Source organism: Beta vulgaris, chromosome 1 (genome assembly GCF_026745355.1).
Source record: "Beta vulgaris subsp. vulgaris cultivar EL10 chromosome 1, EL10.2, whole genome shotgun sequence".
Classification (NCBI taxonomy): Eukaryota; Viridiplantae; Streptophyta; class Magnoliopsida; order Caryophyllales; family Amaranthaceae; genus Beta; species Beta vulgaris.
In genome coordinates this window covers 59,512,148-59,656,326 of record NC_079202.1, presented here as the reverse complement: position 1 = coordinate 59,656,326, position 144,179 = coordinate 59,512,148, and the positions used below count along the sequence as shown (strand labels likewise).

At 34.4% G+C, this 144,179-nt stretch overlaps 11 protein-coding genes and 1 long non-coding RNA gene across 22 annotated transcripts in view; 7 read left to right on the top strand and 5 right to left on the bottom strand.

Moving 5' to 3' along the window:
- The window catches only part of LOC104887109 (uncharacterized), a 12,634-nt gene extending 10,552 nt beyond the window's left edge, over positions 1–2,082 (bottom strand). The window contains exons 1-3 of one of the 3 annotated variants that reach the window (XM_010671717.4): positions 1,214–1,876; positions 847–899; positions 1–672 (exon numbers count right to left, since the gene is read on the bottom strand). The exon at positions 1–672 is cut by the window's left edge and continues 405 nt beyond it. In XM_010671717.4, the coding sequence (XP_010670019.2) occupies positions 21–672; positions 847–899; positions 1,214–1,324 (816 nt within the window). In that variant the 5' untranslated portion in view covers positions 1,325–1,876 and the 3' untranslated portion in view covers positions 1–20. Of the gene's footprint in view, positions 673–846; positions 900–1,213 lie in introns of all 3 variants that reach the window. The other 2 variants (XM_048638152.2, XM_019248097.3) reach the window with 2 other exon arrangements.
- Positions 2,083–9,123: 7,041 nt separating this feature from the next.
- LOC104887129 (uncharacterized) lies at positions 9,124–16,663 on the bottom strand. Of its 5 annotated transcripts, none has more exons than XR_789307.4 (6): positions 14,956–16,662; positions 14,730–14,848; positions 14,602–14,656; positions 14,147–14,278; positions 10,748–10,848; positions 9,124–9,604 (listed from the first exon to the last, which is right to left on the bottom strand). It is a non-coding gene; the product is annotated as an uncharacterized LOC104887129 (long non-coding RNA). The 5 variants fall into 5 exon arrangements; XR_789308.4 differs by lacking the exon at positions 14,602–14,656 and having other exon boundaries at positions 14,956–15,452; positions 16,385–16,662; XR_789311.4 differs by lacking the exon at positions 14,602–14,656 and having other exon boundaries at positions 14,956–15,339; positions 16,385–16,661.
- Positions 16,664–29,320: 12,657 nt separating this feature from the next.
- Positions 29,321–31,625, bottom strand: LOC104887144 (40S ribosomal protein S19-2). The gene is made up of 4 exons (XM_010671745.2): positions 31,464–31,625; positions 30,230–30,320; positions 29,928–30,111; positions 29,321–29,632 (listed from the first exon to the last, which is right to left on the bottom strand). Exons 1-4 carry the CDS (start codon positions 31,551–31,553, stop codon positions 29,557–29,559), a joined length of 441 nt encoding a protein of 146 aa, XP_010670047.1. The 5' UTR covers positions 31,554–31,625; the 3' UTR covers positions 29,321–29,556.
- Positions 31,626–46,713: 15,088 nt separating this feature from the next.
- Positions 46,714–48,772, top strand: LOC104887153 (uncharacterized). The gene is made up of 3 exons (XM_010671755.4): positions 46,714–47,334; positions 47,568–47,635; positions 47,818–48,772. The coding sequence occupies exons 1-3, from the start codon at positions 47,224–47,226 to the stop codon at positions 48,434–48,436; spliced, it is 798 nt and encodes a 265-aa protein (XP_010670057.1). The 5' UTR covers positions 46,714–47,223; the 3' UTR covers positions 48,437–48,772.
- A 10,367-nt stretch (positions 48,773–59,139) lies between these two features.
- LOC104887165 (syntaxin-71) lies at positions 59,140–64,526 on the top strand. Its single transcript, XM_010671766.4, has 8 exons — positions 59,140–59,641; positions 60,755–60,920; positions 61,212–61,297; positions 61,745–61,813; positions 61,924–61,968; positions 62,353–62,415; positions 62,561–62,637; positions 64,147–64,526. The coding sequence occupies exons 1-8, from the start codon at positions 59,360–59,362 to the stop codon at positions 64,157–64,159; spliced, it is 801 nt and encodes a 266-aa protein (XP_010670068.1). The 5' UTR covers positions 59,140–59,359; the 3' UTR covers positions 64,160–64,526.
- Positions 64,527–66,351: 1,825 nt separating this feature from the next.
- On the top strand, positions 66,352–75,226 carry LOC104887174 (hypothetical protein). 2 transcript variants are annotated; one of them, XM_010671773.4, is made up of 14 exons: positions 66,352–66,936; positions 67,599–67,657; positions 68,036–68,144; positions 68,337–68,446; positions 68,599–68,667; positions 69,507–70,121; positions 70,624–71,165; positions 71,267–71,331; positions 71,979–72,058; positions 72,218–72,322; positions 73,079–73,218; positions 73,665–73,793; positions 74,449–74,601; positions 74,732–75,226. In XM_010671773.4, the coding sequence occupies exons 1-14, from the start codon at positions 66,765–66,767 to the stop codon at positions 74,877–74,879; spliced, it is 2,496 nt and encodes an 831-aa protein (XP_010670075.2). In that variant the 5' UTR covers positions 66,352–66,764; the 3' UTR covers positions 74,880–75,226. The 2 variants fall into 2 exon arrangements, with proteins under 2 accessions (XP_010670075.2, XP_048494154.1); XM_048638197.2 differs by having other exon boundaries at positions 66,867–66,936; positions 67,599–67,670; positions 68,532–68,667.
- A 1,159-nt stretch (positions 75,227–76,385) lies between these two features.
- Positions 76,386–80,674, bottom strand: LOC104887178 (calmodulin-binding receptor-like cytoplasmic kinase 2). 2 transcript variants are annotated; one of them, XM_057395390.1, is made up of 6 exons: positions 80,283–80,674; positions 79,419–79,642; positions 78,812–78,980; positions 78,434–78,523; positions 78,019–78,221; positions 76,386–76,952 (listed from the first exon to the last, which is right to left on the bottom strand). In XM_057395390.1, exons 1-6 carry the CDS (start codon positions 80,533–80,535, stop codon positions 76,677–76,679), a joined length of 1,215 nt encoding a protein of 404 aa, XP_057251373.1. In that variant the 5' UTR covers positions 80,536–80,674; the 3' UTR covers positions 76,386–76,676. The 2 variants fall into 2 exon arrangements, with proteins under 2 accessions (XP_057251373.1, XP_010670077.2); XM_010671775.4 differs by having other exon boundaries at positions 78,019–78,320; positions 80,283–80,673.
- A 3,157-nt stretch (positions 80,675–83,831) lies between these two features.
- On the bottom strand, positions 83,832–86,531 carry LOC104890372 (pentatricopeptide repeat-containing protein At2g46050, mitochondrial). The gene has a single exon (XM_048638216.2). The coding sequence runs from the start codon at positions 86,161–86,163 to the stop codon at positions 84,217–84,219; it is 1,947 nt and encodes a 648-aa protein (XP_048494173.1). The 5' UTR covers positions 86,164–86,531; the 3' UTR covers positions 83,832–84,216.
- A 4,072-nt stretch (positions 86,532–90,603) lies between these two features.
- On the top strand, positions 90,604–96,058 carry LOC104887183 (probable E3 ubiquitin-protein ligase RHB1A). 2 transcript variants are annotated; one of them, XR_007270908.2, is made up of 6 exons: positions 90,604–90,852; positions 92,313–92,428; positions 93,593–94,016; positions 94,102–94,211; positions 95,230–95,347; positions 95,466–96,058. XR_007270908.2 is itself a non-coding variant. In XM_010671781.4 (5 exons), the coding sequence occupies exons 2-5, from the start codon at positions 92,366–92,368 to the stop codon at positions 95,263–95,265; spliced, it is 633 nt and encodes a 210-aa protein (XP_010670083.2). In that variant the 5' UTR covers positions 90,605–90,852; positions 92,313–92,365; the 3' UTR covers positions 95,266–96,058. The 2 variants fall into 2 exon arrangements, 1 of the variants encoding a protein (XP_010670083.2); XM_010671781.4 differs by having other exon boundaries at positions 90,605–90,852; positions 95,230–96,058.
- An 8,960-nt stretch (positions 96,059–105,018) lies between these two features.
- Positions 105,019–109,544, top strand: LOC104887188 (G-type lectin S-receptor-like serine/threonine-protein kinase SD2-2). Its single transcript, XM_010671786.4, has one exon. It carries the CDS (start codon positions 106,932–106,934, stop codon positions 109,476–109,478), a length of 2,547 nt encoding a protein of 848 aa, XP_010670088.2. The 5' UTR covers positions 105,019–106,931; the 3' UTR covers positions 109,479–109,544.
- A 138-nt stretch (positions 109,545–109,682) lies between these two features.
- Positions 109,683–116,967, top strand: LOC104887192 (protein DETOXIFICATION 35). The gene is made up of 7 exons (XM_010671791.3): positions 109,683–112,770; positions 113,784–114,409; positions 114,783–114,839; positions 115,198–115,436; positions 115,533–115,651; positions 116,430–116,516; positions 116,606–116,967. The coding sequence occupies exons 1-7, from the start codon at positions 112,426–112,428 to the stop codon at positions 116,714–116,716; spliced, it is 1,584 nt and encodes a 527-aa protein (XP_010670093.2). The 5' UTR covers positions 109,683–112,425; the 3' UTR covers positions 116,717–116,967.
- Positions 116,968–131,007: 14,040 nt separating this feature from the next.
- On the top strand, positions 131,008–136,790 carry LOC104887196 (AT-rich interactive domain-containing protein 1). Of its 2 annotated transcripts, none has more exons than XM_019248119.3 (3): positions 131,008–131,267; positions 131,627–132,767; positions 135,654–136,790. In XM_019248119.3, exons 2-3 carry the CDS (start codon positions 131,646–131,648, stop codon positions 136,404–136,406), a joined length of 1,875 nt encoding a protein of 624 aa, XP_019103664.2. In that variant the 5' UTR covers positions 131,008–131,267; positions 131,627–131,645; the 3' UTR covers positions 136,407–136,790. The 2 variants fall into 2 exon arrangements, with proteins under 2 accessions (XP_019103664.2, XP_010670098.2); XM_010671796.4 differs by having other exon boundaries at positions 131,009–131,267; positions 131,653–132,767.
- Positions 136,791–144,179: the final 7,389 nt, after the last annotated feature.

Below are 144,179 nucleotides of genomic sequence, written 5' to 3'. Positions count from 1 at the left end.
TATCGCCATTGATGAATAACTCACATTAACGACTTAAGTGACCTAGCTTTAACATGCTTACGAACTCTCTTTACACCATTAAATTGACCTTCTTCATCATCATCATCGTCATCGAAATCATCCTCAATATAATCAAGTTCTTCATCCACCATACTCTCTACTTTACTAGTACTAGTACTAGTACTAGTACTATTATTATTGTTATTATTCTTGCTATTTTCGTCATTGTCATCTTCACTCATAATCTGACTAGTAGAGCAAGAACCAACATCATTGCTACTTGTATTATTATTATAGCAATAATTGTTATCATCATTACCATTACAGACGTATTTCTTCCCTCCCCTAGGCCTCCTCTTCCCCAACTTCGGCCCGAACCCGGAATAATAGTAATACTCATTCGGATTACGATTACTAGTTATTGTAGTAGCTGGTGGACTTGTAGTAGTGGTTACTGTCGCGGCTGCAAGTTTCCTAGGCCGTCCCCGCTTCTTTGCAGGAGCGGGAACTGGTGGTGGTAATGGTGGCGACTCTAGGTCTTTGTAGTATATTCCACCACCTATCTGCTCCTCCAAAAGAGGAGGCAGTAAATGTGGCGGCGGCGATGGCGGCGAAGAATGTGGTTTTTCCACGTACTCGTATGATAATTCCATGGACTCTCCACTTATAAGACTGTAGTTGAGTACATTGAATATATATATTCGTTCAGCATACATATATATAGACCCAATTTCTAAGTTTGATGTGTGGGATAATAATTTATTTGTAGCGTGCGTGTGTGTAAAATTGAAAACCCTAGAACTTGAAATAATAAGAATTTTTACAAAGATAAATTAATTAAGTTACCTGTCTGGAGATGGAAGAGGTTGAGGTAAATTCTCACTCATATCAAATTCATCCTGAGTGAAATTAAACGACGTCGTGAAAAATTAACCTACTCAGCTACTCTGATTGTCAATATTTACAGCTTATTCTTCTTCTTCTTATTATTATTAATAATAACAGTAGAAGCTAAAATGAAACAACCCTAAAAAAAATGGAGCTGAAATAAAATTATCTAACTCTTTAAAACCCTACATTTTTTTTTTTTATTTCTAACAATTAGGAGTATCAACAAATGCGATAATATTTCAATTCTATTTTTCTCTGAGTTGAAATTTTTGTAAAAAAAATAGATCTGAAAAAGCAGAAAAAATAGAAGAAAAAAACTAACCAGGAGAGAGAAAGAGTCGACATCCCAAGGTGAACGATTGAGCTGACAAACAAGAAATGAAGAAGATGAAGATGATGGTGTTATTGACCTTGCGTTTTTCCTTATTCTCATTTTTCTTGATTTTTCCGATGAATTTTCAGATCTCTAAAATGAAGAAAAATAACAATAATTAATTAAGGTTATACTCTTGTTATTTATTTGTAGTTCTGGTTTTTTTTTTTTTTTTTTTGTGGGTGTGTTTTTTCTCTCTCTTTCTTCTTCGTCTCAAACTGTGCAGATCTCTTGTGAGACGTTGAGATACTCACTACATAAATATATATAACGAGGGTTTTTTATTTTTGGGTGTGAGTAGTACTGTAGTATAATATCACTGCTCAAAATTAAGGGAATAAAAGGAAATGAAAATAATTTTTCGGGGTTTTAGAGAAAAAAAGAAATGATTTTTTGTGCTTTCTGGAATTTTAAGTGATGTGGAGTCCGGTTTTACCCTTCATTGGATTATGTATCTACCATTTAGCCACAAAAGAAAGGTAGATTGACAAATCGCTATGACACGTCATGTCATTACAATTGTTAAAAAAAAATGGATTTTTCACCATGTACTCTAGAGATTTCTTAACATTCACCTGATACTTTCGTGTTTTTCAAAATTCATCACCAGGTGTCCCTGTGATTTTGAAAAATCATCAGAAAACCTGATTAACGGACGTCAACTCTATTAGTCATTAAAGCTAAATCAACCAAATTAACCCCTAACTAACCTAATTAATATTAAGTAATCCTAATTAATATTAAGTAATCCTAATTAACTCTAATTAAACATAACTAACTAAATCCCCACCCCTTCTCACCTATCAGCCATCCCTAACCACCTTCATGCCACCATACCAGCCACCACCATTCCGAAAACCTCCCCTTCCTCAGCCTCAAAAATCTCCCCCTCCCCTTCCCCAACTTTGAAAACCACTCCACCTCCAAACAAGAAAAACCTTCCCCTTCCTACCACCCCCGTAAACCACTCTACCTCCAACCGAAAAAATATATATACTTATTCGTCCCATATTAATTGATATATTTTGCTCGGTATAGAGTCTGAGGAGTTTCATTTTTAATATCTATCTTATTATTGGTAGTACGTGGATCGAAGTATTTCCTTAATCTAATAATATACTTGTTGATTATCATTTTGCACGAGAGTTAAGGCAAGTAGAGCATGAAATAATAAAAAGAATGTTGGGGGAAATAATTAATTTTATGGGAGGGAATAGAGAATAATGGGTGAAAGAGAGTATTAAATGTATATGACTAAATCGACTCGCTGGTTTAATAAAAAAATAAAAATAATTGATTCTAAAAAGCAAATAAATGAGGATTACACAGTTAATTGAGGTAAATCAGAAAATTTATGAAATTAAAAAAAAGAAAATAACAACATTTTGAGACATCCAAAAAGAAATACAAGCATTATACTATGAGACGAAATAAATACTATTTTATTGCAATTAATGGATTGTAGGGCATCAATTTTTTAAAGGACTAGTTTGGATCGGGTTAGAAATTGCAATCTCTAACTGAGCTTATCAACTTCTGGTCAACTGATTCCATGAACAATAACAGATAATATTATGTATATAAATTAATAAAAATTACACATATTATGTCATTGTACCCGACAGAATGCAAATAACCATAAACACAATATCCTACCAAGTTAAGCTTGGCCTAGTGGTAAGGAAAAAACATTAACTATAACTTCAAAGTTGGTGGTTCGATCCCACTAGACCGGGGCACTTGAGAGAGGGATTCCCCTTACCATTTCCCCCCCCCCCCTCAAAGTATCTGCCCGCAAACCTAGGCTCGATTAACATGCGAGAAGTTTCGGTCTGACACTTTGGCAGGTCCCTTTATCTTTCCATGGGGTCCCCGATGGAGGCCAAAAAAATAAAATATAATAAAGACAACATCCTAGGGTTATTTATTTTCAATAATGGATTTGCATGTATATGATATAGTATTACCTCTATGGCTCTAATTCTTTATAATTTACATAGTTTGATTTGCACACTTGTCATCGGAAAACTTTGACTATTAATATTTTTAGTTATGAACAAAAAAAAGTTTTGAAAAGTTAACAATTGAAAGTTTGGTTGAGACGAATCTAACAATATCTCACATGATTATATTTTCCATTAGATATATCACATATATTAGTCAAAATGAAGTATGTGAATCGCGTCAAAGTACGAAGTAAGTTGAACAGAAGTAGTAGTATAGTATGGGTTTTGGTGTGACAAATAGTTTGACGGCATAAAATTTATTTTATTAAATATTGTAAGACAAAAAAGCAAATAAATAATCTTAAGTGAAATTAAATATTTTTTATATGTAAAGAATTTATAAATAAAATTGAGCTACTATTTTTTTGATCTGTATGAATCACGAAGGCAGTACAAAATATAAAAAGAAAAGGGAGAATTCGAACATGTGACTTATCTTTCACAACAGCTCAATCTTAACTACTATTAACTTAAGGTTTTGATCTCACATAAATAGGAATATTGCCTACTTTTAGGAAAAAAGACACAATCGAGTACAAAATTAAGGAATAGATTTCATTGCCACGACAATCCAACATGGTAGAAGATGCGCGCCGTATTTTCAATAAGTATTTAAAATATTGAAAAACTATAACAAGAATTCAAGAATCATACTATCCAAAAGTTGCATGGGCCACCGGCCCACCATCATGCATCAAGTTATCTTAAACGGCTAAACCTTTATTTTTTATTTTTTTTGGTGTTTGCACCTGGTTCAGCCTTCGGGCTACATCCGGATCGAGGCCAAATTCGGGATGGTTAGGTTCCATTCCTTTCCCAAGGGTGTTGCAGGGATTCAAATACGAGTCCGTCCTACCAAAGCCAGTCACCATCACCACTGGGCCAACACTTACTTGGTACGGCTAAACCTCTATTGTCTATACATTCCTCTCTTAAACAAAAATAATGGTTATATTATATGGAATGTACAACTGCACGTGTACACCAATCTGGAAAAAAAGAAAATCTCATTTTCTCTTTTATGTAAAAAAAAACATTTTCATGAGGTACTTTAATCAAAGGAAATGATCTTCAAATTTTGAAGAGATTTTTGTCTCAAACTACCTTATTTTTATCATTTTGTTGTTGACAATTATTTTATGTCAGTTTTTAGCATTGACTTTTTTTTTTCCAATTTTTATAATGTCACGTAGTATCACTTAACCTCTTCAAATCCTTTTTTCATTTTTCCTACCCCATTTTCCCCATTTCCCTGAATGCTCTAACTTTGGGTTCGTTTGAATCAACTTATTTTGTCTTATCTTATCTGAACTTATTTTATTTTATCTTATTTTTCAAAAAATAAGACAAGATAACGGAACATCTTATCTTATCTTATAAGATCTTAAATAAGTTGAACAAAACAGGACCTTTGTACCGCCAATCCACCATAAAATTCCTCTTCAGTTTTTCACAATCCCAAACAATTTTCACAAGGATAATTTTGTTTTCTCCCACAATCTTGAACTAAAAAAAAAATTAATATTGAAAACCGGCATTAGGTAGCTGAGAAAAACAAAAATAATAAAAGTAAGGTAACAACAAATTTTTTAATAAGGTAGTTTCTCACAAAAACTTGAAAGTTAAAAATAGTTTGAGACAAAAAATAATTCCAACTCTTAAATATCACCCCTACAAAACTTTACCAACTAAATTAAACGACACCAATGTACGAAATTGGTGAGCCAAACATTTGTCGGTCACATCATTTAAACTAATGCGAACATCAAAATGAAATACAAATAGTTTAACGAAGGCTAAATTGATAATAAAGGTCTGAACTTTGGGTGCTAATTTTTAAAAGGTTTGAATTATTGATTAACCTGTGTAGGTCCCAACTTTAGGGGGTCTTAACTTTTAGCGGGCCTCGACGACTTAAAATTGAAGATTTTTTAAAAAATCTCACCTACTTCCTACATCCATCACTCAATTAACCCTTCTGATGTGGCCGAAGTTTTACAAGTGATGACCTATTAAGCCAATTTTAAGTCACTAAGGCCCACTAATAGTTAAGACCCCCTAAAGTTGGGACCTACACAGGTTAATCAATAGTTCAGACCTTTTAAAAATTATCACCCAAAGTTCAGACCTCTATTGTTAATTTTTCCTTTAACGAATTCAAAGCTTGGTTAGAATTTTTATGTGCTACCAGCCTACCACTCCCTATCCAAGTGCAAAAGAATGCCAAAATCAAGACTAGAGCAGAGTAACTTTAAAAGACATTTCACGTTCAATTCAATCTATACAAATATATTAAAAGGTGTGCGAGAACAAGAAACTGTGCCACGTGGCTTTTCCTATGAAGTTTTAGTTCATGTAATCCATGTACAATAAACAAATTAAGAAACCGCATAGTATAGGATTTGATCCCAAGACTTCAAGTACATATATTAAAGTTTTAACTACTAGGCTAAGTTGTATTTAGTGTTATTATTATAAAGAATTATATTAATAAATGAATTTTTTTTCTTACCTGGGACATAGCCTGGACCTAATAATTATTTTTTTTTTTTTTTTAAAGGTGTTCATTTCAAATTAATTAAGGTGAAGAAATCCTCCCCTCAAAAAAAAAAAAAAAAAGTTGAAGAAATCCTATCTTCAAGATGAGAAAAGAAGAATCAATTTTATGGTAATTCTCTTACCATATGTTTGATATGTAGGAGCTTTTTCAAAGTTTCCGAACTACACAAAAGGACTGAGAAAATTCCAAAACTTTTTATTTGGATCAATAACTTATCTATATTTTAGCAAATAACAAGAGTGCCAAAAAAAGTTGGACATCATAGAGATTGTGGTCCAAAAACTCCCAACAAATGCGACAAAAAGAAGATGGGAAAGAGATGAAAATAAACCAGGACTCTTTGAGCTTGAGCCTGTACTTTATTTCCTTTCAGTTTTCTTGTTATCATGAGAATTCTATGATTCTCATGTTACATGCCATTAACATACGTAGGGAAGATGGGAATTTTTTCACATTTGTCGAAATGGTTTTTTGAACGTTAATATTTCTTATTGGATATAAGTAAAAGTTATAAAAAATTGTTATTTGGAATTTTCGCATCGAGATGAATCTAACAAGACCACACTTGACTATGTTTTTTCTTGTATAATAATGCAAAATAATTTAACAAAGTTGGTTGATAAATAGTACCACAAACCCAAATGATGCAACTAAAAAAATACGGAAGTAGTATAAACTAAATGCTAAAAAGTTGATAAAAAAAAACTAATATACTTAAGACCTTAAAATAACTATTATAACTTTATTGACTAATCTCTCCTAACTAAGCAAGGATTAGTATCCCCTCAAAGAAGAAGCATCCCCTCAAAGAAGAAGCAGCAAGGATTAGAATAGGCAAAAGTTAACCCAATACGACACCACGACACAAACTGAACATGAATTAGCGGGTTAGTGTTGAGCCATTTCAACCTATTGATACAAGTGGGTCAACACGATTTTTACCATATAATCGATGGATTAGGTTAAGGTTGAGATTTTGAACACGAACCTGACACGACTTAATCCATTGAACTTATATACATAAATATTAACATTTGATTACAATATAAAGGTACCAATTAACATTATAGCAATTGCTTCTTCAAGTTTTTAATTTACTATCAGGTTTAAAAGTTGCCACATGCATTAATACAATAGTAGAACAAATACGACATAAAATAATTAATTTATTGTCTAAATAAAACTCCAAATTAAACTTAAACATGATAATTGGGTTAAGACGCCTAAATTGTTAACAATCGAGTTGGATTTTTACCAAAGTTTTCAACACATTTAATTAAATAAATTTTGGTTAGTATCAGGAGGTCTTGATATGTCCATCTTCATCACGAATAAGAGTTTAAAAAAATTTGATCTAGCAAAAATTTTAATATGAATAATAAAATAATAGACATAACACAAATAAATAATAAAATAATAGACATAACACAAATAAATAATAAAATAATAGACATAATACAAATAAATAATAAAATAATGTAATTATAATTATTATTGAAAAATATTATAATTATTATTATTATTATTAACCTTAATTATTTGACCATGATTATAATATTATTTAATAGCAATATGAATAATCAAATAATAAACAGTAATACAAATATAATAATGTACATTGTGGTACTTTAATATAAAATTCTAATAATAACATAATCAGCTAATAGTAATATGAATAATAAAATAATAGACATAATATAAATAAATAATAAAATAATAGGCATAATATAAATAAATAATAAAATAATAGACATTAATACAAGTATAATACTATATAATCATTGTGGTACTTTAATTAAAATTCTAATAATAACATAATCAGCTAATAGTGATATGAAATTATGAATAACAAAATAATGGACAATAATATAAATGTTTATTAAACATTGACTATTTGGACCTTATTGAACCTGATTGGAACTTATTGGAACTTATTGCACCTGATTGGATTTTATTACACCTGATTGGAACTTATTGGACCTTATTCGACCTTATTGGAACTTATTGCCCTTATTAGACCTTATTGCAACTTATCTGAACTTATCTGAACTTATTGAACCTGAAACTTAATTTTTTAAGTTGAACAGAACGCACCCTTAATAAGCTTGCCACGGGACAAACATGAACATCAACATCCATACAACATACACAGTAGTTTAAAAAAGAAAAGTGATCAAAAGAATCGAAATAAACTCACCATTCATTAATAGTAAAATGAAATTTATCGGAAAATCAAATAAATATTCAGCAAGAAAACATTACAACCACGTAAATCTATGAAATATAAAAATGCAAACCTGCTTTAATCCATCTTCCTATTTCTTTTTCGAATATGTCTTTTGTTTTAGAGTATTCATCTTCTCATTTCTCCCATTGTGCTTTATCTCTATTTTATATGGGAAGAAGGGTAGGACACCAAAATATTAGAAACCCCATTTTACCCTCATAACATCCCTATTATAACTACTTCCTTTAATGAAAAAAAAAAAAAAACTACCTAATTAGTTTAAAAAATAAAAAAATATTACAAAAAGAAAACCATCAACAATTCAAATATTCCTAATTTATTAGAAATAATTAATAATTAATTTAATTTTCTTCATCTCCTTAAAAAAATAATTTTGTACGTATGTTCGCACGCATCGCGTGCATATAAAAATTAGTTTAAATATTATAACAACCAAAGAGAGAAGGAAATCAAAATTATGTCTTTCTTCTTGGATAACTTATCCAAGTTCTGGTTGAGTTATCCCTCTCACTCAAAACATTTACAAGTACAACGGAGATTTAAAAACTAGTTATTTTATATAATTGTTAATTTCTCTTATCTTATTTTCTATAATTTGACCTAGATTATTAAGGCTTATTTGATTCTGATACCATGTTAAACGTCGTCAAGAAGTCTTGACCGCACCCATTAATGGAGGACAAATTGGACCAACAACAAACCTGAAGGAATTTTTTAAGTGTTACGACAAAAAAAAGGTGCTTTTTTAAAAGAAAATCTATTTTCCTTTCAATATAGTATTTGCTATAGAAATTGATTAAGCACATGTGGTATCTCTCTCGATTTCTTTTTCCTCGTTGAAATTTCAGCCACTAAACACAGAGTAAAACATTCACAATCAATCTCGTAAGCAGTAATACGATGTGGTACCATGATGAATTTTAGTGTAATTTTGAAAGAAAATCTCATGCCTCCTTATTCATGATAATGAAACTTTATCTCAAATCACGTGAATTTTTTTCATAAATTACAATTTAATATCAAATTCTCAAGTGGCGATGGATGGTAATAAAATTTCAAATAGTTCGCAATAAGATAACACTCGCTACCATAGATTTTAACATGGAAATCATGTACAAATATTTACGCAAAAATACATAACCACGAGCATGACCACTAAAAAAATGTGCAATTAGTACCAAAGAAGATATCAACTTCGAATTGAATCGAGAACTTATCTTGCATTATTTTCATTTGAATTGAGGGATTAAAATCCACATACCACCATTTCACATGATGTCAACATGTCTTGCTCCCAAAAATAGCCATGTAATACAAAATCCAAATCCACTCTTCCCTTCAATTTCATAGATTGCATTCCTACGCATTTATAAAATGTACAGCTTCTTCAACCTTCTTGCACATAGCAAAAATGCTGCCAAATGACTTCCATAGTCTTCAAATTTTGTCCTTAACCTACCTTGGAGTTGATTTTTACTCAGTACGTAGCGACATCATCAGATTTAGATTTCCGAAAACACCGTAAACTGGAAAACAAAGACTTAGTTATCTTAATGTGGGTACTTATCAGCAAGATGCTTAAGTTTAACAAACAAGCTCATCCTTGCAACTCCGAAACCGATATAGCTCTACCAGGAATTAACAAGCAGGAAAGTGAGACCTTGAAACATGAGATTAACCTTAATCCAAAGATGCTTAAAGCCCACTCAAAAAAGACCTGACAGTCGAAAACAAACTGGACACTCCAGATCTTGACGACGCGTCTGAAGTTCTTTGCATTGTTCACAAAAAAGTGGACGCTCCATGGCATAATAGCCCCTCTAGTATCATTAATTACGGGAGCACAATTCCCCACTTACCCACTACGCCATGACAATGATAATTTCTTAGAAAGATCTTCATTCTCCACCATAATCTTATAATAATTAATAAGACTGCCAAACTTAGCACTGAATTAACACCAAAGTGTTTGTACTTTGTCAGCAACGCTGCCCATATAACGACTCAAATTAAAGTTAGTACCCTCATTGCGCAAAACATATATCATTCTGTCATCCAGTATCACTAGGGTTTTGGCCAAGGACATCTGGACATTGTATGAATCAAAAAGAGAAAGAAGTTGCAGCATCATCCATATCCAGTATTAAATGAGCATCCTTTGAACCAATAGCATTGATAAATATGAACAAAAGACTTAGAAGGGAAAAGGAAGGAAATGGTCTCTTTTATCCTATCGGGTATGAACTCTGTTTCTCTACCCTCTCTTTATCCCCCCCAAATCTCTCTCCCCACAAATGCTAACCAAACACGGTGTAGAAGTTTCAAAGAACGAGGAAAATCCCCCAAAGAAACAGGAATAAGAAACATACTAATAGATTATTACAACAATCCTACTACAACAGAGTTAATCATATTTCGCATGCAGAAAGCACATCAGAAAAATGCACATTACACGAAGTACAGGATACCAAAGTTTGACTCCATGTCGTAAACTACTTTCATTTAGCATGGAAATGAGAAGTAAGCAAATCATAATGTATGCCTCGTGTAATAACATATATTATGTAAAACATGCACATAAACCTATCAAATAGAAAGTAACTAACAAGCATTTAGCTACACTCAATCTACAAGTTCAGAAATCACATAGTGCATCAATAAATAATTACCGAAAGACTCAAATCCCCATCAGACTGAGCCTCCAGACTCCAGAGTACTTATCAGAGTTCTTCATCCTAAACTTATTTATATTCATGCAACCTTACTTGATCTGCAAGAACAATAAATAACCAAATGAGAATGTGCCAGATATATAATAACAGCAATTGCTAGTATCACTATATAGAGCAAAAACACTGCCGGAAAACATACGTACACCAACATCAAAGAGATTACATTAAATGCCAGAATCTGAATGCCACAAAACTTGTACATGATTTTATGTTGCTCTAGATTAAAGAAACTAGCCTTGAAATCATATTTGCCTCTATTCCTCAACAGATCTCCAAAACTAAAGATATGTAACTTCATTCTCCATTATACAAAGGAAAAATCACGAATATTCTATTATTCTTCGGCTGCTCAGCATCAAGAAGAGCTTACAAGATAGTGTATCATTAAGTTAACTGATATTGTTCTCGTATAATTCTTTCTTCAGCAAAACTTTCCACTTTCTCTATAAAGCTGTCAGTGGAACTCAATGCTGTTTTAAACTAGACAGAGGGCTAATCATCCTAGAAGCATGAGTCAAAGCAATGTTGCCGACGAGGTGATCCACAAGCAAATTTCTCCTTGCTTTTCTCCCTTTTTCTTCCACAATTAAATGATGGCTCGTAATTTCATATATATTATGAGGTTGTTGGCATACACAAAACAAAAAGTTGGGATTGCTTGCCATTATTGAAGATAACTATTATTGGAGCTAACGAGATGATATAGGGAAAACAAAACTCTTTGGTGATAGTCATAAGCTCATCAAACATTCTAAAGTAGTCTCAACTCCCAATAAATTATTCATAGACCAACCTAGTACCTTGTTTTAAAGCAGGCATGGAAGAAAATTACCAGAACTTCTGTAACTAATATTCTAAGCAACTGAGGACAAGGAAACCGTAATCACCCAATTCCCTAAACCCTCCCTAATCAAGTATCTATTGAAAGCACCAGCTGCTTCAACCTAACAAGCAAACTAAACTGCACTCTGAAACAGTATATCCCCATATATCTCAAAATTGTGAGCCTCATTTTCTAACGAGTATGTATGCCCCTATTCAAGTTTTTTTCATTACAATAAAAGAAAGTACAGGGGGAAGGAAAACAAGATAGGTACCCCAAAGAGAGGATATCGAGCAGAAAAACACAAAATCACCAGGAGCAGCAGCAGAAGAATGTACACAACTTTTAGTTATTTGCTCTTAGATATGATATTGCAACTAGCACAGTTGGCAAGCACAAATCGCAGCAGCTGGAAATTTTGAACTCATACATTAGCAAATTCAACAAGTCCTAAGCATTGCTTTGGTTCTATTCGAACACAAGCTAAAGGCTCAAGTTTTAGATAATATAAATCAGAGGGATTTTCTACCCTCTCCCCCCCCCCCCACCCCCCCACCAAAAAAAAAAATTAAGGTTATATAAATCCCACAAACTCCTCTACACCACGACCACTTTGACCACCCTCATAAACACCTTCCTATCCAAGTTCCATTGCAAACAGCCCACTCCTCAACCAACTAAACTACCCACCATCACAGCCTGACCCCAACAGCACCACCTAGGGCCCTAGGGGTACCCACCAACAACACAATTTAGTTAGAAAATGTATAGGGCAATAATTCAACATTTCGCCATAATTATACTTCAATATATACAAGCCATCAAATAGATGAATAGCACTCTACTTGCTCGCCTTTCAAGTCATACCTTAAAATACTTCCAAGTTCTAACATCCTAAATCTAAGTAACTAAAAATGTATCCTTAAGAAATCCTGACAAACAAAGTTAGTTAATTTCATAGTTCATATTGTAAATTATTTTTTTATTACTATACTTATGATGGCAGAACCATACAGCTCCATCCAGTATGAGAGGCCAAATACTCCTTCAAGCACCTTATAACTAGTCAATTAGGCAAAGGAACACATATACAACATGTTAATAAGGGATAGGGAAAAAATTTACCCATATTGCTAATAGCTAACAAGCCTTGGAATAATATGGCTAACAAACTGTGAGTCTCAACTTCCAAAATCCAACCAAAGCTAGCACAAGATAGGGGAAAGAGGTAGCAATAGTATTATGAAAAAAGCCTAAAAACCACCCCCTAAGAGATCATTTAAAGATCCACTTTCCTTTCAAGAGAAACTAAACTACCCTAACTTTGGAACATACTCGCACAACCTCTCATATCTTATATTTATGGAACTTATCATAGAAAAGTTGATACTTCCAATCTGTAAGTCATGGTCTACTATAACGATCACCTACTAATTGGAATCTTAATTTTGAAAAAGGAAGTCCCCCTTAGTGACAGCCAATTGGGAGAAAATGAAAACATGTGATTTTATGGATTGAACTGACACTGGGTAAATTATATTAATAATTTAAGTTAGAAATGGTTTATAAAAACTCTACTTTTTGTGACAGGCATTTTTGTGTAATTTTTCTAAATATAATCTCACAAATCCTACACCAATAGTTGTTTTCATTTTCCACTTTTTACTTGCCAATAGCAATTACTTTGCACAGTTTATATGGAGTCTGCAATAACTATCAAAACTCAAAATCAATAGCCATAAAGCGAAGTACCATGAGTCCATGACATGTCTATGTGTGTGGATCTGGTATGATTTAGACCAATACCATAGGGAATGAGAGTTAAAATAAGCCTAGCAATTTGATACAACAAGACATGGAAGAGTGGCTTAATGAGAAGCAAGAGCCAATTCTTACATGCAAAACATGTGTTTTACACTGCTATGTTACTCAGATTCTTCATTCCACCTCACGCAGTGGCGGATCCAGGAATTTATGAATAGTTGGTCACTACCGATTAGGTTGCACAGAGACAGATACGGGTACATGTACGGGTTCGAATACGCGTACCCATATAAGATAATCCATGAATTTTTTTAAAAAAACTACTTCAGTAAAATCAATTTATGACTAATAATAGTTCATATTACAATAAAATAGTACCTAAAAATTGTTACAATTGTTCTCGGCGACTTTTCATGTTTTGATACTGATTTAGTATAAAAAACTTATATTAGGTTGCGTATTCTTTTTTTCCATTATGAAATTTAAATTATAATTTTTAATTAGATACAACAATTCAATTTGTTAAACATATCAATCAAATTCACTTAAAAGATGCAAATTTAATCTCATATCAATGCATTATGCATATAAACCAAATAATTTCACATTAGAGGGAATCCTATCCATCTCCAACTAATTCCACTAGCACAAAAAACACATAAAACCAAAGGCTCATTCATGGCCTCTTTAAAACTTCACATGATAGGTCCAATTCTAAAAATCCTAAAACAAGGATTTTAGTGCATTACCTGAACACAATCAATCAAACCTTCAGAGTGTGGTTGGTCAAGTTGTTGCAACGAACTGAAACCTCCACGGCAAACCACAAGCAAATCTATTTGTTCCTTGATACCTTTCTCAATTGATGAGGCCACATGCTCCTGCAAATTTATTGAGTTGGGAATAAATAACAAGTGAATCCACAAGTGAAGCATCAGCCAAACTATTTCCAGTTATACCTTATGGTTTCAACTACAGATTGAAGGAAAGTATAATCAGCAGTGTTTAACCACAAATGAAATCATAATAGCTAACTACAACTTAAATGCCTTTTTATTGAAGGTTTGGAACCAAGGAGTGGGAGGAAGATGCTATATAGCTTGTATTAGAACCAAAATATGCCTAATGTATGCACAATTCTTGTCCATTATGCTACATCACTCAACTCTTCTCATTCCCAACTAAGTACAGAGAAGATATGAACCTGAAAAATCTCTCCAAAAGTAAGCTTCAGCATTTCCAAACAGGATTTGGACTCACTACAATTGAACAAGTCAAGTCACCCTTAAAAGCGATTAAGCAAAGATTAGAAAGGTTGAATGAGAAGAATACCTGAAGTTTGCCGCCTGCTGCTGCCTGCTGCGACAGTGATTCAGTGAAGAAGTGATTCAAGTGAAGTCTTGAAAGTTGAAGAACTGACTGTTCTTTGAGAGTTGAGACACCACAAAACCCTAACAAAATTAGATTCTTTAATCTTTGAAAAAAACCCTAACAAAATCAAATCAAACAACACAAAATTTGAACAAAACCCTAAAAAATCAAACAAAAACAAACTTACCAGCACCGCTGCTACTGTGGCCGAATGCGATTCGCGATAGTCTGAGTGTGCGACTCGAATGGAGTCTCGACTGATAACCGCAATACCGCTGCTACTGTGCTGGCGCTGCTACTGTGCGACTCGACTGAACTGCGGCGTCGGAAAACTCACCGGCAAAATATAATTCCGGTTGCGGCGTTGGCGCGTCACTCAATGCTACTGATTTAGGGTTTCGCGAATGAGAAAGAGAGAGAAAGAGGAAGTGTGTCTGGGTGAGCGTTTGAGAATCAGAAACGCTTCAAAATTTTTTTATTTTTTTTTTTGGAATATTAGTTGGTCACATGACCAACAATGACCAACAGTACATCCGCCACTGACCTCACGTGCCCACTTCAGATTCAAGAACTATGACATGGGTATGCATGCAGATGTTTCGGACACGCACCATTATAAGAAAGGTTGCACGAGAAAATGCTTCTCACAACAAAACACAAACAAAGCACTAACATTTCCTTTGGCTGTTAGTTTATATCACGACCAGTTCAGAAGATGTCAGTCATCTGATCACAAAACATGGAAACAGGACACATGCAATATATGTAGCCATATGAAGAGGTATACATAGGCATAAGAAGAGGTCCGACTTTGCAGTTCAAACAGGTCTACTATGTGTACATCTTTTCCACTTACAGCCTCCGACTCGGACAGTGAACAAAGCTATGTGACCTCTTCAAAAATGATTATCCCCACTAAATTGGATCTAATCCATAAGAAAAAGAAGCTCCTATTCTTTTTTATGTATTCCATGACAGAAGTCGTGTAGTTTCTATTGAGGGTGTTTGTTGAATATCAATCTCAAATATGAAACAAGTTTCGAGCCATGAACAGCTATATCACATTAAAAGATTCTATGACATCAAACACTTTCATGGTGACTTTACACCATGATCCGGGAGCTAGCATCAACTATGGAAGATGTTCCGGAAAACGAATATCATCAACTATGGAAGATGATATAGATGCCGGCTCATATGGCTTTGAATTAATGGAAATTTTTCCTAATTAAAGAGTTTTACTTATCCCTTGTTATCATTACTTTTAACTAAATCCAGTAGTAGTACATCAAATTAAAACCTTTAAGCAAAAAGTTTGAAGAACAAATATATGAATTTTTATCAGAAATGAACACTAGCATAACATCAACCATCATCCCCAAACAATCATCTTGACATTTAAAAGATCTCACATAGGAAAATCGGATGATTGATCCGCCGACCATGGGCCAGCACTCTGACATTTAATCAGTTCGTCATACTAATATTGATTTCATATAACTCAGACAAAAAAAAAACCCATAATTTTAAAGAAATCGACGAAACAGATAAACCTAACAGAAACAATAGAATAACTAGATATTAACTAAGCGGTTAGATGAAAGTAGGTTACTTACAAATCATAATCTCCCAAGTTGAAGATGAAATCAGACCTAAAAATCATCTTTGTTGAGAAGATGAAATAGAACCTAAAATTCGTTTCTTTCTCTGTTAAACTTATCTGAGAAGATGAATTGAACGAATTTCCGAGAAGAGAGCGAACATTCCATTAAGGAGAGAGAATTGGAAGGAAAAAAAACTGTTCTTGTAGTTCATTTTCGAGTGGGATTGGATAAATTGGCTCGAAACATGGAATTTTTGCTAATTGAGGATTTTGCTAATTGACGTTGAAACTTGAAACTTAAATTATATCCTACACACAGGTGTAGGATGCATCCTAACACCTTGTCTATGTGGTTGACTTTTGTCAGTATTTTTGAAAGTGGGCCAGCTCTTTCTCTCTCATCACGTGAAATAATTTTTTTAATGTACAAATGCATATATTTTGGTGTACAATAATCTATGAGTGTACATTTAGGGATTTTCAGTGATCAAAGCAATGACCATCAATGTACATTGTGATTTTATTGAATTTCGGTATGAGATTGTAATTGTACATATTGAATTTCATTAGTGAACAAACATCAAACACACCAGTGTACAAAGAATTGAAATTACTCACTTGACATATTTCGGTATGGGACTGTAATTGTACATATTGAATTTCATTACTGAACAAACATCAACACACCCAGTGTACAAAAATGCAAATTACTCACTCGACATCAACTTCGTGAATTGGGTTACTTTCAGCTCGGGGGTTGTCAATGTACATTTTGATTTTATTAATGAACAACCACGAAGCCAAGGATGTACAAGGAGGTTGAGTGTGGAAAAGAGAGAAATGGTGAATTTCGGTATGAGACTGTAATTGTACATATTGAATTTCATTAGTGAACAAACATCAACACACCCAGTGTACAAAGATTGCAGATTACTCACTTGACATCAGCTTCAGGAATTGGGTTACTTTCAGCTGGGGGTTGTCATTGTACATTTTGATTTTGTTAATGAACAACCACGAAGCCAAGAATGTACAAGGAGGTTGAGTGTGGAAAAGAGAGAAGTGGTGAACAGTATATGGGGGGACATCAAATCAGTTATTAAATGGTGAACAGTAACTGTCAAATCAGTTACTTTTTGTATTTTTTACATGTACACTGGATGTAATGGGAATGTACATTAGCTGTCAAATCAATTACTTTTTTGCATGTTGAATGGTGTGTTTAATTCTTATTGCCTTGCGTTTTGGAGCTGGTGTAGGATGCTCATCCTACACCTTGGTCCATGATCTACTAATTGAAAACTTAGAGTTGTGTCTATTTCACGGACCACGGTTTTTTTTTTTTGAGGGGAAAGGTTAGATCGGGATATTATTGCAAATCACATTCCGCCAAAGTAATGATACTTTGGGGAATTCGGGCCATACAAACAAGTCCGCACTCTCATGAGTATCCCATCTTGCCACTAAATGGGCTACAGTATTCCCGACCCTCCTATTATGAGAAAAACGAAAGCTATTAAAAGACTTTGACAACACACTAATATCATCATAAAGTAAATAAAGCGGAGAAAAGCCAACATGATGACAAGCACGAACCACCGCAAGAGCATCGCTTTCCAACCACACACTGTCATACCCGATCCTACGCGCCACTTTGCAACGTGTGATATATAACAAATGAAGTAGAAAATAAAATTAATTTGGTAGAAAAACTGTTTTTACATTTTATTTTCTCAAAAAAACTGATGTTCAGTTTAAATGTCCTACTTTCTCCTCTTTTTTCATTCAAATGAAATAGTTAGTTAATAGTTAGTTATCCTCTATTTTTTTTTCCTTTTTTTTAATTTTTTGGTGTCTCCAATGTGTTGCCTTATATAATAGAGATTAATCCGTTTATGAACTAGTTAGTGATTCTTTATCCTCTTTGACCTAGAGCTGATGAACTCAACCCGCCTCGGTTTGATTTTTAGGCGGGTTTGGCTTGCAGTCGGGTCCGGTCTTACCCGATTTCTTTTGCTTTAGTTGGACTTTGGGAAACCAAAAATGATTTTTTTGTTTTGTTTAATGCGATTCGATTTTGGCACGAAAAGCCCGCTCATTTTGGCCCAAAATAATGGGCTTTTGACACACAAATTTGGCCCGCTCAGGCCAGGCTCGACCAATGGATAATTTTTTTAAGTCCGGCCCGACTTATGATCACCTCACATTCGACCAAATAATATAATAGACTATATTTTAGCTCATGTAATGCATCATACATGATTGTGACTTGTGAGTTAATATTTGTGTAATGAACTTATACTCCCTCCAATTTTAAATATATGCATTATAATAACTTTATCCTATATTCTCTCACAAATGTATAAGAAAAAAAATATATATATATATAATGAAAAATGGTCTTATTCATTTCATCTTAATGCATACTTTCATTATATTAACATTTTATAATTTTTTACTTATACATTATTAAAATTAAATCCTTGCCATTTATTAAGAAGCAAAGTAACGCAAAGGATAACATGTATGTGGATATGACTACTGTTATACACCAAAGTAAATCGTTGTGGGCTAGGATCAATAAAGGACAATACTCCCTCCGTTTCCTAAAAGATATTCCTTCTTTCCGTTTAAGGGTGTTTCCAAAAGATCTTCCCTCTTTTGCTTTATTCCTTATTTGACAAAACAAATTTTCTTATTTACCCTCTCATGTCACTATCATATGGTCCACCATTACATTATTAATTCAATTTTACTCCTTTTTTCTCTCCTACTTTAACCCCTTTTTATTTGTTTATTTATCTTAACCCTTTCTCTCTCCTACTTTACTCACACCATGCCCACACAATTTGATTTTCATTGGTATCTGTAGGAACAGTAAGTGGGAAGATATTTAGGAAACGGAGGGAGTATATACTAGTGGGCTCTTGACACCCATGAGTATAGGCAGAATATGTTGAATTTTAAATTTTTTTCACAAATTTATCTTGCATACTTGCTTACGTAGGTCGTAGCATGCACTTGAATTAACGTAGAGAAATAATTGAAGCAACACTTTAAGTAATCTAATACGTACTTACTTATTTAGCACTCCCGGTGCTTTTAAAAAAACTAATATATAGAGATCAAATTTGGGTCTTATCTTGAAATATATTTCGAGTCGACTTTAATGTTAGTGAAAACATAATTTTTTGAATCGTATAGCTAAAGTTATTGTTTATTTAAATAATATTATAATCTCTTGTGGTTTATTGAGAATCAAATCCCCTTCTATACTTATCTAAAACTCTAATTATAAAAAAATATGATTCTAAAAATTGACAATCTTATAGTGATAATTTTTTAAGGAAAATTTGTAGTTGTGTCTAAGCTTATTATTGGTAACTTTAAATGTGATTTTCATAAATATAGTTGATTAAAACTAGGTTACATACATGCAACAATACATTTGGGAATTTCTTTTGGAGATTATGAAAGAAATAGTAATTGAAGTTGCAATTTAGCCATCTCAATGTAAGAACTTGGTATATTTGTTCTCCGAATCGTTTCAATTATGTCGAAGGAGCAATTCGTTTGCTCAAACGATTAGGAAGTCCAAATCTAAACATATAAGTGATATAACTAACTTTCGATTACAACTTTACATTTACAAATTCTCAATCAACCACAAAATAAAGTTGAATAATAAGCAAATATGAACAAACTAAAAAAAATACAAGGAGTATAAGCTTCATGGTTTCAAATAAAAGACAACTTGCATGGTGATCAATAGTGTCCATAATTTATTTTTTTAAGATTTTAGAAAAAGTTTACATAAAATCCTACAAAAACTCATCCAAAATCAGTCGAAAAATACATAAAGCAAGTTAATACATGATTTTCTATTAACAACGAGCAAAGTTTCAATAATTTTGAGATTGACAAACCTCAACTTTTTATGTCCTAAATCTGATTTTTGTCTATATATCCATGACGTGGCTCCTCCAATTTAATGAAATGTTTGCATTATAATTATATCCTCCCTATCTAATGATATAAAACTTGCACCTAACATGATTTTGTATTCCTCTATTTGTATCTCAAACTAGTTTCTGGCAAAATGACGCACCTCTTATGAAATTTTCCTCAAATGTCAAATACACAGCCACAGTGTATATCTTCTTCGCCTCATTTAGTAACTTAACATCTACAAATGTTAGATGTTTGTTGGCATTAAGTGCATTGAAATCTTCACCATTCTCCCTATTCCTCCATTCCTCAACAACATCTATAAAAACCTTGTAGAAATCACAAAGGCCTTGCATGCTATGAAGCCTTTGATTCAAGGAATGGTTTGTAGTCTCACTTCTTTGAGAAGACAGCACCCCCCCTGAGAAGTAATCCTTGGAGTAAACTGGACATTACATCTTCCTTAACTTGTACAACTTAATCAACCAAGGACATGCAACACACTTGTACTTGGTAATCATACTGCATACTTAATACAGTAAACAACTCTGATAAATCCAATGATCATTCCCCTTAAACCAATGAACAATATCAGTTATTGAATGAACATAAATTTGTACACATTCATAATATACTGTATGTACATTACATCATGACATTTACTGAGCTAAAAAACACACAATAATAATGTACATTAATACAACAATATTTCATTCATCAACGCACGCACAACCGTAATCATATCACACACACAATACAGTGAATGATCAATACCCTTTGACAATGTACATTCCCTTTCTCAACACTCATTTAATAATGTACATTAAATCATCGCAATTATTGAGATAAGAATAACATACTAATGCTGTAAATTTAATCACCAAACCTTGTTCAACAAAATATTCATTATGCATTGAACATTGAGATGAAAACAATAAACAATAAAACAACAATTGAACATATGTTCGTTTAGCACTGAACATTGAGCTGGAAGCAATGAACAATTACCTTTTCCAGTAGTGCTTGAATTCACTCTTGGTCTCACAATGTTTTAGCACATAATTGAATAGATCCACAAATCCAGCCTTTCCCCTCAATGCTTTTACATTGTTGATGGAATTTTTCCCTATGTGTCATATACACAGACGATGCATAACATTGGGAAAAACAATGCTTATAGCCTTCGCCATCGCGGCATCTTGGTCAGTCATAATGGTAATCGGCGACCTACCTCCGATACTCTTCAAATACGAGTCAAACAACCACACAAAAGAATCGGTGTCTTCGTTTAATAGGAAACCAACTCCAAACATCACATTCCTTTGGTGATGGTTCATCCCAACAAACGGACCGCAAATCATCTCATACTTATTCGTACGGTACGTCGTATCATGAACAACTAAATCTCCAAACACTTCATAATCCTTTCTCATTCTTCCATCTCTCCAAAAAAAAACTTATTAAGTGCCCTATAGCATCTAGTCGAACGTCATAATAAAAATCATATTCCGCTGCTTGTCTTTGCGTAAAGTTCTGAATCAGTTGGTTACTATCACAACCATCAAGTTCTTTCTTTCTTTGAGTAGCAACTACATCATAAGCATCTCTGTTCACAAAACCAAGATTTGCAGATCCCCTCGCTTCCTTCCTCAATACACGCACAGCTTTAGCAACCCCAACTCCACAACTTCTCAAATTATTAATCATGTGCAATTGTTCAACCGTCACTTTCATATCAGATCTTATTAAATGTCTTTGTTTCAATGGCACCATGGGGTGATGTGAATCATATGGTGCTTAGTAACAATAAAAAGTCCAGACTCTTTGGAAAAATCAAATTGAATAAACGCTTTACATCCACAACGGTGATCAAGCTTAGTAAATGCCTGTGCCAAAAAGAACATCATGTATACTATAGTGAACATTGGCTTTGCAGTAATGAACATCCACATCATTTTTTAAAACACTATGATTTGAAACAAATCAAATAACTACCTCATGTATACTAATTTATACCACTATATATAATAACATATGATATACTAATGTACATATTATCATGACCACACACAATATACCAAATACCTCAAGTATACTCTAGTGAACATTAGCTTTCAGTTAATGATCATCACCATCCCATAACACTACTATATAAATTTAATGTACATATTGTCATGACCTACATTAAACCACAGAAAACATAACACATACCTTAGGCACACCACCTTTTGTGTCTTCCAATCCTTCACGACTACAAACCAAAAAACGTTGTCTGATGGTCTTTGTATCATATCTCCAACAAACTTTGCCTTTTCGGATACCAAATCCGCATTTAAATGCATACTCATTGTATAATTTGTAAGCTTCTTCATCATTAGCAACTTCTTTGTGTATCAATTCAGATGTCTCACACTCAACGTATTCTACAGACAAAAAAAAGTAAAAATATTAACACATAACAAATATTTACCCTCATATAGAATAATGTACATTGGATGTCACTAAATTGATCACTAAAACAAAAAAAAAATATTAACACATAACAAATATTAACCCTCATATAGAATAATGTACATTGGATGTCACTAAATTGATCACTAAAATACCCTAACTGTACTATTGTCCTTATTGCACGTAAATTACATCATTTTTCACTTTTTCCCTCCATTTGGCAAATTGAGTATCATGAAACACATAAAGTTTTACACATGCAAAACAGTAAAACATCCAAAACAGTAAAGGTTTTCAACTTTTGGAAATTTATAATAGACATACATGAATATAAGATACATTCCAATGAAGAACACAATAAATGAAAAATAAATGAGACAAGGCATTAAATTGCTTCTTGCATAATAAATCAGAGACATACAAAGTGAGTGATTGACTTATGTAACTACCAAAGTTAAAATTGACTGCGCATATTGACACTTCATGGGATAACATTAAACATATCTGACCTACGTAACTGTCAAAACTTGTGAAAAACAAGTAAAAGAAGAATGAACACAATAGATTTATCACAATTCTCAACTCTGAGTTCAAGGCTTAGAACTATTTCCCATTGAAAGAAAAAACACTATTACAGGAGAGAGAAAGTTTATGTGTTGAATGAATGTAATAATAAAACTAAAAACCAGCTTTTATATTTAAGCTAGCTATTTTATTACAAGAGAAAAAGAGAAAAATAATAAAACTAACTTGCTGACTCATCATCTGATGCTAGCTGTCCAACACCCCCCCTCAAACTTGGGTGTGGAGTGAACAAACCAAGTTTGACAAGAAGATCCTGGAAGGGAACAACCTTCAATAACCTTCTCCCTAGTGAAGTGGCAGTCAATATCCAGGTGTTTTGTCCTCTCGTGGAATACTGGGTTCTTTGCTATGTGAATAGCAGATTGATTATCACAGTGGAGAGTTACTGGTTTCAAGTTAGTAATGCCAAGCTCACCCAACAGTTGGACAAGCCATGTTACCTCTGCTGCTGCACTAGCCATGGCCCTGTATTCTGATTCTGAAGAGGACCTAGAAACTGTGGCCTGTTTCTTTGATTTCCAACATATAGGGGAGCCACCAAGTTGAAGAATGTAACCAGTAACAGACTTGCGAGAATCCAAACAAGCAGCCCAATCTGAGTCTGAAAAGGCTTGAAGAACAAGCTGATCTGATGCTTTAAGGAGAATGCCTTGGCCTAATGTACCAGCTACATATTTGAGGGTATGATGTAACGCACTGAGATGAGAGGTCCTGGGAGCTTGCATATATTGACTCAAGGTTTGGACAGTGAAGGCCAAATCAGGTCTGGTATTAGTTAAAAAATTTAACTTACCAACCAAACTCCTATAGATAAGAGGATCAGGGAGAAGAGAACCTTCAGTAGCTTGTAATTTCAAGTTAACTGGGAGAGGAGTGACAGTGTGTTTGGTAAAATGTAGGCCTGAGTCTGCAAGAAGTTCCTTAGTGAACTTATTTTGGGTAAGAACAATACCAGTAGGAAGGTAATTAACCTCAATGCCCAAGAAATAGTTCAACTTGCCAAGATCTTTAATACTAAACACAGCATGAAGATGAGCTTTTAAGTTGTTGATAGAAGTTAAATCATTTCCAGTTAAAATGATATCATCAACGTAGATGGCAGCAATAGTAATGGAAGAATCTTGCCTTTTAATGAAGAGGGAGTAATCACTTTTACATTGAACATAACCTTGCAACAACAATTCATGGTGAAGTTTAGCAAACCATTGTCTTGAAGCCTGTTTAAGGCCGTACAATGACTTAGTTAGTTTGCAAACCTTTCCTGGAGAAACTGAAAGACCTTGAGGAACTTGCATATAAACCTCTTCATATAAATCCCCATGAAGGAACGCATTATTCACATCAAGTTGATACAATGTCCAACCAGAAGAAGCAGCGAGAGCAATGACAGTTCTAACAGTCGCCATCTTCACAACAGGAGAGAAGGTCTCTTCATAATCAATTCCATGTTTTTGATTATACCCTTTAGCAACCAATCTTGCTTTGTACCTCTCTAAAGACCCATCAGACTTAAGCTTAACCTTATACACCCATTTACATCCTATTGGCTTTTTGCCGGGAGGTAAATCTACAATGAGCCAAGTATGATTTTTATCTAAAGCTGTGAGCTCCTGTTGCATGGCAGTAACCCAGGCAGGATCTTTAGAAGCAATAGCATATGAAGATGGTTCAACAAGAGAAGGAACATGAGCAATAAGAGCCTGAGGAGATTGAAGAAGGTGATCATAGCAAACCAAGTTAGATTGGAATTTCTCTTGAACTGAGATTGTTTTCCTTTATCTCCAGGTGGAAGATTGTTCTTATACCCTTGATTATAACCTCCTGAAGACTGAACATACTTTCCAGGTCTATTATCATATAACTTCCTTCTATCAACAGCAAATGCAAGGGACTCAGAGTTGTTACTGTGTAGATCACTCAACTGTCTATGCTTCTGTTCTTGTAACAGCATCCTATAGGCCTGTGAAAGTGTAGGTAACGGTTGCATCATCAACATGTTACTCCTAGTCTGCTGGTAACTATCTTTTAATTTCATTAGAAATTGCATCAATCTTTGATCCTGCTGTATCTTCAAGAACTTTCCAGTAAGATTACAGTTACAACCAGCACATTCACAAACTGGTATAGGATTCACATCATCAAACTCATCCCAAATGACTTTTACTTTGGCAAAAAATTCAGCCACACTCTCATTCTCCTGATGTATTGCATTTAATTCTTCTTGAAGTGCATATAACTGTGTTGATGAAATCTGACCATACCTATCTTCTAGGTCTTTCCACATCTCACTTGCTGTCTTGTAGAAGAAAACACTCTTCTTAGTTATAGGTCCTAATACTCCAAGAATCCAGCCTATAACTAAATCATTACATCTCACCCACGCTTTGTAATTCTTATCAGTTATAGGAGGTTTTCTCATTGTGCCATCAACAAAACACATCTTATTTTTAGTTGACAATCCTAATATCATAGATCGTTTCCAAGAACTGTAACCTTCTCCATCAAAAACTTCAGAAATAAATTTGTAATTGTTGTTATCAGATGGATGTATATAGTAAACAGTGTTAGGATCTTGAGTAGGTTCTAGCACTCTACTGTTTCCTTCAGGATTTTCAGAAGACATTCTCAATCAATTCTTTACAACAATACTCCAAATTATCAAACCAGATAAACTTCAATCACCAATTCTTGACAATAATATCAAGAAAATTGAAAAAACCTAAAACTCAGTATAACAATTTCTCCTACTGAATTCAGCAGAACTTGAGCAAAAACTAATCAAACAAACAACTATTTCCACTCAATTCTTCAAATAAAACTTCAATTTGAAAGATGAAAGAAAGAAATCAAACCAGATTGCGAATTGATAGTAATTTTTTTTTTTTCTCGATCGAAAAATACCAATGAAATCAGAGAAAAATTGCGGAAGAACACGAACGATTGATTCCAGAGTCTTCTTGCTCTGATACCATGTCAAAACTTGTGAAAAACAAGTAAAAGAAGAATGAACACAATAGATTTATCACAATTCTCAACTCTGAGTTCAAGGCTTAGAACTATTTCCCATTGAAAGAAAAAACACTATTACAGGAGAGAGAAAGTTTTATGTGTTGAATGAATGTAATAATAAAACTAAAAACCAGCTTTTATATTTAAGCTAGCTATTTTATTACAAGAGAAAAAGAGAAAAATAATAAAACTAACTTGCTGACTCATCATCTGATGCTAGCTGTCCAACAGTAACCAAAGTACAAAATGTCACTGTACATTCATAGTCAACCAATTGAACAGTGTTAATTCCTAAATGTACATTATTATATTCTTACACATCAACTAACATGCATTTGTACATTAAAAAAGAGCTACGTAGCTAAATACCATTCTTCTTCTCTAATTCATCTTCTTCACTTTCTCCTTCATTCCCTAAATCTTCCATTGCATTATCAAGAACAACATTATCAACATCATTTTCACTTATATCTTCCATTTTTCCAACTTTTGTACCATGAAACTTGCAAAGATTTTCAAAATACAAAATCGAAAATCACCCAAAGTAAACTTTGCCAAATTATAATAGAAAATTATGAAACTCAGAAAGAAATCAATGAAGAAGAAAAAAAAAAGAGAGAGACTTTACATGCTTCTTCTAAAATTAATGAGAGAGAAATAGAGTGAATGATTGATTGATGTAAGTTACAAAGTACAACATGACATTGCATGAGCTAACCCAAGGTGGCCCACTTCAAAAAAGGCGCCAAACTCACCCAAAACTCAGCCAAAATTTCCCCCCCCCCCCAAAAAAAATACATAAAACACTGTCGTTTTGCATGAGGTATAGGTTCCTCATCCTACACCTCGGTGCAGGATCTAAATTGCGTGCCAAACTCGTCAATTTATCTAGACACATCGTTTTAATTTAGATAATGTTTTTTTAATTGGGCATGTGCTAAACAAAAACACAACTACATAAAAGTAATGCCTTGTTTTTACATCCAATTCATTGCCTCTTATACAACCTTTGCCTAATTCGAACGGTGAGGATTTGAGGAACCAAAAGAATAAAAATATTGTAGACAACTAAGAATTTATCAATTCTCAATTTCCTATTCTCGGAAACATTCTTTGTGAGTTCTCCCCCTTTCTTCCAAATTGTATCATGAGTACTTCGAAACAACACTATCCAATTAAGATATTTGAGATTTATCATCTTGTTAACAAAGGGTTTTATAAGATGAAAAGCGACAATTTATCTGTGAAGTTCGTTTAGGTTTACCATCTCAACAGACTTCCTCTAATTATAACATGTCTTTTTCTCCAAATATATATCCCAAACAACCAAAAATCGTCCAAGATAAGGTTCACATGAACGGTAACAACAACAAGTTGTTTTTTGGCATGTGGCTGTAACTTGTAAAAGCCACTAAAGCTCACCTTAGTGTTAGTTTGCAATCTGTTTCATATTTAGTTGTGATAGCGTTAGATTGTAATCTATTTTTAAATTACTGTAATTTTTCGCTATGTCAAAAGAACACTTAATTTATTAGTCTTTGCTTTTCTAAAATGTTTATCATTTCCTCCCTACTCTCATCTTGAATTCCCTTTTTTTTTTTTTGAAAGATTGATTTCTGCAACTCTACAAATCAAGCTTTTGAAATGATAATTAGGAGTATTTTAGTGGGCCTAATTGATCTCCTCTAAACATAAGCCCATTTTAGCTAAGCATATTGCCCAAATCATGGTAATCATGATGTGCGCAATTTATAGAGGCCATTGGAGTATGCGTAGAGTTAAAGAGGTTTTTAAGAAAAAACAAGTAAGATGAATATCTCTTGCATAAGTGGGCGAAAATTACAATCCATTTTGAAAGGAGCAAGAATCGAATTCTTATCATAAGGGTGAAAATAGGACCTCCAACCAACTAGATCAACCTTGATTCTTTTATACATAGAGTTAAGTACACCTTTAACAAATTTGCTCGTTTTAAAAGTTGTATTTCTCATTTTAAAGTTATTTGTCCATTTCCAAGTCATCTTTATTCATTTTATAATTATTTTACTCATTTTAAAAATTGGCTTTGCTCATTTTAAAAATTATTGATTGATTGAGTTTAAACATTAAAAACAAGCCCTTACTCATTTTCAATTATTATTACTCATTTGACTAGATAGATACCCTATACACAATGCTTTTTTACTCATTATAGTTTTGTAAATGAACAATGAACAAGAAAATAACATCGTGTGTATCATACTTACAATAAACGCATATTATGATGAAAAGTGTAGAATTAGGAGATCTCACCATTTCTGGAGGGAGGGGCTGCACAAATTGGGGTTGGGTTAATTTTTATTGATTGATGTTTAAAACATAAAGTGGAGTTAACAGGGAAACTTTAGAAGTTTGATAAGATGTAACCAAAAAGAAAACGTTGCTTATGAATGGAAAATGCTACCATAAAAAAAAAACAGTACACGTAACATGACTATATGAGTGAAAATCATAACGAACAATATCATCATCCCAGATTCCCAGTCCACAAATGCGAGTAAAACAAACCGATCCAAACCCAAAACTAAACACGGAATACCTTCTATAAACCGTCGACAATACTGCTCGCCTGCTCTACCAACAATTAAGATCTAACAACTACACTTTGATAAATTGATTATGCATGTAGAGAGATTTAGCACACTGGTCAACCCCTTAGGAAAGGGGTAAACTAATAAAAGACGGAGGGAGTACTTGCGAAGGTCACTTTTATAACTGATTAACTGGTATATCTAACCCATTTTAGGGAGCAAATAAATCCATTGGATTGGATTGCTAACATAAATCATCTTGTTATTTTTCTAAAACATCTTATTCCTTGTAATGACTCTCAGCTCAAGTGCTCAACTACATCTTTTTTTCCTAACCGCAACGTTAAGAATCCCTCTGAAACCAAAGGGAACAAAGAAGTCCCAAATATCCGAAATGAACACATCAAGCACACAGCACAATAACAAGGTCCATAACAAACTATCCATCCAACTTGTGTTCCAAGCAGACACATGAGGGTATATAAACCAATGCTAGAATTCACCCATCAGAAAAACAAAATTGTTTGTTCTTAACCAAGTAAAACAAAAACCCTAAATTAATCGAATATGCTACCATCATATCCTCAGACAGTGCTCAAAGTACAATCCTCAAATTCACTTCTCAAAGAGCAGCATCAGTGATGTGTCCAGCAACTTGGTCAAGATCTCTCTGCCCACTGGATGTGATTTTCCTCCCACTGAACCAAAATAGTACAAAGTAGACAATTAGCGGAGCATAAAACTATCTTAAAACAACAGTGCATACAAATTAGAAACTCCAGAGGTATTTGAATGAAGTTTTGGAACAGAACAGATGTGATATTATTAATCATGAATTAGTTTGGTTGAGGTAACTTAGGTATGCAACCTTATGCCAATGCGTTACTTGTCCCCCTGATCCCCTATGAATTCAGATCCCCATAACTCCCCTTCTACAATGAATTTTAAAACCATACTTTGAATGAACCAGATAACTAAAGACAAACAACTCACCCTCTGGGATCAATCTCAACAATTTTGGTTTCCTCGAGCTGTTGAAGGATGTGTCGTGCAACAGCACCACTGCTTTTGCCGAAGTGACGTGGGCGGCTTCCATTTCTTTTACTTCCACCATAGATTCTACGGAAAGCACCAACACCAAGACCACCTCTCAAGTAGATCTTCCTTGCCATTGAAGCTTCAAGCACAACACAGATATGTACAATCAATTATAAGAAGAGAAAAAAGTCACCATGCTAGTTAAAACTATGTAATGCAAAAATGTCAAAGAAGTGAGGAGATAGAGCAATGCTTACCAGCCCTAATGTAGTACCAATCAGGGTCATAAGGGGCAAGTTCCTTCAGAACACCAGTCTTAACAATGTCAGTCCAAGGGGGGAGCTCAATCTGTCACAATCACAGGAAAATGAATTAGACTATTAGGTTCATGAAAATTTTACTTCCTCCGCTAAAAGCTCCAAATAGGAGCAAAACACTTTCAGTACAATTATAATGTACAAAAGATAAGGTCGATATTCCTTAAATTATAAACAATAGTACAATTCAGATTCAATTGACACATTGATCACAAATTCTATACAGGCAAACATCACACGTACAAGATAGCAGACTATGCCACAAACCTAGAAGGGAATGAATGTAAATACTCTGAGAATTAGTGTTGTACAGATATCTAATCCAACCTCCTAACAGAATTAAGCGAACCAAATGCACAAATACATTGTGGAGCTAACGAATAGATAAATTCAACGGGCTAACTAAAGTCATCATTCCATAAACTGTAACAGACAGCTATACAATTCTGATAAAAAGTATTACATTATTCAGAAATTCGATACAGGCAGCAAACATGTGTAGAATAGCATAGTAGCCACGAACCTAGAAGAGAATGAATGTTAGTACTACCACCAATAGTATTCTACACAAACAATGGGAAACCTATAATCCAATCTCCTATTAGATTCAATCCAGCCACATGCTCAAACAAACCTTATTGCTAATGCATCTGACCAGAAACTTCTAATACCAGCATAAGTCAATCGATTTATCAAAGAATGAAATTGCAAAAGATCACAAAAGTTGAGTTCCAAATCATACATGGTTAGAGAGAAATTAAACCCAAATTTTTAGAATCCTACCGAGACTACATTCTTTGCTCTGTTGAGCACAAAAACAGTTTCAATCACCATTACTTAACCATTAAATTAGTTTCTCACAGCACATTCAAAACAACCACCTCTAAAACTCGTAGGTAAACATAATTTAAACAAAAAAAAAAAAAAAACTACGGCAAATTTATGAAATCACTTATGTCGTTAAATTGATTAATAAAAATTACAGTTTTAAAATACTCTCTCAAAAAACCAACAATTCTTCTCGACCCATCAAATAAATTCACAAAATAAAGCATACCCATTTAAAAAATAAGCACAAAAACCAAACGGATGACATCAAATCACTGATCTAATTAAACCATACAAAACCCTAAAAAATACAGATTTAAACAAAGATATAAGCTTTGATTTATACCTTGCCAGAACGCTTGAGGTGAGCAGCATAGGCCTTAACAAAATCATGGGGTGAAACATCCTTCACAGTGATAGAAGGTCGACGCTCCATTTTCTCTCTCCTCTTTTTTTTTGCGCAAAACTCACCTTTCCTCTTGCTCCGGCCTCCAAAATTGCGCAGAAGTCAGTATGGGTTTTGGTGTTAAAACTAGCGCACTCTTTTATATATGGGGCTTTGCTTCATGTTTCTCTTTCTTTGGGCTTTATCAAGTAAATTAAGTACTAGTTTTTATATGCACGCGATGCGTGCGAAAATACGTAGAATTTTTTTTTAAGGAATGTAAAAAATTAAATTAATTGTTAATTATATTTAATAAATTAGGAATATTTGAATTGTTGATGGTTTTTTTATAATGTCTTTTTTTATTTTTTAAATTAATTAGGTAGTTTCCTTTTTTATTTTTAAATTAGAGTAAGCAGTTAGAATAGAGATGTAATGAGGGTAAAATGGGGTTTATAATATTTTGGTGTCCTACCCCTCTTCCCATATAGAATAGAGATTAGGCAATGCCGACACATACTTCATGGGCCTGCTTCAAAATCATGTTCAAAAAAATTTTGATTATTTTTTTTGGAAAAAATTTTGATTATTTTTTTTGGAAAAAAAAAATTGTCAAGTCATCTATTCATATTTTTGTTTTTTTTCAAAAATAGAGTTTTGCATAGATTTAAATACATAATAGTTATTAGACCCGGGATATGCCCCGGGTAAGAAAATTTTCATTTATTAATATTGTACTTTGATATGATATCACTAAATACAATTTGGTCTAGTGGTTAAAACTTTAGTAAATGAACTTGAGGTCACGGGATCAAAACCTATACTATGCAATTTCTAATTTTTTTCATTGTACATGGATTATATGAAAACTTTATTTAGTCAATTTTTATTTTATTTTAGATTTTGCGTCGATTATATGAAGTCGGGTGAATTCGAATGATACTCTTACTAAGTTGTGCTGATCCTAAAGAAGTCATTAGAAGAAACAAACATCCCAAAGACAAACATACACTGTCAAGGAGAAAAAAGGAAAAGGAAAACTAGAAACATAGAAACATATCACTTCTCCCCTATCCCAGAAGAGCTCGCCACGAACTCCTTGTCTTTCAGGTAGACGTCCAAAACATGACTCGGCGCCGTAATAAACACCACTCTTTCCTCCTTCTGATCCACTGCTCCAGCCGCCAGGATGTGCGCCACCTTGTTACCATCTCTCTTAGTGTGTGTGAACTCCACCATCCAGTCCCTCGTTAGGAGAATACAGATGTCCATAATTATCACCCCCAGCGGGTGATTTTCAGCCTCCAGAGGTTGCGACAACAAATTGACCACCCCTTTAGCATCACATTCCACCTCCATTTTCCGGTAGTTGCAATCCCAAGCAATCTGAAGGCCCTCCCTGATAGCCATTAATTCTGCCGCCTCCAAAGATGCAATTTATATTTAAAAGGAATATTCTTTCTCCAAATCTCTTTCCAAATGGCAGTCTCGCTACTTTCCCTATTAATGCTAGCAGCTAGGTAGTAGGCAGACTTTACACTGAAAACCCCCCTCTTATCGAACTTCCAAATATAGTCATCTTCTCCCACCCCCACAGAAGCAAGAGGAATCTCCCTAATTTGTTTCAATATGTTCGAAGGAATCATATGAGAAATTTGCCTAGTATCCCATCTACCTCCCACAATGATCTCTTTCACCTGCCAATGCGACATATACTCAGGAATATCACACGTCACAACCTTCACAAGAGGTTCGTTACCTACCCACCAGTGATACCACAAGGAAGTATTTCTTCCATCCTCAATTCTTCTAATCAAACCCCTTTCCCTTTCACAATATCTCGCCAAATTGGGGAGTGATTCCCTCTTGCACAGGCATTAAGAAACGACCCCTTCTTCCAGTACCTGGCATTAAGAAAAGATGATGACGGATCATTTTAGGCAGACGTTTACCACCTCTCATTATAGTCATCCTAGGAGAGTTAATTTTCAGAATTCTTTGATGATTTGTGCTGACTGGAAAGACCGCCTTAGTAGGAAAGTGGAATACCTCTCATTACCGCACAAAGCATCCATATAAATAGGCATGGGGCTCCCTTTGTGTAGGTACATCTTAAATATAACCTAAATTTTTTTAGCACAACTATCATGTGTGTATTTACCAGTGTTCAAAAATACATTATAAAATAAATATACTATAGAACTGGATTATATACAAAAGTACGGAACCTTCCAAGTTCGAATGAATCATCTTGAGGTCTCCCTAAAGGTCTCCGTGTTAGATGATGAACTGTAAATCGTGAAATATAACTGACTTTTGCTCAATTTCATTAATAGCCACACACTTGAAAGTAAGAAAGGTAAGGAAAATCCCTACACTAAGTATTGTAGTTGGGAATTCGGTACTTATTACCTTAAGGTTAGAAAGTAAATCCCTAACCAACTACAGCAAACAAGCTCTGAAAGAAAGTATTGCAGTACGATATATATATATATATATATATATATATTGAAAAAAAAGTAATTCAATACAATATAATATAGAGTTAGTATTGTGTCGGACTCGTCCGACCATAATCTTTGGTCGGACGACTTTCAGGTAGTTTCAATTTTTCTCAGTTAGTCTTAATTTTTTTTCAGTTAGTCTTAATTTTTTTTTCAGTTAGTCTTCATTTTTTTCAGTTAGTCTAAATGAAAGTAACTTAAGTCTAACTGAAAGTAACTTAGGTCTAACTGAAAGTAACTTAGGTCTAAATGAAAGTAACTTAGGTCTAAATGAAAGTAGCTTAGGTCATTTTTTTCCAGGTAGTCTTCATTTTTTTTCAGGTACTCTTCATTTTTTTTCAGTTAGTCTTCTTTTTTTTCAGTTGGTTTCAAGTATTTTTAAACACTAACTGAAACATATACCAACTGAAAGAAATAAAGAACTAACTGAAAGAATAAAAAGACCAACTGAAAGGCAGCTTCCTTCATGCTCTGCTCAAACTTTCCCTTCAATTCTTGCTCCCTTTCAGATTTCTTCTGAGCCTTCCCCACATACCACTCTTTGTCATCAAAATTCTTACCATTTAATGCCTCGACGGCAATGGCAGCATCATCTGCACTGTCATAGTTAACAAACCCAAAACATCTCGATTTCTCGTCCGCATCCCTCATCATCCGCTATATGCTGCTTCTGTTGTTTGGTGTTTCGTCAATTTTCAACAAAGAGGAGATAATGATATGTGCACACTTGCTCATTGAGAATTAACTGACATTTCTTTATACATCTGACAGGGGAAGCAAAATCACATCAAGTGGCCAGCGTGTTCTTGATCAAGTTGCTTGCACAATCGGTGTTGCTTCGGTGTAAGACACTGGTTTACACTGCTACTAACGCGTCAATCTCTTTGGATTGTCAGTTCTTGAAACTAGGTGTGTAGATGAAGTGAATCAGATTTCTACTTTTTGTGGCCTATGTTGAACTTGTTACTTTTGAGATACTATGCTAGTTGTCGGCTTCAGGGTTGTGAAATTTTATCAATGAAATATATATCTACTACTTGATTTTTGTCGTCGTATCGTGTATCACCTGACTGTCGGCGGCGAAGAGCTTTCGGGTAGGATTGGTAGCATCGGTGATGAGAACTTATTTTGGGCTCAACCCGTCTGACAGTAAGTATTGGTCAGACGGTCTGACCCAATACTTTCACTATAATATAAAGTCGTGGTATAGTGAAAGTATTGATTTAAAACATATTTGAAGCATAAAAATAATTATCATTGCAAATCTAGGTATTGGCTTGAGTTGGGTTCTCTATTACTTAAAATCAATGTTAATCAAAATTTGGATAGGTTATATAGTTTTATAGTACATTTGGCCTGCTATTTTTGTGCTCTAAAAAACATAATCAACTATCGATTTCCTTTCTTCTTGTCTGGTTCAATCCCTCACCAATGATAATGGTTACCATTCATTTTCATTTATTGGTTTGAACTAAACACTCATTAAAAGTTTCATAACCATTTTTTTTACCAATCATCTCCTCGATATGTTTTCATTTCCTTCCATTCCATATCTTGAACTAAATAACCCATAATGTAAATGTCAAGTACTCCAACTGAGATTTCCATTGGTCAATTTTGCTTTCCATGGGTCAATTTTGATTATCAAGCCACCAAGAACGTTTTTTAAAACTCTTTGACCTCCGAATTTGGAGTATCCTACTTTCACGTAATTCACAGGGTTCAACAAGCAATCGATATTTCACGATCAAGGGTGTAGTACTCTTTGTGGTAGTGGTCCTTATATATCGTATTACCAATCGAAATATGGTCGAAAGAAAAAATCTCTATTTGATAGGGCTTCTTCCTATACCTATGAATTCCATTGGACCCAGAAATGATACATTGGAAAAATCCTTTTGGTCTTCCAATATCAATAGGCTGATTGTTTCGCTCCTCTATCTTCCAAAAGGAAAAAAGATTTCTGAGAGTTATTTCCTGGATCCGAAAGAGAGTACTTATTTATTTCTTTCCTAGGTGGCTTGTTTTGGTTTTGGTGCATTTCATGTAACAGGCTTGTACGGGCCCGGAATATGGGTGTCCGATCCTTATGGACTAACTGGAAAAGTACAACCTGTAAGTCCAGCATGGGGCGTGGAAGGTTTTGATCCTTTTGTTCCAGGAGGAATAGCCTCTCATCATATTGCAGAAGGGACATTAAGCATATTAGCCGGTCTATTCCATCTTAGTGTCCGTCCGCTTCAACGTCTATTCAAAGGATTACGTATGGGCAATATTGAAACCGTTCTTTCGAGTAGTATTGCTGCTGTCTTTTTTGTTGTTGCTGGACTTTAATTGTATGGTAGGAGTAGGGGTGTTAACGAGCCGAAACGAGATCGAACATATTCAGGCTCGGCTCGGCTCGACAATGATTCAGATTGAGCTCGGCTCGAGCTCAAGGCTCGTCGAGCTTAATAATTGAGGCTCGGCTCAAGCTCGAGAGGACCGAAATCAAGCTCAGCCATTAGGTACAGCCCAATGAATTACTTATTCATTAGGTACGGCCCAATAAATTATTGTCAAACTTTTGTTAAGCATGGATGTTAAAGAATAATCTTTAATTGATAGGCTAGGCCCAACATGCATAAGATTTCTCCAACTATACTCGCTGTTTAATAGAGCAACTCCCACAATACTCTTACTTCTCTGTCGATGTGGGATTTAATCCCATCTAACCCCTAACACTATGTTGCACTGAAAAAATGAAATAAGCAATGTGGGATCTAATCCCAACTAATCTCCTAGCATTCTTATAGTACACCGAAAGCTGCTTGTAGGCATTTGCTATTAGGATATGTTAATTCTTTCATTATGTATTATATATATATATATATATATATATATATATATAGGGGTAGGATCCGCTGAAAACAGTTATTAATCTGAAAATTGAAAACGGGGTAACTTTTACCACTTTTAGGGTAACTTTATGTACTTTAGGGGTAACTTTTACCTGTTTTAGGGTAACTTCATTATATTACAGATAAATTTATATATTTCAAGGGCAACTTTATATATGATAAGGGATAACTTTTAGTACGTTTACGATAACTTTATTATGTTGCAATTAATTTTCATCGTTCTAGGGTAACTTTGAGTATTATAAGGATAACTTTCAGTATTATAAGAGTAACTTTAACTAATTGTATTACTAAACACACCATTATTGATACACATAACAAAGTGAATACATACGAAAACAAGAATAAAACAACTGACTTTAAGTACTCATCAAAAGACAAAGAATTAACAAATGAAATTATAATTGATCTTTCCATATCTGAAAATCATGTTGTTAATTCTTGATAATAATCTTCAAGCTGTTCTATCAGCAGAGGCGGACCGAGAATGGGACATGGGGGTACAAGTGTATCCCCATTTTTAAGAAAAGCTTTGATTAAAAAAACCCAGGAGGGAAAGCTAGAAGCCGTAGCAAGGTAAGAGAAAGCGAGTGAAAGTGTCAAACCATGGTGGTACTGATGGAGATTTGTTGCTCCAATAGAGTATAATAGAGGTATTAGATGAATTCATGAAATAACAACCACTTCCAATTTTCTTTCTCTTCAATCTCACCTAAAATTTGTGTTTTTTTTTTCTTCAATTAATTTGGGGCAAACACAACTAATTGCAAGACTACTTTCATAACCAAAATTCTTCAAAAGTTTAAAGTTTGAACCTCAATTTGTTGTAAATGGTGGAAATCTCAAGTAATTTCATGGGATCTTTGTTCTTTCTCTCTCCTCAGCTTCTGCTTTGTTTTCGGCTTTGCGTGGAAGGATGCTACTCATATTGGGAACATTTGCTTTCTTTCTTTTTTTTTTAATAGAGGAGAGAGAAAAAGATATTTTTTAATAGAGGAAGGTGAAATGAGAAAAAAGAGTTGAGAGTGAGATGATGAAAATGGTGAAATTCAGTTGAAGAAAAGTGGGGAGGAGAGAGGAGCAGGTGAGGAGAGAGAAAGAAACTCAGTGAAACTATGAAAGAAGGGAGGAGAGAGAAAAGAGTGATTTTTACCCAAAAAAAACTGCAGCATCGTTGGCCACGCGATAAAAAATCAACGGTGTGGATCTTTGGTTTTCAGTTTTCAGCCTAGTGGTTTTCACAAGATCCTATTCCTATATATATATATATATATATATATATATATATATATACACAAATTATTATAATAGACGGTCTAATTTTAATATAAAATTAGACAATGCAAACCTAAGTTCTCCTAAGAAGCCCATTCAATTTCTCTCTAACCTAACACTATTTTTAGGTATCTTGCACCATCCTAGTCGTCCATTCTCTTCTCCTTCTTTTATTTCCCTTCTAAATTTTGAATTAGAACAAACAATTTTTAAAAATAGTCCGTCAGTCTTACGAAATGGATTAAGCTAGTCACTAAATGGATTAAATCAGTCACTAAATGAATTAAAAAATGTTATTAATGAATAGATTAAACTGGTCACTAAATAGATTAAAATGGTCATTAAATAGATTAAAGTAGTCACTATATTAAGAAATATGATCTATTCTCTTCTTAATATTGGGCTTGGGCCGCGCCTACTTTTAAATTAAAAGTAGACGGTCTCTTACAAGACCAACTGATATATATATATATATATATATATATATATATATATATATATATATATATATATATATATATATATATAATACAAGTTGATTGCATTAGTGGGCAGATGAATTTTTTTTTTATATAAGTTGTAGTCGAATATATACAAATGCAACATTGGAAAATAGTCCACTATGCAAATACATGCTTTTTAATACAGATTTTATAGGAAAAATAAGATTGTTACCTATTTTCTCTATCGATGTGGGACAATATTATTTTACCTACAAACTATCTAAATATTTTCGAGCTGGCTCACGAACTTTCGAGCCGAACTTATGGAGGCTCAGGCTCGGCTCGTTAACGTCTCGAGCCGATCCCGAACTCGAGCCGAGCCCTCTCGAGCCGAGCTTTGACCGAGCTTTGACCGAGCCGAGCTCGAACAGTTTGCGAGCCATCCAGGCTCATTAACACCCCTAGGTAGGAGTAGTACTCCTCCATACCATAATATATTGCTTGTTTTTTTTACATGGTATCCAAGATAAACATATGACCTTCGATATCTTTAATTCTTTATTAATATAAAATTAATATTATGAAACTACACATCTATGCGAATCTAACAAAATCCTGCATGAATATGTTTTTTTTTCTCTATTATATAAGAGAAGGGGGAAAAAGATGGTGTCCCCTTCTCGAAATACTAAATTACCCTTAATGATCTAATGGAATGAAGAAAAATACAAAAGAAAACAATTAAACTCTTTCTCATTTCACCTTGCCATTCTAAACAAGTTAAAAATGGTATATGCATCGATCAAATATTTCAATCAAAAAATTAAAAGGACATAATTATCTTGACTTTTTTATAGGAGAAGATGGTAAACATGACGTCCTCTTGAAAAATCTGAAACATTCACTACCTTCAATACTCAATAATTAAGTCAAACCAACTCATTATGTATATTCTTTATGTTCAAAATACATTCACAAAAAATTGCTGTTAAAAATCACTCACAAACTCCGTTAGTTTTTACATTAGCGAATGTATCTAAATTCATCTAACTATTAATTTTTCACATTTTAAGTGTAATCATAACTATACTACAGATGAAGTATATAATATAATAACAAGTTTTGATATTAATGCACGCATCACGTGCATATAAAGCTAGTATGTACAAATGAGAATATATATATGATCAAAGATTTTAAAATTTGACCCCAAGTGAGGAAAACAAGCACTATATAATGGAACGGAGTAAATATTAAATTAGACAATCCGACTTGCGTGGACCCGGTTCACACTAAAAATAGTGTGGACCAGGCCCAGGCACGTGACCCGCGCTCAATCCTCATCCTTTCTTTCTTCATCCCTCATACTCAAAACTGACATACAGAGGAGAAAGAAAGTGAAGATTCTTCGCTTCCATTAACCATGGCACTAAATTTGCGAACTCCATTTCTTCTCTCTCATTCTTACTGTCCTTTTCTCTCTCCTCCATGCAATTCTCACCATAAAAGCATGTTTCTTCGGAACAATATCGAACCTTCTTCTTCTCTCGCTTTCTGAAATTCTTCCGCTATTTCCGTTTCTGTCCGAACTTCTGCTAGCGAAACTCGAAACGACGTCGCAGATGATGAAGAAGAAGGAGAGAAGTTAGTGTTGGACGATGAGTTGATTAGTCGACCGTCAAGTTTGAAAGATGCGAGCGAAGTTCTTCAACTGATATCTGACAACAAAAATGGCGGAAAATAAAGGAGGTTTGGTCAGTTGTACTGATTGTTGTAAAATCATTTTAACACACCCTATATCACTTTAACATACACTATATCATTGTAACATACATTACATCATTTTAACACACACTAAATCACTTTAACATACACTATCACTTTAACATACACTATATCATTGTAACATACACTATATCATTTTAACACACACTATATCACTTTAACATACACTATATCATTTTAACATACACTATATCATTTAAACATACACTATATCACTTTAACATATACTATCACTTTAACATACACTATATCACTGTAACATACACTATATCATTTTAATATACACTATATCATTTTAACACACACTAAATCACTTTAACATACACTATATCACTTTAACATACACTATATCACTTTAACATACACTATATCACTGTAACATACACTATATCACTTTAACATACACTATATCACTTTAACATACACTATAGACTATATCATTTTAACATACACTATATCACTTTAACATACACTATATCACTGTAACATACACTATATCATTTTAATATGCACTATATCATTTTAACATACACTATATGATTTTAACATACACTATATCATATCAATATACACTATCATAAACTCACGTGATATGGATCGGGTGCACATTAATTTTTTTATAAATTAGATCCGGTTAGTTTTTTTTTTTGTGCAGGTCGGGTCAATTATAACGGGCAATCTTGATTTATCCGTATTGGTCATGTTTTGCCAGGTGTTAAAACAAATGCCAATTTTGTAATTACACAATCAAATGAATGGCAAAATCGGATTTTATGCTGACATGAAATAATACTGAAAACTCCCGAAGGTCGAAACGACAGAATATCATTTTTCTTTCTTTTTTTTGTCTTTAAACCCAAAAAACTATCCACATTTTTCTTTTTATTAATTTATATGCTCGTTTTTATACTATTTCTCTAGCTTCACCCAAAAACAACCCCTTATATATTTCAAGAGCATTTCAACGACGAAGGAGAGAGAGAAAACAAAAACAAAAAAAACTCCACAAAAAAAAAACTGCAAAAGAAGAAGCTTAATTATCATTATTTTTTCTTTATTTTAGAGATCTGAAGTAGTAATTGAAGTTGCAATTTAGCCATTTCAATGTAAGAACTTGGTATATTTGTACTCCGAATTGTTTCAATTATGTCGAAGGAGCAATTCGTTCCTCAAACTGTTAGGAAATCCAAATCTAAACATATAAGTCATATAACTAACATTCTATTACAACTTTACATTTACAAATTCTCAATCAACCACAAAATAAAGTTGAATAATAAGCAAACATGAACAAACTACAAAAAATACAAGGAGGATAAGCTTCATGGTTTGAAATACAAGACAACTCGCATGGTGATCAATAGTGTCCAGTGTTTTTTTAGATTTTAGAAAAAGTTGACATAAAATCTTACAAAAACTCGTCCAAAATCACTCGAAAAATACAGAAGGCAAGTTTCTACATGATTTTCTATTAACAGCGAGCAAAGTTTCAATAATTTTGAGATTGACAAACCTCAACTTTTTATGTCCTAAATCTGATTTTTGTCAATATAGCCATGTCGTGGCTCCTCCAATTTAATGAAATGTTTGCATTATAATTATATCCTCCATATTTAATGATATAAAACTTGCACCTAACATGATTTTGTATTCCTTTATGTATCTCAAATGGAGAAAAAGTTATTCACCAATTGATATCATTACGCAAAAGATGGATTTGAGTCAGACTAGAATAGTTATGCTGTTATGTCAGGTTTCAGCTTAACTTGAACTGAATCATGTAAAATTAATTTAGTCAATTTTTATTTTATTTTAGATTTTGCGCCGATTATATGAAGTCGGGTTCATTCGAGTTATATGTCACATATGAACTATTTCCCTATTCGTGCAAGCAGCTTATTTGCTTCAAAATTATCCCGCCAAGAGATAAGTCAAACACACAAATACTTGGTAATGTTAAGTAGGAGAATTGTTGGCACAAAGGGAGGGAATGCTTATAGGAATGTTCAACATTGATCGTGGGTTGAATTTTAGATGTGGCTGATGGTTCATACAATTGACAATTCAAGGAGCCCCCATGCCTATTTATATGGATGCTTTGTGCTCTAGAGTATTTCTAACCTCCACAATAAAGGGTTGGATCAAGCCACTTGGCTACATCTTAAGTATAACCTAAAAATTTCTGCACAATTATCATGCGTGTATTTACCAGTGTTTAAACTCTAAACATACACTCTAAAACAATTGTACTATAGAACTGGATTAATTATACAAAAGTACGGAACGTTCCAAGTTCGAAGGAATCATCGATCTTGAGGTCTTCCTAAAGGTTTCTTATATATAAGATGATGAAGAACTGTAAATCGTGAAATATAATTGACTTTTGCTCTATTTCATTACTAGCCACGAACTTGAAAGTAAGAGAGAAAGGTAAGGAAAATCCCTATACTAAGTATCGTGATTGGGAATTCAACATTCATTACCTTAAGAATAAGAGTTTGTCTTATAAGAGACCGCCTACTTTTAAATTAAAATTAGGCAATGGTAAGTCCCATATCAAAAAAAGAATTAGCCCAATAGTGATTAGGTTAATTTCTTTCGATGACTAGTTTAATCCATTTAGTTACTACGCCTACTTTTATATTAAAATTAGACCGTCTCTTTTAATAATTTTTGTAAGAATAAAAAGTAAATCCCCAAACAACTACAACAAACAAGCTTCGAAAGCTACTACTACAATACGAAATATATATTGAAAGAAATTAATTCAATACAATATAGTACAAAGGCGTGGTATAATGAAAGTATTTATTTAAAACATATTTGAAGCATAAAAATAATTATAATTGCAAATCTAGGTATTGGCTTGAGTTGGGTTCTCCATTACTTAAAAATCAAATTAAGTTAATCAAAATTTGGATAAGTTATATAGTTTTATAGCACATTTGGCTTGTTAATTTTGTGCTCCAAAAAACATAATCAATTATCGATTTTTTTTCTTCTTGTCTGGTTCATTCCCTCATCAATGCTAATGGTTACCATTCATTAGTTTGAACCAAAACACTCATTAAAAGTTCCATAATTTTTTTTTGAGAAGGTATTGTGTCAGACTCGTCTGACACAATACAACTGGTCGGACCACATCAGTTAGTCTTAATTTTTTTCAGTTAGTCTTAATTTTTTTTTGTTAGTCTTAATTTGTTTTCAGTTATTCTTAATTTTTTTCCAGTTAGTCTTCATTTTTTTTCCAGTTAGTCTTCATTTTTTTTTTTCAGTTGGTCATCATTTAGTTAATATAATTTTTTCCAGTTAATCTTCATTGTTTTCAGTTAGTTTTCATTTTTTTTTAGTTAGTCATCATTTTTTTTTCAGTTAGTCTTCGTTTTTTTCCAGTTAGTCTTCATTTTTTTCAATTAGTCTTCATTTTTTTAACTGTGCAACAACCCAAAGTAGAGAAACCGCGGAGAGAGAGTGTGTTTGTGTGACTGCGTGTGGATAAGGCTATTTCAGAAGCGCACACGCCTACGCTACAATGGCTGTTGTAGCTACTTTTGCAGGCAAACATCTTTACTCCGCCATCGTTATCCCGTCTCAAGCTCAAACCTTCAAATACACCTCTTCTTTCTCTCTCCTCTTTTCAATCTAATCTCTTTGGCCTTCGCCTCTGCATTACTTCCTTCAAATTTCCACAACAAGAATCCGCATCTTTAGCGTCTGACCTTCGCGTCCGTCTAACAAAACAAACGATATCCGCGAAAATAGCGTCTGTATTACAGTCAGACGGTAAATAGCGTCCGCTCTAGCGTCCGATTGTTCTGCAGACGGCAAGTAGCGTCCGCCTCTGCCTATCAGCGTCTGATTATTTGGCAGACGCAAAGTAGCGTCCGTCAAGCGGACGGTAAAGTCCATTGGCGGACGCTATTTGGGCGGATATACCAAGCACTCATCGACCCCTCCCCATAAATTTTCGACCACACTTCCCAAATCTACGAAAACTACCTATCAGTCCTCACTCTCTCATTTTCGTCGGCCACTGCTTTCTCTCTCTCTTCGCCGGACACTCCTACCGCCGCGACTCACGACTTTGCCGCCAGACACTCCTACCCCTGCCGCTGCTTTCTCTCTCTCTTCGTGTGGCTCTCTCTTCACGTGGCGCCGCAGCTCTCTCTTCTAGGGCAGATACGCCGCCGCCGCGGAGCCGCCGCCTCCTTTCTCTCCCTTCTACAGTTGTTTAAGGTATGGATTTATACTTTAATTTTGTTGATTTTTTGCTTGAATTTCTTGTTGTTAATTAGGATTTTTGGTATTTTTGATGTATAGTTGTTGTTCATAGTTGTTGTTGATAGTTGTTGTTGTTGTGTGTGATGATTGTTGTTGTTTTTAATTGTATTGTTGTTGTTGTTTAATGAATTTGTTGTTGTTGTTTAGTGAATTTGTTGTTGTTTTTAATTGTATTATTGTTGTTGTTTGGTGAATTTGTTGTTGATAATTGAACATGTTAAGTGTTGTTGTTGTTGATAATTAAATATGTTAAGTGTTGTTGTTGATAATTGAATATGTTAAGTGTTGTTGATAAAAGAACATGTTTAGTATTGGTGTTGTTCATCAACTTGTTTAATTTATTCATAATAATTAAGTGAATAATGTTATTAATGTTACGCTTTAGATAATTGAGTGATTAATATTTATATATATTTAGTTATCGAATGATTGATTGTTTAGTATAATAAACTTAGTGTATTAGATATATGTCACTATAATTGTGAATTATTATATTATATAGTGTGTTAATCTTTTGGATTTGTTTAGTAATTCTTAATGTATAAATTGACTACTATTTGTCCACTACATATCTTACGTACTTCCATTAACAAGTAGTGAATATAGTGAATTGATACTTGCTAGTTGTATGTAGAGTTTTAAATTATGAAAAGGAAGGAACGTAGTTGGATGTATGAAAGACTTGATGGGCGTGCCCTTAGAACTGAGTATGTGAAAGGAGTTGATAAGTTCATTGAGTTTTGTTTACAACATCCTCATTTAAATGACGGTGATAAGATCCTACATTAGTTAAATGACGGTGAAAGACTTGATGGGCGTGTGCGACTTAGGATCCTACATTAGCTTGCACTATCTATCTTGTTTATATTTCGGAACGTGAAAACATATAATTTAGTTAAAACCGTAAACTTATTTTTATGTATGTATGAATTCATCTTAGTGTATTTATGAATATATATTTAATGCAAACAGGTCATTAGTGCAGAATTCGGCGCATTAGCGGACAGCTTGAGTATATATTTGATTGGAAAACGAAACAGGTTAAAAACTATTCAATTACAATTATTAAAAAAAAAAAAAAAGAAATTAGCGTCCGCCATTGGAGATTAACGTCCGCTAAAAGTCATTGGACTTATAGAAAAGGTCGAGGCATTAGCGACCGTCTGGTACAGTTAACGTCCGATAAGCAGACGCCAAAATTTGCGTCCGCCAAAACCGACGCTATATAGCGTCCGCCACTATAACCGGACGCTAACTAGCGTCCGCCACTATAAACGGACGCTAGTTGGCGTCAGACACGGAAACGGACGTTTAGTGTTCAAAAGCGGTCGCTAAAGTTTAGCGTCCGTCTAGCGGACGCTAAGCTAGCCATTAGCGACCAGGTGTTTTGCATCAGCTATTTAGCGTCCGTTATCGGACGCTAATTAGTTTAGCGTCCGACTCCGCATTTTTACCGTCCAATTTGGTCGGACGCTAAACCCTAACATTCTTGTTGTGTTCATTACTTCCTCCAAATATATGAAATAATTTCATGTAATATTGTTGTGATGTGAGATTGGATCCATGAAATGAAATGAGAGAGAAAAAGAGGAGAAGAAGTTAAAAAAATCAACCCGTCCGACATAAAGTGTTGGGTCAGACGATCTGACCCAATACTTTCACTTTTTTTTTTTACCAATCTTCTATTCTATATGTTTTCATTTCCTTCCATTCCATATCTTGAACTAGATAGCCCATAGTGTAAATTTCAGATACTCCAACTCGGATTTCCACGAGACAATTTTGATTATCAAGCTAGTATGACTCTATGGTAGTAGGAGTAGTACCCTCCGTTTCATAATATAATGGGTTTTTTTTCTTACACGGTATCCAAGATAAACATTTGACCTTCGATATCTTTAGTTCCTTACTAATAAAAAAATATAAAAAGTTGATATTATGAAATTACACATTGAGACCAATCTAACAAGATTTCACATGAATATTTTTTTTATATGTACAAATGAAAATATATAATCAAAGATTTTAAAGTTTATTCCAAGAGAGGAAAATAAGCACGATATATAACGGGACGAATGGAGTATTAAATTAGGTGTTTTTTTTTTTTTTCAGGTCGGCTCAATTATATAACGGGCTATCTTGATTTATCCGTATTGGTCATGTTTTGCCAGGTGTTAAAACAAATGCCAATTTCGTAATTACACAATCAAATGAATGGCATAATCGGATATTATGCTGACATCAAATACTGAAAACTCCCGAAGGTCGAAACGACATAAAAACATTTTTCTTTCTTTTTATTTTTTTCTTTAAACCCAGACAACTATCCATATTTTTCTTTTTCGTTTTTATACTATTTTTCTAGCTTCACCCCAAAAGAAACCCTTATATATTTCAAGAGCATTTCAACGACGAAGAAGAGAGAGAAAAAAACACTCAAAAAAAAAAAAAAAAACTGCAGAGAAGAAGCTTAATTATCATTATTTTTTCTTTATCTTAGAGATCTGAAATTCGTCGGAAAAATCGAGAAAAAATGAGAATAAGAAAACACGCGAAGTTATTAACAACATCATCTTCATCTTCTTCGTTTCTGATTTGCCAACTCAATCGTTCACCTTGGGATGTCGACTCTTTCTCTCTCCTGGTTAGTTTTTTCTTCTTTTTTTTTCATGTTTTTTCAGATCTATTTTTATTTTTTTTTGAAGAATAAGTAGGGTTTTATTTTATTGAGCTCCATTTTTAGGGTTCTTAATAGTAAAATGATTGTCCATTTTAGTTTGTTCAACTTATAATAAGCTGCAAAATTTCGTAATTAGAGTAGGTTAATCTTTTTTTGCGTTATTATTTATTTTTTCGACGTCGTTTAATTTCACTCAGGATGATGGATGGGAAGATGAGTTTAGTGTGAATGAGAGTTTAGCTGAACCTATTCCATCTCAAGACAGGTAAAGTAGTAATCAATTAATCGATATACTTTCAATTATTCATCTCCATTTTAATTTATTTCATTTTCTAGGGTTTTCAATTTTACATGTATTTATTTTTCTTTACTAGCTCAAACTTAAAATTGGGTAGAGATAAAATGTTTTGTTTGTATGCTGAATGAGATACTCATACTCCGATACAGCCTCCTAAGTAGGGAGTCAATGGAATTATCATACGAGTACGTGGAAAAATCACAACTGCCGCTACCGCCACCACCGCCGCCACCACCAGAGAATACTGGTGTTAATAATGAACATATAGATCATTATTTAAAACCTCCGCCACTTATCGTAGTGCCGCCATTGCCCCCTGTGGCTCCTCCGCCAAAGAAGCGAGGACGGCCTCGAAAACACACCAATACAACCACACCATCTGCAATGACAACAACAACGGTAGATAGTAGAAACCCGTATGAGTTTTACTATTATTCCGGGTTCGGGCCGAGGTGGGGTAAGAAGAGGGGAGGGAAGAAGTACGTTGATGATGGTAATGATAAAAACAATTGCTATAATACTACAAGTAGTAATGATGTCGGTGAATCGTTAACTTCTTGTTCTACTATGAGTGAAGAAGATATTGTTAACGATAACAATAATAATAATAGTACTATTACTAGTAAAGTAGATAGCTTGGTGAATGAAGAACTAGACTATATCGAAGATGATTTCGACGACGATGATGATGAAGAAAAAGATCAATTTTATGGGAGAAAAAGAGTTCGTAAGCCTGTTAAAGCTAGGTCACTTAAATCCTTAATGTGAGTATTAATCAATGGTGAAAAACTTTGATTGATTGTTAAAAACTCTAGGTTTTTCTTTCTTCTATTGTTGTTTGTACTAGTTGAATTTGTATGGAGAAATATCTAGTTTTTTCTGTATGTGTTTATGTAGGATTTTTTTTGGGTGTAGTGTTTTTTTACTTCACTTTCATTTGCAGTTGCTGACCAACAAGTAAGAACTGTGTAACTTGTTTTCTTAATCATTTTGTTTTTTTGTGGACTTTGCATATTATCATCTGACCAACTGTAGCTTTGAAGTTCAATGTTGAAACTTTGGGTATTTTTGTAATTGATTATAAGAATGTATCATTTATAATTATCACGATTTGAAGTTACCACGTTAAATTAGTCTTACAATTTGATGTTATTTTGTAGTTTAGGTACACGATTATTTCTTGTACATTTTCCTTTCATGGGCCTTTCAAATAAAAAAATAAAAAAATGATGCTAATCTATATATAAAGTGGATTAAGGGGAGATCTTTTTCACGAGAAGTGGATTTCATTAAATAGATTAATTTGGGGGTAGATTTAGTTTGTAAATTGACAAGAATAATCCAAACTATCACTATTCATATTAAAATAATCCTAATTATTGGTTATTCAAGAATAATCCAAATTATTGGGAGTATTTTTTTCAAAATAATACAAATTTTTTAATTATCCTATATAATAGACCCAAAAGGGATCATTGAAGGCAAGAAAATTAAAGGTTTGTATTGTTTTGGGAGGTATCCCAAATAATTTGGATTATTCCAGAGTAATCCAAAATTGGAATTATCTTGAGCGAACCGGTCTTAGTTGGGATTATTTCTGTCAATTTTTTCTACAATTTAACATTCATATGATCATATCTGTTAGGATCTGCAATATCCTAATTATGCAATTTAAGAAACAAATAACACGCAACGGTCAGTAGAGAGATACAAAACAATTAACAACCCATTTAGTAAGCAAGTGTGAATATAGTGATGCTAATGGTATTACATATTTGTGAAAGAGAATTCATTGTCATGGTAACAACTAACAAGTAGGAGGGTTTTCATTGTAAATTACCTATGATTTTGTTGTCATTACTACTATTTATTACCGTCTGGCGTCTATCAAATAAGTCATACGAATATGAAGATTTACATTTTTTTTTTTTTTGAGGGGAAAAGCAAGACATGTTACTCCATTGATAACGAATCCATCAGGACATAAGGAGCCACTTCCATAGGAGAGTGGTTCTCCCAAACTTGTTCAATCCCAAAAGGGATTATTTTTGCTAGATTGTGAGCTACAGTGTTACCGTCACGTTTAACATGTGACCAAACGATGGAAGAGAAATCAATACAAGATGATAAGATGTTATGGAGCACAATGTCTAAATCAGAAAGGAAGATAGCATTCTTTGTGAGGCGCATTATCACAGCTTGGCAGTCCGACTCCATGATAATGTGTTGAAAGCCGAATCTCTTGCAAAGCCGCATAGCCATCTCGATTGCCTTAGCTTCTGCAATTTCGGCCGACCAGTAAGCTCGCATCCTACGAGTTGCTGCAAAAATGACACGCCCACTAGAATCTCGAGCCACACTGCCCAAACCAATCCATCCGTCGACTGCTAGAGAAGCATCAACATTGATCTTCAGGACACCAGGAGGGGGAGGAGCCCACACACTCAAGCTGCTGGGTCTCAAAGAAGTTTGCGGCTGGTAGATTTTCTGCACATAAGACCCAGATTCTTCGACCCATCTTTCCACCCTAGCAAGTAGAACATTTTGTGGAGCAGACTTACCAGAGAAAATGAGAGAATTTCGGTCACCCATATCCCCAAGAAAGGAAGGCCGCTTTGATTCTAAGCGATTTATCCACAGCACGCCAGCGAACTAAACCCTCACACATAGACACGTTGGTGGATAGTTGTCGCAGCTCATCCACCCCACTCTCACTCCATAAATTCAGCAGCAAAGGACACGAGAAGATGGCATGTTCCTGTGTTTCAGCAAGGCCACAACCACGGGGCAGAGATTGTCTTCCAACATGTGGCGGTGTTTTAAAAGATCACGAACTGGGAGTGTGTTCGTACAGCAGCGCCACAAAAAGTGTTTGACCTTTGGGCTTACTTCCAAGCACCATATATCAACCCAAGCTTGGTGAAAATTTTCAAGATTACCACCTTTCCCAAGCATGTATGCCGTTTTGACCGAGTAGCAAGCATTTTTTGTGAAAGCCCAAGTAAGTTCATCCTTCATTGTGAGAGAGCTAAGAGGGGTGCTAAGTATACATTTGATGTCTCTTTCATTGAAAGAGGCTTCAATCACGTCCACCTTCCATTCCTTATGCTCAAAATCAATCAAATCACACACCATGTTGTAGTTCACCAGACGGTTACTAGTGAGAAACCGCCCATCCTCATCAACAACCCACAGATCATCCCATAAGTTAATCTGCGTACCATTACCAACTCTCCACACCACACCCTCTTTTAAAAGGGCTTTAGAGCTCCAGATACTACTCCAAGAATAACTACATGAATACCCACGAGAGGCCTCCATAAACTCACAATTAGGGTAGTATTTTGCTTTCATGACTCGTGCAAAAAGAGATTGTGGTTCGCGGACTAATCTCCATGCGTGACGACCAAGCAAAGCATCATTAAAGACAGAAAGATCTTTGAAACCCATGCCACCTAAGCATTTTAACGTACACATAGACTCCCAATTCCTCCAATGAATCTTGCGCTGAGTATCAGAACTTCCCCACCAAAATCGTGCCATAGCTGAGTGAATTTTATGGATAACAGAAGACGGGATCTTGTAAACCCCCATCAGATAAGTAGGAATGGCTTGAATAACAGATTTCAGTAGAATTTCCTTCCCCGCTCTAGATAGTAGTTTCTCCTTCCAACCTTGGAGTTTCTTCCAAATTCTATCTAAGAGAGAATCAAAAATAGTTTTTTTCGATCTCCCAGAAATAGAGGGGATACCAAGGTATTTTTCATGCTTTTCCACCTGTCTCATGTGAAGAACATTTGTCAACTCCTCTCTTCTTTCCGATACTGACTCCTCTACTAAAAGACACCTCCGATTTGTCATAATTAATTTTCTGCCCGGATGCAAGCTCGTATTTGTTGAGAATATCAACTATAATGGTGCATTCCTGAACTGAGGCTCTAGTGAAGAGTAAACTGTCATCCGCAAAGAAAAGATGAGAAATCTCTGGACCACACCGACTGGCTCTAGCACAACAATAGATTATTAGTTGAAATGAGGTTTAGTTGGTGATTATAAGGCTTTTCGATATTTATTACTCCCTCTATTCCTAAAGAACTGCCCCATTGCTTTTCTCTCAGTCACCCTTCATTATATTTGAGAATAAATAATCACAAATATATTTATTTTAAAAACATTACTCTATTTTTAGTTAGCTATTCCATTTTAACTTTTGACATTATGTTTATACATCAATTTCTCTATTTGTAACTTGTTGTTCCATTTTGATTTTCATGTTTACCAAAGCAAAACTTGACTATTTATATCTCCAATGATCTATTAGTAAAAGTAATTAAAAATAAATGGTGACAAGGTGAAAGACATTAGACATACTAGTGATACTGTGATAGTATTATGCTTTCCCTATATATATATATTTAAAAAAAGACATATTCCTTGGGTTCCAAAATAAGTGCAATACATTTACTTTTTCACTATTCACACTTTTTATAGCCAAGTGAAATCTTGTTAGATTCGTCTCGTGATATACTTTTATAAAATGTAATTTTTATAATATTTAGTTATGTGTAATTCTAGATATTTGTGATCAAAATAATAACTAGACATGCGTAAAAGTAAATTTGTTGCATTTAATTTGGAACGGAAGAAGTAGTACCATTTTATCTTTCTCCCGTATGTGTTTGTACTTTAATTTGTCAACCGTCTCGCTGTCAAAAAAAAATTGTCAATCGTGTGCATGGTCAGTTCCTTTTCTTCCTCTAAGATCAAAATTTTTCTTTAAAATTTAGGAGTTCAGCTGTTCAGGATATACAAACCTTTTACTATGTATATTGTCCTGTTCTAAAATTCATCTTTCACAAGGGCTTGCCATAAGTATGGTACTTCATGGCTTGCATTTGTATTTTGGTGTATACTTATTTTAAAAAAAAATCTTTGCCAAAGTTTTGACAATCCACCATTACATTCACGTCTTTGATCAAAGTGAATGTCATATAGTTAAAAACGATACACGTCCATTCGAAATTTGGGCAGGTGTGCGTGATAATATCAAAGGACTAATTCAACCAAAATATTAATCTAATGGTTAGAGTCCCATAAATAGTTTTATACTTTATCACGGCTCCTCGTGTGACGGCTCCTCATGTGAGAGTTTATTGGGTTTGAAGTGTGGATGCAACACAAGCTTTTCTCATAGCTGACGCTAAATATTTCACTGGCTCTGGTATCATGTCAAATGATCAATTTAACCAAAAGTTTAAGCTAATAGTTAAAGTCACATAAATAGTTTTATACTCTATTAGATAAATCCATAATAAGATGACGCATCTTGGTCCGCCATAACGCAAAAATATATATGAGGTGCTTGTTTAAAGGGAAGGGTTTGAGATTAGGTATAGAAAGATGAGAGTACCAACTCTCATGTTTGTTTTGTGGGAATGGGAATAAGAGGTGGGATTGAGAATGAGAATATAAGTCTTTAAGTAATTTTATAATTAATTCTCATTAGATTCGTACCCTTTGCAAAATAAGGTGAAGGAAATATCTCCATTAATGAGAAAAAATGATTGGTTTGCCATTCATTAAGAGGAAGAGAAGGAGGATTAATAAGGGCTTTTTTTTAATATAAATTCGGAATAAATTCATACCCTTTGCCAAACAAGGTAAAGGAAATATCTTCGTGAATTCGGAATTCCCACACACCAATTCCACTCTTTGTCCCAATGTCTAATCCCCAAACTCCCATTTCCATAAGTAGTGTTTACGTTGATAATATATACTTCTTTCGTTTCTAAATAAGTGCAACATAGAGAAATGACATACAGATCAAGGCATCTAGAAAGAGAAAGGTGGGGACCACACTTAAAAAGAGAGATTAGGCAACTTAATAAAACACTAAACTAATTACCCAACATCTTTCTACTCCACCACCTTCCATCTGCCCCCCTGTCACCCACCACTACGCCACCACCGACCATCGCCACCACCACCGGAAAACCTCTCCCCCAAACCTGCCCATCGGAAACCACCCTCCCTACCTGTCCACCGGAAAGCCACCCTCCCCCAAACCCGCCCACCGAAAAACCCCATTTCCCCTCCCCAATACCGAAACCAACACCCTTCCTTGGAAAACCACCCCCCTAAACCAACCCTCATCCCCTTCTAAACCACCCCCGAAACCACCTTTTCAACCAAACGCATCAACCACCACCACCATCGGTATCTTCCGTCTCTCCCCATCACCACCATTGCAGCAACACAACGACCACCATCAATTACCCAAAATAGAATTCTTCTTAGATCTCGAACCCAGAAAAACCAAATAATTTTCCTCCCATTTCACACACGAATCAGTCAATCCTTAAAATTCCCCAAAGTAAGCAACCCAGATGCCAATTCGAACCCCAATAACCCGTCAAATGAGTGGCCCTTGGTGGCGTCAGGTTGGTGGTGTCGGGCTCCAATTGGCACGAAGAACCCAGATGCCAATTTCACACACGAAGAACCCGTGGTATCAAAGATGGTGGTGGTGCTAGCTGGTGGTATCGGGTTGGTGGTATTTTGGTGGTGGGCCTGGTGGCATCGGGTTGGTGGTGTTCTAGTGGTGGCATCGGGTTGGTGGTGGGCCTGGTGGCATCGGGTTGGTGGTGTTCTAGTGGTGGCATCGGGTTGGTGGTGGTGTGGGGTTGGTTGGTTGAGTTGAGGAGATGGAGAGGGTGGGTTGAGTTGAGGGGAGAGAGATAGAGAGATGGGTGGCTTAGATGAGGGTGGATACGTTGATTAATTAATAGTTTTTAGGTTGGTAGATGATAGATTAATTAAGTGATTGAGGGAATTAAGTAATGATATTTCTGTAAATAAAAGGAAAAAACTTTTCATTTTGAGTTATGTTGCACTTATTATGACATTTCCTAAAATGGAAAATGTTGCACTTATTTAGAATAACGGATGAAGTAAACTATATAGTATAATCTTGTCTTTTGGTAAAAAAATTTATTTTATTTTATTGCTTCTACTATAAATACTACTTCCTCCGTCACATAATCTAGTGCCTACTTCATTTTTGGTGGGTCAAATTTAAAATCTTTGACCGTATATTCTCATTTGTATATATAAAAAAACATATTCATGTGGGATCTTGTTAGATTCGTTTTAATGTGTAGTTTCACAATATCAATTTTTTATTATTTTTATTAATACGAAATTGAAAATATTAAAGGTCAAAGTTACGTCTTGAAAACCGTATAAAATATAAACAAGCACTATATTAGGAGACGGAGAGAGTGTAATTTATATATCAAACCATGAACACCACATTTTTATGTTATGGGCCAATATGTCTTGTTGATGAATTAATTATACGGCATTGAAAGTATCAAAGGTTAAAGTTACGTCTTGAAAATCGTATAAAATAGAAACAATCACTATATTAGAAGACGGAGAAGGTGTAATCTATACTAATATATTAAAAGGCGTGCGTAAACCCTAGGGAGTTTTAGTTCATGTAATCCATGTACAATGAAAAAAATTAGAAATTACATAGTAGAGGTTTTGATCCCGTGACATCAAGTTTATGTACTAAAGTTTTAACCACTAGACCAAGTTGTATTTAGTGATATCATATCAAAGTACAATATTAATAAATGAAATTTTTCTTACCCGGAGCATAGACCGGGATTAATAACTAGTTTATATATAAAACCATGAACACCACATTTTTATGTTATGGGCCAATATGTCTTGTTGATGAATTAATTATACCGGGGGACTGAGGCAGTAATATTCATTGTTAGGAGTATTTGGCAATTTTGTACAGTATTATGGTGCTTTAGTCAACTTCTTAACCCTTGAAAGTAGTCTTTTTCAATCATAATATTCCATTTTTACTTAGCAAACTAGATATGACACTTGTATTTGACATTTTTCTATCCTCTAGTGTAACATTGATGGCACAAAGGCAATAAAGCATAAAGTGAACTTCATATCATACTGTGAATGCATGTTAATGTAATTGAAACCTTTATCTTAAGGTTTGTAACTTCCGTCAAAAGAGAAAAAAACTTTTTGAACTTCATTTATAAAAGGCTCCTAGCTAATATTGCATATCTTATACCAGCCTAGTTCTAGCCTTTAGGAAAAAAATAATGTCCAAGTGACCAAGTCCCAATATCATATAGTATTGGCTGATGATACCCATTATGAATAATTCTATTGTAATGTTATCGAAGTATAACAAGTGAATACAAATATAGGAAAATTACAATTGTTTTCCACCTGTGTTATATTCCTTTAGTTTTTTTTTATCGTTCTCACTTAAAATCTTGACACCATTCATATTTAGAGAGAATTGTCTCAATTTTTTTTCAATTTATAAAAAAAAAATTAGTCATGTGGGGTTTTGTTTGATTCGTCTCAATTAATACATTATTAATATTCAATCAATAATTTTTACTAATATATAATGAAAGATATTTAAGTTCAAATATGTGCATTGAGAGATGCGCATATGAAAGTGAGAAAGATAAAAAACAGAAGAATGTTTTTTTTTTCATAAAGAACCGTTTGTGTTGAGAATCTTTTGTATTTAAGTAATTTAAGTATTCAAACAAACATATTAACAAATATATGTTGGCACATGATACTATAGAGTTAGGGTCTTGTTACCTATACAAATATATTAAACGGTATTCCTATTAAAAGAACGGTGTCAGTGTCACATGATACTCTCCAATGTATGCATGCCACTCTCCAATGTATGTTGACACTCTTCTCAAGCTTCTCATACACATGTGACATGAAATGAAATGTGAGAATTTAAACATCAATCCACTAGAATTTCAATATTTAGTGTTTCAAAGTAAAACAAAACAAAATCTTATAATTATATATAACTATAAAGACATAGAAAAACTTTTTAATCTCTAAAATTTATATTCAGGAGATAACATTGTTATTTTTATTCTCATTTCCTAAACTTATTAAAACAAATTATCATGTCATAACATCCATTTCTTAATTTTGTACTAAATAAAAAATTACGAAAAGTTAAATAAAATCAATTATAAAATTTATAAATAATAATATATCCAATAATTATAAGTTTATAACTAAACTAAAATATCGTTCGAGCCAAAATACTAATATTTTATAACATGCCTGCAATATGATTATACTACCTCCGTTTCTTTTTAATTGTTACACTTTGACATTTTACACTATTCACAAATTGCACTTTGACTCTCGTTTGTGATTTATACGTGAATAAAAATATAGTCATGTGGGATCTTGTTAGATTCGTAATAGTATGTATTTTATTAATATGTAGTTTTTATATTTTTTACAAATACAAAATTAGAGATATAAAGGCTCAAAGTAGTGCATCGGCATGCGTGAAAAGTGTAAATGTAACAATTAAAAAGAAACAGAAGTAGTATGACATTTTAGTTTTCACCGCAAATTTCCTAGTTTCAGACACTAGTCACTACCCAACTGGGAAAATTGTGATGATTTGAAAGGACCAACAAGTTTTGGATCATGTATTGTCGTTGTATGCTAGTCAATTCAAGTTTTCTTTTATTTGTATCTTCTAAAATCTAAAGCATTGATATGTGGTTGTGAATTGTGATATTTGAAACGAAGTTGCATATTTTGCTATATTAATTACATGCAAGTCCAGATTTTCTAGCCTCTTTCAAGATTAGAAATTAATTAAGAAATTTTCTTTCTTATTTCTTGATTCATCAATGATCAAACCCATAGTTCTAATTAATTACTGAGACACCACTGCTTAAAATTAGGGACAAAAATATAGGAAGAAGTAGTTGAAAAAAAGAAGAGAAAAAAAACATAGAAGACATAAAAGTAACAGAAACCTTTCCCAAATTTAGTTTGGTTCGATACAAACTCACTAGGTTACAAGAAACAAAGTTGCTCGATTTGCTTGGTTTATAATCAGCTCGTAAGTACTTCATATAACAACTGAAGTACATGTGGAGAGTAGTATCTATTGTCTTAATTTTTTTGAATAGATCATTAGTCCACTACTTCCAAATTAAATGACACAAATTAAACAATAAAAATATATGTTAAGACTGGGACTCTCAACATCTTGAACTATTAGGGTCTGTTCTTTTAACCTGAATAATCCCGAACTGAACTTAACTTAACTTATCGAAAATGATTGAACATGATTGAAATTCATTGGACTTGATTGAAACATATTGACTTGATTAGAACTTATTAGACCTGGTTGGACCTGATTGAAACTTATTAAACCTGGTTTGAACTTATTTGACCTTATTTGACAAAAAAAAAATGACGAGTAATAACATAAATATTACCCCTAACATAAATATTATACCTCAAAATTTATTCTAACATTATAATTATTAAAATTTATCTTTCGATAAGATAATAACTATTAATTATCTCTTATGATTAACATTTTAACAAAAAAAATACTATTTATATGCTTGTCTATACACAACTTTTAGCAATAATATATCTAATAGTCTTGCTTTGATTTCATAAAGCACTAGTAGAAAATCAATTAATAACATTTATATCTTTCATTGTTATTAGTAATGAAAATATGTTATCTCTAGTTATTTAAAGCCGAATTTCAAAATATTATAATTATGATGGTTATTATGATTAACCTTATTTGATCATGATTATAATATTTTTTAATAATAATATAATCAACTAACAATAATATGAATAATAAAATAATAGATAATAATGTAAATATAATACTCCCTCCGTTTCCTAAAGATCTTCCCTCTTTCCGTTTAAGGGTGTTTCCAAAAGATCTTCCCTCTTTTGCTTTATTCCTTATTTGGCAAAACAAATTCCCCTATTTACCCTCTCATGTCACTATCATATGGTCCACCATTACATTATTAATTCAATTTTACTCTCTTTCTCTCTCCTACTTTAACCCATTTTTATTTGTTTATTTATCTTAACCCCTTTCTCTTTATTACTTTACTCACACCATGCCCCACACAACTTGATTTTCCTTGGTATCTGTAGGAACAGTAAGTGGGAAGATCTTTAGGAAACGGAGGGAGTACTATATAATCATAATAGTAATATGAATATTAAAATAATAGGCAATATTACAAATATAATACTATATAGTAATCATAGTGCTACTTTAATTAAAATTAAAATTTATTGATCATTGAATATCTAGATCTTATTAGAAATTGTTGGAATTTATTGCACCTAATTGAAACTTATTAGATTTTATTAGATCTGAATACCTGATTGAAACTTATCTGAATTAAATCGATTAGATTTGAAACTTATTAATTTTTTTTAAGGTCAACAAAACGCAATTTTTAGTGAATTTTAACAGGTAAGACGGTAACCAAACACCTAAACATGGTGCATTGTCCAAAAACTGAACACATAACAAGTGGCATATTCACGACATATATATATATATTAATGTACTTCCCGAGCTTGTACAATTGTTGTAATGAACAGTTGAACACCGTCGATAGTTGAGAATAACCCTAAGTAAGACACATGGAAGAAGAGGCTTTCATTATTCATTAATCAAGGGTTAATCATAATCACAACCATAATTATACTATTACTATTACAATATTCTCCCACTATCCTCTGCTTTTACGTCTCTTCCATTAAATTCCCTGTAAAAATTAGAACACCAAACAACAATTGAAAATGAGTTTAGTAGAGTTAATAACAAGAGTAGACGCAATTTGCAACAAATACGACAAGTACGACGTCGATAAACACCGTAATTTCGATGTTTCCGGTGAAGATGCTTTCGGTCGTTTCTACTCGGAGTTTCAGTCTAACATCGACGCCGTTGTCGCAAAATCTGACGCCGCTTCTTCGGAGAAAAATAGGGCTTCTGCTGTCGCTTTGTTTGCCGATGTTAGACGAACTAAAACTCGTTTACTTGAACAACTTCCTAAGTTACACAAATTAGCTCATAAAAAGGTGAATTTCTCTCTCTCCTCTCTTATTTACTGTTCATTTTGACTAATCATATCACTGTTTACTGCAATTTTGGCATCATTTTTATTGTTACTCTGTTTACTTAGTCTGATTTTTTTTTTTTTTTTTTTTAATTTGGGTTATCTGTGTTTATGATCGAGTAATTTAATAAACCTAAATTTATCGTGAGTATCAGTAAAAGAATTAATAAGTTCATACTTCTATAACTTAAAAGTAAGTTTAGATAATACTAATAATGTCTAATAAATTCAGATAATTTCGGCAAAAATTAAGTTTCGACACACCCATAAAATAAAACTTCAGTAGTTTCATAGAAGTTCAGGTAAGAACTAATTAGTTTTAATAAGTTAGATGAGTAAAATAAGGGGAAAGAACAGGACCTTTATCTGTAATTTTATTTGATAGGTATATATAAATAGTGTACTCTACTTTGATAGGAGTATACTATACACCTGAAAGATAGGGTCAAAGTTAGGGTTTGTATAGCGTAAAAGTCAAAATGTTGTGTTCATAAAAGAACAGAGGAAGTATAGTTTAAAATCAGTTTGTGGGTTTGGGCAAACATAAGTTTATATCAGAGGAAAAATTGTTGTCTCTTAGTATATAAGATGAATTACTTGAGAAAAAAGTTTTTATTATTTACTTTTGGTTAGCAATAGAAGAATTAGGCCTATTAAGTATAGTGAGAGGCTGAGAGCTGTTAATTGATTCAATATTTTGAGTTTTAGTTTTTGTTTGCTGATTTTTGGTTCTAAATTTTAGTATGTGATTTGGATTTGAGGAATAGTAATTGTGGGTAGCTGATTGTCCGTAAATTTTTAGCATCATTTAAGGTTGCCACGGTGTTTAACAATGATAAATACTTAGCATCATGCAGTAGTTATTGCATAAGTATTTGGAGTCGAAGATTGAAGAATAGGCTTGCTTTGGTGTTTGACAATGATGTATAATATAATGTTGGTATTATAAAACATAATTATCATAGGACCTGAAAGAAAAATGTAGAAGCAACAAGTATTCTTGGATCAAATGCATGTTTAACCTTTTCTTTCTGCTTTTGTCAGTTTTCTTATTTCTTTAGATGATATGCTTTAGGTGAAAGGGTTTTCAAGGGAGGAGCTTGAAGCTCGGAACGATTTAGTGTCTGTTCTGAAGGAGAGGATTGAGTCAATACCAGATGGTACACCAGGTATACCCAAGCAAAGTGGTGGATGGACGGCTGCAGCCTCAACAACAGCTGTTAGAATAGACACCCATTCAGGTATTCATCAGCTCAGAGATGCATGCTGCAAGCCATATTGCTGGTTATAGCTTAGGGGTCCTATGTTTTATGATAAAAAAATAAAAAAATCATTTTGCCCTCTAAAATACTCTGTATTTCCCCTCTAAATTCTGTATTTTTTCTAATTTATTTTCAACTTTTAAGAAAATTTGTTGAGAAACTGTTGTGGTAAGAACCCAATTCCTTTAAAGGTAGATCTTCCTGTGTTTAGATAGTGCTGGAGCCTGAAGCCCTAATTTGCTGACTTCTTGATGATGTTGTGAATGGTAGAGGCTTGGACTCGTACTGGGTATTTTCAGCAAAGTGAAGAGTCTGTTCAATTTAAGCAGGAGTATGAAATGCGGAAAATGAAGCAGGCAAGTCTTGCTTTCTACTGATCTGTTCTAAATAAGGCCATTGCATTCATCCCTATCCCTGATGAAAAAGAACACGTATCAGCTTCCATTCTCATGATCTTGTGGGTCAAATTTCTTGTTTGCACATGGGGCCAACAAATTTGGATATGATAGAGTGGTCAGTAAGCAAATGGAGAGTCAAGTCATGCATTACAAAGTAGATGTGTTTTAAATCTAAGGCTGAAGACTTGTTGTCTAGACGTGTTTCTCATTTTCAGCTCCATTCATTTTGTGCCATGCCAATGGTAGGATTAAATTGGGAAAGATCTTTGTTGACTTTGTATATCATGATATAGTTTGGTAAATTTCATATGGTTAAAATAGTGAATTAAGAGATTCTATAGCTCATATAAGTATATGTTTAACCAAATAGAATCTCTTCGGTTATTAAGTTTTTATGTCATGCAGGATGAAGGCTTGGATTTTATTGCTGAAGGACTGGATACACTGAAAGATATGGCCGAAGCTATGAATGAGGTTTGCTGGAAATATAATTCTTTAAGGCCATATCATACTTCCTTGTATGTTCCACTGTCATGGCCCTTGGCATTTGGTAATTGGTATTGATGTAAATTAAATATGTGCAGGAGTTAGATAGACAAGAGCCACTAATGGATGAAATGGATACTAAGGTAACTGTTTGATTCCCTCATCAAATTCTCATGGAGCCAGAATATTTTCATTATTGTTTTCTTTTGTATTTTTGTTGTCCTTTTAGTGTAATTTTTTCATCCAACCTCGATATTTGCTATAGCCATTTGATGTGATAGTAAACACCCTGCTGAAGGCAGTGAATATAGCCATGCTATCTTAAGCAGTCAAAAATTACTACTTTGATAACTGAAAAGGTGGATGTAGTATTGTAATAAGGATATGATTTTTGCTTTTAGTTATGAATTCTCTTAATGTTCGTATATTCTCAAATTATTGGTGCACCTTTTAGATGTTTTCACTTCTACTCAAAAGTACTATTTTCTTAGTATGACGATATGATCCGTCTTTTTGCATTATCCTAGGCTGACAGAGCAGCATCTGATCTCAAAAGTACCAATGTAAGACTCAAGGACACATTAAACCAGGTATGTTGGCTGCCTGCAGAACAGATTAGTTGATTACAGGTGATCGGTTGTACTAGTTAGATACTTAGATTATATTTTCCGTGCCCTCCCTTTTCTTACTTTGATGAATATAATATAAATTAAAGGATGGTTTTGATTATTTCAGCTGAGATCCAGTCGCAACTTCTGCCTCGACATCATACTCTTGTCTTTAATTTTGGGAATCGCTGCTTACTTGTATAAGTGAGTTCTATCGCTACTCCTATCCCCAAATATTTATCATCCTCTTTGCAGCTTCGTATTCTGTTTGAATCTCAATGTTCTTATATACATTGTCCGCTGAAGTGTTATTCCCTGTAGAAAACAGCCACAGAAGGCAGAGAAGAGTGGGGGCAGGAATGTAGAAGTCATAGTTTGTTAGTTTAGTAAGAAGAGAAAGTTCCAATATGATATACGAGCAATCGATTACAATTGAATTGCACATATTGCTGGAAAAAAATGGCCCCTTCATGATTTTAAGCCTTTAGGGGAATCTTTTCCTTTTATCAACCTATTATTTCTGTGCTTCAGCTTCTGGGTAACAACTATGTAACAACTTGTGCTCACTTGTGATAAAGAAAAAGAAGTTGTGTTCACTTTACTGAATCAGAAAACATATTTCTTCCTAAATATTCCTTCAAGTGGCTGTTTTGCTGTAATCTGATAATTTGGGTTAGAGATTGATACAAGAGTTTCCCGTTAAAGCATGGGTGGTTGAGGTTGTTCAACGGATTCATATGATAGGTCTTTCGAGGGAGTGATGGAGAGTTTAGACGACAGCTTTTGTTGATCTAAAGGTGTTGGGGATGAATAAACTGTGCCGGCCTTACTACTGCGCCACTGCGGTGCTCATGACTCATGAGTCCTGACTGTCTTCTCTGTTTCAACAAATACAGTAACATTGTACCTTCCATTTTCTGTCCCTTGTTTAGTGTAATGGCATTGACATATTTATGCAACCCAATATATCAGGGAAGAGAGCCCCCCTGGCCCTGGGTGGGGGGAGGATATTCAAAAGGGGCAAGATATTAATAACCAAGTAATTTTTAACCAACCAAATTTTTGTCACTTGATTGTGTGGGGCACTTATGTGATTAACTGATGTGGGGCCCACCTTCTCTTATCTAGGAGTAGTTATATGATAAGTTATCTAAATTAACAACAGCTCTTTCTTTTTTTCAAGAGAAATGCTCAGAAATTGGCTCCAAAATCTTATTTTGAGCTATCCTTTTCTCTCTGTTCTGGTCCTTTATATTTTCGTAATGATTTTCAATTGACCCCCATGATGCATGACTAGAATGCTCTATTGACAGGATTATGCCGGGTGGCAGAGAATTGAAACCTTCTCTTCTAGCCACTTGTATATCCTGATGTAACTGCTGAGTCCCCTCGTTCCGTTTCGTTGGTAGTAAAGAGAATATTCCAAATACAATAACGACTCATTTGTTAGTCAGAAATAAAGGGGATAATGGTGATACATTTATGTGTAATTTTGTGAAAATGTTCGATTGCAATACCTATCAAGCAGGCCGCAGAAGTTTGTATTCTTGCCCCACTTTGCTGCCATTATACCATGTTTTGTCCTTAGATGGGGACATGGAAATGTTAACAAATATACTGCTGTGGGTCAGTCTGGTTAGTGAGTTTGATAGTATCTGATATTTTATGTTCTCCTTTTTAGCCGTGGCTGACGAATCTGAAATTTGAATGCAGTGTGTTGAAGTGAGCTTGGCGCTGTCAGTTGTGCATAACTAGTACGTACCAGCTTTTCTATTGTAGAATTTGTACACACAGACACAGTATATTATGTATCTCCCGTCTATAGTTCTAACTTCTACGTATAAAGTATATTTTGTATCTCCCTTCTATGGTAACACACACACACATGACATATTACTCATGACTCATGCGTGGAGAGTCTAGTATGCTGTAGGATTGAATTCTAAGTATAGTTTTTCTTGTACGTACTTTGGGACTTGGGAGTATGGTTGTACTTGTACAGGCAACTAATCTGAAAAAGTATGATTTGGTTTTCAAATTGGTACCTCCGGAGAACACCCGAGAATTTGCACTATGAAGCTTTTAGGCATTAAGGGTTGTGTCTTGTTGTCTCCTTTTCTTTTACTAATGACCGAGATAAAATTTGATTCTTTTGTATCATCATTATATTGTTGATTTCATCGTAACATAAATCTTAAGCGAGTAATGCTTGGATTATACGGCGAGGAATATGATGTGTAATATGCTTCTAGATAACCAAGTTAAGCTTGGCCTAGTGTTGGCATTTTGCCTTCCAAGTTTCGATCTTGAGATTGGGAGTTCAGACACTTTGAGGGTAGGGATTTCCTTATCCTCCTCCCTTATTGTCATAGTGTCTAGCCCGCTAACCGTCTTTTATTGTCATAGTGTCTAGCCCGCTAACCGCGGGATCGGGTAGACCTGTGCGAGGTTTTGGTTCGGTAAGGCAAATCATTTTACCAATCCCAAAAAAATGCTTCTAAATAATGTTCTGTCCTTTATAATCTATAAATAGGACGCTAAAATCATGGATGTAATCTTGTGCTCTGGTATATTCTTGTTGTAATCTCCATGATATGTATTGATACTCTTGCAACTCCATTTATAACTTTCCCTCTTGTATCTCAGTATAAATATCATACATGGCATGGTGAATAATAATCCGCAGGAGAGTATTACCATTATCCAACAATTCTACTTCCATGTTCCTTATCTTTTAATCAGAACATCATGTTCTTTTTATCGTATGCTAATATGAAATACTGTTATTTTATGAATGAAGACTATCTTTTTTTATGCCAACTTATAAATTATAAATTATTTACTTTAAATTTTATATGATCTCCGATGAATAGAATCTAATTTACTATATTAACTCCACTTGTCCTATTTTATCATTTTGAACAACAAAATATTCTAATCTGAAATATAACATACACGGACAGAAATATGCAACAAACAATTTTTATTGACTTTGATTGGGATTACAATTTTTGGGCTTCTCCTGATATTATTAACTAGATAATTGGCCTACAATCTGGTAGTAGAGAGGATTAGATCATCAGACCGTTTGTGACTTATTAAGAAATTTTATTTTATGTATAGTATAGCTAAACCATATAGGCATATAGATGTGATAAAATTTAGGTGTGTACAAATATAGTAATGTAAACACCTTTTTTTTTTAAAAATTATAGTGATACAAAAAGAGTTAAATTTCTATTAGTTGTCTCGAAATTACTTAAAATCGTCTCGATCCACCAAATATTTTCAATTTTGGTGAAAAAATCGTTTATTTTATGTATAGCTAAACCATATAGGCATATAGATGTGATAAAATTTAGGTGTGTACAACTATATAGTAATATAAACACCTTTCAGAAAAAATAAAATTATAGCGATATAAACAGAGTTGAACTTCTATTCGTCGTCCCGAATTTACTTAAAATCGCATCGATCCATCAAACATTTTCAATTTTACCCTTCCTTTTTTTTCACCTCCTGCCACAACCAACCCACCCCCATCTCCAACCCCCCACCGCCCACGTCAAGCCCTACCACCATCTCATCAACCACCTATATTTCGAAAATATTTTGGGCTAAGGGTCAAATATCTGGCCAGGAAGTTCTACCCATTAAAATATTATGGACGTTCGGGCCATGGGTCAAACTTCGTGACCAGATATTCGGGTCATGGGTCGAACGTTCTAGCCAGACTTTCGATCCTTAGCCCCATTGAAATTATTTTTTTTAAGGGGTGGGTGGTGGCGGGGGAGGAGGAGGCGGGGGTGCGAGTGGAGGAAAAGAAAAAAGGGCAATATAATAAATTTAAATTAGGACCGGAGCGAGTTTAAGTAATTTTGCGACTGTTTAACAAATGCCTTTATAATCTTTTGGCGCTCTTGAATCATAAGCACCACGTTTTTTTCTTCTTCTTTACAACCACAAAAGCAATGATGTCACCTTCTCAAGCGTCAACAAACAAAACTGGTGTTCACCAAAAAAAAAAAATACTGGTAACGTATACAAGTCAAAAAACAAAAAACCATTTCTTCCTCAAATTTCTTTTTAATCTTTAGTTCTACATTTCTGGCGACTTTTAAGTCTTCTAGACAAACGACTTTAGTCTTCTTTCTTACCTATAAAAAAATTAAACAACTTTTAAAAGAAGACCATTTTACATTACTGCTTTAGTGCTTAGTGATAATAATTATCAATCACACTCTAAAACCTGCAAAAACCCCTTAAAAAAATCTCCCTTAAACCCTTATTTTCTCTCTCCTCTCTGACTTAAAAACATAATTCAATGAAACATGGAGAAACATTCTATTCTAAGTTGGTTCTTTGTGTACTTAAATCTCGTATTTTTTCTGGGATACTATGATTATTCATTTGCTGACCCACTTCCGTACAATTCATTCACCATTTCTAGTTTCAATTACCCACAAACAAAGCTCAAACCTTATGAATGGCGTTATATTAGAGGTGAGTTTTCTTTAATTTTGGGTTATTTTTTTAGTTTTTTAATCTTTAACTTGCAATTTTCATGTTATGTAATTAATTATGTGGTTTTCATTTTTGTTGGGGTGTTTTTGGTGTATGATTTGATTAGTTTAACCTTTTAAACTTTTTATAAAGTTTAGAACTTTATTAATGTGTTTATTTGGTGTTGTTTGTTCTTTAATGCTTTTTTAGAAGTTTAATTTTGGGTGGTGTTTGCCTGTTTGGTGTATGATTTGATTAGTCTAACCTTGAAAAATATTAGTGTGGTAGTTCATACTTATTGGTCAAAGATCATGCTTTTTTTTTTCAAATGTTTTGATATTTTTCACTTTCTAGAATTAATTGGGATCATAAAATAAACGGGTAATTTTTATTACTATTTGTTGATGGAATTAGTTCTCAACATGTTTTAGTGCAATAATTGGTTTTAATTTTGTAAATGATCAGTATTTGGAGGATTTTTGATCAACTTGTTAGATTCTTCACATAGATGGGTTAATGGAAGAGATTAATTCTTTGAATATTCTTGGAAAAAGAATAGTTTGTTTATTTTCTCAAGATATACTATATGATTGAGAAGCTAACATTCAGAATTCAATTGATTTTTAGTTCAATGTCTCCTAACTGTGTTTCGGTTCTTGCAGTTGATTTGCCGCCATGGTTTTCTTCGATGTCTATCGGACTACAATCGGATGTCGACCTTGTAAGTACAATTAGTAAGTCTACTATGACGCCATCTCATAGTACTTATTAATTTATTATCTTTAAGAATGTATTTCTTGGAAAAATTTTGCTTCAGGTTTTTATCAGTAAGAATTGATCCTTGTCTTTGTTTCGCTTTTCAATAAATCTAAAAGTTGAAAGTCTACAATGTTACATCTCTAGGTTCATTACCAAACATAAACTTCTAAAAATGAGTAGTGTGAGTGAGTAAAAGCTGTAATGGTTACATGAAGCGAGAAGTATGTGGCTTGTTGAGTCATCATAATGTCGAGTTTTAAGATGATCGTCTTGGAATTGGATTGTCAAAGGTCTATACATTGCACTTATTCACATTTTTATGACTTGGAAATTATTACAGGACCCTGGAAGTGTGGAAAAGATTTCCAAAAGTACGCTGCCACTGATTTGCTTCAGAGATGGAAGTCCCCCTCTGCCTGATTCTTCGAACAAGGCTTTGAAGCATCTAGGTGATAGGTTACACTGGAATCTCATATTGAATCTAGCACAAGGAGTCTTTGTCATCAGATTTCCAATTCTTTGTTATTTAAATTTTGGGTTCTTATCGAGTTATTGATGTTGTTGTGTTGGGCTAGTATTTTGTCAGCTCATGCATCCTTTGGAAAGTGTTATAATTTGGAGGATAATCGTTTGTGGTGCAGTTTTAGGATCTCTTTCAAATGGATCAATTGGAGCCATTGAAGGCCTGCAAAATGCAGAGCTTTGCTACCCTTTGGAGAAAAGGGTATCTTTGAAATTAACAAATGAACAGGTACTAATATTTTGTTCTCTGATGTATACTATGAGTTTGAGGAATGTTTCATGAAGATTTGAGAAGCTCATTTATTCTTTGTTAGGAATCTCGTTCTGGAACACTGGAAGTTATTGAACTCTGGCGGTCTAATTTGCAACTGTTCTGTGCAGATAACGCCAGGTGTCTTGTATGCTGGCCTCTTTAATGGAGTTGGAGCTATGAGGACACAGTCAAAGATGGTAATCTACACGCTGCAGATTTTTGCTTATTTTGTTTGTTTAGTCTTTTATTGCTGGATCTTCTTTACGCAGTGCTAACATGGAGTCTTCTTCAAACCATTGGACTTATTACCTGTTTTGAATTTCTTGAATGGTATTGGACCTATCAGTAGAGAAAATTATGTGTTCTTTCATGCTGTATCTTCAAAGAATTCTAAGTCAGCAAGAGTGGTAAATTTTATTGTTGAGTCCCTTGCTGTTAGGATTTATATCAATTTGCTAAATTAGTTTTCAGATGTTTGCTTTCGTGTGCTCCAGGATGATCTTTATCTAACCTGATTTTCTTAGCGTACGCATGTCAGTTGGGCATGCGTGAAGCGTGTTTGATTACAGTGCAGGTTTCATGCCAGCCAACCAGAAAGGACTTTCTTTTTAGAGTATTATATGTTTATGCAATTATGCTTTCATCTCTTTGGTATAGTTTCTTTATTGTAGTATAAGTTAGGGTTTCTGCTCTCAAGTTTATAATTCGAAGGTTCAGAAATGAATGGTGGTGATTTGGTGAATCATATATTTGATCTGTCTTGGAGAGCAGAACAATGCTGAACTTAGATTATTTTACAAAGAAGATAAATACAATATTTTTGAGGACAGAAAATGTATTGTCGAGCTTGATTAGGTATATGGTTCACCTGTAGGTTGGAAACCCAAATACTTCAAATAATACAACATATGGCTTAATTCTTTTGCCCTAAAAATCATAGTTTTTTCTGCATGTACATAACTGTTGTCTGCATAAAAGAATGTTTAAACAAAATGGCTCGTATGGATTTGTTAATTCTCAGTTTTGGGATGTGCAGATTAGTAGAGGAAGTCCATACTCCTTTACTGCAAATGTGAGTGTGGAAGGATGTGTAACATCAAACTTGTGGGGCCAATTTTGTAACCAGAGTATCAGAGCACTTTCTTGTTCTCAATTTAATGCTGATCCTTTGACAAATGAATCTGTTGCTGACTTAAATGATAGAACTACAAATCATGTGGTTTCTTGTGGAAATTATGTTGAATATACTTGCCTTGGGGATAATGGAACCAGAGTCTACTCCTTGGAAGTAATCGGAATAGTAGAGCGATTGACCTTTTCTGCAACAAACATCCGACTAAACAAAACATCATCAGTTAACAACGCAGATAAATTTGGAACATTTGCTATAATGTGTTATGCTCGGTATGGTTCAATTGCTCTGGCAACCATGCATGATTTCTCTGGTGACATAAGTAAAGGCTCTCTAATTGTCCCATTACCAAAGATAGGTCGCTGGTATATCACTATTGCCGCTGTTAATTTAACTGTAGGATTTGATGTGGTTCAAAATAGTGTTTCAAGAGTTTGCTACTCCCTAGTATGGCAGGTGGCTGAATGCCCTTTGGGAAAAGCTGGTTTTAACTGTTCTTCGGAAATATACACGCTTCAGGTCAGATTTCTTTAATTGTCTAGCTCTCTAAGAAGTATGCTGTATTCTTCATTTATATATTTTTCAAAATCTTTGAGATATGTTTTCTTTGTAAGGTGTATAATTGTGCTTTACTTATATGCGTCAATTCAGTCAAAGTTATTATCTATCTACTGCATTAAGCAGACAACTCGTTAAGATGGGAAGATTTCTCTCGACTGTCCACATTATTGCTAATGTTTCGAATTTCTGATGAGTAATTTGTTATGCTCTTTTTATGGTAAGATGTGATTTTGTTTTCAGTAGCATTGCAATACTTAAAACGACAACATTTGATCCAGATGATGAGTATATAGCTTCGTATCTGCATGTTCTTTTTATCCGGCTTCTGCCCCCATATTCTAATTGTTTTTTTAACGTAGCACTGAGCTTAATCTTGGTACTTATACTTTTATTTGCTGACTTTAAATAAACTTACCTTGGATGATTAAATTATTGATGCTCGAAGATAATTTTTCTGCAGACAGTTTTGAGGAAAAATCCATCTGTTCCCTTTGAATCTTATTATTTGCCGCTGGATGGGAAAGTGTCTTCTAATTCAGCCAACTTCCCTCTTGGACCCCTTTTAAGCAACGTGACATTCACAACAAATTTAGGTGCCACTTGGACTTACTTTGTCCTTGACATTCCTCGTGGTGCAGCTGGTGCAAATTTGCACTTCAAACTAACATCAGAAGAAAAGGTTGCTTATGAAATATATGTGAGATATGGTGGGCTTCCATCTGCTGATATATGGGATTTTTACTACATAAACCATACGAACAGCAGCGATGGTTCTATGTTTTTCCTTCTCTATAATTCTAGCAAAGAGATGGTGGATTTCTATGCCTTATACGCTAGGGAAGGAACCTGGAGTTTTGGATTGAGGCATCTGAGCTCCATTGATAGTGCATCCTCACAGAAGACAGCAGTTTCCATTTCTCTTGAAAGGTGTCCTAAGAGATGTTCTAACCCTCATGGAACATGTCAAAATTTTGTAGATGAAAGTGGTTTGACAGTATACAGGTGTAGTATATTAGTTTTCGAACTCTCTGTTTTATGTGTCAAGGTTGTCTTAGGTTTTCGTTCTGATATTCTCAACATTCATATTATAATGTCTTCCGCAGCTACTGTGCTTGTGACCGGACACATGGAGGGATTGATTGCAGCATTGAAATTGTATCTCATCGAGGTTTGTTTCGAATCTATCATTTAATGGAGAAAACATGCTGTTGACCCACTATTTTTCCTGCTAAGCCTTCTTGGTGCAATGTTGTCACTCTTGCATCTTTTTTGCCCCCTATTTTTTGGAAAGAAGCAAGCTGAAATTCTCTTCACGCTCACGATTTTATAGAAATCAAGGAGTTAATAAATCAATTTATATGAGTTCCTTTGTGACAGCCATGATCTAATTTGTCAAGACAACATCTAATTTTTTCACATGATTGGTCCAATGTGTTGACTAGAGAAATAATTAAGTATTTGATTTGCATCATGTTGGAAAAGCTTTACTCGTGAATTATATATATTTCGGTATAAAAGTAGATTTCAGTGATACACCATACATGATCACTTCCCTCCTAAAAGGTTTTGAGTTTTGACTAGTGGACTTTCCATGGGAAGAAATTTTAATATATGCAAACTAAAAAATTGGCTTAATTCTTGCATCATGCTGGAACTGCTTTACTCGTGCATTATTATTTTCTTTTCTTGTTTATAGAAGTAGATTTCAATTGTATACTAGACTTGATTACTTTCCTGCTAATTTTTTTTGAGTTTTCACGGGTGCTCTTTTCATGGGAGGAAAATTCTAATATATGCAACTAAAAAGTGATGCAGGACACGTGTGGCAATCAATTTCTCTTATTGCATCTAATGTTGCTGCTGTTCTTCCTGCATATTGGGCTTTCCGAAATAAGGTAAATTTATGAGTTTGATGAACGTTAAATATTTTTGACTCGGCGAACCTGTAACTATATCAATTTACACCTCCTCAAATTTTCAATGAGTGTGACTGTTAAGGTATCTTTGCTGAATGTTGTCTGTCTCTTATTCCTAATGCAAAATATTTGGCGTAGGCATTTGCAGAGACGATTATCTTTATGTCCAGTGGAATTTCGAGTGGACTTTATCATGCTTGTGATGTGGGCACCTGGTGTGCGTTGACATATCATGTATTACAGGTAGTTTTTTCTTAAGCTCTGCTAGGTTGAGCCGAATACATTTTCCAAGGAAAAGCACAATTTAAAATGAGTTTTACTTGTTTGGTTCCTTACTCGAAAAGTTAAGAGAAAAGAAAAATAAAAATGGAGAAGAGATGATGGATAGGAGAAGAGAAAGAGGAAGATGAGAAATAGGAAGGAAAATGTGAAATTCCTTCCTCTAAAAAAGGAAATGTGTCCTTGGAAATAAACTATTTTTCTCCTATTACACACCAAACAAAGGAAAATGTGAAAACAACTTATTAAGCATAATGTTTCCCTCCCAATCAACACTCTCTTAATTGAGCAACACTTGTGCAAAACTGTTATCTTGTTGCATGAAGCAACTATAATGGGGCAGTATGTATCAGCAGTCTGTTCGTTGGTCAAGTGGATATCCGCATTAGTGCTAATGTATTGTTTTGTGCTCCTGTATTCGTGTACATACTGCCTCCTTTTTTAATTAGTTGGAACGCTTTGACTTTGGCACTATTTATATGCTAACCTTGATCGGAGTTCTTTCTATATAGAACAAATTTTAGAGTGTAAGATGTTGGATTTATCTCAGTAAATATTGACAAAATATAAATTTTCTTTAATCTTTTTACTCATAGATGATAATAATGTTAATGGCCTAAGCGATGCATTGGCAAGCGTGAATGTCAAATCGTTGCAACTAAGAAAATTAGAGAAAATATGTGTTACTGATAAGTTCTATAAATTTTTGTGAAATATCAGTTTATGGATTTCTGGCTGTCTTTTATGGCTGTGGTGAGTACGTTTGTGTATTTGGCTGCAATCGATGAAGCTACAAGGAGAACAATCCATGCTGTGGTATCAATTTTTACAGCTTTAATGGCCATAACTGGGGCAACAAGGTCAGTATAAGTGTACAACTCTTAGGCTCTGTTTGGTAGGGCGTAAAACGTTTTCTCGGAAAACTGTTTTCCTCTATTTTTCAGTTTTACATTGTTTGGTTGGCAAAAGAGTGTAAAACCATTTTCCCATGGGGTAAAACTGTTCTCCCAATGATGGAAAACCATTTTCCTTTCAAAATGAAGGGAAAACTATTTTCCTTATCTCTCTTGTACACTCCACTCACTACCTCCTTACTTTCCCTTTCATTTTCCTTTCATTTCATCATTTTTTTTACATCGAACCAAACAACGGAAAACTAATTTTGAAATTGTGTTTTCCATTGTAAATTGTTTTCCATGAAAATCATTTTACACTGAAAATGTTTTACGCCCTACCAAACGGAGCCTTAATGAAAAACTTTTAACTCGATTCAAGAATATTTTCCTGACTGTAATGAAAATTGCAGGTCTGCAAATTTAGTTCTTGTAATCGTCATTGGGGCAACAGCTCTGTTTGTTGGTTGGCTCATTGAGCTGTCCACTAAATACAGATCATTGTCATTCTCTGCAGGATTTTGTTTGAGTGAAATGTTCAGGTAACTGCTATCCAATTATTGCAGTGAATTTCCCTTTTAGTCTTGATTTCCATTAGGTGAGGAAAGGGGGAAAAATATTAAATTGCAGTATAGAAGTTGAAATTTAAAACCCATCAACTCCCTCCGTTCTGCAACACTTACCCATTTTTTTATATGTTCGTAGCACATCTTTGATCATTTATGTCTTTAGTTACATATTAATAAAGATTTTTAAAAAATAATAATTTGAAAATACACATTGAAGCGTATTTTACAAGATTCCACATGACATTAAAGCGTATTTAACAAGATTCCACATGATAATACCTTTTCTTATATATTAGTGAAAAGAGACGATCAAAGTTGATGAACTTAAACTTTGAAATAGAAAACGGGTAAACGATTGCACGATGAAGTATATCCTATGCAGGCATGAAATTAGATGATTATTATTTAGTTTTTTGGCTACAAGGTGACTATCTTAGAGTTCATGTCAGACTATGAACAAACTTCGTTACTGTTCCTTGATTTTGTCACCTTATGACAAATTTATCAAGGAAGATGATAACAATCAAGGTAGGTTGAAGTGTTGGTCGCATTTATGCTATGTCATGCTATATACGCATTTCTTGTATTTGAATGTTGACAAGTGTGTTAATATGCCTTTTTTTTTTAGCTGGCACAACGTAAGAACATCACTTCATAATTGTGTTAAGATGCTGTTGAAGCGTTTCCGTTTGGGTCTTTTGCTGGCTGGTTTTGTTGCACTGACAATGGCTGCTGTAAGCTGGAAACTTGAAACTTATCAGAGTTACTGGATTTGGCATAGGTAATTGTTTCTCAATAATGTATTTGGTCTCCTTGTTGTTCACAAAGAAGACTATAGTTGAAAAAGAGGAACCCCAACTCTTTGTGATTCTTCTCTTTTGTTCTGATGTTTTTCCCCCCTTTCGGTGCAGTTTATGGCACGTGAGCATATACACATCTTCTTTTCTCTTTCTTTGCTCGAAGGTTACACCTAGAGCAGCCGATGTTGAGAACCAGAGACCAGAAAATGGTAACTACCAATTGACTCGACAGCAATCGATATCTCGTGGAGGTGATTAGAGTAGAGCTCTTAACTTTATGTGCTGAAGACGGCTTACATTATGATACCTGTTTCTTGGATACATCTCAACTATCCATGTGGTTAGATTTTGTATGGAGTGAACTTCTGCAAAATACGGGGTTGAGTACAGTACTACAGTATAGTGAATATAGTAAAATATTGAACACATTGAAAAGGCTAGAAATGCAATATATAGGTCAAGGGAAGATCAAAGATTTTCCTCCTTGTAGTGGAAAGTGTCTTTCCCTGGTTGCTCATGTACAGAGAAAAAAAAAAGTTTTCTCCTTTGAATATGATGTAGCTACACTGGACATGGTATATAGATCAATATACCTCATTTCTGATATCCTTCTTTCTTCTCTTACATGTCTTGTATCTTAAAACAAGCAGAATATTCAGCAGGGTGAAGATATGTGTTTAGAATTCAAACAGTAAAGTAAATATCGTTTGAGATTGCTGAGCTTCACATCTGCAGCTCTAGAAGACGATCACGGCATCAGCAACGAAAGCACGGGTTGTCCTATCAAGATTCTCGGGGAGAGAGAGCATGTCTCCAAAGCTAATAACTCTAGGAAGTCCTTGCTAATGCTCCATATTATCTCTACACAGTTGGCTGATTCTTTCTCTGTGGAGGTAAGCATGTGAAGGCCAGTTCAAGATCTTTTTTACCGTTACGAAATTCGCTGTGGTTGCTTCTACCCTTGGATCAGTAATTGATTCTGCATCTCCTTGTGTGAAATTCAGTGTGGCCTGCACGTCATAGCATCAGCATTATCATAAACTGAGTAAATGTACTGTGAAATTTTTATGCACATCAAGTATGCAAGTTTTATCATTGCCTTTCTACGTAGGGTGTGTTTGTTTGGGAGGAAAATCATTCTTCATGAAAAGTAATTTTCCTGTTTGGTTTTGGAATAGGTAAAAATGATTTTCCCTTAGGTTTTGAATCAAAGAGTCTACAGTAAATGCCACCGTGAAGATATAAATTGAAATATATAAACCGCCCTATTCTCTCTCAACCCCTCTTTTTGAATCAACATCGGTTGTCACACCTCTGAATCTGATATGGGTTGAACTATTTGTCTTTGCTGAAGAGTCTCCACTCTCTAGTGAGATTAAAAAGTATGCCTAATTTGCTTGCTTGCTTGCTGTGCAACTTCCTGCATTTTGGCTGTAGATGACGAACCCTCGAGATGACGATGATCAAGGTCTTTCGTCTAGTAATGTAGGTAACAGACAATGTGATACAAAGATTATGAATAAGCTAAGCGAGAAGTGGGCATAGAAGATGCACACTTTAGTGAAACTGAAACAGACATCTAGATGATAGGGACTTGATTACCAATCGACTCAACAGCATTCGATATCTCGTGGAGGTTATTAGATAAGAGCTCTTAACTGCGCTTTGCTGAAGACGAATCGCTTAGATTATAGCACCTGTTTCTTGGATACATCTCAACTATTCATGTCCGTAGATTGTAGTGGGTATAGTACAAGATTAAACGTGTTGAATAGGCTAGAAATTCAATATATAGGTCAGGGGAAGATCATAGATTTTCCTGCTTGTAATGGAAGTTGTCTTTTCCTGATTGCTCATGTACAATGTTAGGTAAAAAAAAAATGGTACAAAGATCAAAATGACCTATACTTGCTTTCTCTTACATCTCTTGCATCCCAAAACAATCAGAATATACAGCAAGGGCAAAAAAATATGTGCACATAATTCTAAGAGGATAGTAATTGTCATATGGGATTGCTGAGCTTAATATCTACAGCCCTAGAAGATGATCACGGCATCAGTGATGCAGGGTAGCCCTTCCTATCGAGTTGCTTCTCTGCGTGCTTGGGGAGAAAGGGCACGCATCTGCAGCTAATAGCTCTCTGAAGTCCTTGCGAATGCTCCAGAGTATCTCGGCACATCTCTGCATTGTTGGGCGATTCTGGCGCTGTGGAGCTAGACATATTAAGGCCAATTCAAGGATCTTTTCTACAGCTATGACATTTGCTATGGTTGCTTCTACCCTTGGATCAATGGTTGATTTTGCATCTCCTTCTGTGAGCTTCATTATGGCCTGCACCTCATGCGTTACCATAAACTCAGTAAATTTACTGTGATATTCATGCAGCTCAAGTTTGCAAGTTTTTATCATTGCCTTTTTTTTTCAGGCTGTGTTTGCTTGGGAGGCAAATCATTATCCATAAAAACTAGTTTCTCATTTTCCCCTGTTTCATCTGAGGAGTGAAAATCATTTCACTTAGAGCCCGTTCGGTATCACCGTAAGTTTCCAGTTTTTGGTTTTATGAATATAAAAGTCATATGATATAAAAGGATAATAAACTTAAAATTAGTCATATTTATACTAAACATGTCAATTCTGAAAACTGACAACTAAAAACTGGAAACTACTTATGGTTTCCATATTTTTGTTTTTGGTTTCCAAAAAAACTGAAAACTGGAAACAAAAAACAATAACGAACGAGCCCTTAGGTTTTGAATTTAGTTTCCTGAAAGTGGAAGTTTTCCCCTCTTTTTAAGAAAGGAAAGCCACATTATCCTCTTGTCTTCCTCTTCCCCTTCCCATTATTTCCTTTCTTGAAACACGATTTCTACTGAGATATACTTTCCACTGAAACTATATCCAAGTCAAAATATTTAATTTAACAACCTTGATACTAAGAATGAAGTTTGAAACATGATTTCAGTTGCAACATACTTTCCATTGAAGATAAAGTTCACTTTAAAATGTTTTCCTTTGAGCAACCTTGATACTAAAAGAAGAAAAACCAGCTACAACATTCATTCATGGCTACAAGGATTAGCAGAAAGGGGTGCTGAGCTTTCAACTTGAACAATTTTGATGTGTTTTCTCAAGAAATTTTAGTACTTTATACTTTTCCTCTTGCAACTTATGGATTAGTGGAACTTAAAGGAGAGTTGCTTCTACTAATTTAAACTGGGTAGAGGTAAGACCATGTACACATCGACTACATATAATGGGTTATGATGTTGTTAAGATATGAAAGAGAGAAAAACTCAATGTTAAGCCACATCGAATGTTACTCGAGCTTTGAAGTCATTCACATCAAAATTCCATTCATGAAATTGAAACTAAAACAAGCAGATGAGGTTTTGCATACCCATCTTGCTGTAATCCGCTCTTTCATCATGCGTTTATTTTCAATAGGACGCCTTCCAGTCACCAATTCCACCAACAATACGCCAAAGGAATAAACATCGCTCTTCTCAGTGAGTTGGTATGTCTGAAGGTATTCCGGGTCTAAGTATCCAGCAGTGCCTTTAACTTGAGTAGACACATGAGTGATACCGGAATCTCTATCAGCTGCTACACGGGCAAAACCAAAGTCAGCAACCTTTGCTCGACAACGTTCTGTGAGAAGAATGTTGGAAGATTTAATATCTCTATGAATGATAGGATTATCTGCACCAAATTTCAGGTCCTCAGTAAGTAACCTCAAATATTCTCTCAAGGTCTACAAACATAAACAAAGTATTTCCTTTTGCTGTTTTTGTATAACATCTACATTCACTTACCTGTATACACGTGAAGATAGGTAATGGCATGAGCTATATCAATTGCAATGTCGAGTCTTGCAGCCATATCTAAAGCCTCACCACGGAAACCTGTATCAATGTTGCAGTAAACGGCGATTGAGCAAATTCATGTATCATATGGTCTGACATAGACAGACAACTATCAGTTCAGCAAAAAATTGTAGAAGTTTCATGAACAGGCAAAAAGTTGGTCTATGAAAAATTATACAAAAAGACACTTAAAAGTGTTAAAAAGTATAAGTTCAGCAAGATACAGATAGAATTCATGGTATGGCTGATCAGTAGGTGATCACCTCGATAACTTTTCTTCGTTATATAAATAGTGCTACAAAAATTAAGTGGATACAGAGGACTTACAATCCAAGTGTTCTCTAAGAGTTCCATTAGGAACATACTCAACGACGAGGAGTCTCTCATCTTTCTCCTCTAGGAACCCATAACACTTTACCAAGTTCAAATGGTCCACCTGAGCTAGTGTCTGGATTTCAGTTCGAAATTCTGCTCCCAAATGGTTACCATAACCGCTCTGTAAAGATCACAAACAAATCAAAGAAAAATTTCTCTTAGAATATGAATTACTCTCTAGTTAAGTAAGAGAGTGTTTGGTTGGGATGATAACATTTTTCAGGAAAGGCATTTTCCTATTATCCTTTGGTTTGTAAGCATTAAATGGTGGAATATAGGTTCTTCAATGGTGTGAAAATTAGTTCTTTCAGAGACGGGAAACATCTTCCTTTCATAATGAAGGAATGCCACATTTTTTTCCTATCCCTTTTCCTCTTTCGCTTCTCCCCATCCCTTTGCATATCCTCTAACTTCTCTTATAAAGAATCGAGCAAAGAAAAAGCAAGTTACAACTATGTTTACCCTTGGAAAAATGTTATTTCATGAAAAACTATACTCCATTATAAATGTTTCCCGTCCAAACAAACAACATCGAAAGATATTTTATCCTCCAACGTACCCTTTTGGCTCGTTTCACTGCGACAAGGGTGCCATCATCCAAAGTTCCTCTATAGACTGTCCCAAAACCCCCTTGACCAAGTCTAAAGGAAGGGTCGAAATTCTTTGTTGCCTTGTATATTTGTGCCATGGTAAACTTCCCTTTTCTAAGATCGCTCTCCACAGCTGGAATGTATGATGGAAATGCACCATGTTTCTTCTCACTCCCACTTCTACCAGATGAAACTGAAAATCAAGCAACTTCAAACTTCATTATCTGACTCATACAAACAATCACTCCAAATACTAAAAGAAGCATTTATCTATTGTCACTAAATATCATGCTTCATCTTTCCTTTAATCCGCGATTGATATAGAGATCATATGTAATGCATATCATGCTTGATCATCACATTTAGCTTCAGGAGTTGTATTTCCATTGCCATTATTATGACTAAAAGATTAGGCATCATCCAGAGAAACATAATTACAGGAAAATCACTAGCAAAGAACAAGAAAATTCCATATTCTACGACTTCAACTACAATCAATCAAGTATATATTGAATCAACTGAGCCATATGGGTGAGTCGCATAGCTAGTCACCCATTAACAATATACGAGTTACCTAAGAGCAGATCAAAGTGTCGCATCGAAAATGTTGTGGTGGGACTATATAAAATCTGTACTAGTCTTATGTTCCATGTCTGTCTGTCCCTTTGATAGAAAGAATATAGTACATTATACATCATAAGTTCATAACCCATCCTAGTCCTACAGATCAGAAAGTAAGCCAATCTAAGAAAAACTTCTAACTTGGCTAAAACTTATCTAACCATTTCACTATGAAGAAACTAATGAGCTGAAAAAAAAAGGTAAGGAACTACCAGAAGATGATTTTAGTTGCTGAAAATTACTCTTCTTTTTCCTTGACTTAGGAGGATCATCATCCTCCGGAGGCGTGAAACAATCAATAAAGACTCCAGCAATGGCTTTGGCAGCGTATTTAACCGGGTTCCCTGATCTCCGGCGACTCTTGGAAACAGCTAAGGTATTGGACACAGGAGAATGAGACAGAGTCTCATCTGTTATGGCCATATCAGAACTCCACTCCTCAGTACCACTATCATTGCTTTTCATTCTTGATACTTTCAGTAAAACACCAAGAGAAGAAAAGAGAGAGTCAGAGAATTGTGTAGGGGTAGATTAAGATATGGTTGGCAGTTGTTGGCAAGTTGTCTCTGCTGAGGACTGAATAAGATAGAGAATGAAAGAATGAAAGAAAGAAAGATTGCAAGACTTGGATATTTCAACGGTTTGGGTCCAGTGAGTACTGAGCTAACATTTTTAAATTTAATGAGATACTAACGTTTATATGTCCAAATTAGTGGTCAAGAAAATTCACTCTACTCTCAAATCTTACATTTCTTGTTCATAATATGGTAACTTGGTAAGAATAAACATGTGTTTTTCTAATGGCATGTTCTCTTCGGCATAAAACAGCTGAATTGAATTGAATTGAAATGAATAGTGATATGTGAGAGTAAAAGTATTGTCCAAAGCTGAACTGAACTGATTTGAACTGAACTGAATTAAACTGAGCTGAACTGAAAATAAGTTGGGGAGAATATGCCCTAAGTTTTCGATATTAGTTCTAGACTAGCTAATCTGAGTAATCTCTAATGACTAACCTCTTTTATTTCGTCTTATATTTTTCGCTCTGAGTTTTTCGTAACTCTGAGATGTCATTTAGGAAACTACTTTAACGTTTGGACATTAACCATCAACAAGTATCTTCTTGGATAAATAAAAAGGTTATAATTCCAGTCCTAAAACTAAGTATTATTATTCGTAACATATTTGTTATAAATTTCCAATATATTTTGACCCCTATATATTACAGATTCTGAAAAGCAATTATGTATTATTTAGAAATTTCAAAAAAATAATTAATGAGATTGTAATAATTTAGTCTTATCTTTGGACTGATATATATGACAAAGGGTGCATAATTGGGCCACTGAGAAAGGGACTGCTATCAAAGAATCAAACTAAAATGTTAGCCTTTTTAAGAAACAAACAAGAATATTATCATTCAATGAAATTCAGCAGCACATTAATAATTTATTACTCTACATTGTCCAAAAAAAAAATATTAACATCTCTATCAAAATTCCGTGCAAGTTAAGTATAGCATAAGATTATCAAAGTTTAGAGTGTAAGCTGCTCATTTGTCAAATCCAACCACCTCCCAAGTCCCACCCCCCTTTTTTGGTTTCTTACTAATTTAGATTAACAAGAATCCACTAATTAAAACATCAAACCTAATAACTGGCAAGTTCAGCACAGGAAAGATCCTCTTTTGTACCATTTCATAATGATGTTGTACTATTTCGTACACCTCGTATGGCCTGGCAAATAGAGTTTAGAGTTTAGCTGTTAGAGTTTAGAGTTTGTTATTAGAGTTTTAACTTTTTGTTCAGCACATTTGACAACTTTTTTTTATAAATGTGTTTGATAATAAGTTAACTGATTGTAAAAGCTTATTGCCATTTGTCTAAGTGAAATGACGTTTATAGACATTTTAATACAATGTGTAGTAGTATTATTAGAGACAAAAAAATCATTGGACATATTTTTACCTAATCCTCTAAAGAAAAAGCCCCTATTAGGAGCTTTTTCATTTTGAGAGTTTTCATTCCAAAACTCTTTAAAACTCTATTTTACCAAACACCCCTTCTAGTCAAAAACTCTAAAAGTGGTCCAAAACTCTCTTCTTACTCCAAAATTCTAATTGCCAAACACCCCCATGTGTATTATACATTTAAACTGTAAATTTTTGTACGCATTGCACAATCTACGTTCAAAACATATGATAACTAGTTTTTAAGCCCGAAGATTACTAAACAAAAGGGCGTAACATCAACAACCAAACAACAAGTAAATAAAACAGTAGTAATGGAAGAGAAATTTACCATCAAGTTAGATACTGGTTGAAAATCAGAGTTGGTTATGCAGGATGTTTTCGCAACCTACTGAAAAAGGACAGAAAAAGGACAGCAAAAGTTCAGATTTTGTTAAAGACATTATCTTTCCGTGGTTGATGAGCTGAGGAGTAAGAGTAAGGTAATTATTAGTTTGATGAAATTACCTATCAAACCAAAAATGTTCAGTTCTGAGGTCCACATCATGTTCACATTTATGAATCATGTCCTTATTTGTCAGGTATAAATATAGTGACAATCATAGAGCTCAATTATGCAAAAGAGGCAAAATATTTGAGTAAAATTCTACACAGTAAATATTCAGTAGTGATATACTCCCTCCATCTTTTTTTATTTGCTACATTTTGCCATTTAGGAGTGTCTCAATTTATTTGCTACATTTGCAAATATTTCCATATATAGTACATAGGTCCCACACTTTATTTACAAATTTGCCATCACTACCTTCTTGATTTTGTAAATGTTTCCATATATAATACATAGGTCCCACAATTTACCTATTTGTTTTTTTGTTAATTCCATTTATGTCAATGGTCCTCACTCCCTCCTTGGTCTTTGTGAAAAAGTGTTTGTAGCAAATAAAAAAAGACGGAGGGAGTAACATAATTCTCGGATATGCTGATTTTGTCAACATTGCTCAGGGAGGGAAGGTGGCCCTTACTCTCTGCCAAAAAACTCTACCAGCCAAAGGTAAGATGTGTTTCTATATCTAAAAGAGGTAATTTACCACTAAATTTTACTCCTTAATACTTAGCATGCTTCTCTCTGGTCCAAAAGTAATTGTCACATTGTCTCAACTCAACACCTCGTAATCAAAGATTTAATATGATTTCATTGAAAAATATCTCCTCACTCCGACATTCCAATAAAGTGTTGGGGGGGCATGTATGAAGATCTGATCGTAGTATATCTCTACTTAACGAAACGTGACAATTATTTGCAAACATTGCAAATAGTATATACTTTCCCCCGTTCCTATTTGTTTGCCCTACTTTCCCCATTGGGGCGTTCCTCAAAGTTCTTCCTATAGAGAATATTACCTTATTGGGACAGAAAAAAGTAAGAGAGAAGTACCAAAAAGTAAGAGAGAGAGTAAAAAGTGCGTATACGTTGGCTTTTTCTCATATTTTTTATAAGAAGAACAAATAAGAACTAAGGGAGTATGTGACTATAATTTATGGAAAAAGCGAGGAGTATGCTTATACCATATATGATCCACAATTTCACATAGTTAGATCTATAGTATTATTCTTAAGTGACAAGCAATAGTATTAGCTAACCAATGCAAGAAGTCAACTACAGGTTAGCCATCTTTTCTAAGAAGATCTAGTCAAAAATATACTCCTACGAAATTAATGGTCAGAATGATGCGAAGAATGTGCATATTACTGGCAAGAAACTCGTGTTTTGGGTTATTTATGCAAGTCTGTATGCAAAAGCCAATAAGTATCAGTCATACTCATTACATTAGAGTTGCTAAATAAATCAAGATCTATGCAAGTCTGTATGCAAAAGCCAATAAGTATCAGTCATACTCATTACAATAGAGTTGCTAAATAAATCAAGATCAATATAATAACTAGATCAAGTCAAGCTCAACAGTATTTTCAATGCTTAAAGCACCTAAATACCACCAAAAACTTTAGAATTATGAAAAGTCCATACCTCAAACTGAGAAGCCATCTGATGCCCTTTGATCTCGAAACGACGAAACCAGCACTAAAGAGTAGTCCCTGTTGGACCCAGATTTACTGTCCAAGAAGGAAAACATGATTGGTGTCTTTCTTTCTTAATTATAGATACATAGTTTTCCTCCTCATAAGCGCAAATCAACAAGGACATCATCCTTCATTACCCTGCTCAACATGTTAAGCATAGAGTATGCCTCGTGTGCTAATCGGTGAGATGTATCACTAGACAAAAATGTATGAACCTCTCCTGCAATTTCAATCCAGCTACATCCAGGTAGTTTAGAATTACACTTCTGCTTCATCATGTTTCGAACTTTTTCTGCATCATACCATTGGCCAACAGATGCATACATGTTTGACATAAGAGTGTAATTTACAGGATTTTCAGGCTCCAGTTCAAAGAGCTTTCCGGCAGCCCATTCTGCTAATTTGAAATGTCCACAGGCTTTTGAAACTCCGATAAGTGCTCCTAATGCATTTGACTCGAGGACAACTGGCCCTGAACTTAAAATTCTGGAAGCCTCTTCCATGAGACCAGCATGCCCTAGAAGATCAATAAGACAGGCATAATGCTCTGTACTTGGTATGATATTATGATCAGTGATCATTAATTTAAAATATTGAAGTCCCTCACTTAAAAGACCACCATGGCTACATGCTGAAAGAATCCCGAGAAAAGCAATATTATCTAGCTTTAGACCACTTGATAACATCATCTCAAAGATCTTAATGCTTTGCTTAACATGACCGTGGAATGCATAAGTACTGAGAATTGATGTCCAAGTAACTAAATCTGGTTCTTGAACATAATTGAAACATAAAGAGGCACTTGCTAGGCTGCCACAGTTGGAGTATGCAACTATTAAAGAATTAGCAACTGATATATAGGCATCAAACCCACATTTTATAGCATATGCATGAACTTGTTTGGTTTTGCTGATGACTGCTAGATTGCCACATGAACTAATAATGCTAGATATAGTAAGTTCATCTGGCTTAACCTTTCTCCTGAACATTTCTACAAAGAGTTCCATAGCCTCCTCAGTGTAACCATGTCGTCCATAGCCCACAATCATAGTATTCCAAGAGATAATATTTCGAACTACCATACCATCAAACAACTTCCTGGCATCACTTACACATCCATTTTTTGCATGACTATTAACAAGAGCACTAGCTACTTGCAAGTCCAAATCGAATGATAATTTGATGACAAGTCCCTGAAGTTGTTGAAACAATTCACAACATCCACCCAAGTTACAAGAATTCAAAAGACTGGTAAAAGTAAATTCATCACCTCGAATTCCTTTACCTTGCATTGATCTAAAAACCATAAATGCTTCCTTAACTAAACCATTCAAGCTATATACAGAAACCATCACATTCCACGAAACCAAGTCCCTCAACTTCATTTCATCAAAAGCAAACTGCGAGTCACTAACCAACCCAAACTTTCCATAGAGATCAACAATAGCACTACCCACAAAGCAATCCAAATTCAACCCAACTCTCATTGTAAAACCGTGCAACTGTCTACCTATAGCTAGCTCATTAAAAACAACATTCGAGCGAAGCAAAGCATTCATTGTTGTAGAATCAGGGTACACCATTTCCAGCAACATTCTCTTGAAATAACTAAATCCCAATCCCACCCTCGAAACCGCCCCGCTAATCACCGTATTCCATGATACAATGTTTCTCACAGGCATTTCATCGAACACTTGATCAACAACTCGAAATTGGCCACATTTCACATAAGCATATAAGACCTGATTTTGCATAGACAAAGCCTCATAAAATCCCAACTTTATTACATGTGAATGTAACTGCTTAACTTCAACTAAAACCCCATAAATAGCAGACAATTTTAGTGCCAAAGATGAAAAAGAGTGAGTCAAATGAGCATTTCCATATTGAGTCAACTCGGATTTGTTCATCAAAACTCCAATTCTTGAGATTCTGTTTGGTGGGTTTTGACCGTTAGCATATGAGGAAGATCGTACAACTGGTAAAAATAACGGATTTTTGAAATGAACGGTGTAGATTGAAGGAATACGCCACTTGGAGATCATAGATTAATGGAGATGAAAATGACCGTTGGAAAAATATGGCGGGAATTTTTAACCGCCAAAAAATCTTTGGGTTGCTTTCTGGTAGTGGAAAGGTATAGATTCAACCTGGGTTTTAAAGTATCAAATTTGTCGATTGTGAATAAAAAGTACGAAAATTTAAGATAAGATTCAAAATGTTGGCAATGTAATTATTTAATATAGAGAGTATAGTTCAAAGATTCTAAAACAGTCAAGGATGTCATTTTTAATTGTAAGCATTAGATGAGAATCAAACGTAATGTAATAAGGTATTAATGCTAAGCACGTAATGTATATCCAAATGAACAAGCAATTTAAGTTTGAAAGTGACAATTATTGGATATTGAACTAGTATTTGGATCCGGGGGTGCCCGGGGTTGATATTGTGTTTTCGAACTTGATGTGCATTTTTTTCCATTCCCACTAAAATATATTAATGAAAAGTGAAAACTCAACATTTAAAAAGTACAAATATAATAATATGAACACTTAAAACATGATTAAAAGTTGGCTGATATAGTAATTGTATCATGTATAATAGCAAGATGTCACGAGTTCAAATCTTGCTGCAAGCTAATTTTTACATTTGTTAATTGACATGACTTGTGTACACATTGGACAGTTCTAGTGGAGTAACAGATGTGCCACATGACGTGTATACATTGTCATGCATGTCTTTTAATATATTTCTACTAGCAATTTATGCACGTCATGCATGCCTGTTTTTTTTTTTTCAAACATAAGTTCTAGCCTCTTGGGATTTGGGAATAATCAGGGGTAAAAGTTTAAACATTAGACATTTCTTTTGGCTAAATTTCGTGGTTAAGCCTCTATCACTTAACCTTTGTTTTATTTTTATTTTTTTTACTTATTCTTTCTTTAGAGTTTTTAAAATTAAATTTGATTAAGGATAAAATAATTTTAAGTGAATTGTTTTTGGAATTTCGTACGCTATATTAACATAGTCTTTTGCGTTAGATAAATCATTTCACTTTGTTAATGGATTAATTTCGTTTTGATATAACATTTTATTGTGTTTGTGAATTAATTATAAGATATTTGATTAATGTAATCTTATAGTCAATGTTTCTTATTTTGGTGGTTCAATTATAACTTGATTGCCTTCAATATTTAAGTTAATTTTTTTAATGCTATAATTGAGTTTGACTTTGATTTTCCTTTTTGTGGTAATAGTTGATTTACTGGGCAATTCTGTAAATTTATAAGGGGAGTCCATAACTCCTCTCTTCCCTTATATAATAGAGATAAATTAGCAACGTATATGAGCATATATATCACTTGTCAGATATGTCCAATGTAAGTATAGTATAGTGGATACATATTTTCGAATTACAGTAATGTGTTTCTAATTCATATCATTTGATGGATTTAGACGTGTAGTGAACGAGAATATGGTAAATTGTACTCTGGACGTTTGGAAGTACTATAAACGTAATAAATCTAAAAACTTTCTTTCCTCATTGGAAACTCTAATTATGTGTTTATGAGTTAATAATAGCTTTAAGTGTACACTATATATATTGAGATTATGCCAAAGTGTATAATAGAAATTGTAGTGATATATATACATCTTGGGGTTCCAAAATATTGGGATGACTTTGTTTTTTAGTTGCTTTATTCCTCTAAACATTTACATATTCTTTCTCTTTTTTCAAAATACTCGCAAAACTTTGAGTTTTATGCTGGATAAAGTATAATTTTGACATCAATAATATAATTAGTTCAGCTTAGGTTGATAACGCCCTAAATTTGACAAGTGACAACCTTAGAAACAAATATGAAGAGACACTATCCATATTGATTTTGACTTTTTCTAATAAAGCCAATTTTTGCGACATTACTTGTGATAATTGATATAAAGGTACTTATATATCATATTTGTGCAAACACAATATTTTTACTCAAAATAAAGTTAACTTCTAGATAAGTTCATCCTAACCAATTTTTTAGACACAATGATGCAAACAAGATAATAATTCAATATAAAACTCGCAAAAATTTAGACAAGCATCATAATAAGCTAGCCTTTTCATCCCATAAAATTAAAGATCGTATTATGAATAATGCTCACCAAAAAGCCCATGCATCATGCACATTTCCACTAACTACTTGCTCCTACCAAACTGAAAACGTATTTACACCTATGATTTACAATGATGCATGAACAGTAAAAAAAATTAAAGGAAAAGAGCCACGTCAAAGAAAAAAAAAATAAAGGTTAAGGAAATATCTTCTTTTTTTTGAGGGGAAAGGAAATATCTTCTCAATAGCGATTGCTTTTTTAAAATAGGAAAAATTAGTGATTACTTTTTTTTTAATATGAATAACGAGTTATTAGGCCTGGGCTACGTCTCGAATAAGAAAGAATTTCATTTATTAATATAATACTTTATGATAATAACATTAAATACAATTTAGTCCAATGGTTAAGACTTTAGATTATGTACATGAGGTTTTGGGATCAAATCCTATACTATGCAATTTCTAAATTGTATATGGCGTTTTTGTTTTTTCTACTTTTTTTTCTACATGATTTTAAGGACAAAGTATGATAATAGTTTTTTCTTATTTATTATATTTATTTAATTTTTTATTTAAATAGTTTAACTTTTACATTACTAATGTGGAGTCTTGATCACTACTATGAGTACTATCTTTAATAATAAAAGTAAAGTAGGAGGAACATGAAGAACAAAGGATCGTAGTGCTAAACTGAATTACTCATTAATATTTTCTTTTTTCTTAATATGCAAGTATTACTACAAGAAAAAATTTGTGTAAAAATTTAAAGTTAGTCATTAAACACTAGAACACCAAAAACTACATAACAATTATTTGGTGTCAAACATCAACTTCCAACCCTGTGTTCAAGGTATTCTTTCCGTTTTATTTGTTATTTCTATTTGGAATATTTCTGTGAGAGAAAATTGGTCAAAATAAGAAGAATTTTCGTAAACATAGGCGTATTTAAAAAATTACATGACATAAATCACATTTTCTCTTTTCTAAAATAAATGAAAAACTTGTCGTTTTATGTTGTTTCAAAATGAATAAAATGTTCCGTAAAAAAAATGAATAAATTTGTTACTTTATTTGCCATTTAGTTATCAATATCTCTCTTTTCATTACATGGGTCTCTATTTTTCTTCTTTTCTATCACTATCATCTCCTTGATATTTGTGCCTCCCTCTACAGTTTATTTATTTAGGAATGGAGGAAGTATAACAAATTTTTAAAATAAACATACAATAGTACATTGACTCACATTTATTTTAAAAACTGACAATAGAAAGTAGCTTAAATTCTATGATTTCCACATCTCCTTAAACATACGAATAATAAACACACCGACTTTTATCTAGTTTTCATAATTCTGCTTTTGATATTAAAAGATTCAAAATTGACAAAAAGACACAAATGAACAAGTACTAAATCAATCAAATCAAATAAAGTCAAGTTAATTCCACATAAATGAAACCAAACGTTTTGTTCTCTTTAAGGGTCCGTTTGATTTAACTTATTTTGTCTTATCTTATATTATCTTGTCTTATTTTATAATAAGATATATTGTGTGTGTCTAACATATTATTTTATCTTATTTTAATTGATCTTATCTCATCTTATAAGATCTTATTTTTTGTGAAATAAGTTTAAAATAACAAAACCTAAAAGCACTATTTTTTAAAATCGAAGCCCCGTTAATTACTCTCATTGTTTGTATTTAAGTTTTTTTAAAATATAAAACCTCCCATATCTCTCTAATGGAGATTTGTTCTATTCGATATGTTGGGTTATATTTACTTATATATTGAGTTCAATCTATCTCCTTGTGAGAGTTTGGAGACTTTACTTTTGGTATTTTGTTCTATTAGATATTGATTTGTAGATGAGATTCTTTGTCTAAAATCAGTTGAAATGTTGAATCAAATCAAGTTCTACGTCAAAAATATAATAAATCAACAGACCATATCGTAGAAGATTATATCAAACAACTATGTAAAAAAAAAATCGCAAAACTATTAAATTTTGTGAACAATCATGATTTTGACGCAATTGAATTTTGTTTAGTCCAATTTGATACATATTTGATGGTTTCAATCTATTATCTATATATCCTATAACATCAAATCAATGAATTAATTTCTCAAATTAAGCTGAAACCCAAAATATATACAAAAAACGTTTTTCTCAACCATATACTTATTTTGGAATGAAAACTGAAAAGACTAACAAACTTACGTGTAAAATCATAGTATCAAATTGTATATTTCATGGGAAAAAGTAATACAACGTGTAAAAATTTTCAAGAGAAAAACAAAAAAAAAAGGAGGAAAGATTATAACAGTTTATTTATATTTTGGCAAAAACTGACATCATACTCAGTGACTTTCTGTGTCACTCCTACAACACAATCGAAAGGTGTGAGTAAGCAAAGAAAGTTAAGAGAGAGAAAATTAAAAAAACTTCAGAGGAGTCCACATCTCTCCACTTCTTTTGAGAATATTTTTTTTATTTAATTCTTCCATAAATTATTTTAATAAATTATTCATTCTCAAATTCCTCAAATTTTTTTTGTAGTTCATCACTCTCATTAACAAACTTCCTTTTTCTCTCTCATCTTTCTTCACTCTTTTTCGTCTCTTCCCTCAGGTAACTGCTAATGAAACCTTTTCAATTTCTTTTGTTAATTTTTCTTGAATTTTTAGGGTTTTTTGATGATTTTAATCATCGAAAACTGTTATATATTAGTAATTTTACCGTCATTTTTGCTTGTATTTTTCTCAGTTTTTGTTGCGCTTAATTTTTATTTTTTTTTTTAGTTTTTTTTTGTTATTATTTTTGGTCAACATTATCGGCTTAATGTTAGTGATTGATAGATTTCTGGAATATGTTGTTTAGGTTATTTATGTTTTAGCATCATGATATAATTGGTGAGGTTGTAATTTTGTGAAGTTTTTTTTCTTCTTAGAAATGATTATTTTAGGAATTTAAGCTTTGTCTTAGTAGAAATGAAGGAAATCTTTTAGGAAATTGATATATATGTGGATTTTTTGGTGTTTGTTTGATGATTGCAATTTGCTGAAGGATAGATAATTGGAGCTAAATTATGATGGCGAGTTTTAGAGTTGTAGGTTTTAGCTATACAGTGGTGGAAGAAATTGTGTTTGCGAACTACTGTCCGGCATTTCGAGGCGTATTTTTTCTTGCTATTATGAATTCATGAAACAGGAATGTGGAATTTATCAGTGGTTTTTGATTTGGTAGTTGTCCACACTCCACACTCCACACTCCACACACAAACTGAGCAAACGAAAACTAGCTCTAAGCCCCTAATTTGTTGAGTCGATGTCGATAGGAGCAACTGAGGGGGTATCCATTGAATTCATGACTTTCCTGTGATGATTCTCTATCCGCAGTTTTATGAAGTGGATTGGGTGAGCACTAGAAGCCACTTCTCCTAGATTCAGCTGAATTTCGGATAAGGCTAAATTGATTGATCTTGGACGGAGGAGGAGGGTGGGTGGGCGGGGTGGGGGTTCTAGTTGATGTACAGTTGAAGCTGTAGGCAGATAGATTGAGGGATGATATGCCTCTATCAAGCAGAAACTAGTAATCGTGCATGTGCGTGTTGGTACTCAGAAGGTTAATTGGTAATTTGGTACATATCTTGAACCAATATAAGGTTAATTAGTACCATTGGAAGGATGCATAGTACCATCAGAAGGTTTTATAATACCATGACAATCCATTTTTTTGGACTGCACCAGATAGTCTTTTTCATCAAAATTGTGTTTTTGTTTTTTTCTTGTTGGTTATCTAACATGTCAATGCACTTTTGGACAGGCTTTCACACATCACCTTCCCCTATTTTATAAACTTCTAAACATTCTAGTCTTAACTCTTATATCTTCAAGTGTTACACTTTGATCATGTTTGTGGTTCTCTGACATTTCTGTGGCATGAAGCTGCGGGTGATTCTTCCCCTCATCAGTTTTGACATTCATATAAAACTATAATTTTTCAGAAATACCTCATGGGAGTTAAATTCATACTAGCCTCATTGCTTGTTGCTAATAATTTCTTTTCTCTTGTCTTTTCTTACGATGTAGGACTGGGGAGGATTTGTCATGAAGACCTAAATTTTGGAGAACGAGAACTGGCCATGGGTGGTTGCTGTTGCTCTTCTAGAAAGTCGCAATTACAAGGAACACCTGTGTATTACTATGTCAGTCAACTTTGTTAAATTTTAATATATTACCATGTAATAATCTCACTACCCTGTTTGATAATATCACTATGATGCAAATTGATTGAGGATAGGAGTTGGCGCATAGGTCTTTAGGGGATAATACAGATGCTAACTATTATAGCTCTCTAATGTTTAACATATAATATCTCATTCTCTGTTGTTTTTGGGACACTTTCTTTAAGATCCACAGCCCAGTGAAAGGATGTTCAATTGTCACAATCATAAATGTAGTAGTGATTGCCATGCATTTAGTTATGAATTATTACTGCTTTGAACAAATACTGGGAGCCAACTTGTGGACCTGTGCTTCCCTTTACATCTCCTGTTACTTTCTCTTTGAGACTGATATTAGTGTCCTTTAAGTGTTTAGAAGTCTACTGCTACCTTTACAAATATCTACTTGATATTGATTTGATATATGGCTGATTGTTGTTAGTTTCTTTTTGAGAACAACTGTGTTATTCTCTCAAGGGTTTCCATAGCTGACATTGCTGGCTATTTGTTTGTGTCCTCTGCATATGAGATTGGTGTTGGCTCTATCTTTAATCTATATTTCGTGATCGTACTATCTTCAGTTTAACTAGAATTAGTGTGATAGAGTGGAGAGACATGAATTGACAGCGGTTTAGCTGCCTTATGCATTATGTTGTCATCCTTACATGCTTTTATATACACTATAGTGTTGGAAAAGTGTTTTTTCTATGAGTAGAAATGGGTGGAGCTGCTTCAGCTTTAGCCACTTAAATTTCAATATTCCTATTTTTTTATTTGTCATCTAATGTATGTGGTTCTTCTTGTCACACTACATACCTTTATTAGTTGCAAAAATCCATTCACACTCCTTCCATTCCATGCCAATAGTAGAAAGCTGTTAGATACCTTCTTGTCATGAATTTCTATGTCACCATTGTATAAGCATCATGATAATTCTTCTGGCTTGCTTTTCATGCATCTTTTTGGAATACAAAATTTTTGTTTAGCATGTGAGTAGTTTCAATTCTGTATATGCAAGATTTTGTTAAGTAGTGATTTCTTTGTTCTGTTTCAGAGGCAGAAACCATTCTTGTTGATGTTTTAGTTGTTTTAGCACATTCCAGTTGCAGTATAGGATGCTTAATTGTTAATTTTCACCATCTGCAGTGTCCCCCGTCATTGGAAGAACAGGAAAACTTGAGAGCATACCGTGGGACAGCCTCTGGGTTGTCAACAGGGCTCCTTGTTGGACTAAATTTGGATACATCAAGCCCTGATACTTTCAGACCCCCTCCTGCACCCATTCCATTCAATGTTCTTTTTGGGCGCCCCCAAACTCCGATTCATACTCATGGAAGCCAAGGACAAAAATGTGATACAGTTAAACACTCAAAACCTGCAGCCATCGGAGATGGTACTGATTGCATTGATAAATTGATTTCTGGCAACCATGTTGGAAAATCAGAAGGAAAAACTCTTGCTGATATTTTGCTTGCCTCACCAACAAAGTCTGACGTAGAAATCACAAAATCATCCGAGACTTATGGATTAGTCGCCGATGAAGAGGATGCCTGTCCTATCTGTCTTGAAGGTGTCATTTCTTCCTTTGCAAAGAGTGCATTGTAATAGTAGTGTATGTTACTGCTGTTTAACTTACTGGTTAACCTCGTCTGCAGAGTATGATGCAGATAATCCTAAAATGGTTACCAGTTGTGAGCACGACTTTCACCTGTCATGTCTCCTTGAATGGATGGAGAGAAGTGATGCCTGCCCAGTTTGTGATAAGGTCTGAATCCGGCATCACTCCTATTATTAATGTTGATGACTGACATCTTGTTTCCTTGGTCATTCTATTTTTGTTCTTCGTGCTGAGTGATAATCAGATTGAATACACTCCTTATAGAAAGAAAGTAACCTTTTCTGTTGTAGGCATTTAAAGTAAATGCTGTAATGTCTGCATCCTCATGACTTTCTCCATGCACCTTGTATCTAGGCTTGTTCAATTGGTTGCTCTGCTTTCTTTTCAAACTTACCATCGACCTTTACTCCCGCTTTTATGACGCGAATTCTTAGATATATCAACGGGTTTCTACTAGAGCTCAGTCAGTTCCTTTAGTGATGGTTCGCTAAATCTTGGGAAGGTTCTCAGATTCCAATTATCATCACGATTGTGGCAACAATGCTCAATTGCTCATCGTGGAAGCGTATCATGTGTGGTGTCTTGTAAATTGTTGCAAATGATTCAATGGGAACTCTGCATTGGTCAGAATGGCCAATGCTTATGACTTGCGAATATCAGCTTGAGCAGCTGAATAAATCCATGCCCTGGCGAAGTAAATGATATAACCTGCTGATTAGTTTGGAAAGTCACTATGTAACATTTAATTACCAAATGCTTCTAAGTTCTAACAAATGCTCTATCTTAGAACAAGGTAGTGGTGTTTAAATCTTACTCAGCCTTATTGTTACCTTGTTTGTACAGTTACAAAGAAGTTTGCAAGATAACCTTGATCTATCTATAAGTAACTGAACAAGTGGCTTACCACTTTTCAACCATAATAAACAAGAGAGGGCTGTTAACTTAGACATTTATTAAGTCCACTGCATTTTAAAGTTGATTTATGCCTATTCGAGACCTTTCTAACTATATTGATAAACGGCCTGTTGCACAAGTTACTACATCGCATGCATATTTCTTATGATTTATTTCATGATGTTTGTAACTGGAAGCATCAATTGAGATATGTGTTTTTGCTTCTACAAATATGCTACTGAACTTACATTTATGAATGTTTATTGAACAGGAAATGATATTTGATCAGCCTGATGATCAGAACTGAAAAAGTCCCTTAATGAGCAGAGTTAATTGCTTATTCATTCAGTACACCAAACATGAGAGGGAGGAGTTACGTTTTCAGTGAGGTCTCAGTTTCTTATTTGCTGACACAACTTGTGGCTTGTTAAGTGTCCAACATGGGTCATTACACGGATAGTGGTTTTCCTGGAGTTTCTTGCACTGATCTCTGATTCTATGTATCAGTGATTGGAAATTTGACTGCTTCATTCAAACAAATATGTACAAGCTGCGGATACAGGTACAAGCTAGCTTTTGGAAACTGCAAAAGGCATGCAACGGTTAGCACTCGCCTTCTGGTCTGTATTATTATAGCAAAGTTCCATTTTCATGTACAGATTTCTTTCCCTCTTCTTTTTCTTTCTTGTGGTGGTGTTGGTTCTCCCTCGTCCTCCCCGGCTCCCCCACCCCTACTCCTTTTGGCAGCCTAGTTTTCTTTTGCAATTTTATTTACACATTTAATTAGTGCGTCTGTCTACTCTTGCATGATATACAATCTTTTCTTTTTTGGAAAAAAAATATTCTTTAGTGAAAACAGTGTGGCTTATCACTGAATTCTGGTTAGTATACAAACTATCAACAGTGAGTTTATTCCATCTTCATACTTGAACTAATTTTCCGGGTTTATTCCACCATTAATGTAATTCTTGTTACATAGATATCTAGTTAGTTTAAGGGGAAAAGTACTTGATCAGCTGTCGATAAACGATTTAATTAGCTTGTAACAGTCACATTATTTCCTAAAACCGATATGCTGACCATCCCCATCCAATTTTTTATTTTTTATTTTTTATTTTATAGTAACCATTTTCGGAATTTTAGGTGGGGGATGGAGAAAAGAGAAGGGATTCGAAGTTTACTCCCCTCCAATATATTCCTTTTTATTGTTTTGGGGTTAAGAGGAACTGTATAATGTGCTTGTAAACATTCTGGATTTCTGGTAGTGTGATGAATGTTTTGACTAGAAGTAACGTTACAAGAGTATGTTGATTGTTGCTGTCACTCCAACAATTTTGGACCCATTTGACATATTTGTCAAAGAATCCTATCAGGACGTAATAGCTTTATAATATTCACGAAAAAGGAAGGGTGGTGGCCTGGTGGGTGTGTAGTGTGTTGTTGATGCCTGATGGCATACATTTCGCTCGGAAAGTTTGTCCATGTTATAATTCGTAATATATTCCCTCCGCTTTTTTTAGTTGCTACATTTTCCTTAAATGATGGCTTTTTTTTTATTTGCTACATCGTTTAAACTTTCTTTATTAGGAGACTTGGCCCACCAAAAAGTAATAGTATTATATTTGTTTACCCTTTTGTTCCACCAAAAAGTATTACTTTTACCCTTTTCCCACCTTATTTAATGTTTTTGGAGTCAAAAAGTACATCAAAAAGAATGAAAGAGACATTTTCTAAAAATTAGTGAAAGCAACAGTGTAGCAAATAAAAAAAAAGCAGATGTAGTATCTACTACCTTCGTTATATATCTTCCCCTTGCTAGCTTATATGGTTATGTTTGGAATTTTTGTTATATTTAGTATGAAAGAATCTTGATGTGAGGTTTTTTTAAATTCATTGCTTCTAATGTTGTAATTTAAACTTCTATATTGTAATATTTACTAGGAATAATTGTTACACAAATAATAACGCAATCTTTTGGACTTTTGCAAATAATAATGCAATTTTTTCACCAATTGTTCTAAGCCCTTTTATATGCAATTTTTTCACCAATTGTTCACCGTCAAGTGTTCAAGTTTATCTCTTTTATAGGTTTTATCTGACTTTATTCTACTCAAAGAAAATGGGGTATAAAGGTTGCATTATACAAGAATAATCAAAATGTTGCATTATTATTTGCGAATGGCTAAAAGGTTGTATTATTAAAAACAAATATTCCTATTTACTAATGAAATCAGCATTAGCCTTTTATTATTTACTAAGCTTAAATAAAAATATTGATGGTGAAATATGTGGGGTGAAATTTGTGTATTGCGGATCGGAAAAGCTAAGGTAGAAAATATAAAAACAGAGGGTATTACTAATTACATTTTGAGAATCTTATAGAAGGTGGGTAGGTGATGCATGGTTTTCAAGTGCCTTGACTTTGTTTCATTAGTATTTGTCTATTATGGAAAATAACAAAGTTTATGGTGGGGGCTTCACCTGTCTTCTCTCCGAAGTTGGACTGAACACTGCGTTGCCCGACTTGCCTCTTTCTTAAGTGTGTGAAAATTGAAAAAGAATGTATGTCATAGATTAGTCTGCCTAACTTTTTAATGAATTCCGTCCATTTCATGTACAAGTCTCCTATTTGTTTGAAGTCTAAAGGTTGGCCGATATGGGATAGAGTATTGAGTTAATTCATGTTCTTCATTAGTTTTAAGGCTAATGGTTATTGATTTGGCATAGAGTATTGATATAATTCATGTTCGGCAAAACTAGTTGTTGCACACTTTTACTGACTATTCTTTGTCAAATACTCCCTGTGTTTTTTTTTTTTTTTTTATCATTTTTCATTTTTCTATGCGTGTCTCTCAATGTATATCTTTGAACTTAAATATCTTTCATTATATATTAGTAAAAATTATAACGATTGAATATTATTAACGTACTAATTGAGACAAATCAAACAAGACTCTATATGACTATATTTTTTCTTATAAATTGAAAAAAAAAATGGAGAAAATTCTCTCTAAGTATGAATAGTGTCAAGATTCCAAGTGAGAAAGATAAAAAAGACAGAGGGAGTAGTATGTTGGTATAGTTGCTAGCGATCTAGAGGGTTTATATTCTTTTATCCTATATTACTATATTGGTAAATTTAGTAATATTTCCAAAAATTCTATTCCATATAGGAGTTTGCATGATCACGAGTTTTATTGGATACATAATTCCAAAAGCTATTATTTTTGGCCGTCAGGAATTTTAAATAATTTCGCTATTTAATAGTTTAATCTAATGGGGGTAGCTAAGACACTCATCCTCGTATGAGAATATTGCACAGTTCTTCGTTACCTGTGTTTGGTCCACCATCTGCTGAGACAGTGTACTATAAATTACAACGTACACTAATGCACAAAGTGCCACTTTTCTCGAGCTCTTCAGCCTTTGCAGTGCGACGATGCGGAAGGGGAACTTGTGTTGCACGTTTCACTGTGGTCAAATTGCATTGCATATACTATAACTTGTGAAATTTCTAACTATTGACGAAGTTTTTAGTGAGATGAGAATGTTGAGCTTTGGCCACATGGCCGTCTCATAAAATTAGGGGTCCTTTGCTAAAATAAATTATAAAGATTAAATTTTTTTGGTGAATAGAATTATAGAAGACGGAAGAGTTATAAATGGGGCTTTTTGGAGAATAGGAGGAGAAGAAAAACACCAAAATAAAAGTTAATCTCTTTATATTTGTAATTAGATTTAGGTTTTCTTTTCTTTTTTTTCTTTGGACGGACAACTTATAGAATTGGGCCCTTATAGGCTTATATTTCTTATAGGCTTATATTTCGGGAGCCCTGTGCAGTTGTTCACTTGCACATGACCGTAGCCGTCTCTGTTTGGCCATCAAATAAAAATGGTTGAGCTTTGGGTTAGCTTTCTTATCATCTTCAGCTTTCTTAAAAACTAAAAGCTGGAGATAGAAGTATGGAATTAGAAAGTACGTATTTTTCAGTTTCCAAAGACTTGAGATTAGTATATGTTTCACAAAAGTAGTATTTAGTTTTTCTGAAAACCAAAATGAAGAAGTAATATCCAATGTCCGAGTGAGTAGGCAGCGCCTTGAAGAGGCTCAGCTGGTTCCTTTTCGGCTAAAGCTCCTTATTTAGATGTTGGGGCCCAGGAAAGTCTAGGTTGGCTCCCAGCTATGCTCTCGAAGGGTTGGAGTCCTGCATTTTTTTAGTCTTAGATATGTCTTGATGTATTTTCTCCTTTTCATATTACTACTTGAAATGTTTCTTCAGGCACGTTGGTCAACACGTAGCTTTGATCATTATACAAATATATTAATGGTTAAAGTTATGTAATTGTGTATTCAAATGTGAAAGTCAAAAGAATTGCAATTTTGAAGTATTACATTAGTACTTTAGTAGCAATTTGTTTGATAGTTGATAGGCTGATGATTTTAATGAAGGTGATTACATGATTTAGTGGTGCATGTTGGGTCAAAAAGTTGATAGGGACAATTTTGAATACCCAACTTCTTAATAAAAAGTTCAACTTTTTAATCATTATGTTACAAGATTTTACATATGTACAATGTAAAATATCTACTACTTCCTCCGTTTTTTTTTACTCGCTACACTTCTCATTTCACTGACTCCTAGGCAATTTTTGGGGAAAAGAGAGAGGTAGAGAATAAAAAGAAAAGGGACCCATGTGGGAGGAGAGAGATAGAGAGAGTTTATTGCCCAAAAAAGAAGTGTAGCAAGTAATGTGAAACTTCCCATAATGGAAAGTGTAGCGAGTAAAAAGAAACGGAAGAAGTATATCTAATACTATATCCGCTTTTCAATAAGTGTAAAACTTTCTTTATGTGGAATAGTCATAATAAGTTTATTACAAATATATAATGTTTAATTTTATTACAAATATGTCACTAAAAGGCAAGAGGGATCGCTGCTTAAGTTACCTTACTTTATTGTGATCTTGACTTTCTTTTTATATATTCTTTGGTATTTTTTGTTTCACTTATTAAGAAACGGATGAAATATGTTAGAAAACATTTATTGGAGGTCAGGCACATACGAGTTCCAACTAGAATCCTTCCCCTGAATAATGTTAGATGTAGCTCCTTCGATTATGTCAAAGCATCAAGCACAATTCATACAGTTGAAAAAACCAAGCAATTATAATTATGGAACAAAACTTTGTCATAGGTTTTTAACTTATACCACTTTTAGATTTTATTTTTTAGAAAAACTTATCACTATTACTTTCACATATTACTATTCATTTTAGTTCAGTTCAGCTGTTTTATGCCGAAAAGAACAAAACTAATTTTAATTGGCATCTTCTCCTATCACTGTGCCTGCGTGCTGGGCCTGCTGGCATTCGGGCCAAGGAAATTCCAATTGTCGGTAAGCTGAATAAAGTTATTTAAGATTGATATATTTTCCAAGTGGTAGATTACGTGCTAAGTAGACGGCATTTTCTCAGTTTATTTAGCTAGTTGATCAATGATAGTGCGTTAAAATCAGTTGACCCAGTATATTAATTTGCTATGAAAAATCCACTAGCCGTTTTTGTTGAAAGTTCAATTGTTTATACAACGAAATAGCTAAATTTAGCAACAGTGCTAATCTTGTATTCTTGTGGGCTGGGGCTGTGGCTGCGCTTGCTTAACAATATCCATCATCTCCCGGGCGCTTGTTTTTTTTTTTGACATCGAGAAAACTTGCATTAATTAAACAACAAAGTACAACTTATTTCTAGTACAATCAAACATAAAACAAAGAAAAACTTAAAGGAGCTTTAGTAACTCGTACATGCCCTAAAAAAAATTAACAAATAAAATCGACAGAGAGTTGCATATTAAGTAAGGAGTCATTGGTCTATGATTGTGCTGGTGGAGTAAAAAATCTGATAACAGCTGGAAGTGACAATGTTATATTCTACAGATACATTAGTTGTTTGGCAAGTACTTCTGCCTTTATACTTGTTTATTGTTGGTTGTGTACCTGTTAAGTTAGTTTTTGCTGCTACTGCTAGCTTGTTTTGTTGTAAAATTGTCCAAAGGTTGGCTATATGGTTCTCGATCTTGTTGAAATCGCCTTAGCCTTAGTTTGTGCTTCATAGAATGAAATATTTACATCTTCCTAAAATATTAAAGACTAGAAAATATACTCTACAATCATTGTATTTTTATGTGATGCAACCGAATCTTTCCCAACCAATTTATTTTTTTCATAAATACTACTTCCTCCGTTTCTAAATAAGTGCAACATTTCCCATTTTAGGAAATGTCATAATAAGTGCAACATAGCTTAAATTGGAAAGATTTTTCTTTTTATTTACAGAATTGCCATTACTTAATTCTCCAACAACATAATCAACTTATCATTTACCAACCTAAATAGAACTAATTAATCAACCCACCCAAGTGACCCAACCCCTCACTCATCTCAGCCACCCCACCACCCTCTCTCTCCTCAACTTAACCCATCACCTCTCTCTCCTTAACCCACTCCCACTCTTGTCAACTCAACCCACTAAATCAACACCACCAGCACCAACCTGGCCGACGTCACAACCCCGCCGACACCACCACCAAACCAACACCACACAACCGACACCACCACCCTACCGGTATTGCCTTCTATTTTCTAGAATTTTCAACTATCCTCCTCTTTCATTCTTTTCCTCCAACTCCTCTCCTTCCCTCACCTTTTCCCAAATTCGGCGTTTGATTTCAACACTTCGACGGTAGTGTTAGATCTGGTGGTGGTTAGTAAATATTATGGGTGTTTTCGAAGGGGATGTTGGTGGTTTTGGTGGTTTCGAAGGGGATGGTGATGATTTCGGGGGTGGTTTCGAAAAGGATGTTGGTGGTTTTGGGGGTGGTTTCGAAGGAGATGGTGGTGATTTCGGGGGTGGTTTTGAAGGGGAGGTGTTGGTTTCGGGAGTGGGGGAGGGAAAATGGGGTGTTTTCCGGTGGGCAGAGGTGGCAGAGAGGGAAAGAAATTATCTGCTGGTGGTGGTGGCGGCGGCGGCGATGGTGGTGGTGGCGGTGGCGATGGTCAGTGGTGGTGTTGTTGTGGTGTATGGCAAGTGAAAGGTGTTGGTATATAAAATTATTGGATAATTAGGGTAGATATTTTATTCACTAAAGTGGCCTAAAATCTTTTTTAGTGTGGTCCCCAACCTTCTCTCTCTAGAAACATTGGTCTGTGTGTCACTTCTCTATGTTGCACTTATTTAGAAACGGAGGAAGTAGTATTTTTTAACTGATCAACTCTCTAGGGTTATAATCACATGATACCACCATTGCATGAGAATTGTTCCAATGTCAAAATTCCAAGAGTATGTTGTCAAATTTCTAAGTTATAACTATGATATGGGGGTATTTAGACTACAAGAGAAGCATTTTTTTAACTAATATGGTAATTTCTAGGATATACTCTTTAAATTTACACCTGGAATCCCCTGATCGTTCTTGATAAGATTACAGAATTGACCAATGCACGAGCGAGTTATGATAAATTCGAAAAACTTTAATCTATTGACAAAGTAGATAATCCATTAGAGATAGGCATTTATAAATAGTAGAAGTACAACTCATCAATTTAAATCAATTTTTAAAACTTTGTGTCTAGTGAATTATCTACATGATGTGTAAGTGTCTCATGCTCTAATAAACCCATCTCATCTCCATCAAACAATAAAATATTTTCCACAAACCCTACATTATGTAGCATACACTAAATGACAATATCATTCACTCCTCCCTATTAATTTATTCACATGTGAATGGAGATATAGGAAAGTATTAATCTTATCATACCCTCCATAGACTGTCAGAGTGACTAGTCTTACTACTTACTTAGTAATGAACATATGTATTGGGCCCAGTCATAAGACAATGGGCCTTAGAAGGATTGGCTCAATAGGCTAACCTTGCTTGAAGTATATGCCGAAGTGTTGGTGGGCCCAATATCCCCTGCTCATAAGCAGAGACTAGAGAGGGGGCAAGTGGGCAACCCACGAGAATCGAGTAAAGGCGGCTAAAATTTCAATGAGTGTGGAAAGAGTTTGTCTTGTAAGAGTCTGTCTATTTTTAAATTAAAATTAGGCAATGGTAAATCCAATATTTAAAACAAAATTAGCCTAATAGTGATTAGGTTAATTTCTTTGGCGACTAGTTTAATCCATTGAGTGACTACGCTTACTTTTATACTTCCTTAGTTTCTTTTTGCAACAGTTTGACTTTCACGCTTGCCAATGCATAATTTCAATCATCAATAAGTTTAAATACCGATAAATAAAAATTATAAAAAAATATATATTCGAAAAATATACATTCAGACGAATCTAACAAGATCCCACATGAATATGTTTTTCCTTAACTATAAATCACCAAACATAAACTAAAGTAGAGTTGGTGAATAGTGTAAAATTTAAACCGTTGCAAGTAAAAAGAAACGGAGAAATTTTAAAACTAGACAGTTTTTTTAAATAATTTTTGGTGAGGGAAATAAAGGACTACACAAAAAGGAAGTCATGGCATAATGAATGTAGATAACATAGCATAAGAGTGTAATAATGTTGATAGATTACAATTTTAATGTACTAGTAGGAGTAATCAAGATTTGTGGTGAAAATATGAGTAGATCTCATCTACTCATCTTGATAGAAAAAGGTAGGCACTAAGCAATTAGGCAAAGCAAGTGGTGATACTTTATGGAAAAAACCAAGCAGTAGCCTTTAGTCCTACATGCCTACAGTTAGTGGAATTACACAAATGTCTCCAGATGTGGTAGAACTGTAGAAGTGACAGATGAATTTAGCATAATACTCCTATCAGCTAGAGCCTAGAGGGATGCAAAAAACACTATAAGTTAGAGGGCACCTTGCCCACTATTAGATACAATGTTGTAACTTTAGCATATTAACAAAAAAAAAAAAAGAGGTTGACAATGGTTGGTGTCTCTCCAACTAGCTCTTCACACTCTCTCTTCTATCCTCTCTCTTCAAGCTACTCTCAAGAGCCATGTCTAAAAACACCCAACAACAATAAAACCCTTTAAAGAGCTCTCCATTCAACTTTTCATTATTTTGTGGTCCCCATGTCAATAAATGAACCTCATTTCATATTATAATCAAAGTTATATAAATTAAGTTATTCATGTAAATTAAATACTCCCTCCGTCCCATAATATAGTGCTTGTTTCTTTTTTCACGGTCTCCAAAACGTAACTTTGACCTTTAATATCTTCAATTCCTTATTAATAAAAAATATAAAAAGTTGATATTATGAAACTACACATTGAGACGAATCTAACAAGATCCTACATGAATATGTTTGTTTATTTATACAAATGAGAATATTCGGTCAAAGATTTTAAAATTTGACCACCAAAAATGAAATAGGCACTATATTATGGGACGGAGGGAGTATAATTACAAATTAATCTTTTTCATAATTTAAGCAAAGTAGAATTTTTAAAAAATAATATAATTATGAGTGCTAATATTTAATTTTCATAAATTTGGCATGGAATGAAGAATTAACCTACAACATGAAAAACTAATTTTTAAATATCCAATATTAGGCTCATTTTATAGATAAAGGAAAATTATACTTGTTGGCATAATAATTATTACCATCTTTTTTTTAATTTTTATAGAAAAGATCATTAAATGGTTGCATGAAGAAAAAAGAATTGAAGTAATTACAATAAAAAGTGGGTCCCACACATTGGAGAGTCATCTCTCCATCAACCCAAATGGTATCTCCCCCAAGAGCCCTTTGGCAAAGTGTCTCCATGGAGAGACACCCAAGACACACCTAAGAGCCCCATTGTTGGGTAAGAGGTGGCTCTCCATTTTCTCTCTCCTTGGAGAGCTAGTTGGAGAGCTAGTTGGAGAGCCCCATTGTACATACTAATAACAAGTATATAAGATACACAAACAAGTGTAGATGTAGATGTATAAATAACAAGTGTTTTAAACATCCAAAAATGAGTTTTCATAAATATAAAGTTGCACTTTTGGGGTGGGGGGTGGGGGGGAAGCTGGCGAAAATGCACAAAGCGAGGCAAGTTTTACTATTTGGCAAAAATCACAGTCTTACTTTTTCACAAAAGCTACACTTAATTCACACCAACGAAGATTGTTTTGTAAGTAACAAGTGTTTCAAATACATACACATGATTATTTTATCAATAACAAGTGTTTTTGATACACAAACATGAGTTTATAAATTACAAATTGTCCATGATAGTGCTAATAGCGTCGTATCATCCCTCCTCAATACTCCTAAGGCCTAGCTTCAAGATTAAACACAATTACAATCTAACAAGAGAATTTTATTTTTCTTATCCTTAATTCAACAATTCTATAAAACTCTACTTCTTTGTTTTGATTTGCATATTAATATTGGAGATTATACAGTACATTCAAGGCTATTCGTTTTGTTTTACATTTTTCACGTTTTGCTCATTATAGTTTACAGCATGGTGTACAATATAAATTTCAAGTTTTATATAGAGATGTTTTGTAGCTTTCTTAACTAAATGTGTGAAAGTTAGATGTAACGATCCAATCTCTTAAATTTAGATAAATGATTAATGTTATTCTACAAGATAGATAGTGTTGTGTCTAGTCGTATTCTTTCTGTTAAAAGTATAGTTGGGGATTTTGGTCCAACCTAACTCAATTATACCCCAATTATAAGTTTATAACACTCATTATTGGTTTGCTTGTGGTTTTTGTGTTTGATACAACGTTAATCAAGATTTGTCATGGTTGTAATTAACACATTAAGTAATCTACTTCAAGTCTTCAATGATGATACTTACCTAACCTAAACAAGGTTAGTCATATAAATTCTAAGATCTAGATCAAAATCTTATCTTAGCTTCCGTTACATTACAAAATAAACCAAAAATTTTAATTCTCAATCTGCTAAATACAAAAACTCTTCAAAGTTTTTTTTATTGTTCATATTGTATATGGTCATAGTTCTAATTTTAACCTTCTTTGACGATTCACATGTAAAAAAAAATACTATTCTAAAATAAAAAGAACGTTTGATTTATAAATTAGATAGGGCAAGTATGGATGATATTATAGTGCTATTAGCATCACCTCCGATCTCAAAGGTCTTATGATTGAGTCTCACCCCTTTTACAAATGATTCCTAAATTCCACATACTTGCAACAAACTCTAACTTGCCCTAAAAAAACAGAAAACAAACTTGATGGGGTGAACTATTGTTTAGAAATAGAATAAGAAAACAAAAGATCACATAATACATAATAACTAGTCATTCGTCCTGGGCTATGCCCCGGATAAGGAAAATTTTCATTTATTAATATTATACTTTAAGATGATAACACTCAATGTTATTTGGTCGAGTGGTTAAGACTTTCATATATGTTCTTGAGGTTTCGGTATCAAATCTTATAGTATGCAATTTCTAATTTTTTTTATTGTCCTTTTTTACATGGAGCAAAAGGACCTTAGGGAGAGTGTCACGTGACACCGTTTCTTATTTATGTACGCCTTTTAATATATTTGTATATATAGATAGATATAATCGTATCCAAATCCATTGGCCTTTAATAGAATATGACCCATTGATACAAGTATACAACCCTATTCACAAGCTCTTGTTCCTTTTGCACCAAACAAATTTACACAAAACCTTTTGTTTCTTTCCCCTCACATTTTCATTTTTATAAAATGTCTCAAATTCTCAATCATTAGTTTTTTTCAAATTAAAAAACACCACGTCGTGGGAATTTTTTGGACTCATACAAACAACAACATCACACCTTCCTTTTCGTCTTCTTTCCAACACTCACTTACATGTTTTTCAAATTTTGACTTCCCTCTATCACACGTCGTCGTTTTATCCCCCACCATCTCCTCTTCAAAACTCTCCCTTTTACTTTAATTCTCTCTCCTCAAAAAAAAAAAAATACCCCCAAAAAATGAAAACAATCTTCTTCTTCCTCTTAATTTTCTCTCCTCTCTTAGTTAACACAACAACCTCTGACTCGCTCACTTTCATCCGAGCCAACTCAACGATTCACAGCCCGAACCTAACTTTTGAACTAGGTTTCTTCACTCCGAACCTAGAAGTAGGTAACATTTACTTAGGAATATGGTACGGGTCTCTTCCGACCCGAACTTATATTTGGGTATGCAACCGTCATACTCCATTAAAAGACCTTTCTTCAGCTTCACTTTCTCTCTCCTTTGACCAACTTACAGTCTCTGACTCTGTTAACTTCGTTGTTTGGCGTTCTGACAACCTCGTACCTGCTTCCCACCTCCGTCTACTGGACTCAGGCAACCTCGTACTTCTCTCTCCTGATAACGACGTCGTTTGGCAGAGCTTTGACCATCCTACCGACACGTGGCTACCTGGTATGAACTTGACTTTGAGAAGCTCCTTAACTTCGTGGAAGTCATTGTGGGACCCTTCACCTGGGAGGTATTCTCTGCGGTTGAGTCCACCGGAGTACGGTGAGATTGAGCTTGTTTATAACAATACGGTGTCGTATTGGATTACAGGGAACTGGACTGGTACTTCCTTCTCGAATGTTCCGGAGATGACGGTTATGTACATTTACAGGTTTTATTTTAATGGTGCTTTTAGTCAAAACGCGTCGTTTGGGTTCTCGGAGGTTGCGCCGGCGGCGGCGGACGGTGGGCCCCTTCCGCTTACTAGGTTTCAGGTGGTCCCCTCTGGTGAGCTCCGGCAGTACACGTGGTCCCCGCAGACGGAGTATTGGAACTCCTTCTGGGCCCGGCCCGAGGCCCAGTGTAGGGCCTACGGGCTATGCGGCCCGAACGGGGTTTGCTACGGCGAGGGGTTGAGGGTGTGCGGGTGCCCGCCGGGTTTTGGGCCGGCGGATGGGTTTGGGTGGGGTTTGAAGGATTACTCGGGCGGGTGCCGGAGATTAGGAGAGAGTGTGTGTGGGGAGGATGATGGGTTTGTGGAGGTGGGGAGTATGAGTTTCGAAGGGGCGAAAGCGGTGTCGATTCGAGGTGTGGTGAGTAAGGGTGAGTGTGAGAAGGGTTGTTTGGGTTTAGGTAATTGTTCTTGTGTTGGGGTGGTTTACAATGAGAGGATTAATTTGTGCAAGTATGTATATGGGAGTTTGATTAATTTGAGGAATTTGACTGCTGATAATACTATGGGTGGTGAAGATGAGGTATTGTATCTTAGAGTAGGGAAAAATGGGTTGAAAAAGAAGGGTTTGAGTAGTAAGATGGTGGTTTTGATTTGTGTGGTTTTTGGGTTATTGGCAATTTCAGTGATTGTGTGTTTGGTTTTATGGGTTGTAAGAAAGGAATTAAGGAGGAGGAGATTAGAGGAAGAAGAGGCAGTTTTAGCTGCAACTCATTTGAAGGTGTTCTCGTATAAGGAGCTTCATGGGGCGACCCGTGGATTCTCCGAGAAGTTGGGGCATGGTGGGTTTGGAACTGTGTTTCGTGGCACATTGTCGGATTCGTCTCATGTGGCGGTCAAACGGCTTGAGCGACCGGGTAGTGGTGGGGAGAAGGAGTTCCGGGCTGAGGTTTGCACTATTGGGAATGTTCAGCATGTGAATTTGGTTAGATTAAGGGGGTTTTGCTCTGAGAATTCTCATAGGCTGTTAGTTTATGAGTACATGCATAATGGTCCTTTAAGTGGATATTTGAAGAAAGATGGCCAGAATATGAGTTGGGATGTTAGATTTAGGGTGGCAATTGGGACTGCGAAAGCCTTGGCTTATTTACATGAAGAATGTAGACAATGTATTATTCATTGTGACATCAAGCCTGAGAATATCCTCCTTGATTCGGATTATACTGCAAAAGTTTCGGATTTTGGGCTTGCAAAGTTAATAGGCCGCGATTTTAGTAGGGTATTAGCAACAATGAGGGGAACTTGGGGGTATGTTGCTCCGGAATGGATTTCTGGAGTGGCAATTACTAACAAGGCAGATGTTTATAGCTATGGAATGACAATGTTGGAGCTTATTGGGGGTAGAAGAAATGTGGAAGCACCGCCTCCCTCACCACCTAATAATGGTGGGTTTGATGGGACCCACGGCAGTGGTGGAACCCGTGGTACTGGTGATACAGGTAGTGGTGATAAGTGGTTCTTCCCACCTTGGGCAGCTCGGAGAATAATCGAGGGAAACATGGGAGAGGTGGTAGATCAGAGGCTTGGTGTGGCATATGATAGAGTGGAGGCAGAGAGGCTAGGGATGGTGGCTGTGTGGTGCATACAAGACGAGGAGGGGGCAAGGCCGTCAATGGGAATGGTGGTGAAGATGTTAGAAGGGGTAGTAGAAGTTGGTGTTCCGCCACCTCCTAAACTTCTTCAAGCTTTGGTTGCTGAGAACTCTTTTGTTGCGGCTGAAACTGAGAACTCTTTTGGTGGATTTGGTCCTGATGATAATAGCATTAGAGTTTCTGTAGATTCTGTATCATCTCATTCTTCTAGCAAAGCTGCTTCATTTGTTACAAATGCAAGTGTATAATTTGTTTTACAGATGTGTGATCTAAAGAAATTAATGCAACAAGTTACCAGGGTATCATTTCAGATATCACATAATCACAGTGCTCAAGTATGTGTAATTGTGTACACCATACTTGCAATTATATGCATAATATTTGCTACATTACATCTACATTCCTCCATGGCTCCATCTACGATATTACAACCTTCTATTGCTAAACCAGGTACACGCGGTCATTTGGATCATGTTCGGTTCAAGATAATTCGACTCAAGTCATAGGTACGAGTGAAGATAATATGTGGTTCTGTTTCAACCTTCGAGACTAGGTGAGTGATTCAGTTCAGATAAATTAAGTACGAGTCTGTTGTGTCGAGACTCAAACAAGATACAGGCATTCTTTTCTCTATCTCAATGGCAAGAATCTTCAATGTTGTAACACTCCATTGTAGAAAAGAAAGAGCACACACATGGGCAACAAAAACACACTGATTCAGCAATAATCATACCTTTTGCTCCTTTCCACCATATGAAAAGAGGGATAAAAAGCAACAGGAGCATCATTATAATTCTTCAACCTTTTGTTTTTCTGGGTCCATACTCTCATATGATGCCCACAATCTGAATATTTATAATTTACTGTTTTCATTGCCAAAAAAATTAAAAAAAATACTCCCTCCGTTTAAAAATAGCTGCACCATTTGCATGATGTTTACTATTCTCATGTTACACTTTGATTATCTTTGGTAATTTATATTTTATGGAAAAACATAATTATATGGAATTTTATTAGATTTGTCTCAATATATATTTTTTTAATATTAACATTTTATAATTTTTACTTATTGATCTTAATATTTAAAACCATACGTCAACAAACATGAAATGGTGTAACTATTTCTAAACGAGAGGTTAAGTTTCACTTCCATTTTTGAGTGAGAAGTTAATAGACTTTTTAAGATTCGTCAATTCTTCCTTTGATGTCCTCCTGTTGCCAGAGATTTTTTAAGAAAGACTTTTCAACTTTATTTATCTTACTAAAAACCTGTCACTAAAGTCTTCTTTTCACACTTGTTGACCAAGAACATCCCTAATCTGTCTTAAATAAATGGAGTTATATGTATGGCAGTATGAGATCTGGACTTTGCTTTAATTTTATTTGAACATTGAGGTCTGTTTTTTTTATGATTAAAGGTCTTAGAGTCTTGAGAACAATGACAAATTCTTGCGTTAAAGATCTAACCATATTTGCATTAGATACGTGAGTCCCAGCTGGATCATTATGGTCACTCTAATATTTTACTTCATTGTGTTTATGCGTTACTTCATATCTACCGCCAAACAAACCCGGCCCGATTCTAATTCCAGGTCGAAAATCATAACACAAACCCGACTTTATCGATTTCGGATTGACCAGAAACCAATCCAAAATTACGTCAAATGAAATTCAACTATACACGCTAAGTTATGAAAGTATGGGTGAATGACCTGAAATGAGATAGGTTGTATGAGTTATGAAAGTCTAGGTTAATTTTAAGTTGACCCGGCATGAAAATAATCAGACTTTTAAGACAGGTTATTCGGGTTATTTTCAGGTTCAAAAGTCAACCTGAACCTAACCCATTATATTTCAGGTCGGGTTGGGTCAATCTATTTTTTATTTCAGGTCGAAAATCTCAACCAAACTCGGAATTTATAGGTCAGTTTCAGGCCGAGTTATCGAGTTGGGTCAACTTTTGCCAATCTTACTAATAGCTAACTAAGTCAATTTATGAAGTCAATCGAGTTGATCAAGTAATAATTTTTTAATCTTTTTATGTAGTACTATGACTGTTTTTTGTGCAAATAAATTTGATCTTAATTGTGTCCTGACAAAAAAATATAACCAAATTTAGTCACCCCACATCTTATTAAAACTCATTTACTAATAATCAATCTATGTGGTCATATACCACATTTAATTTACCATTAATCTACCGTGTATCCATTAACATACTTCTACTACAATAAATTCTATACGAATGTTATGAACCACAATTCAGAAACATGCTTTCATTTATTTTGTTTTAGAAACGTTCCAGACTTAGATCTTTATTTATACCTATAGATATAAACTACAGTAATAAAAGAAGGAAAAACTGAAATAAGTTTTAGCTAACACCTAAATGTCAGACATTTATATAATTATAGATGACACAATTACCATCTCAACCTACTTTTAATCGTGCTTTAAGTGTTCACATTATTATATTTGTACCTTTTAATTGTTGAGTTTTCCTTAATATATTTCAATGGGAAAAGGGAAAAAATGCATATTAAGTTCGGAAAATCCGAACCAACCCGGGGTAACGCCTGGATCTAAATAGTAAATACTAGTTTAAATACCAATAAAACGTCTCTACCTTATGCAGGCATATGGTATTTTTGACCCTAGAAAATAATCAGTACGTTAATTTATTTCATAAGTTTTCTTTATATTAATGCTAACCCTTCAAAAACTTATGCTATAATCCAGGAGTGCATGAAAAATAATAGTTTCCTAAGTCTAAGGAATCATTGTTAATTTGCCTCTTTTCACCCAATCTTACTATTGTTGGAATACATATATATAGGAAACTATCAACCGTTCCTTTTCTTTTGATGGTGTAGAACAAGGAAAACAACAACATCAACAAGAAGAGAAGAAAAACACACACACAAAAAATAAAGACAGATTATGAAATGAAATAGATAGAATAATAAACATACATACATACATTTATTCTATGAAGTTGGTTGTTTTTGGATTAAAATCCTTATATCTTGAACAAGTTTTGAAGAAATTGAAGTTTGTTTTCTAAGAAGAGTTTATTAAAATACAAAGATAGACAAAATTGCTAAGGAATTAGAACTAGCTGCACAAAATGCAGGGGAGGCGGGCAATGACTATGCCTCCCCTTCCTATGCCGAGGAAGAGGTGGAAAATGTCGAGATGGAGGCACCGCTGATTGGTGATCCTTACGGCGGTGATAGTGAGCACATGGAGGAGCTCCATCCGGCACCATCAGGGGTGCTAATGGCGGGAGACGACGAGGGTGGTGGTGGTGGTGGTGATGGTGATTATCCTCCTATAAGAAACTTTGAAGATGCTAAGTGTATATGGTGGATAGAGTCTACAAAGTTATGGGTTATTGCAGGTCCTATTGCTTTCAATATTCTTTGTAATTATGGTATAAATTCTTTCACTAATATCTTTGTTGGACATATTGGTGATGTTGAGCTCTCAGCTGTGGCCGTTGCTCTTTCTGTTTTTGGAACTTTTGTCTTTGGTTTCATGGTGAGCTTTCTAATATTTCTTATTCTTTGATCCATCATCATATTGCATAATTTTCCTCCTCTTGGTTTTTGTTCTATATCTGGGGGATCGGGGTTATGCAACTATTGAATATTTTATGTGGTGCAACCAGTTACCTATATAATTAATCTTATAATCACAAAATCCTGTTTCAATTAATTCCGTGTAAGAACAGGATGCCCTTGCTCTTTCGGGTAGGGGAGGCTGGGGATATTTTAACAGTGTCACAAGAGTTGTGATGAGGATTATAGGATAAAGATGTGAACTTTAATCTCATAACCAAATCTTTGTGCTCTGATCACATATTTGGCTAATATTAAAATTGTTTTGGTGAATCCTACTAATTTGGCATTGTATTGTGAATCATAAATCCCATAACAGTTCTAGCTAGGAGTTGAAATATGGACCCAACCTTAAAACTATACATGCAAATATACTTTAGAATTGATCATGATTGGGCTGCCCGAAAAGTCTCTTTGGGCTTGACACATCAGGTTGGAAAAGAGGCAAAGACTAGTTGAGGACTTGAGGTTGTGCAGTCCAATGATCGAAATGGTCTAACCTTAAAAAAAAAAAAGGACAAACTAATTGGGCCAGGCAATTGTGTGGACCAAAGAAAGCTTGCCCAAACATCTTATAGTATTCATTAGTAAAATGCTATGTTACTTCGACACCCTCATTTGCCTCAAAAATCGCGTACACAATACAACACTTGGATACTCTTTCTGTAAAATGGCCGTGTATGAGTAATATAGGTAAAATGTAGGAAGTTTTTGTACTTTTTCTTTTTTGAAGAATAAGAGGCAGGGATATGAAGCCTGTTATTCATTTTGATTGATAGTTTTACACATAACACTTCTTATAAACTCATTCATTTATCTTCATTTTGGTAATATTGACATGTAACTGTTAAGTTCTTACAGTGCAAAGATATTTGATGATTTGGGTTGAGATGTATGAAGTAATGTAGTTTGTGATGACAACAAAATCCACAGTTAGGCATGGGAAGTGCACTAGAGACATTATGTGGGCAAGCATATGGAGCAGGACAAATACAAATGCTAGGAATCTACATGCAAAGATCTTGGCTAATCTTATTTGGGGCTTGCTTCGCGCTCTTACCTCTCTACTTAGGTGCTACCCCAATCCTTAAGCTCCTAGGACAAGAACCCGATATAGCTGAGCTTGCAGGGAAGTTCACCATACAATGTCTCCCACAGATGTTTTCACTTGCCATAAATTTTCCGACTCAGAAGTTTCTACAAGCACAAAGCAATGTCGCGATCATGGCATATGTTGGCTTTGTAGCTTTAATCATCCATGTCATAATGCTATACCTATTCATCGAGGTGTTTGGGTGGGCTACTATGGGTGCTGCTTTAGCCTACAATATCTCTGCTTGGGGGATTGCATTGGCTCAAGCAATTTATATCATGGGTTGGTGCAAGGATGCTTGGACCGGCTTCTCTTGGTTAGCTTTTCATGACCTCTGGCCTTTTGTTAGGCTTTCTATTGCTTCTGCTGTTATGATTTGCTTGGAGATTTGGTACTTTATGAGTATTATTGTTCTTACTGGCCACCTTCAAGATCCTGTCATTGCTGTGGGTTCCCTATCTATCTGGTATGTATCTTAACTATAAGTATCTACTAATCCTAATTCAGTTTTTGCATAGAGATCAAGTTCTGTTTTTAATTAAGCATCAAAACATCTAAAAACTAATTTAAGAGATTTAATTTAGCGAAGTTAGAAAGACTCTAGGAAGGCGCAAATTCTATCGTACACTCAAGTGTACCTAGCGGAAAAGGTACATTTGGCGGAAAAAGGTACATGTAGCTTGGGTGGATGGTAGAGTATCTGCCTTTCAGAGTAAAAAAACTAATCCCCTTGCACATTTACACACTTTCATATCATGCTTTCTTTCATTTACATGCCAGATATACTATTATGTATGCAAAAAGAGTTGATTATTATAACCAAATGTTTTCTTTTGCAGTATGAATGTAAATGGGTGGGAAGGCATGCTGTTCATAGGAATCAATGCAGCCATAGGGTAATTCCCCAAAATCCTATTCTCTATAAATTCATTTTAGCCAACTAACATGTAGTTTTACAACTACATGCATTCTTCTTGTTATAAAAGTATTACTCTTCACCTAATTTACATGAATTGAGAATATTTTAACTAATGAAATTGAATTTAAATTTTTAAGACTTGTTTTTAGTGATTGAAACATCATTGAAACTGATGTTTGTTCATTGGAACTAGTCTTTACTGATCTAACCAAAATCTTTACTGATAGAATCTGATATTTACTGATTCTTTTCAAGTTGGAATGAACAAGTCTGTACTCATTTCTATTATGAAACAATTTTTATGAGGAACTCTAAAACTGTTCTTAACTCTACAGTGTTCGAGTATCGAACGAGCTTGGATCAGGGCATCCAAGGGCTGCCAAGTACTCTGTGATCGTCATTGTCATGCAGTCCCTCTGCATAGGTCTCCTTCTAATGTGCACTGTCATGCTCACCAGGAACCACTTTGCTGTAGTCTTTACAGACAGCAAAGAAATGCAAAGAGCTGTTGCTCATTTAGCTTATCTTTTGGGCATTACCATGGTACTTAACAGTGTACAGCCAGTCATATCAGGTACATTCTGATCAAAATCTAGTCATCCAAAATCAAATCTAATTGATGATTATATGACAGCTTAACAAGTCTAAGTATATTTGTTTTGTTAATTAGGTGTTGCTGTTGGAGGAGGGTGGCAGGCCTTAGTTGCTTACATTAACTTGTTTTCCTACTATGTTATTGGACTACCTTTGGGATTTTTACTTGGTTACAAGACTTCCTTAGGTGTAGAGGTAAATGTTAACTCCTACCTATTTTCATATTCTTATCAAACCATTATTTTGTTCATTAACTACCTCTGTTTTACAATACATGCACCATTTCTCTCTTTTGGATGTTTTACAATACACGCACCAATTCTTTTTTGGGTTGTATCACAATATATTCTCTCCTTTAAAACATAATCACATGGGTTTGAAATGCAATCACATCCTTCTCGCCTCACCCTTAGTTATACCATATAGATATGGTGCATGTATTGTGAAACGGAAGTAATATATTTAATTATGCATAGTAAAAATCTATATATCAAATTGTTAATATTATAAAAGTATACATTAATACGAATTAAAGAAGACTTGACTATATTTTTTCTTATACGGTTGTGAAAGGATATGGGATAAGATTGGTAAATGAATAATGGTTATTGTACTGTGCAAATATGGCATGTATTTAGAAATAGAAAGTTGACTTGAAAATGTGCAAATTAGTAGGTGAACACGTCCCTATGATGAGAAAGATACGCACGATGAACATCAAGCACTAGGTTATGAACATAAAGGCCAATACCAATAAACATATACTAACAGAGATGTACATATGTTCATTTGGCTTGTTAGTCATGTACATGTGTTCATTTGACTTGTTATATTCATGTAAATTTGACTTCTTAGCCATGTAAATATATTCACCCCACTCACCATACGTACGTGTGCACCATCTATGGATTGATAAAAAATGCACAAGCTGATTTAAAATTGAAGTGATATGGCTTTTTGTAACACGATGCAGGGTATTTGGATAGGAATGATTTGTGGGACTAGTCTTCAGACATTTATCCTTGTCTACATAGTTTACAAAACAAACTGGTACAAAGAGGTGAGTTGCGAGTTTCAATATCTAAACTCCTACTATTACATTGTGCAAAAAATACTCAAAATTGGAACTTTAAAATGCTAAACTTACAGGTAGAGCAAGCTTCAGAGAGGATGAAAATATGGGGTGGACAAGTAGAAGAGCCACATGATGATACAAAGGCTTTGACCATGGTTGTAGTTTCATCTGAATCACCTAAATAGGCTTCATTTTTCTTTTTATTTAGATAGGAGATTTTCTTAATTTTTTTTGGTTTCTTTATTGCTTTTTAATCTCTTGAGTATGTAGAACTTTTCTCTCTTTTCCTCCCATTTTGGGATTTTTTAGTGAGCTCTGAGCCTATTTAGGATTAGAAAGGAATTTATTAGCAGTAGAACTCAGAATACAGAGATGTAGCAAATTATGGTCATTTGAATTAAGAAAATCAAGTATATCTATACAAATATATTAAAAGGCGTGTATGACAATGTATATACGTCACGTCACACCTCTGTTACTCCATTGGAATTGTTTAACGTGTACATAAGTCATGTCAATTAACAAAAGTAAAATTAGTTTGTAACAAAATTTGAATCCATGACCTTTTACTATTATACATTACACAATTACCATCTCAACCAACTTTTAATCATGCTTTAAGTGTCCACATTATTATATTTATATTTTTTAAATGTTGAGTTTTCCTTAACATATTTTAATACGAATTGAAAAAAATACATATCAAATTCGAAAAATAATACCAACTCAGAACAATGCCTGGAATCCTGGACCCAAATACTAGTTTACTCTCATAAAACGCCTCTAATCAATATCTTTTATCTTTCTTGGTTATAATGCAAAATTCTAAGCTCGTAAATAGAAAATAGGGTACTCTTATAATGGGAATTTGAGAAGAAAAAAAGAGGATAGAATCTCATTCCCATGACGCGTAGAATGTAATTAAGCAGTCGAGCGTAGCTTGTTGAATATATAAACGGAGGTATGTTTTTAAGGGCCCGTTCGGTATTACTGTGGTTTTCTGTTTTTTGGTTTTTTTGATTTTCAAAGTCATATGATATATGCCTATAATAAATAAAAAAATTAGTCAAAATTATTGGGAACATGATGATTTTGAAAACTGACAACTGAAAAGTGAAAACTACTTTTTCTGGTTTCCAATTGTTAGTTTTTAGTTTTCAAAAAAACTAAAAACTAAAAACAAAAAATGATAACGAACGGTCCCTAAATTAGTCACTCTATAATTATGCGAAAACCTTTAAGACCACTATGGGCAAAAGAAAGAAACTATTTGTGTACAATTTATGTTCTATAAAAGGCGATGGCCAATCTTTTCGATATCAAATTAAATAAAAATAAAGATCAAAGTAATAATAAAAGATGAGAGGAGGAGGGGAGTGGATCCAGATCCGACCCGTGGATCCGTTTTTTATAGTTTGAATATTTTAATTTTTAATTAGTAACTTAAGGCTACTTTTTACCTCATTCTCATACAAGATTGAATATTTTAAATGTTCGGATGTTGCTATATTTTAGTTTGGTGAATGTTATAATAATTATATCATTTAGTGATAAAATATTGGCAATTGTTTGTATAACTTTTTGGGGAAACAGTCAGATCCAGATCCGTAGAATTGTGGATCTAGTGGATCCAGATCTGGGTATTGCCTTTTGAGATCCGTAGGATCCGGTCCGGGTATGGGTTTAGGCTCAAAAAACGGATCTGGTTCCGGTTCCACTAAGAACCGGTCCAGATCCGGCTCGTTGTCATCCCTAATGAAGATGGCTTCTACTTAAAATAGGGTATTCCCCCACTAGGTGGGTGAAGTTTTAATAGTGGTTAAGCGCATCCTATAGAGAGGAGTCCCCCTCCATAGAACAATTACATCCATGTTTGAAATAAAAGACACTTATGACAAACAATGAAACAACACCCTGCAAAAACTGGTTTGCTAAACGACGCCCTACAATTTCTTACTAACGCCCTAAATACAATATTTTTATAATGTATTTATATACTTACCTAAAACCTCCTCCAATTTCAAAAGTTCACTTCCCGCTACACCACCACCACCACCATCTTCTTCTCCACGGCACCACCAACACCATCGTACCCCGACACACCACCATCACCATCTTCTTCTCCACGGCACCACCACCACCACACCTTCTTCTACACGGCACCACCACCACCACCTTCTTCTCCACGGCACCATAACCATCTTCTTTTCCACGGCACCACCACAACCATCGTACCCCAACACACCACCCCCCTTGTTCTCTTCTCTGTTTTTTTCGTTTAAAAAAAAATCAGAAAAAAGGGGGAGCCCACCAAGGACGCCTCCACCGGTGGTGGGGCATCCTTGGTGGGCGCCCCCTTTTTTTTGAAAGTTTTTTTTAAAAAAAAAAAAAGATAGGAGCGTCCTTGGCGGCACCTCACCATGTGGTGGAGCGCCTGCCAAGGACGCCTCCACCGGTGGTGGGGCGTCCTTGGTGGATGCCTTCCTTTTTAAAAAAAAAATTCAGATAAATGAAGAAAAAACAGAGAGAAGAAGGTGGTGGTATGTGAGGGGTAAGGTGGTGGAGGTGGTCTGTCGGGGGTAAGGTGGTGGTGGTGCTGCTGGTAGTGGTGCTGATGTGGCGGGAAGTAAACTTTTGAAATTGGAGGAGGGGTTAGGGAAGTGAGTTAAGGGGAGGAGAGAGAAAAGAAATGCAAAGTATATAAATACAGTATAAAAATACAGTATTTAGGGCGTTGATAAGAAATTCTAAGGCGTCATTTAGCAAAACCCTGCAAAAATACAAGTATATGACTCCAAAGTGCATGCAGGCACCACTAAACAATTAGAGCTTTCTGCCCTTACCTCCGACATCACCAAAATATCATTTAAGCATACATGACACGTATCAGCTTTGAACAAGTCTACAGCCACACTTTGAAATCTGATTTGCGATGAAATCCTTGCTTTGCAAGTGAGTCGGTAACAAAATTCGAGTGAGTGATTGAGATGTTTAATGCTTTCTTGCGAGCACTTCTGATGAAATTTAGGTAGAAGTTCATATTCCATGGCCCCCATTTTCGCCGTTACACCACATAGCGACTAGCCGAATCAGATTCAAGGAGAAGGGTCGAATCTTTTATGCTATCGACTGAATAGAGATTAATATTGCCGTGTGGATGACTAGAATCTCAACACAATTGATCTCAATAAATGGGATGGGAGAAGAGAAGAGACACATAAATTCTCCAAGATGATTGCCAAAGATGCCTCCAATTGTCGAGCTTGAACTGGACTTGCTAACAGATGCATCTACGTTCCATTTAAGGACGTTAGAATTCGGCGGAGACCATGGAACATATGAAGGCTTGAGAATGGGCAGTCCAACAGCATCGCCGCTACCAATCCAATCTAAGCAGTGTGGATTCCTTTGAATGTCCGTAGGAGAGTAGGGAAAGCCGTCATCACAATCGCTAATCCATCATCCCATTCTCAATAGAGTCAGATCTTGAAGATTTTTAAAAGTTGAGAATGATTTACCAAAAATTCAGAGATTTCTTCTTTGTAGTTCTACATATAATCTTATCTATAATTTTACTGTAAGCTATTAGAAGTGTTTCATGTACTATGTAATAGTATGTGAGGCATTGCTCATATTTAGAAACTAGTATATCGTTAAAACTTGTCCATATATAACCTCTAGAGTCTAGACTCTAGAGACGATAGTTATTAGGGAATTTAAGTCAAATATATACCCTACTATTTAACCCGGAATTAGTGACAAAATTACACTTTTTGAGTAATCGTCATTCTTATTTATAAGCTTCTTTAATTTAATCAATCTTAACCCACTTGCAGAAGATACATCTACTGTGTGGTGACGAAGACGGCATTTTCATTGTGGAAGTGGTAAACAGCCTGAAAGGGTATGATACTATGATCCCTCATACCTTTCACCTTTTGATTTTTTACTTTTTTCCTGAACAATGTCTCGGGTAAGTTACAATTATAAATATGTTATTATTTTTAAATTTCATAATTTATTTTGTTACTTTTCTTATTTTTTTCCATTAATAAATTGAAAAAATCACGTCACGACATGATAAATAAAAAGGTTTGAATTTGAAAACAATACCTTAAAAGTAATTGTGGTAAGAGAATATGACATCAATATTCTCTTGTAATAACGTAATAAGAGAGTTAGATATATATATATATATATATATATATATATATATATATATATATTTGTTTAAGTCTTTTTAGTTAATTATAATTATTACAAGACTTCATTCATATTTTATTTGAAACATTAGAGAACAAAATCATAGTGTATTGATGGTTAACCTCTTATTAAAGAATAGTGATCACACGCCTTTTAATATATTTATATAGATATTAATTTTACTATCTACTAAGTTATATCCAAATAATACTAAGTTAATTATATTAAGAAAAACCTAACCTCGCTAATAGAATTATTTTTATATTATGGATGTTGAATTGAGGAAATCTAATATTTATGTCCATTACCTCCGTATTTTTTTAGTTACACATTTATTTTTGTCGTACTATTCATCAATTAATTTTGTTAAACTATCTCGCATCATTATATAAGAAAAAAACATAGTCAAGTGGGATCTTGTTAAATTCCTCTCAATGCGACGATTACAAATATCAAATTTTTATAATTTTTACTTACACCAAATAAGAGATATTAACTTTCAAAAAAACGTCTCGACAAACGTAAAAAAACAATGATGCAACTAAAAAAATACATATGTAGTATAAGCCAAGAGGGGAGTTATGGTCCCATCTTGAAAAGACTTATATACTCTTAATTTCACAAAAAATAATAAAGAAAAGATTTTCTTAATTCTTTCCACATTATAAATATGGGTAAAGGAAAGTTATACATTACCAAAAACAAAATACATAGAATTGTGTAAAAAAAAAAAAACTCACAATTGAAAATATAAATTGATGACTAAATCAACTTTCAAACAATTATAAAAACAAAGATTTACGGAGATTCTTACTATCTAAACTTTCAGTTGCAATAACAATTTCAAATAGCGCAAAAGTCCTGGCCCAGATGGATTTGGTGGATACTTTTTTAGAGATGCTTGGCATATAATTGGTGAAGAGATCACTCAGGCAGTGCTTGATGTTATTCATTCAGGTAATCTTCTTACTGAATTGAATACAACTATGCTCACTCTTATACCTAAAGTGTCATGTCCTAAATCAGTAAGTGAATTTAGGCTAATAGCATGTTGTAATACATTGTATAAATGTATAACTAAGATGCTTTGCAATAGATTGAGTCAAATCCTCCCTGATATTATAGCTGAAAATCAAGGAGCATTTGTCAAGGATAGATTTATTGCTCATAATATTATGGTTTGTCAAGATTTGGTGAGACATTATGGAAGAAGGAATGTAAAGCCAAGTTGTATCATGAAATTGGACTTGAAGAAGGCCTATGACACAGTTGATTGGTGCTTCCTTGAAGATATGCTAAAGGCTTTGAAGTTTCCTGAAAAGTTTACTAGCTTAGTAATGAAGTTTGTGAGTACTCCAAAGTTTTCTATCATGGTAAATGGTTCACTGCATGGTTTTTTTTTGGCTCCAAGAGGGGTTTGAGACAGGGGGATCCTATGTCCCCCTTATTATTTGTGATATGCATGGATTACCTGACAAGAATATTGAGGACTTTGGATCATCATCCTAGGTTCTCTTATCATCCCAGATGCAAGCATATTAAATTATCTCACATGATTTTTGCTGATGATATAATTTTGTGTTGTGATGGAAAGTTCCCAGCTGTTTACACCATGCTTCAGACAGTCAAACTCTTTTCAGAGTCATCTGGTTTGCAGATTAGTGAGCAAAAATCAGAGTTTTACACAGCAGGGGTGGACACAGAGGTGATTGAAAGAATCAAGCTAGTGTCTGGCTTTAACCACAGTACTCTCCCATTTAAATATCTGGGAGTCCCAGTCTGCTCAAAGAAGATTTCAGTTAGTGAGTGTAATGGAATTATTGAGAAGATGAGTTTAAGGATAAAGGTTTGGAGTAGTAGAAATCTTTCCTACACTGCAAGGCTCAATCTTATTAATTCAGTGCTGATTAGCATTCACCAATATTGGGCTCAAATTTTTATAATACCTAGATATGTATTGAAGTAAATTGAGAAGGTGTGTAGGGCCTTTTTGTGGACTGGTAGCTGTTATAGTACTAGACCTGGTAATATTTCCTGGGATAAAGTATGCTCTCCAAAACAAGCAGGGGGTTTGGGATAAGGCATATTAGGATATGGAACAAGGCTGCACTAGCTAAGTATGTATGGGCAATAGTCACAAAACAAGACAATTTGTGGGTGAAGTGGGTCCATGGAGTCTATATTAAGGAAACTGATTGGTGGGATTATGAGCCTCCACAGGATTGCTGCTGGTACTGGAGGCAGGTCTGCAAAATAAAGGCAGAGTTGAAGAGGTATTACAGTGAACTGGAGATCAAATCCATGCCAAGAATGAGTATCTCAAGCACCTATCAGAAGATGATAAGAGTTCATGAAGTGGTTCATTGGGATAAATTGGTTTGGAATAGGTTGGCTATTCCAAAATATAGAATGATTTGTTGGCTTGCAATGCATCACAGGTTGAGAACTTCAGATTTGCTGGTTAAAATAGGGCTTATGGAGGAAAATAAATGTATGTTGTGTGATACTGATGAAGAGTCCCATAGTCACCTGTTTTTTCACTGCCACTACTCACTCCAATGTCTTGAGATGATAAAGACTTGGCTGCACTTGTCTTCGATGCAAGCCTTATTTCATAGACAATGGTTCATGCTCCAGAAGAGTAGGAGAACTGGGTTTCAGAAAAGAGTTATAGCAGTTGTTTTCTCTGGATTGGTTTATAGTATTTGGTGGGCAAGAAACGAAGCTGTGTGGAATCAAGTTGTTTGGAGACCTGAAGCTTTAGTTAAAAGAATGAAGCAAGCTGTGCTCCTCATACTCAAGTTAGTCATGCCTCAGAAAATTAGTACTAGGGAGAAAAAATGGTTTGAGAGAATACAAAGTGAATGAAATTGTTGTATAGAAGTTTGCAGCTAATTCTTGAGAGGGCCAACCTAGTTGGGCAGCTCATTGAATTATGTTTGCTTTGGTTGTAATTTTGTTGTTTGGTGATATATAACTTTCTTACTTAGAAAAAAAAAATTTGAAATAGCATGCATAAACAAACCATAAAAAATTAATAAACTTGGAGAATATTCCTTTTTTGGGGCTCATAATCAGTTGAGATAATAAATAATTAAAGAGATGAACATACATCATCAGATAATATCAATTTATAATTTTTTTTTTATTGAAGCACTACTCACAATGCCTAAAAGCCTCAATTACCAATGAAATTAATTTGAACTAATACTCATAAAATATGCCTATAAAACATATGTATTTTTAAATAAATAAGAAACATAACCTAGATCATTGTTTAAAAAGAGAGTTGTTAAATTATCTACCAAATACAATATAACATATCCTACATCGAAATAGTCCTTTCTGGAAAATATTACTCTTTACACTGGAACAATGCAAATAAAAAATCATAACGCTCATCAATATTCACCATAAATATTACACTATTTAGTTAGTTTTTTGACACTTTTTTAATGATAATATTAATATTAACATATTGTTGCACGAATCGCGTGCATATAGTGCTAGTACAAATATATTAAAAGGCGTTCCAATCAAAGGAAAGGTCTCACATGGCACTCTTAATTCTATTACACAATTGTGTAGTTATTAGGATTCAAACACGTGATCTTTGAAATGAAATGTGAGAGTTTAATTTAAGCACTAATCCATTGCAATGCTTAATTTTTTTAAAATAAAACATAATAAAGTCTTATAATTATATGTGATTATAAAAAAACATGTAGACAAACTTTTTGATCTTTAACCTTTTTATTAAGTAATAACATTATCTTCCTGTTAAAAAAAAAAAAATTCTCTTACCCAAATTTCATTGAAATTGTTGTTTTTATTTCCTTTTTCTTAGCAGTTCTTTTTGAACAACTTATCATGTTATAAGTAACGTCAATTTTTCAATTTCGCATTAGTTAGAATTTTACGAAAAGCTAATATAATCAATCATGAAATTTATGATAATAATATATTTGATCATTGTAACTAACCCGAGACATCGCTCGGGCCAAAATACTATAGTACTAGTATTAAAAGTTGTTCTTAACCAAGGAACGGCACCACGTGGTACTCTCTCTTAAGTTGTTTTGCTACACAATTACACATGATCCATATAAAACAAAAAAAATAGTAACTGCATTGTATATATAGGATTTGATCCATTGTCCTTCAAGTTTATATACTAAAGTCTTAACCACTAAACCAAATTATATTTGATAATATCTTTTGTAAAGTAAATTATTAATAATAAAAACTATAAGTACTCGGGGCATATCTCGGACCTACAAACTAGTTCTCAAGTTAAATTGTGTGTCCATCATATTAAATTTATTGTCGTATTATTAAATTTTATTTATTTTTCTGTATCTTTAGCTTTACTTCTACTCATACTCATAACCCTAATATGTAACTAATTAGTTAAAAGGAGCTTGAGGAAGAAGTTTTAGGAGAGAGTGTGGAAAAATTGGGAAGCAGAATTTTATTTTATAAAAAAAGGGCAAGTATGGAGAGAAAGGAACATAGAAGCAATTTGTTGAGCTTTTAGTTTGTTGGTTTTGGAAATGAGTCAATAATTGAAAGCTTATAATACTTATATTACCCTAATTTCCTGTTTACAAATCAAAACCATCATCTTCTTCCCTTAATATATTGAACATTTGCATTATTCTGAGGAAAAATAATTAAGAGTTTCATCCATAATAATACAATGGAAGATTAATTACCCTGTAATTGAACTTAGGAGATGTTTAGCAAAAAGCCTTCCAATTTCGCTCACTGAATTGTAAGATTTTATTAACGATAATAAATGTATGGGATGATACGTATGGAATAGAGTCATAGACCTATGGAATAATAGAAATGGGGGAGTATATTATTTACAAATAAATTTAAGATTTTATTAATAATCATCAACTATAATGTACTACTAGCCTTATATACATACTAGCAATATATGCACTTGATGCGTGCGACAGTATATTAATATTAATAGTAACATCAAAAGGTATTAAAAAAAACTAACTTAATAGTGTAATATTTACGGTAAATATTGATGAACGTTATGATTTTTCATTTCCATTTCTAGTGTAAAGAGTAATGTTTTCCAAAAAGGACTAAGTCAATATAGGATATGTTATCTTGTATTTGATAGAATATTCAACAACTATCCTTTTACAAAATAAATTAGATTATGTTATTTATTTATTTAAAAATATATACATATATATATATATATATATATATATATATATTTATATATATATATATATATATATATATATATTATAGGCGTATTTTATGAGTAGTAGAGCAATTTAATTTTACTGGGTAATAGAGGTTTTTAGGTATCTATGGTGATTGGTGAGTAATGCTTCAATAAAAATAATAAGTTATAAATTGATATTATCTAATAATGTATGTTTAATTATATCTTTAATTATTTATTATCCCAACTTGTGATCCCCAAATAATTTAAAAAATGAATATTATCTAATTAAGTTTCTTAATTTTTTTACGGGTTGTTAATGCATGTTATTTGATATCGTTATTGCAACTGAAAGTTTAGATTTATGGATCTTTTTTTTTTATAATTGTTTGAAAATTGATTTAGTCATCAATTTATATTTTCAATTGTGATTTTTCTTTTACACATTTTTATGTATTCTTTTTGGTAATGTAAAATTTTCTTTCTTACCCATATGTGTAAATGAGGAAAAAATTAAGAAAAAATTATCTTTATTATTTTTGTGAGATTAAGGGTATATAAGTATTTTCAAGAGGGGACACTATAGCTCCCCCCTTGGCTTATGTAATAGAGATATATGCATGCAAATGCGTCGCGAATCGTTTCCGCATTTTTTTTTTTCAAAAAATTGTTGTTCAGTTCAACATGTTGTACTTTTTTTTTTTCCTTTTTTTCCCCCTTTTTTCGTTTAGATGAAGCAGTTAGTTATTATTCACCTATTTTCTTTATTTTATTTTTTTGGTGTCCATGTGTTGCCATATATAATAGAGATTTGGATCTTCCAAACATATTTTTTTGTAGTAATTTTTTTTAGTAACGAATGATGCAGGAGATCGATTGGGAGAAAAGGCTGAGATACATAATATAGCGAAGATTGGTCACCTGGCTATGCTGGAAAGGGCCTTCGCCTTCAACAAATGCCTCAAAAACTTGTCAGGCTCTCTTGCTTGTGAAGCTTCATTTAAAGAGTTTTTGTAATTCTAAAAATTAAGTGCGTACTCATTTATGATTTCATTTTTATGATTTCGTTGAATAATGTTGGGTGAATATATCTCTATTATACAAGCCAATGGAGGAGGTGTGGTGTCCCCTTTTAAATGAATAGAATCACTGGTAGAATAAATATTAATTACGGCGATTTTATCAAATCACAACAATAAACCGTGTAAAAAAGAAAAGGAAAATTCGAAAATCAACCTACTGGTGCGGTTCTAGGTGGAAACCTCAGGAATAGATATCAACGGGATTTTTTTTCAAAATTTGTTTACTGGTTTGACCAGATCTATTGTTGCGATTTCCACTAAAAATCGCAACAATAGGGTCATTTTTAATAGTGGAGCCTTATTGGGCATTTTTTTCCCCACTTTTCCTCACAACCCACTGATTCTCTCTCCCTCATTCACGCCTCTCTCTCCCCGACCGAGCTTCTCTCCCTTCTGTTTCGTTCGTCGTCGGTCCTCACTCGTCGACTCACGCATCTCTCACTCGTCTCCAGTCCGAAGTTCGTCGACTTGCCCATCGAGCTTCTCTCCCTCTGTTTCTTCGTCGCCAGTTCTCACTCGTCGACTCACACCTCTTTCACTCGTCGCCAGTCCAGAGTTTGTTACCAAGGTTGAATCTACGCGCAATGATTTAATATCTTTTATGCATGATGATGGTTATTGTGAGAGTTGGTTGATGAAAGAAGATGTTGTAAGTTAGTATCTTTTGTTGTTTGTTGTTTGAATTGTTTACTGCATGCACCATGGCTAGCTGCTCATACAAAATTCGAAATTTAAAGCTTGTCCCACACATAATTTCTCTTACAAAAAAGAAAAAGTAAATTTCATGTCTTAATTTGATTCTTATTCTTATTCTTTATCTTATTCTTATGCTTTAATTTATAAGCAATTGGTGATTTGTAATGGGTAAAGGGAAATAAGTTGATCAATAATATATGATTTTTCGTATGAAAGATAATTCTTCTTATGGGGAAGATTATTATTCTCTTCACCATTTAGGCATGACTTGATTTTCTTTCGTTTGTCATAGAATGTTTGATCTTTTAGGCTCTTAACGATGATTAAGCTTGGGTATAATAACGTTTAACACATTATTAACATATTAAACATAATGGACACAATTTATGACAAAGGCATGTCATTTTACTAAGTTCATTAGGGTGATTATAGTTAATCGTGTTCACTAATTGTATGTGATGACGTTACATTAGAGAATTGTGGAGTTTGGTGTAATATGATGAATGGAAGAAAAATAAAGATTTTTGTAATAGAGCATTTGGTGTGTACAAAGTTCCGATTTTGGACAACATTGCGCCGCATGCAACATGATGCACAACATGCACCATGTGGTTGCGCTGCACGGAGAACTATATACTTACAACTTCTACGAGAAGCAAGTGAAATAGGGCCCGTGCGTGGCAAACAAAATGTATCGCCTCTAAATCAAAAGTCTTTTTTAACTATTCTCATAACCAAGGTTGCATCGCAAGCACCATGGATGCACAACACGCATCATGATTGCGCTGCACGCACCACATCTTTCGCCTTCGTTTGATGATTACTCAATGGTTCAAGTTGGTATATGGATTTCTTGTTTCGTTTGTTCTACTAGCTTATTTTAATGAGTATTCATCGCTTGATTCTTGCTATAACTGTTCGTTTATTTCACCTTTAAAGGTTCACGTGAAAAAATCGTAGATGGTCTCGTCCTTACTTGTATTTGTATTATGGAACAACATTACATAAATCATTAACATCCATTGTCAAGCTAATGTCGGTGATATTGATATGTATTTCTCGTATTTGAAATTTTCGCTTTAATCAATAATTATCAAAGGGGTTCATATTTTGGTGTCTACAGTCCTCGTCATCATCAACTTCGTCGCTGTGATCAAGTTGTCCTTTCCTAGCTTTAGTAAGAAGTTTTGGTGGTTTCAACTTCTTTTAGAAGCTAGATCTAGATTATTTTTTTTGAATAGTAAAATTAATTCATTAATAAAAAGTCATACGACATCTACATAAGCAATCGAATCAAACAAATACATAAGTTGAATCAAACAAAAATTTCCTTCATAAAAACTACGATTGTCAAACAAATTTTGCAATGTGGAACATCTCCCGCTTATATCGCTGGAAAATACAGCATTGTTGGAGAGACAATCTAATGATCCCTTGTAGTCGTGAGGATGATTTCCGTCGGATTCATCTGACCGTATTCGAAAAATTGATAACCTTTGTGATCCCGCATAATTCTTCACCAACAAAATAATTTCACGGCAATCTATTAGATCTAGTATCCCGGATTGTAACCTGTAGAAATTCCCCCCTCTAAAAGAGGAGAAAAACCTGTCTTTCGAAGGAGGTCGAAAAACCTTGTCTTTCGAAGGAGATCGAAAAACCTTTTCTTACGAAGGAGATCGAAAACCCTTTCTTTCGAGGGAGAAATCGTTATTGGAAACCTAAAAACAAATAAAAAAACAAAGGTGGGGCTTTCCAACGGTAAAAACCGATGGAAGCCCCTTTAAAAATCAACAATGGAGGCTAGGGTTTTTAAAAGTAGAGAGGAGAGAGGGGACAGAGAAAAGTTAGATACATGGATCTTGATGTGCCTTACACCAAACTATTACTTAAAGCTAGATCTAGATTGTTTTTTCTTTACTTTTTCTTTTATTTGCCTTGTATTTTAGTTTCCTATTGATCTATCCCTATGATAGGAATTTCATTAATCTTCCATCCATATACCTCTTGAATTAAAAAAAAAAAAGACTATGGTAGAAAACTATGCAAGAGACATCTTGAAACAAACTAGAAAAAAAAAGAGTGATAACAATCATTTTCTTTTAATTAAAATCTTTATTTTTAACAAAAACTATTGTTAGATCAGATCAAATTTGAAAAGTATTAATTCTTATCAGGATATTTAGATGAGATAGATTTTGATCATAACATATAAAATTAAATACCTTCAAGGAAATAAAAATGATAAGGTTTATTAAACACAACTTAATTTGATATAATCTGAAACATGATAAATAAAAAACTATTGTAAAACATATAATTTTCAAGAATTTGAAAACCAGTAAACATATAAGCAGATCTCATAAAGAAACATGTTGAAACAAACTAGAAAAAAAAGGAGTGATAACAATCATATCTTTTAAATTGAAATCTTTTTTTTTTAAATGTAATTAGATCATATCAAACTTGAAAAATATTGATTCTTATCAGATTATTCAGATAAGCTAGTTTTTTATCAGATCATAGAAACTCACTACATTGATCTCGATTCTCCCTCTGATTTTAGAAGAGGCATAAATGATTTTCGATAAGAAAGATTCCTCGCCAAGGTTCGGAGAATGCTTGAGTCAAACTATGGAAATGGTCAATCAGCCTAAAGGCTTCCTTACTGAAAGCTTATGACGCGTACTTGTACTGAAAAGCTAAAAAATCTCCTCTTATTCATCAACCAGGCTTGCTTGTCAGTCAAATATGAAATTAGATAAGTTTAGATAAATAAAAAAAAGAAGGTTTACTAAACACAACTTAATTCGATAGAAATAAAACACAATTAATAAAAAACTACTGTAAAACGCATATATTACGAGGACTTTTCTAACCTATGCCACAATGCATAAGTTAAGAATCTAAATATTTTATTAAAAAAAAATATGATACAACAAGATCTATTTTGAAAATTATAAATAAGGATAGATATTAAAGATACAGAGAATCATACAAGATTTTTTTAGCTTGATTGATTTTGAAATGAAAACTTTTTGTATAATGATATCTTATATAGAAATTTTAACGCCCGTAACATATGCCTTGTAATATAGGTTAGAAAAATCCTTACAAAAATTTTAAAACCAGTAAATTTATAAGTAGATCTCATAAAAAGTCCAGCCCAAACTCGAATCACTCTATAACTCACATCTAACCCTCTACTAACCCAAACACCCAAGTTAATAAACCATGGTTAACAACATTCCCTACTCTTCTCCTATAAATTAAACCCAACCCTTGTCAAAAAGCTCCCAAAATTTTACAAATCCAAAAAAAAATTCTCTCACTCCCCTTTCCCCCCTCTCTCTCCCAATTTTCAAGTCTCAACCCTTCCAACTTCCTCCCCCTTAAAACCCAAAAAAATTTCCATCCCTCCAATAAATTCACAAATTCACAAAATCCCTAATTTTTAACCCAATTTTTTTGGGGGCCCTTGAAAAATAAACACAAGTAGGGTAAAAAAAGAGAAGGAAAAGGTCAAGAAAGTCTCTCAAATTCCCCTAATTTTCTCTGGTACGTCTCTCTCTCTCTTCTTTCTCTCTCTCAAATTACACAAAAATACGACATCACACACTAATCAAATTTTTTCGAGTACTGTGTGGGGAAAGAGTTGCGGGGTCTGTATTCCTGAAAATTCAAATCCCCCGCTTTTCTCCCTCCATCTCTTTCCCTTCATTTTCTCTCTCCTCTTTCTGCTATTATTTTTGTAGATGCCCAGATTGTAATTAACTAATTATGTTTTTGCCCTAGAATTTTAGGTTGAATATAGCGTTAACATTGGTTTAATTTGTGGAAATTATTGCTTTTTAGAGTGTTTTTGTTGGTGGGTTTTGTGTTAGAATTGTTTTAAATAATGTCATTTGATGGTTTAGGGTTTGAAATCGAAAATCCATGGCAGGGTGGTCGAAATTAGAAGGATGTAAATCGTTTCTGAACTTTGAATCATCGTATGATTCGTTAAGAAGTGAAGAAAATGAGCTGAAAAGTTCGTTTGTTGAGTTGATATCGGTTTTTATTGAAGAGAATTGTTCTAGTAAACGATTTCGTCCTTTACCTCCAATGCTTGGAAATGGGCATTCTGTAGATTTGCTTAAATTGTATTTTGTTGTGAAGTTCAAAGGTGGGTTTGAGTCTGTTACAAGAAAAAAGTTGTGGGATGAGGTGGGTTTGCTCTATGGGTTGGGTCCTGGATTTGGGTCTGCGTTTAAATTGATTTACTTGAAGTATTTGGATTCATTGGAAAGTTGGTTAGTGAAGTTACCGAGCAGCGAGAGCTCGAAGAGTGACCAGTTTAGTAGTGGTGCGTGGTCGAAGGGAGTGTTGATGGCATTAGGGTCGGAGTATAATAGTTTTGTGGCTAATATGATGGATGAGATGAGGAAGAATGATGATTCTTATTGCTTGAAAGAGGAGAAGAGTGATATCAGTTTCATTGACTTAACGGAGGAGAACAATGTGGATGAGAAGCTGAATTGGAATAAGTTCGTTAGGGAATTTGATGATGATGGGGATTCCGCTGAAGAGAATGAGGAGTCGGTGAAGTTGAAGCAGGAGGTTGAGATGAATCTTGTTGATGGTGGTGTTGGTTTCACAGGGGAGAACCATGAGGAAACCATTAAGCAAACCAAGAGTGAGATGAGTTATGCAGGTTTTATTTCTTCAGATATGTCTGATGATGGAAGGTCTTCAGTTGGTCCGGTTGTGGCTGATAATGTGGTCAAGAGTTCTGAGAATTCGTGTGACTCTAAGAAATGTTCGACTGAAGATGAGGAGTTGATAATGGATTCAAGCGTGTTGAAGGAGGTTTCGAGTCTCAAGAGAAAGCGGGGTGGTCTATCATCAATGCTTTGTTGGATGGCTAAAGTTGCTAGAAATCCTACTGATATGGAGGTCGGCACGATTCCTGAAAGCTTTAGGTGGGCTTCGTATGCAAATGACAACTGCTGGAAGCAAGTTTTGTTGGCCCGAGAAGCTCTGTTCCTGAAAAAGAGCACTCAGCAATCTATCTATCAGGTACTCATTTAATTCATTCTCTTGATATCTGATTATTTAGTGTAAGCAGGTGCAATTATGATAAGATTCCAGTATACCTATCTTATATGCGGTGGACAATAATTTCCATATATGTATATGTTTATCACACAAGATTGAGTATGTTATTCAGGGTTATTTGTCCTGTATGATGAGAGACTGAGAGTTAAAATTAAGCTGTATTTACTTTACAATTATGCCCTTCAGAGTGCTATTATTAAGAATGACTTATAAGAGCATGCCACACCAGAAATTGATTGCTGCTATTCATTACTATAAGAGCTATCTCTTAAGGTTCTTTGATCCCCCCTAATTGATTTGCTTTTTTTTTTTTTTTGCTTTCGCGGGGCAAGGGGGTGGTGTTAGACCACTTATCTTCGCTCACTTTTAAAAGAAAAATCAGATTCAATTTAAGTTTCCCGACAAGTTATATATAGGCATTTGGTCTAGTGGAAGTACCCTCCCTATTGAATTGACACTTGGAACATATTTTATGTAGTATTATGGCATAGGTATTGTGTTATGCATAATATAAGATCATGTATGAAGTATTATTGATGAAAACAAGCTTGATATCATTGAGGAAATTTTTTGTTGGCATCTAGAGGCATTGTCATAGGACCAGAGAGAGAGAGAGAGAGGGAGGGAGGGAGGGAGGGGCATTGTCATTGGTTTTCAGAATGATGGATGGCATAAACATGGCTTTTGCTTGCATTTTGAAGTGTTTGGGAATTGGAGCTTGGAGATTAAAGCTTTTACCTAGTTGAAAAATGACACATCTCTTAGTTTAAAGAAAGAATCAGGTGATATAGATTAGAGAACTGTGTCTCATTAAGGTATACTTGATTTGAGCGTTGTACTTGTCTTAGTGTATATAGGTTTTTGAGGAGGTGTTCAGAGGTATCAATTATCATCATAGGTCTCAGGATGGATAGCCTAATCATTCCTTATGCCATCATTATAAGTTGTGCTGAATGGGTGTTGCTGGCTTGCAGTGCTAGAATCTCTAACTGAACTGAAAATGCAAAATATTAGTGTCCGAAGAAGGAAGGATAGCTGTATGCTATTAGGTAATATACTTTTTCTGGTGTAATGATGCAATCTGAGCCCAGTGCTTGACATCTAACTGAAATCTTTGTTCAGTTGGTTTCCTTTTTTTTTTTTTTTATGTGTACGTATTAGTCAGAAAGCACACTGTCTTCTGGAAAACACTTATGGTCTATGGATGTAAATTTCCTTATTTGGTAAAGTTAAAGATGCATTAGATTTTATTTATCAAGCAAGATTACATCTGTCTCATGATAGTATCAGCTGTTAGTGTATGTAAAGTGGGTCACTATAATCCCATAGGCCCGTACATTTAGAGAAAAAAGGATTGAAAAGGTATTACATGATATATTGGCTACTACATTATTGAGATGATAAATTAGAGGTATTATTTTGGCCCGGCTTGGCCCGTTTTGGGCCGGGTTTTGGACAGTTTTTTTCGGCCCGCAGTCGAATTTTTTTGGGCTTTGGGCAAGCCAAAAATGACTTTTTAGTCTATTTTTTTGGACCGGCCCGTTTTTTGCCCGCAGAAGCCCGCTAATTTAGGTCCGAAATAGCGGGCTTTGGACACAAAAATTCGGCCCGAATTTAGGCCCGGCCCGACCAATGGGTAATTTTTTTCTTCAATCGGCCCAAACCCGGCCCGTCCCATGATCACCTCTAAGATAAATATACATGTGAGGAAAGTCTTAGAAGCACGTGCTTTGATTATGATGGCTGGTCAGATTATAAGTGTCTTCTTTCATGGATGTCATTTCCAAGGCGGTTAAAGACGCCACTTTTTGTCTTGTGGATGATGTCATTTGTGGTAGTAAAGATGCGTATCTCCTGCTTTGATAACTCTCAAGGGAGAAGTTTTTTGTATGCATATTGGGTAATGCTGATGTTGATTTCTAATGGATAGGAAATGACATTGAAGTGTGGCCTGAAGTTTGGTGCACATGAAGGAGGTTTTGACATTTAAAATGTATGCTGGTTGCTTGGTTTCCCTTATTTTTGATTTTGATACAATCTCTCATTACATTATGCACCATATAGAAGCTCTCTCATTGATATAAATTTTCATTACCATCTGCACAACTTTTATCTTTCCTTGAAATGGGGCACTGTTCTTTTTTCGAAGATAATTTTTCCTGATTTTGTTGTATGCTATTATCATTTTTCTGTGTATGCCAACATTTATTGTTTCTGAAATAATTTTACCGTGTTTTATCAAATGCAATTAAATTCTGCTTACGCCTGACACTGACTTGTCGGTAGTTATTTTAGGCCAAGCTGTTAAGTTTATATAAAGAAGCGAGTTGTTAATGAATGTCTTGAATAGTTTATATTGATTAACTTTGAATGTTAACATCTGAGAGTGATCTCTCTTGGACCTCTCACCCTGTTTTTTTTTTGGCAGGAGGAACTTAAGTTAAATCCAGTTTCTGGCTCATGAGATTCCTTTTTATATAGATGGTCTTGATTAGTCTCTCTTTCTTTTCTCCCCGCCCTCTGAAGGCCTTCTTTTTTGTATCTGTCATTTTGTCTTTTAGTTGTCACCCTGATAGTTGCTTTGTTCTATCTCCTGGTCTTGATTGTGTATCCATCACTTTGATGAGCTTGGATACTTGCTAGTTCGAGAGGTGTACCTCCTTGCCAAACGCCACTCCAAAAGATTGTTGGTTGATCTCGTAATTAATTACAGTTTTTGCTTGACAAGGGTGTTTGTTCTGAGATAGATTGGACTTCTATTTCTTATACACTTATATCCTTAGGGTTTACATATGTTTCACCATGTTAAGTCGTTAACTAATGATAATTGGGGATTGTACTCTGTAGAAAAAGCAGAAAATGCATCCATCCATGTTTGATGATGAGAGACCAAGATTTAGCCCAAGACTCCTTTTCGAAAAGCTTCCAACCGCTCCTCCATTTGAGCCATCATCCATAAATCTAGGGCGTCCAAGGCAACGGTTGGAGGCTCGACTTGACATGCAACCAACCGCTTCCATCTACACAAGTCGTCCACAACAGAGAATCCCTATTGGATCAGATTTCCAGGCTGAGGTTCCGGAATGGACAGGAGTGGTTGCCGAAAGTGACTCCAAATGGTTGGGTATTCAAAATTGGCCCTTGGAAGAGAGAGAAAACACTCTTTTGATTGAAGAAGATTCTGCTGGGAAGGGAAGGGTAGAAAAATGTGGGTGTCTGTTTTCTGGAACCACTGCGTGCGTGAAGTTTCATGTTGCTAGGAGAAGAATGGAGATGAAGTTTGAATTAGGTTCTGCATTTTATACTTGGAAATTTGATAAGATGGGCGAAGAATGTAGCGTTTCCTGGACCGCTGAGGAAGAGAAAATATTCAAGTCTGTGGTGAAGGAGAATCCTCAATCTGGGCAGAAGTGTTTTTGGAGACAAATGTGTGAGGTTTTACCCAAAAAAAGCTGGGTAGACCAGGTGAACTACTATTTTAATGTCTTTGTTCTTCAACGTAGAGCCTTCCAGAATCGAAACACCCCCAGGAACATTGATAGTGATGATGATGAAACGGAATATCATGGTTCGGCAACTAACACTGTCACACGGCGCTGAAACCGGGCTACTTCTCTTATTTTTGTTTGCTGTTTATGAACTATGCCTCGGCACTCTTTGATCATCCATCTACGTCTGCACATACCACCACAGTTTTGATACAGTGAAGTCCGTTGTGAATTACTCCTTTAAGTTGGCAGGTATACCTTTTGATGATGCAAATTCATTTAGCTGTTTTTTTGGGGGAACATGTGTTTATTTCCTAAGAACTATAGAGTTCCAGATCCTGAATTTCTAGTTGTATATAAACACCTTCATGACTGTCATTGCTACGTCATGACTCATGATAGCAAATCTTTTCAAGGAAAGACAAATTGGGTTGCAGATTTGTGCTTTGCACCTGCATTTTCATTTAAGTGATGCTGATTCACTTTTTAAGGCAAATCACTAGGCTATGCGACTCTGAAGTCCTGAATTTCAGTTAGTTCTCTTTGTTGGGTTCTTGTATGAACCATTAATTTATCTGCTCTTTGAGAGTTTGAACTGTGTCAGCGAATGGCCAAATAAATCTGGCTACGGAACAGTATATGGTCTTGCTCGTAGCAAGCTCGATTACTGAAAGGACGAAAACATACGTTAAATTACTGATAGGGTATGACGGGGGAAATTTTCTTTGATGCTAAAGTATTGGCCAGTAAGGTAAGTCAGCAAAGAACATAAGCAACCTATGGTTATACTGACTTTCCTTATGATTTAGGGAACCTAGCATTATTTGATTGGTCTCTCACTCTCTTGTGCACCTAGTCATCTGGCTAATATCGCATAAAAGGCAATAAGGGTTAGTTTCCACTAACATCACCATACTTGTTGCTGAATGCACAAAATATTTGTCAGTAAAATTTGTATGTCCTGTCAACTATCAGAAAATCTTCCTAATTGGCTGATTCTTCAATTGGTCTCAACTTTCAAGCATCCTTTTCAATTATTATACTTCCTCCGTTTCTTTTTACTCGCTACACTTTCCATTATGGGAAGTTTCACATTACTTGCTACACTTCTTTTTTGGGCAATAAACTCTCTCTATCTCTCTCCTCCCACATGGGTCCCTTTTCTTTTTACTCTCTACCTCTCTCTTCTCCAAAAATTGTCTAGGAGTCTTTGAAATGAGAAGTGTAGCGAGTAAAAAGAAACGGAGGAAGTACGTCAATTTGTTATGGTTATTTCTCTGTTTTTAAATATTCTGTGTCTTCTGCATATGTACTGCTTGTCCATTTATCCTAGTTGCCATATTTATGCTGATACGTAGAAGAGATAAGCACCTGTAATATATGACAGATCATGTGATCAACTAGTTTGAAAGAAACATGTATAGGATGCATGAGATACTTGCTACCCTTTAATTCCTTCAAACGTTTTTCTCCAAAATTGCCTAAGTGGATGTTAGTTTTGCTTGTCCGAATTTTCGGGGGATAAGAGTACTCTAGATTTAGGATTGTATTTCGGAAATTTTGTTAATAAATAACACTTTGGGTACTTTTTTTGAAATAAATAACTAGTTTTTCTGAAATTTTATATAAATGTCAATAGTCTGCCATATTTTTTGGAATCACTACCACTTAATAGATTTTCTCAAAGCTGTTGGTTTTGCTCCGTTAGTGGCATTTGCAATTACCTTTTTACCTTGCATTAGTCTCTACCACCACCACCAAAACTCCACGTAATCCACTACCTTTGCGATCTCCTCTCTCCTAACGATCATTTAGGAGGTGGTGGTTTCGTAGTTGGTTAGTATTGTGGGGTGGGTTTTATTTTTGGTGGGTGGAGGTGGTGGTGGCCTCCTAGTTGGTTAGGGTGGTGTGAAAGAATGATTTTTGAGTGGGTGGAGGTGATGGTGGTTTTGTAGTTGGTTGTGGGTTTGGGTGGGTCAATTTTTGGGCGGGTGGGTGGGGGTGGTGGCGGCGGCAATAGTGGCAACTGGTAAGTATGGTTGTTGCATATGGTAGGGCACTGGTAGGGGAAGGGAAGGGAAAAATCGTAATTTTACGTGCTAGTAACGAAGCAAAACTAACTTTTTTTTGTAGGATTTCTCTAAGTTGTAGTGATTCTAAAAAAAATTTAGTCAACCTTGGTACTTATATAAAATTTTAGATAACTTAGATATTTATTTGTTTCAAAAAAAATTCCCAAAATAAAGTAATTATTGATAAATTTTCTATGTATAATAAACAAAGTTGTTGTATCCACTTATCACAAGCAAGTGATATTCTTCATCATAGTCACAAAGTGATAATTTAATTGATTAGTATTTCAAGGAAAATATTACATCAATTGTATTACAAATTAGGGTTTGACATATGGGTGAAGATTCAATATGTCAACATGTTTGGTATGACATATTTTGAAATTTATAATGATACATGAGGGGTGGGTTAGGGAGAGAAAGTGTTAGGTTGACTCAGGATTAATTGGGTTGATTCAGGGTTTTTTAGGGTGGGTTTTTTTAGGGTTAATTAACGTTAATGAGTAACAGAGTAAACAGTCGTTAGTCATTACTCATTAAGGACATTCTGATGTATTTTTTAGAAATTCAGCGGTATATGGTGAATCAGGAAAAAAAGTTAAGGTATTTTATGAATAAAAAAATTTGTGAGAATTATTTGGTGAAAAATCCTTTAATAAATTACTACCTTCAATAGCGATTCTACTTCACATCTTATCCAATACTAGGCATGTGTTAATGATTTCTCTATATGTTTCTTTTTTCTTTTGATAATTTGTTATTGATTTTATTGCTGAATCCTTGAAAGTTGAGGCTACAAAATTATTACAATAGCATGGGCACTATAGCCAGAATCTAATACAAGATCATAGATAAATCAATGATTTCTCCATCTTCTATATCAAAGTTCCGTTTTGTTCCTTTTTTTTTTTTTTTGTTTGAATGAACCCAAAATTCTGTCTTGATTCAAGAAAATAATTAATTGTTTTATGGTTGTAGACTTGTAACCCAAATACATCGAAGAATATATACTATAAATTCCAAGTTTTGTACGTTAAATTAAAAAGTCTTGATTTGGTGGGAGTTGCATCTTAGTACGTAGTATTGGGTCTACTATATGGTTTAGACCATGATGCAACATGCCCCTTTCTTTTCCTATTTATCATTTCTGCCTTCCTAAAAAATTGCTGTCTCCCACAAACCCAAAAAATACTATAATGAGTTTTATGATAACTGATTAATTAGTATCTCCTTCATTTCAAAAAAATAAAAAAGGAAAAAAAGTACTCACAATCTGAGAACATCTATTTAAACAGCATGGTGGCCCATAAGTTACAATCATTTATTCACTCACTTGTACTCCCTACTTTTTTCACTATCCCTAATTCGTATAAGGTTTTATTTTGTTCAATTTATTTAGAATCTTATTAGAGGCGATCAAGATTAGTTTGACCCGATTTCGGACACATTATTCGGCGCGCTGGCCTGATTTTTTGGCCAAAAAATCCGGGCTACGAGCAACTTATATTTGGAAAAATAGGTCGAATTTCGACCCTGTTCAAAATACCTGGCTTTGGCGCGAATGTTTTGGCCCGAACCTTGGCCGGACCGGCGGCTTTGACCCGAAACGAACCGATTTTTTTTTGGCCAAAGCCGACCCAGCCCGACCCATGGTCACCTCTAGATAAGATAAGATCAGCTAAGATAAGATAAGATGTTCAGTCAACTTATCTTTACTCAATAAGATAAGATAAGTTGAGATAAGATAAGACAAAATAAGTTAAATCAAAATGACCCTAAATAGGTAGAGATTAGTAATACGGACCTTTTCGCCCCATCTTATTTTCAGTTCATTTCAATTTAGTTAAGTTGCAATCAGGTCAGTTTCGATCAATTCGATCGGTTCAGTTCAGTTTCTAATTTCTTATCGTTACTATTAGTTATAATTTAATTCAGCTCAGTTGCAATAAGTTTAGTTCAGTTGCAATCAGTTCGGTTCAGTTGTTTTATGCCGAAAAGAACAAGCCCTATCTCCGTTCATAAATCCTAAATAATAGTTACACTTATACTTTTCACGCATGTCGATGCACTACTTTGAGCCTTTATATCTCTAATTTTGTATTTGTAAAAGATATAACAAGTCGATATTCTAAACGTGTATATCGAGACAAATCGAACAAGACCTCACATGATTATATCTTCTCATAACCATAAATCACAAATGATAGTCAAAGGGAAATTTGTAAATAGTGTCAAACATGGCCGTCTTGAAGATTTTGGGCCCCTGGTTCATGAAAATTGACCCCCTAAATTTATAGAAAATAAAGATGGAAGGTTAGAGTTCTAAAGATGAAAAGTTGAAAATCTAAAGATAGATTATTGACAAATTTATTAAGGATGAGAAACAAGGATGATTTCTTCAAATATGAAGTAAAATTTTCAAAATAATATGTTTTGGGGCCCTTATAATTTTGGGGATCATGTGTTGTTTGCTCTTTGCATACCCTCATCTATGATTCCGGTAGCAAAAGTGAAAGTGTAACTATTAAAAAAGAACTAGCGTAGTAAAATACAAGATAGAATTATGTGAGATAGTCTCGTATAATACTACCAAGAACATGTGATATAATGTTATAAGATGTCAAAAATTATGTGAGATAGTCTAGTATAATACTACCAAGAACATGTGATAATGTTATAGGAAAATGTACTAGAACATGTCATATTTGGGGAAAATAAAGGCAAATGACCTTTGAACTCTAATTGGGAGATAAAATCCTATAGAAGAAAAAGAAGAGGAGTATTATTAGGTAGCTTTCCTTTTTATGCTCTTGTCAAACAATGAATCATTCCACCAAAAATTATGTAAAAGAGTTTCAAGTAAAGAAAGTTGTTTGGTACTCTTCCTCTATTCTTTTATCTATGTGACATTGTCACTCAATGTCAATAATGTGACAATGCAAAAATAGATTAAAATCCTAAAGTTACCAAATTCATGCCACGGATTAGAGTTGTAGTTAATCTATACGAATATATTAAAAGGCGTTCCTAAAGAAGGAACGGTGCCATGTGGCGCTCTCCCTAAGTTCATTTTACTCCATGTAATTCACATACAACAAAAAAATTAGAAATTGCATAGTGTATGATTTGATCCCATGACTTCAAGTTTATATACTAAAGTTTTAACCACTAGACCAAATGATATTTAGTGTTATTATTTCAAAGTATAATATTAATAAATGAAAATTTCTCTTACCCGGAGCATAGCCCGGGCCTAATAACTAGTTTACTAACTAAATGGAGATCCATGACTTTCCTAAAGTTTTTCTTTTTCTTTCTCTTTTTAACATAGTTTAAAGGTCAGTTAGAGGAGAGAAAGATAACCAAATATTCAACTTTAGACTCAAAATTTGTTAGAAATCTTTGTGTTCGCAATTAGTTTGAATAGATAAAATTCATGTTTTGTGATATAAAGATTCTTCGTACACAAATTGCTAATCTGGAGTATCAAATATTAAATAAATTAGATAAAATTCTAATTTATTTAATATTTGATACTCCAGATTAGCAATTTGTGTACGAAGAATCTTTATATCACAAAACATGAATTTTATCTATTAATTTTCACAAAACATGAATTTTATCTATCAATTTTCGCACACATAAGAAAAATTATATTCAAGCGAGATTTTGCTTGATTTATCCTTCTGATTTTTCAAAAATGAATTTGTATAATATATACTCATACTTTAACTAAAGTACTTTCGAGAGAAGGCAATGAGGTGTTGATTAAAGGAGTAATTCAAGCCCTTCCTACTTATCTTATGGGAATCTATAAGTTGCCAGTTGCCATCATTCAAGAAATTCATTCATCTATGGCAAGGTTTTGGTGGGAAGGGAGAGGAGAGGAGGGGAAAATGCATTGGGCATGTTGGGAGAAAATATGTAAACCAAAGTATATGAGTGTGACGGATTTTGAGGACCTTGTGGTTTTCAATGATGCTTTGTTGGGTAGGCAAGTGTGGCGTCTCACTCATCATAAAAATTCTCTTCTAAGCTGTGTGATGCAAGCCAAATATTATCCTCATGGGAACGTTCTTGAAGCTAGGTTGGGGTATTCTAATAGTTTTGGAGAAGCATTTGGAGTGCCAAAAGTCTGGTTTTGGAAGGTTTAATTTGGAGAGTGGGTAATGGGTGTAGCATCAATATATGGAGTGATCCGTGGATCGGTGATGAAAAGGGGAGGTTATTGAGACTGAAAAAAATAAAAGGGGTGGAGGAGGTGAGGGATCTTATCAACTTTGAGTCCATGGAATGGAGAACGGAGGTTATAGAGGAGAATTTTTGCGAGCGTGATAAGAGATGCATTCTTTCTATCTCCCTTAGCTTGCGTGTGGGTTGTGATGAATTAGTTTGGGCATACTCGGAGGATGGTACTTATACAGTGTAAACAACCTATACGATAGGCAAAGGAGACAATTTAGACAATTTTAATCAAGCATGGGTCGAACTTTGGAAGCTTGAAGTTTTCCTGAAATTAAGTGCGACATTTCTTGTGGAGATTGTGTACTTGTATTCTCCATGTGCGTGCTATGCTGAAGGCACGTCATATTATTGAGAACGAACCATGTCCTTGGTGGCCAACGAAGACAAGACGGTATCCCATGCGCTATTCACTTGTGGTCGAATCAAGCAAGTTTGGGAAGAGTGTGGTTGTATAAAAATGTTGAGTGTGTTAGATTGCGAGAGTATGGCTGATGTTATAGTGAAGTGGATGGAGATGGATCGAAAGATGGTGCAAATGGGTTGCTTACTAGCTCAGAACTTGTGGATCGAAAGAAACAATTTTGTGTTTGAAGAAAAAGCTCACCTCTTGAAGTTGTGGCACAACGCGCAAGTAGACAAGCAGATAATTATGATGCTTATGCGAAAAGTATTTATCCTGGCAGCAAGCGTGTGTTAGTGTCGAGCCCAAATCAATGGGTGGCTCCCCTTGCAGGTATTACAAAAGTGAATGCAGATTCATGTTTGAGCGAAGAAGGGTGGGCAGGTATGTGTGCCGTAGCACAAGACCAGACAGGCCGAGCCATCTTTTTGGTTGTGAGGTGAGTGAAGGTGTGGTGGCCTCCTGATGTGGCGAAGTGCAAGGCCATTCTCATGGCTGTTCGATGGGGGCAAAATCATGGTTTAGAGGATGTAATCGTTGAGTCTGACTCCCAAGTTATCATCTCTCGATTGACAGTTGCATCTATGTTCTTGTGGGACCTCGATTCTATTTTAGGTGATGTTATTGAGTATTATTCTAGTTTTAATTCTGTCAATTTTTCGCATGTAGAGCGGGTTGTAACTATGCAATACACCACCTTGCTAGGATCATTCCGTTTGGTGTTGAACAGTACTGTTCTCGAGATGTTGCTTGCTATGTATTTATTGACGCTTTGTCCCTTGAGTAATGTTATCCGTTACTTTTCTCCTAAAGAATTGCTTCTTATAGATGTGCCTCGCAAATTTTATTGAAATAAGAGACAATGAAATTATATTTATGAAACAATTACACAAGGTGAGGAAGAAAATAATATAAGGACAAGTTTGGTTAATGTCCTGTCATCCTGTGCTACTTCTATTAGTGACTGTCATGCATTATTGTCTTATTCATAACATTTGTGCCTCATATTCCCTTGATGAATTGATGAATGTATATTAGCTTAGATTCTTCTCTTTAAAAAAAGAAAGGAAAACAACCGGAGATAATGTTGAAATGGAAAGCAACATAACACCAAGCCTTATAATTGCAATGGTGATCTCATCATGTCCACATACTTAGATGGCAATTT

Coding starts and splice junctions, on each gene's coding strand:
- LOC104887144 (XM_010671745.2), bottom strand. CDS start 31,553: ATGGAGCGTCGACCTTCTATCACTGTGAAGGATGTTTCACCCCATGAT. Junction 30,112..30,229: donor TTGGTACTACATTAGGGCTG/GTAAGCATTGCT, acceptor TTGTGCTTGAAG/CTTCAATGGCAAGGAAGATC. Junction 29,633..29,927: donor GTTGAGATTGATCCCAGAGG/GTGAGTTGTTTG, acceptor ATTTTGGTTCAG/TGGGAGGAAAATCACATCCA.
- LOC104887153 (XM_010671755.4), top strand. CDS start 47,224: ATGAGAATAAGAAAACACGCGAAGTTATTAACAACATCATCTTCATCT. Junction 47,335..47,567: donor TCGACTCTTTCTCTCTCCTG/GTTAGTTTTTTC, acceptor AATTTCACTCAG/GATGATGGATGGGAAGATGA. Junction 47,636..47,817: donor CCTATTCCATCTCAAGACAG/GTAAAGTAGTAA, acceptor ACTCCGATACAG/CCTCCTAAGTAGGGAGTCAA.
- LOC104887165 (XM_010671766.4), top strand. CDS start 59,360: ATGAGTTTAGTAGAGTTAATAACAAGAGTAGACGCAATTTGCAACAAA. Junction 59,642..60,754: donor ACAAATTAGCTCATAAAAAG/GTGAATTTCTCT, acceptor GATATGCTTTAG/GTGAAAGGGTTTTCAAGGGA. Junction 61,814..61,923: donor TGGCCGAAGCTATGAATGAG/GTTTGCTGGAAA, acceptor AAATATGTGCAG/GAGTTAGATAGACAAGAGCC.
- LOC104887174 (XM_010671773.4), top strand. CDS start 66,765: ATGGAGAAACATTCTATTCTAAGTTGGTTCTTTGTGTACTTAAATCTC. Junction 72,323..73,078: donor TGACATATCATGTATTACAG/GTAGTTTTTTCT, acceptor GTGAAATATCAG/TTTATGGATTTCTGGCTGTC. Junction 73,219..73,664: donor GCCATAACTGGGGCAACAAG/GTCAGTATAAGT, acceptor TGAAAATTGCAG/GTCTGCAAATTTAGTTCTTG.
- LOC104887178 (XM_010671775.4), bottom strand. CDS start 80,535: ATGAAAAGCAATGATAGTGGTACTGAGGAGTGGAGTTCTGATATGGCC. Junction 78,981..79,418: donor CAGTGAAACGAGCCAAAAGG/GTACGTTGGAGG, acceptor TGATCTTTACAG/AGCGGTTATGGTAACCATTT. Junction 78,321..78,433: donor CTATCTTCACGTGTATACAG/GTAAGTGAATGT, acceptor AATTTGGTGCAG/ATAATCCTATCATTCATAGA.
- LOC104890372 (XM_048638216.2), bottom strand. CDS start 86,163: ATGATCTCCAAGTGGCGTATTCCTTCAATCTACACCGTTCATTTCAAA.
- LOC104887183 (XM_010671781.4), top strand. CDS start 92,366: ATGGGTGGTTGCTGTTGCTCTTCTAGAAAGTCGCAATTACAAGGAACA. Junction 94,017..94,101: donor CTGTCCTATCTGTCTTGAAG/GTGTCATTTCTT, acceptor CCTCGTCTGCAG/AGTATGATGCAGATAATCCT. Junction 94,212..95,229: donor CCTGCCCAGTTTGTGATAAG/GTCTGAATCCGG, acceptor TTTATTGAACAG/GAAATGATATTTGATCAGCC.
- LOC104887188 (XM_010671786.4), top strand. CDS start 106,932: ATGAAAACAATCTTCTTCTTCCTCTTAATTTTCTCTCCTCTCTTAGTT.
- LOC104887192 (XM_010671791.3), top strand. CDS start 112,426: ATGGAGGCACCGCTGATTGGTGATCCTTACGGCGGTGATAGTGAGCAC. Junction 114,410..114,782: donor GTGGGTTCCCTATCTATCTG/GTATGTATCTTA, acceptor TTTCTTTTGCAG/TATGAATGTAAATGGGTGGG. Junction 115,437..115,532: donor TGTACAGCCAGTCATATCAG/GTACATTCTGAT, acceptor TTTGTTAATTAG/GTGTTGCTGTTGGAGGAGGG.
- LOC104887196 (XM_019248119.3), top strand. CDS start 131,646: ATGGCAGGGTGGTCGAAATTAGAAGGATGTAAATCGTTTCTGAACTTT. Junction 132,768..135,653: donor CTCAGCAATCTATCTATCAG/GTACTCATTTAA, acceptor TGTACTCTGTAG/AAAAAGCAGAAAATGCATCC.